Source organism: Bubalus bubalis, chromosome 14, assembly GCF_019923935.1.
Source record: "Bubalus bubalis isolate 160015118507 breed Murrah chromosome 14, NDDB_SH_1, whole genome shotgun sequence".
Classification (NCBI taxonomy): domain Eukaryota; kingdom Metazoa; phylum Chordata; class Mammalia; order Artiodactyla; family Bovidae; genus Bubalus; species Bubalus bubalis.
In genome coordinates this window covers 31,062,405-31,205,844 of record NC_059170.1, presented here as the reverse complement: position 1 = coordinate 31,205,844, position 143,440 = coordinate 31,062,405, and the positions used below count along the sequence as shown (strand labels likewise).

General features: G+C 43.1%; 3 protein-coding genes and 6 non-coding genes across 11 annotated transcripts in view; 1 reads left to right on the top strand and 8 right to left on the bottom strand.

Moving 5' to 3' along the window:
* The window catches only part of IDH3B (isocitrate dehydrogenase (NAD(+)) 3 non-catalytic subunit beta), a 5,012-nt gene extending 576 nt beyond the window's left edge, over positions 1-4,436 (top strand). The window contains exons 4-13 of one of the 3 annotated variants that reach the window (XR_003103117.3): positions 54-174; positions 1,976-2,036; positions 2,114-2,246; positions 2,351-2,484; positions 2,577-2,679; positions 2,760-2,906; positions 3,147-3,241; positions 3,348-3,408; positions 4,007-4,204; positions 4,300-4,436. Coding sequence is in view for 2 of the 3 variants with exons in the window: in XM_006044874.4 (XP_006044936.1) it covers positions 54-174; positions 1,976-2,036; positions 2,114-2,246; positions 2,351-2,484; positions 2,577-2,679; positions 2,760-2,906; positions 3,147-3,241; positions 3,348-3,408; positions 4,007-4,093 (942 nt within the window). In the remaining variant the exon portion in view is untranslated. Of the gene's footprint in view, positions 1-53; positions 175-1,975; positions 2,037-2,113; positions 2,247-2,350; positions 2,485-2,576; positions 2,680-2,759; positions 2,907-3,146; positions 3,242-3,347; positions 3,409-4,006 lie in introns of all 3 variants that reach the window. The other 2 variants (XM_006044875.4, XM_006044874.4) reach the window with 2 other exon arrangements.
* Positions 4,428-9,790, bottom strand: NOP56 (NOP56 ribonucleoprotein). Its single transcript, XM_025263939.3, has 12 exons — positions 9,666-9,790; positions 9,422-9,511; positions 8,943-9,057; positions 8,174-8,335; positions 7,830-8,028; positions 7,303-7,490; positions 7,070-7,221; positions 6,783-6,883; positions 6,267-6,415; positions 5,925-6,046; positions 5,604-5,738; positions 4,428-4,889 (listed from the first exon to the last, which is right to left on the bottom strand). Exons 1-12 carry the CDS (start codon positions 9,666-9,668, stop codon positions 4,515-4,517), a joined length of 1,791 nt encoding a protein of 596 aa, XP_025119724.3. The 5' UTR covers positions 9,669-9,790; the 3' UTR covers positions 4,428-4,514.
* Positions 5,808-5,879, bottom strand: LOC112578937. Its single transcript, XR_003103378.2, has one exon. It is a non-coding gene; the product is annotated as a small nucleolar RNA SNORD57 (small nucleolar RNA).
* Positions 6,138-6,208, bottom strand: LOC112578938. Its single transcript, XR_003103379.1, has one exon. It is a non-coding gene; the product is annotated as a small nucleolar RNA SNORD56 (small nucleolar RNA).
* Positions 6,634-6,719, bottom strand: LOC112578961. The gene has a single exon (XR_003103400.1). It is a non-coding gene; the product is annotated as a small nucleolar RNA SNORD86 (small nucleolar RNA).
* On the bottom strand, positions 7,607-7,742 carry LOC112578948. The gene has a single exon (XR_003103389.1). It is a non-coding gene; the product is annotated as a small nucleolar RNA SNORA51 (small nucleolar RNA).
* On the bottom strand, positions 8,487-8,558 carry LOC112578964. Its single transcript, XR_003103403.1, has one exon. It is a non-coding gene; the product is annotated as a small nucleolar RNA SNORD110 (small nucleolar RNA).
* Positions 9,791-24,314: 14,524 nt separating the features above from the next.
* TMC2 (transmembrane channel like 2) lies at positions 24,315-124,562 on the bottom strand. Its single transcript, XM_006044877.4, has 20 exons — positions 124,529-124,562; positions 123,924-123,971; positions 99,581-99,899; positions 95,935-96,087; positions 81,897-81,987; positions 75,180-75,261; positions 74,731-74,837; positions 65,181-65,279; positions 61,199-61,341; positions 58,540-58,687; positions 53,487-53,675; positions 48,196-48,375; positions 46,629-46,778; positions 44,269-44,397; positions 42,693-42,760; positions 41,456-41,695; positions 32,348-32,473; positions 28,968-29,046; positions 27,250-27,361; positions 24,315-24,532 (listed from the first exon to the last, which is right to left on the bottom strand). Exons 1-20 carry the CDS (start codon positions 124,560-124,562, stop codon positions 24,315-24,317), a joined length of 2,715 nt encoding a protein of 904 aa, XP_006044939.2.
* Positions 117,255-117,327, bottom strand: TRNAE-UUC. Its single transcript has one exon. It is a non-coding gene; the product is annotated as a tRNA-Glu (tRNA).
* Positions 124,563-143,440: the final 18,878 nt, after the last annotated feature.

Genomic DNA, 143,440 nt, shown 5'->3' with positions numbered 1-143,440 from the left:
GCAAAGGACTTACTCGATTCTGATGCTGCGATGTTTGGCACCTGTTCTTGAAGGCTGCCTCTGTCCCAGTGGAGTTCCAGGAGCATCACCTGAGCGAGGTGCAGAATATGGCATCTGAGGAGAAGCTGGAGCAGGTGCTGAGTTCCATGAAGGAGAACAAAGTGGCCATCATTGGTATGTGTGTCGAATAAATGCACATTAAGCTTCCCTCAGCACACACTAATACATTAACTCTTCTGAGTTCTCACCACTGATTGGTGACCATCAGTGGGAACCCAGTTGGAAACCCAGGAGCTGAGGGATCATGTGCCTCATGCTCTATGCAGGAAGGCTTTATGAATTTGTAGTCTGTCATGGGGCTACGTCGTGGGTCATCGTGCTCAGTCCTGTCAGACTCTTTGCTTGGACTGTAGCTCGCCAGGCTCTTCTGTCCATGGAATTTTCCAGGCAAGAATATTGTAGTGGGTTGCCATTTCCCTCTCTAGGGAAGTGGTCATCAAGTCTTGTTAATTGTGTCTCAGAAATGCCATTTCTAGCTGCCTCTTTTCTGTCTTTCCTTCTGCTTTCCTACAGTAACTGCCTCATTAGACTTTTTAGCTTTCAGTTCTGCCCCTACAGTCCATCCTCTACAGCTCTTCTCTTGGAAGGATCACCATGACTTTGCCAGTCCCAGCTGTAGGGTAGGAAAGTAAGTTCGTTATGAGTTTTTCTGCCTCAGCTTTTCTGCCTTTGTTTATGCAACATGTGTTCTGTTCTTTGGTCACTCCAGACTGTGTTAGTTTCCAAATAATGTGTATTGTCTTGACTTTTGCTGTTCCATCTGCCCACAGTATTCTTCTCCTTTTGGCTCCTTTTGGTTCCTCCTGTCAGAATCTTCCTTACTCATTGTATTAGTTTCTGAATGCTGCCACACATTACTATAAACTTGGTGGCTTAAAATAATAGAAATTTTATTCTTTCCCAGTTCTGGAGGCCAGAATCCCAAAATTAAGGTGTTGGCAGAGCTTTGCCTAAAGACTTGAGAAGAATCTTCCCTAGCCTCTTCCAGCTTCTCTGGTGGCTCCTGGTAGCTACTGACATTCCTCAGTGTTTCTTGACTTGCAGACGTGTCACTTCAGTCTCTGCCTCTGTCTTGATATGGTTTTCTCCACTCTGTGTCTGTGTATCTGTTTCTCCTTCTTTTCTTGTAAAGGACTTGTTACTGGGTTTAGAACCTACAAGGATCCAGTGTGAATCCATCTCAAGATCCTTTACTTATTATCTCTGCAGACACTGTCTTAACAAATAAAGTCACATTTACAGGTTCTGGGAGTTAAAACATGGACATATCATTTTGGGGATCACTATTTTACCTGGTACACTCACTCAGACTAAGGTCTGGCTGAAGTGCCAGATGTTCTATGATACTTCCTGGTACCGCCAGATCCCTCTGGGCATCCCTTTCTTCTCTGTGCTCCTGTGCACGTTGGTAATACCTCTCCCACAGTATTTATCATGTCCTTCCTATGACTTTCTTCCCCCAGTGCATTGTTTGCCCCTTGAAGACAGGAGTTTCTGTTGTTTTTTGGTTGGTATTCCTAGTGCCTGACACATGATATATGTTGGTTGAAAAGATGTCACATATGTAGACACAGAAGCATCAAGAAAGGTCACAGATCTAAGTTGTTTCTCAACCTATTTAATCCAGGCCCTTTGAGAACATGAGAAAATTTTTTTCTGTTCTCCTCTTAGGTCATTTTGAAGTTTGAACATACATCTGGTGACTAGAAATGAAACAGTGGACACAATGTTTCTGGTTTTAACTACATGATTCTCCTTTGCCCCTTGCCTCCAAAGGCATTTAAGGGTCACTTATTTGGGAGTGTGAAGTGGGAGTGTGGGTTGCATTATGTCACTGAGGGGACACCACTCCGGGTTTCCTTGAACTTGGCCTGTGCTTGATTCTCCCCCCACAACCTCTACTTTGTTTATGCAGGAAAGATCCACACCCCAATGGAGTATAAAGGCGAGCTAGCCTCCTATGATATGCGGCTGAGGTAGGTGATAGGAGGCTATTGGTGAGGGGGGTACTGGGGCACCAGGCACAGTGTTTATGGCTCTGCCCTATCCCTAGGCGGAAGTTGGACTTGTTTGCCAATGTAGTCCATGTGAAGTCACTTCCTGGGTACAAGACTCGACACAACAATCTAGATTTGGTGATTATTCGAGAGCAGACAGAAGGGGAGTACAGTTCTCTGGAACACGAGGTGAGATCCTAGAAACTGTGGGCAGCAGGGGTGAAGAGGGGAGAGAGGCATAGCTCCTTCTTCCCTTCTTTCCAGTGTCACCCAGCTGCTTCTCTCTTATGCAGAGTGCGAGGGGTGTGATTGAGTGCTTGAAGATTGTCACTCGAACCAAATCACAGCGGATTGCAAAGTTCGCCTTTGACTATGCCACTAAGAAGGGGCGGGGCAAGGTCACGGCTGTCCACAAGGCCAATATCATGTGAGGGACATAACTTTGCATGGGGTAGGGTCCTGGGAAGGTAGCCCCCAGCACTGTCCCAGCTGAATCTGTTCCCTTTGGCCCATGAACAGGAAACTGGGGGATGGGTTGTTCCTGCAGTGCTGTGAGGAAGTTGCTGAACTGTATCCCAAGATCAAGTTTGAGAAAATGATCATAGACAACTGCTGCATGCAGGTAAGGCCCTCCCAGTGTCTCTGTTCTCAGTGAGAAGCAAGGCAAGGAGTTGGATTTATGTCTCTTCTTCATGCCCTCAGCTGGTGCAGAATCCTTACCAGTTTGACGTGCTGGTGATGCCCAATCTCTATGGGAACATTATTGACAATCTGGCTGCCGGCCTGGTTGGGGGAGCTGGTGTGGTCCCTGGTGAGAGCTACAGTGCAGAGTACGCAGTGTTTGAGACGGTGAGTGAGGTCTTCTCCCTCAGCCCTCTTGTGTGTGCCCTTCATCTGACCTCATATCCCTGATAGCTCTCCTCCAGTGCATCCCCCTGGCCTGCTTATGACCCTGGCCTGCTCTTGTCCCCCCAGCCCTTGCATCTTCTCAGTGTTCCTGGCCTGACCTCTCATGTAATACCCTTCCCTGACCTCAGATTCTGCAGAATGTCTGCTGCTAGTGACTCTGGCCTGCTCATCTGTCCACAGGGTGCCCGGCATCCATTTGCCCAGGCAGTGGGCAGGAATATAGCCAACCCCACAGCCATGCTGCTGTCAGCTTCCAACATGCTGCGGCATCTCAAGTAGGTCACTGCCAGGCTAGGATGGTGGCTGGGTGGTTTGGGAAGCATGGGTGGGGAAATCAGGAAGATGACGTGGGGGTAATTTAGTTTCTGTCCACATTGGCAGTCTCGAGCATCACTCCAACATGATTGCAGAGGCAGTGAAGAAGGTGATTAAAGTTGGCAAGGTAAGTTTAGAAAGGCTGTGAGGTTTAGGGTCTTGGGCACTAATTTCTGGGAACCTGAGTTGGGGCCTCCTTTCCCTCCAGGTCCCCAGAGCTTCTGCTCTTCCCCCAATCCTGTCAGGGCTGTCTCATTCTCTTGATCATCTTTGTCTCCTAGTTTCCCATCTGCTATTTCCTCTTTCATCCACTGGCAGAACTTGTAGCTTCCTATCTAGCGTGGGGGAGATGGAGGAGCAGAGGGAGATAGCTGATAGGATGAGGCACCACTTTCTCCACACCTGGAAGCCTATCCTTATCTGCCACCCCTGCAGTTAGGTATCTTCCTTCTGTCTGACTTGCATTTCCCATCTTACTCATGCTGAGCTTAACCTGCTGAGGCTGCAGCAGAGCATGAATCGTGGCTCTGGCCCTCAGCAGACAGGAGCGCACAGGTTTGTGCTTTTCCAAACCTGGCTGCCTCCTTGCATCTCTGCTGCATTGCATCTTCTTTTCCTGGCCTTGTCACCCTCTTTGGATTCCATTTCCATCACATTGCCCTGCCCCTCACCTTCATGGGCTCTCTTCTCTTCTTCACCACGGTTATTGCCGGTGGTGGCTGTAGGTACGGACTCGAGACATGGGCGGCTACAGCACCACAACCGACTTCATCAAGTCTGTCATCGGCCACCTGCACCCCTATGGGGGCTAGAGCCCTTTATTCCCTCCAACCTCACAAGGACCACACACCTCCCTTCAGTACTGTGGACCAGAGAAGAGCCCTATACCTCTAGACCATAATTACCTTCTGGGCAGAGCCTAGGTTGTCGGGAGCTGGCTTCCTTAGGGAACAGTTAGGTGGTGGGGGGTTAGGGATGGGGCCCAGGCCACAGAGATGATAACAATTCTCCCCTACAGGTTCGAACTTCTGACATGGGTGGTTATGCCACCTGCCAAGACTTCACTGAGGCTGTCATTGGTGCCCTGTCCAACCCATAGGTCCCACCCACACCCATGTTAAGATGTCCAATAAAACATGGTATGACTCTTGTGAATTTGTTTTTATTTTTATTGGGCTCTAGGGTATGGGATGGGGAATACCTGTGTTAAGTTATGCCCCACTAGGGTCCATTCTAACTTTCCTGGGATAGCTTTCGGAGCTTTTTCTTTTTCTTGGAGCCGCTGCTCTTGCTGGCAGCAGCCTCTTCAGGTCCACTGCTGAGTGGCTCCTCCTTGGAAGACAATTTCCGCTTTTTCTTGGGGACCCTCTTATTTTCTGACTCATCAGGGTCAGTAACTGGTTCTTCTTTGGGAAAAGATTTCTTCCTCTTGGGAAGACTTCCAGTACCAGCTGTTTCTTCAAGATCACTACTAACTAGCTCTTCCTTGGAAAAAGATTTCTTTTTCTTGGGTTTGGAAAAAGAGACAGAAGGGTCTTCCATTCCATTCTCCTGAAGAACCTCCTGGGGCTTTTGCTTTTTCTTCTTTTTGGGTCTTTCACTTGTCTCCTGATGGCAGAAAGGGAAAAATGGGCATGAAGGGTCATCTGTTTTATTAGAATTCTAGCTGTTAAGTACTCAGGGAAGAAAGACTAGTGAAAATGGCATTAAAACTGCTCACTGTTTCTGGGATGATTTTTAATGGAATGGTTCTAGCTTTGGAAATCATGTCAAATCAAAAGTAACCCACCCACCCCCCCGCCCCCTCCATCACTTAAAAAGTAGAACACACAAATATCCTTAGGTAATTTACAGAAGAACCTCACCATGCTGGTCACAAATAAGAATCATGATGCCAAGTTCCAGAGGGGACCCTGAAACACGGGCACTGCTGACAATCTAGCAGCACATTGGAGCCCTCCCTGTTCCCCATTCCCAGTATGAGCTGCTAGCATCTCTAGATACATCTGAGAATAAGCAGAGCAGTTTGCACTACCCCTGGTTAAGAACTTCTGGAAGGCAGCAGAAGCAGAACACACTTGCCCAGGGAATGAACAGGTGTTGCTACAAACCAGCTCTCTGGGCTCTTGAATGAGTTGTCTTAGCACCTATCTCCTTCCTATAGAATCAAGAGGTAGATTTCAAGACTTCAAGGCTTTATTTCAATCCATAAGCATGTACTCTAGACCCTGACTTGAGATGCTGTATTTTCTGTTCTGCTGTTTTCTGTCCTACAACCTGAGATCTTTACCTAGGGCCGAGGGCTGACAGTTTACTACTGACCTCACACTCCTCCGGGGCACTGCTATTTTCTGAAGAAGCCAGGGCAATCGCAGCCAGCCTTTTCTTTTCCTTCTTCAAGCGTTTCTTCTCCTGTTTCTCGAGCTTCCTAGTAATCTCAGCAGCCGCTTCCTCTGCCTGGCCAAAGAAAGATGCTGAAAAGGCTTGAAGACTTCTGGTTCCCTAGGTCCCTCTCATGGTTTTATTGGATCAGGCTCATTAAATCAGTTTTTTTGCCTCCACACTACATGGTCAGGGTAAGACAGTTCATCACCTCCAACAGCCAGCTCTTATTCTACCCCACCTGACCTGACCCAGACTGACCTGAACCATTGCCTCCTTCATGACATCCAGATTTTTTCGGGGAATCTCTCCAGTCTCATAGAAGGACAGCCGCTCCTCAACTTGTTCTCGAAGCTTCTCCCCAAAAACACTGGTGGGCACCTCTGGATGTGTTTATATAAGTAAATAAAGCACATCAGCCCCCAGAAGGACAAACTACTAGTTCAACCTCCAGTATTCCATCTACCCTCAGCTTTACTCAGACCCAAAGTATCAACACTCACTAGGTGAACTGCTGTTGACGAAAAATACTGCCATCATTGTAGAAGCTGCTAGGGTAGTCAGCCTCCCCACCCTCCCAACTGCCCACTCCCCCACCCATACCAGAGAAGCAATCGATTCGTGAGGCAATACTGCATTTGTTTGCCAGGTATCGGGAGATGCGACCTTTGTTCTTGGCAGCTGCTCGGCCAATGAAGGTAGAGTGGAAAATGAGTCCGTATTTTGGGGTGTTACCCCTTGTCTTCAAGGCTCTGGGAGAAGAATATTCAGCGGAGACTTTTAAGATCAGAAACTTCAACGGTGTTAGCTAAAGCAGTGCCTCCCTTCCCTTTCCCCGCAGTTTCCAGAGTGAGCCTCAGGCCAGGTTGTGTTTCTACCCCATCTCATGCCAACCCACCGCTCCCAGAGGCAGAGGGAAGGCATCCAATGTCGCTGACCTGGAAACTTGGTCCCTTTGCTGGGCCCAGGGAATCACTCAGACACCAGGACTGGCCATCACCCCCATAGCAGAGGCCTGTATAGGTCAGGGAGCCCTGGTCAACCATCACTGTGATCCCCAAACAAGCAAGTGGGCACCAGAAGTGGCACCTGAGTGTGAGCAGGTGCCCTCACTGGTACCTGAACAGGGCCTTTTCAGCCCCAAGGATCTGCACTGTGGATGCTGGATACTTGGCCAGATTGGTGAGACTGCCAGCGTGAGCAATGAGACGTGCACCTACCTAGAGAAAGAGTCAAGGAGTCAATGAAGCTGGAATTGCCAACGTAACAATTGTATAACTTGCTTCAACCTCCTCCCCATCAAGTTCAACTGGGGAAGATATGATAGGTCACGAAATACAGCAACAATATGACGAATATACATGGTAATCCCATAATCCCCCATCTTTTGGTTTCCCATGACGTACCGCTTCCCCAATCAGGGCAGACAGGCTGGGGGCTACTTGGCTCATCTTGGATCGCAAGTAAGTGTGTAGACTTTGGCGGTACTCTGACAAAGACACCACACGACTGGAGAAGCTCTCGATGTTTATCAAGTCAATGGCTGATATGTCCATGCCTAAAGAATGTCAAGTGTGAATGCAGAAGCCCAATATTTAGAGCCCCATACCTTATTTTCACTGCTAGGCTCTGTACTGACCCATGGAAGACCGTGAGGCATCCAGAATAGCCTTAGCCTTGGCTGCATCCATTGTCAGCTCCTCCAGCTTCTCCAACTTTTCTTCATTAAGCTCCTTCCGGTTTCCAATGAACTGAGCAAGGCGGCAGTACGTAGCATTGTCATTGATGATCTTTACCAGCTCAGGAAAGTGATACCCATACCACTCCCTGCAAAGAACCACAATCACTCCCTGGCCCAGCTGCCATGCCTCAAAGCTACACTCAGCCTTCTCCATATCTACTTATGCCTGGAGGAAATGGGAACAAATCAGATCCAAAAACCTCCATGTCTCCCCATTCACAATGCAGACCAGGTAAAGGGCCTGCCTGGGCTGAGGTGTATATGGGGTGGGTTTACTCTGCCTCCTCTTTCTATACAGTCAGTGTAAGAACACAGCCTGTGGTAAGCATCAGGAGGCCCAGCTCTACCAGTCCTGATTTCAGGATTCAAAATTAGCTAACCCACAGACCCAAGACCTTGTTTCTCAGGTCACCCCTGCACTTTACCTGACACGCATGGAGAAGGTATTGATATCCTTATCCAGCTGGTCCAGGAGGCTAATAGACTGGATAATCATATTGTCCACTCGGTTCACATTAAACTTAACTTTCGCACGAGAATAGCTGTGTCCCAGCCCCAGTTGGGCTTTACAAGCAGACAAATCGGTCAGACCTTTCACCAGGTTGTGGAAGTGCAGACGAACTCCTAGAAGAGGGTGAGACTGTGAGTAAGGAAAGGCTCTGAGCTAGTTCCTGCACACACAGGCACCAGACAAGCAGGAGGGCTTCTAAAAAGCAACCTGCTGTGTTTCCAGAACCACCCCTACCCCCGGATTTCAAAACTGTCTCACCTCGAAGGATCTCGGCTATGACACCTCCAGTCTGGCAGTTGTACCCTAACTCCTCTTGTATAGCCGCACCTATCTTGGGGTCCCCAACTCCCAGAAGTACTTTCTTCTTTTTGGGTGGCAGGTGAGTCTCCAAGAGCAGGCGGAGGTCCTCATGAACAACACCTCAAGGCAAAGAACAGAGCTCCCACTAACATGCTGAAGGATGTTTAAATTGTAAAAAAGCAACTACTGATCAGTAAGACTGATCTTACATTGGTCTTGCAGAGCATGCTAAGATGGCCTGTGCCTACAGACCTCCTCTTACTCAGAGGCTTTGCTCAGAGACATGGAGACATCAGTGATTAAACTCACTCAGGGGATTGACAGACTCAAGTCATCACTGCAAAGCCAGCATCAACCATAGGTGAACAGAACTCAGGCCCGATAGCGTAAATGTAAAATATATTATTGAAAGCTTGAAACACACCCTGGAGCACAATGGATGTATTTAGTACCAGATCTGCCTTCTGGGACTAAAACTCTTTCTCCAGGCTTTTGGCATCAAAATTGCCCTTTGCAATCAACTGAACAAACTAGCAGAGAACCACATTTGATTGGATCTACCATTATACCAGCCCCTCAACCCCAGCCTGATTTCACTTAAAAATCATTTATTACTACAGTGCCCACAAGAAATAAAGCCTACATCCTAGGTTGTTAAAGGGTTAACAGTAGCAAGAACTACATCTCGGCTCATCTCCCTACAATATTTAGTGGCCAACTCACTCACCTTCAGACACAGCGTTGGCATTTTCCAAGGCAACTTGGGACGAGGAAAAGGGACAAAAGGCCACAAGACGAACGATGTTGTGGAATTTGCCCAGGTTCAGCACGCACTCCTCCACCTGGGGGGAGAAAGATGAGTGATTTTCTTCCCTCCCTCTTGCCTCTAGGGCGCAGTAAAGCAGCAGCAGCTCTTGGACCTGAACGCACTTTTAGGACCAACCGAACACTAAAAATGGACAGATCATGGGTCCTAAATCCAGGTTGCGCTTCAACGGTACGGGGTGGAGTCTGGGAAGCTTACTTTTTAATGCTTCTAACGCAATTCTAATCACGAATGCAGGTAAGGACCCCCTGCTTTGGAACTGTCGGGCCCAGCGCACCTCCCAACGCGCGGCCGGCCACGTGGGAGCGCGCGGTGCATGCTGGGGCACGCGCGGCCCGAGGGGCTGCGGAGCCGCCGGCTAGCCCACCATGTCCACCCACCTGCGGCAGCAGAAGGCTGATCTCCTCCACCTCCTTCAGCGCCAGAAGCGCGTAGCCGACCGCGTGCTCGAAAAGCACGTGCAGCAGCACCTGAAAAGGGAGCCGGAACGCCAGAGTAAGCGCCTATTTCACGTTTGCCCAGCCCTGTCCCCGGGGAAGGCCCTGGTCCCGGCCCACGCTCCAGTCCAAACCCAGGCCTAAACCACGGCCTCCACCTGGCTCGCAACCTACAACCACTCCTCACCATGGCGCTCGCTCCTGGTCCGGCTCGCACTGCGGCGAGCGCGCTCTGGCGCGCGGAACCAGGCTCCGGAGGCCACGCCCCCGCCTCGTCGGCCAATCAGGGGCCGGGGACGGTACCTTCTGTCGGGAGGGGTCGCCCCGGGTGGTACGGCCCGCAGGCGGGAATGGGGCGCGAGCGCCGGCAAGTCTTCCTTTTCCGATCTCTGCTGCGGCATGGTTGCTTGGTACGCGCCGGCCGGAACGGGCCCTGCAGGCTGCAAAACGGTTTGGAAAGGCGCTTTTCTGGCTAACTGTCCATTCACTCTTGTTTTCATCCTGTAAATTACAGGCAGCAGAGCTTGGTGGGATCCGGGCTGGAGGCCCCAGCACTTTTCGCGGCGACACTTAAGAGCAAAAACTGTTGCGGAGCCCAGTCTCCGCAGCGTTAGGCATCTCGGGACCTAGGCCCGCCCCCTCCCCAGGATACCAGGACCCTCTGCTTCCCCACCCAGCAATAGGGGTCTACCCTTTCCTGAGCCAGGGTTCTGCGCGGGCTTCCCTCATCACTGGGGCGGAAGCTGGGCCTGGGGCGCGCTGGCGCGGACTTTGAAGTCGTGATTCCCATTGCCGGACTTCGTGCTTTTCAGTTATATTTTATTTTTAAAAATAAGGGCTTCAGGCGCTGAAGTAGGAAAGAAAGATGATCCCATCTTTTTTCGGTTCGGTTTATTGTTCCCTGCTTCGGCAGAACCTTTCTGTAGCGGGGCCACGTGTCACTCGCCCTGGTGCACTTCCCAACTTCTTAGTACCCCGTTAGTTTCAAGTGAACAGGAGCTGCTGTCGTGTCCTCTGGGCAGCTTTAAGGCACTCAGGAGACTGTTTTGAAATTATTGATAGTTTTGCTTTAATAATGTCTGAGTTACAAGTCCAAAACCTGGTTAACCCAAAATGGTATATATATGTTGGTAAATTTAAAAATAAATCATCCTAAGGGGATTTTTACAACTTAAATTCCCACAACTAGCGTGCATTTATAAATTCAAGGTATTTTCTTAAGCAGTTAAGTTATTTGACAAGATTCGAGTACTGAGCTCTTAAAATCTGGATTAAATTTAGTAGATTAAATTTTAATCATAAATCTTAAAATCTCATAGTCTTAATATTGCTTACAAATGTGCTTACATTTTGTTGCCTGTATCCATTTAGAATCATGAGTTCAGACTCCATCTCATGTTTTTAAAATGGAATTGGATTAGTTACTCCATCTCATGTTTTAAAATGGAATTGCAAAATTAATCTGTTACATGAAAATGTTAACGCATTATAAATGCCAAATTAAATAGAAGTTTCCAAAATGTACTGGAAAATATTACTGCTATGACTGATTTACTTGATTACTTCTATACTTAATCCTAAATATTCCTGGGGTTACAGGTGCTTGTCTGCTAAAGTAGGGAATTTCAGAGGAAATGTTGGAATCCATTAATCGGTTTACAGAATTAATTTAGACATTCTTGGCCAGCATTAAAAAAGTAGGATGAAAAAATAAGGAAATAATAGTCCATCACATAGAGTAAGGAGTATTGATTTGTAAAATTTTTGTTTTAAACATGTATATATACATATATGTAAATATACATATATACATGTATATACAAATATATACACCATATATATGTTATGTATATGCACATTTCTGTGGATTATGTACTAAAAGCCTGAGAGTCACTGAGTTGAAAGTGTACCTCATGGCTTTAGATAGATTTGAGTCCTCTGGTTATAAAGGAACTGTGTTAAAGCAGTTTGCTAACTTAGAGGGGTAGCTGAAGAAAAGTGCACTTCAACTGCTACTGCTAAGTCACTTCAGTCGTGTCCGACTCTGTGCGACCCCATAGACGGCAGCCCAACAGGCTCCTCTGTCCCTGGGATTCTCCAGGCAAGAATACTGGATTGGGTTGCCATTTCCTTCTCCAGTGCATGAAAGTGAAAAGTGAAAGTGAAGTCGCTCAGTTGTGTCTAACTCTTAGCGACCCCATGGACTGTAGCCAACCAGGCTCCTCCGTCCATGGGATTTTCCAGGCAAGAGTATTGGAGTAGGGTGCCATTGCCTTCTCCGAACACTCCTTTATCTCCCTCTCTTTGCTAAATTATCTCCCCTTGTGCTTCATAATCCTGACCTCCATGGGCATCTCTGCAGCATGTGATGTCAAAGATGATATCTCCTTTGCCTTTGAACTGTTTGTTAAATTCACTGAATTTGGGGATAATTTTTTAAGTAGCAGTAAATATGAATCAGAGTCAGCAAACCTGGGTTCAGATCTGAGCTCTGCTGCTTACAACATGACCTTAAGTTAATCACCCAACTTTCCTAAGCTTGCTTTCTTTTTTTTTTTTCAGAATGAAGATGGAGGATTCATTCATCCCTCAACAAACATTTTACTGAACATAGGCCAGGTGTGACACAGGTGTGGTACCTGGCATGTAGTAGGAACTCAGTGAATATTGGTGGGCTTTTTTTTTTAATCCCCTTTATCAGTGAATAGTGATAATTTTTTATCACATTTTTTCATTTTACCTATTCTCAGTTGAGTCCCAGTTCTCCCATCACTTCTCATAGAATCTATTAAAACAATTTTTATAAACCCAGCTACTCTGATTCATTTCTAACATTAACTTACACACATAGACAGAGCGCTTCTAAAATTAAGTTTAGTTTCACATGGTGAAACAGTTACGCATTCTGTTTTTCAACTTCCAGTGGCAGTAGATAGACGGTTTACTGGTTAAATTTTGAAACCTGGAAAATATGTTCAGTATATAAACCTGCCATTTTATATACTGAACATATATACTGCTCCTCCATCCATGGGATTTTCCAGGCAAAAGTACTGGAGTGGGTTGCCATTTCCTTCTCCAGAGGATCTTCCCAACCCAGGGATCAAACCTGGGTCTCCTGCATTGTAAGCAGATGCTTCACCGTCTGAGCCACCACGGAAGACAGCTAACCTGCCGGTTATTGGTATCTCGGTTGTTTTTTTATTTAAATAGGGTTGCTAAGAATCTTTCAGGTTTCCTCTGTCTTCTTCAGGTCTTTTCAAAATGGCAGTGGGATTTGTGGGAGCACTCTTATACCCTAGTTGCAGGGGAAGAGGGGGGATTTCTCAGTTCTCTGTGCTTAGAATCTGGTGCTGTGTCTTGGGACACCATCAATCCCTGCTATAAAATGGCTGCTTTGGACTGGTCCCTGGACCTGTATACTTTTATCCTCTGAGCCACACTGATCTTAGCCAGATACTTGAAATCTCTGAGCTGTATCTTCTTATGTCAGGCCTCTATTGGTGGAAATACTCCTCACTAAGGCGTGTGTGGTCTTTGGGGTCACCTGTCTGCCGTGTATAGGCTGGGAGGACCACGCTTATTACCAGAGGAACTTTTATCCTAACCCTTTGCTCATGAAGGACATCCCTGGTGTCTCAGACAGTAAAGAATCTACCTGCAATGCAAGAGATCTGGGTTTGATCCCTGGGTTGGGAAGATCCCCTGGAGAAGGGAATGGCCACCCACTCCTCATGAATGCTCTGTAAGCTTTCGTCTGCTGCACTGACCATTGCATCAGGTTGAGTGTGGGACCGATAGAGCAGGGGTCAGCAAACCATGACCCTGGGGACCAAATCTGGCCTGTGGCTTATTTTTGTAGGACCTCAGAGCTAAGAATGATTTTCGCATTTTTAAAGGGTTTTAATTTTTTGGGGAGTATGTGCAAAGACTATATATGTGGCCCACAAAGTCTCAAATATTTATTATCTGACAATTTATGCAAAAGGATTGCTAGTCCCTATTCTGAGATTAGACGAGATTAGGTGTTTTCAGGGTCGTATGGCTGTCCCTGTTCTTGGAGGTAGGCAGTTTCATCTGTGCCATGTTTGGGGAGCATGGCAGAAGTGAACAGATAATGATATTTGTAGAAATGAAAAACTCGTTGAAATTTAAAAGAAATGCATTGACTCGTTAGCAAATAGGCATGGCTTACGAGAGTATTAGTGAACTGGAAGATCTAACCAAATAATTTATTGAGAATGCAACAAAGATAAAGAGGTGAAACAGTGGTTAGGAGATGTGGAATAAGTCTAGCCCAGAAAGCAGGAAGGATATTAGTGAGGGTTCTGTTCAGAGAAACAGAAGCAATAGGATATAGCTATGGTTTTTCCTGTGGTCATGTATGGATGTGAGTTGGACTGTGAAGAAAGCTGAGCGCCGAGGAATTAATGCTTTTGAACTGTGGTGTTGGAGAAGACTCTTGAGAGTCCCTTGGACTGCAAGGAGATCTAACCAGTCCATTCTGAAGAAGATCAGCCCTGGGATTTCTTTGGAGGGAATGATGCTGAAGCTGAAACTCCAGTACTTTGGCCACCTCATGGGAAGAATTGACTCATTGGAAAAGACTCTGATGCTGGGAGGGATTGGGGACAGGAGGAGAAGGGGACGACAGAGGATGAGATGGCTGGATGGCACCACTGACTCGATGGACGTGAGTCTGAGTGAACTCCGGAAGTTGGTGATGGACAGGGAGGCCTGGCGTGCTGCGATTCATGGGGTCGCAAAGAGTCGGACACGACTGAGCAACTGAACTGAACTGATAGATACAATGAATGGGGCTTCCCTGGTGGCTCAGAATGGAGTAAAGAATTTGCCTGCAGTGCAGGAAACAGCCGGTTTGATCCCTGGAGAATCAAAGGATCGGGAAGATCCCCTGGAGGAGGGCATGGCAACCCATTCCAGTATTCTTGCCTGGATAATCCCCTGGGCATAGGAGCCTGGCTGGCTACTGTCTATAGGATCACAAAGAGTCAGATGTGACTGAAGCGACTTGGCATGCACGCACATAGATAGATATAGATAAGATGAAATTTATTATAGGAAATGGCTCACATGTTTGTGGAAGCCAGGAAGTTCCTCAGTCTGCCATCTATGGGCAGGGGAACCAGGGAAACTGATGATGTTAATTCAGTTTGAACCCAAAGGCCTGAGAATGGGGTTGAGGGCAGCTGATGTAGGCCCAAGTCTGATACTGAAAGCCTGAGAACCCAGAGTGTCCGAGGGACAGGAGGAAATGGATGTCTCAGCTCAAGCAGAGATAGAACTAATTTGCCCTTCCTTCACCTTTTTGTTCTATTCTTGTTCTCAGTGAATTGGTTGATGACCATCCATGTTTGGGAGGGCCATCTGCTCTACTCAGTTTACCAGCTCAGTTGCTAATCTCTTCCAGGAACACCCTCACAAACACAACTAGACACAGTGTTTTATCAGCTTTCTGGGGGTCCATTAGTCTAGCTGAGTTAACGTAAAATTAACCATCATCAGGAGGAACAATATTTGAAGAGCTGGTGGATGCCGTTTCCCCAGAACTGATGAAAAACATTGAGCCAAAGGTACGGGAATGCATCTCAAACAGGATAAAAAGAAATCCAGGCTTGTACCCTTGTAATAAACCAGCAAAACACCAAGAACAAAGAGATGATCTTGAAAGCATATTTTAAATAATACAAATTTATAATGGTCACAAATTATTCAGGATTTCTATTTTCTTGTATCATTTTTGTTAGCTTTCTGGGAATTTGTTCATTTCACATATTTTGCTGTTACTCAGTTGTGTCTGACTCTTCATGACCCCATTGACTGCAGCACACCAGGCTTCCCTGTCTTTTACTATCTCCCGAATTTGCTCAAACTCTTGTCCATGGAATTGGTGATGCCATCCATTTCATCCTCTGTTGTCCCCTTCTGCCTTGAGTCTTTCCCAGCATCAGGGTCTTTTCCAGTGAGTCGGCTCTTCACATTAGGTGGGTAAAGTATTGGAGCTTAAGTTTCAGCATCAGTCCTTCCAATGAATATTCAGGATTGACTGGTTTGATCTCCTTGCTGTCCAAGGGACTTTCAAAAGTCTTCTCTGACACCACAGTTCAAAATCAATTTTTCAGCACTCAGCCTTTTTTATGGTCCAACTCACATCCATACATGACTACTGGAAAAACCACAGCTTTGAAAATACGGACCTTTGTAGGAAAGTAATGCCTCTGCTTTTTAGTATGCTGTCTAGGTTTGTCATAGCTTTTCTTTCAATGAGCAAGCCTCTTAATTTCATAGCTACAGTCACCATCTGCAGTGATTTTGGAGCCCAAGAAAAATAAAGCATTTCATCTGTGCTTTCACATTTTTTAGTATAGATAGATTTTTTTTTATGTTTTGTGTAGCATATATAGCTGTGATCTTTTTTATCCTTAATATTTATTGTTACCTTATTTTCATCATTCTCAGAAAAATGTTAATTTTATTTTCCTTTTCAAACATTGAACTTTAGATTTTGTTGATTCTATTGTATTTTTTTTTTACTTTTATTCTTGTGTTTATTATTTCCTTTCTTCTACTTGATGGCTTTATTTTGCTGTGTTTTGTTTCTTAATATGGAAGTTGGTTCTTTGGTCTAAAATTTTCTCCTTCAATATGCATTTCTCTGTAGATACTTCGTTAGCTGTATTCACTAATTTGGCATGCAATACTTTCATTATAATTCAAATCAAATTTATTCTAGTTTCCATTATGATTGCTTCAAGGACCCACAAGTTGTTTAGATGGGTATTAAAGGGTGAAGTCCTCCTTGCTTTCCATTGCTGTTTTCTAAACATTTCCTCTTTCTCTGAGAAAACCCCCAGCCATCCATTACTGCCTGGTAGCATTTGATTTTGTACTGGGAAGGACTGTACTTTTTGGATGAGGAGGCAAGATGCTATTGATCAAAACAGTTTTGGGGTGCTACAAGCTGTTGTACTTCCTCATCTCAGATTTGCTATCCTGATTGTATTGTTCCAGCTTCTGTCAGTATCCACCTAGTTCTTTCTTTAAGTGCTGGTGTGGCCCTGACAGCTGGCATCGTTTTATGTGTGTGAGGCCCAGGGATTCATTTGTAGTCTGCAGACACCTCACAGACAGGAAGCTTGAACTGGTGGGGGTGGTGGGAGGGTGCATGGAGAAATGAGCCTAAAGCTGCATCTGTTCATCTTCTCAGAACCCTAACTAAGTCATGTAATTCAACTGGTCTTTTTTGGGCCCCTCAGAACATAGCTAAGTTTTGAGCTAGTGGGCATCTTGAAGACTATGTGATCTAACATCTTTTGTGGATGAGGCATCAGCTGTAATGAATTTCAAGAAGCTACAGAATCAGTTTTTCCATTCCTTAGAAGAAAAAAAAATGGTTTTTATGTGCCTATTGTATGCCAAATATCTTTGTAGATGCTGGGGGTGCAGTGGTATACAAAGTCAAGTCCCTGCCACCGTGGAGTTTACATCCTAGGAGACAGGAAATCAAGAAAATATGTAGCACATACTTGGTACCATAGATGTTGGTACATGTTAAGGAGGGTTGCATCGAGTCCCTCAGTGGAGGGGCAGCATTTCGAGCAGAGGTGTGGAAGGATGATGAAAGCAGTGATAGTGCTAACCCATGGCCTCTGCATTCAGAGACTTCACTAGCCATGTGCTAAGATGTGGCAGTGTGGGAGGCTGACCGGGGTTCCTGAGGAAGATTTCAGGGGCAGGAAGTTAGGTATTCACAGAGGGATGTGTAGGTCATTTAGAGATGGAGGGTGGAAAGAGAGTTGAAAGCCAATCCAGAGAGAAGAAACTCCTGGAGGTGTAAGAGATTCATCCTGCTCGGTAGTTGGACGAAAGACTGAAGGATCTAACATGAAAGATCTAGAATGCATGAAGCCTTGAATGAAGGCCAGAGTGAGGGGCTTGGGCCTGATGACTCTTAACTCTCCACAAGGCAGTGTTTGATAGCAGATTAGTTTGGAGGTGATGGGCAAAACATTTCCCATCAAGTTCCAGCTGAGAAAATGGCAGCAGGTCTGAAGGAGGCTACTGGCTTGCCAGGTGTGCTCCAGGCTCAGCTTTGAAAAGCCATGTGGGCCTTTCTTGTCTCTGTGTTCACCCATTGGGAAGGATAATACACTGCAGCATCTCTTCCTCTTTTATTTAGCCTGGTGTATGGCTTACTGTGTCATTTTGGTGTAATTAAGCCGGAGGTTTTACTGTGAGCAGTGTTAATGGGGACTTATGGAAATAAATGTTCTATTTAAGTTCAAAGGACTAGGCAGAGCTTCAGGAAAGGAAATTACATGAAACAACCACAGGATGGCAGCACTTAACACATTTCCTGAATTTTTCACATCAAATTTCAAAGGCGTCTGGCAATTCCCAGGCCAAATAAACCCTGCAACATTCTTTGTTAAGGATTTATACATATTTGCAGCATTTCTTTATAGAGACACATAAGAATGGGAAGCCTTCTAGAAAGATCATTTAGGAATACTGGGTAGTTTTAATCAGTCAATGCTGTTTGTGTTCATGACCTGAGCCTGAGGATGTTTGATCTTACTCAGGCCTATGATGATATCTGTTACTTATTGAGCACACTCGGAGAAGGCAATGGCACCCCACTCCAGTACTCTTGCCTGGAAAATCCCATGGATGGAGGAGCCTGGTAGGTTGCAGTCCATGGGATCGCTGAAAGTCGGACAAGACTGAGTGACTTCACTTTCACTTTTCACTTTCATGCACTGGAGAAGGAAATGGCAACCCACTCCAGTGTTCTTGCCTAGAGAATCCCAGGGACAGGGAAGCCTGGTGGGCTGCCGTCTGTGGGGTCGCACAGAGTTGGACACGACTGAAGTGACTTAGCAGTAGCAGCAGTCTAATGCTTGGCACTTAGTCTTATATGTGTCAGCTTGTTGAATCTTCACAACAGAATCTGGAGGTCCCCGTGCACCTGTCCTTAGGTTGCTGCTGCTGCATCGCTTCAATTGTGTCCGACTCTGCGACCCCATAGACGGCAGCCCACCGGGCTCCTCCATCCATGGGATTTTCCAGGCAAGAGTACTGGAGTGGGTTGCCATTGCCTTCTCCGGTCCTTAGGTTAATTCCTGATATATTTTGATTTATTTCTAGTATCATATGTGCTTTGTATTTGTGCTGTTTTTTGTTTCTTTGTCCCCCTTTTTCTTAGAGGCACTAGTAACCTAAGATCACTTTATTTTTAATTTTTTAGTAACGTATTTTTTCTTTTTATTGAGGTATAGTTGATTTACAGTGTTGTGTTAGTTTCAGGTATATAGTAAAGTGATTCAGTTATGTGTGTATATATATATTTCAGATTCTTTTCCATTAGAGTTTATTAGAAGATGTTGAATGCAGTCTCCTGTGCTATACAGTAGATTTTTGTTTATAGCACTGTGTATCTGAGGCTCCAATACTTTGGCCACCTGATGTGAAGAGCCGACTCATTGGAAAAGACCCTGATGCTGGGAAAGATTGAGGGCAGGAGGAGAAGGGGATGACAGAAAATGAGATGGTTGGATGGCATCACTGACTCAATGGGCATGAATCTGCACAAACTCCTGGAGATAGTGAAGGACAAGAGAAGCCTGGCGTGTTGCAGTCCATGGGGTTGCAAAGAATCAGACACGACTTAGCAACTGAACAACAACAACTTATCTGTTAATTGCAAACTTCTAATTTATCCCCCCTTCTCCTTTGGTAATTATAAATTTGTTTTCTATGTCTGTGAGTCTTGTTTCATAGAGAGGTTTATTTGCATAATAATTTTTTAGATTTCACATATAAATGATATAATAATATGATACTTGTCTTTCTCTGTCTTAGTGTGATAATCTCTAGGTCCATCCATGTTACTGCAAATGGCATTATTTCATTTTTTTATGGCTGAGTAATATTCCATTATATATATAGATATATAGATGTGTGTGTGTACTGGCTTCTTGTATTGGGAGCATGGAGTCTTAGCTATTGGACTACCAGGTAAGTCCCTACCATATCTTTATCCATTTATCTGTTGATAGACCTTTAGGTTGCTTCTGTGTCTTGACTATTGAAAACAGTGCTGCTATGAACAGTGAGCTTCATGTACCTTTTGGAATTAGAGTTTTTGTCTTTTCTGAATATATGCCCAGGAGTGGGATTGCTTGATCATATGGTAACTCTCTAGTTTTTAAAGGAACCTCTCCATAGCGGCTGCACCAGTTTGTATTCCCAAAAATATTTCAGGAGGGTTCCTTTTTCTCTATACTCTCTCCATCATTTATTATTTGTAGACTTTGATAATGGTCATTCTGACAAGTGTGAGGTGATACCTCATTGTAATTTTGATTTGCATTTTTGTAATAATTAGTGATGTTGAACATCTTTTCATGTGCCTGTTGGTCATCTGTATGTCATTTTTGGAGAAATGTCTATTTAGGTCTTCTGCCCATTTTTTGGTTAAATAGTTTTTTTCTTTTTTTCTTGATACTGAGCTGTATGAACTGTTTTGGTATTTTGGAAATTAATCTGTTCCTTTCTGCATTCTTTGCAAACGTTTTCTCCCATTCTGTAGGTTATCTTTTCATTTTGTTTATGATTTCCCCTGTTACGCAAAAGCTTTTAAGCTTACTTAGGTCCTATTTGTGTATTTCTGCTTTTGTTTGCATTACTCTAGGAGATGAACCCAAAAAACTATTGCTGTGATTTATGTTAAAGAGTGTTTTGCCTGTGTTTTCCTTTAGGGGTTTTATAGTATCTGGTCTTACATTTAGGTCTTTAAGTTTTGAGTTTTTTTTTGAGTTTAAGTTTGAGTTTAATTTTGAGTTTATTTTTGTATGTGGTGTTAGAGAATGTTCTAGTTTCATTCTTTTACATACAGTGGTCCAGTTTTCCCAGCACTGTTTATTGAAGAGGCGGTCTTTTCTCCGCTGTGTATTCTTGCCGTCTTTGTCGCGATTAATTGGCCGTAAGAGCAGGGGTTGCTTCTGGACTGTCTGTCCTGTTCCACTGATGTGAGTGTCCGTTTTTGTGCCAGTACTGTACTGTTTTGATTGTTGTAGCTTTGGAGTATATTCTGAATTCGGGGAGCATGATTCTTTTACCCCTGTTCTTCTTCAAGATTGTTTTGGCTAGTAAGGGTCTTTTTGTTTTTTTCCATACAAGTTAAAATTTGTTTTTGTTCCAGTTCTGTGAAAAATGCCTCTGGTAATTTGATAGAAACTGCACTGAATCTGTAGATTGTCTTGGGTAATATGGTCATTTTAACAATATTGATCCTTCCAATCCAAGAACACTGTAGATCTTTCCATCTGTTTGTGTCATCTTTAATTTCTTTCATCAGCATCTTATAGTTTTTTGGAGTACAGGTTTTTGCCTCTTTAGGTAGGTTTATGCCTTGATAGGGATCAAACCCAGGCCCCCTGCATTGGGAGCATGGAATCTTAGCCACTGGACCACCAGGGAAGTCCCCTTGAGTTTTTCTGACACACAGCTAGTATGGGGATTTTTGATTCTCTGTGTGAGGGGTGTCTTGAGATATAATTTCTCAAAGGAGACTTTTTGTCTTCCACTTTCTGCTAAGGTCACAATAGACCAATGTCCCTTTCTGCATGGCAGGTTTATTCCTTATTGTCCCTTTTACAGCATGTGGAACTTTGGTGCCCCAGCTTTGGGTGGGCTCTACAAAGTGTATCTGAATTGAGGGTCACCAGTGTAGTGGGTGCTGTTGGTACCCTGCCTAGGTTCCTGCTGGCTGGTGCATCACTTCTAGTTTCTGTGAGTATCTGAGTCAAGGGGCAATCAGGTGTCCCCCTTGATCTTCAGCAGGAGTGTGTTTTTACTTACATGCTTCTTTGTATAATGGACCTGTTTATGGACATTAACCATGTAGATTCTTAGAAATGAAAGAATCAGCCTTCAAAAATAGTGTCTGACAGAAAATTTCAGTGTCTGTTTCATTTCCCTCCAATAAGGAATGTGCAGACAAACTAAGGTAATATCAGTGAGATAACAGTTATAGTTCTCTGGATAAACTATTAAATAGACTTGCTAGTTCAATCAGGCTTTCCTGGTGGCTCAGACGGTAAAGAATTTGCCTGCAATTCAGGAAACCTGCGTTTGATTCCTGTGTCAGGAAGATCCCCTGGAGAAGGAAATGGCTATCCACTCTAGTGAAAAGCAGAGATAGCGCTTTGCCAACAAAGGTCTGTATTGTCAAAGCTATGGTTTTTCCAGTAGTCGTGTACAGATGTGAGAGTTGGACCATAAAGAAAGCTGTGCGCCTAAGAATTGATGCTTTCAAACTGTGGTGCTCGAGAAGACTTGAGAGCCCCTTGGACAGCAAAGAATCAAACCAGTCAGTGCTAAAGGGAAACAGCCGTGAATAATCATTGGAAGGACTGATGCTGAAGCTGAAGCTTCAATACTTTGGCCACCTGATGCAAAGAGCCAGCTCATTGGAAAAGAGCCTGACCCTGGGAAATATTGTGGGCAGGAGGAGAAGAGGGTGACAGAGGATGAGATGGTTGGATGGCATCACCGACTTAATGAACATGAGTTTGAACAAACTCTGGGAGATAGTGAAGGACAGGGAAGCCTGGTGTGCTGAAGTCCATGGGGTTGCAGAGAATGGGGCACCACTTAATGATTGAACAGCAACAAAATTCAAATCATTCTTAGGTGAATTGAGGAAAGAAAGAGGAAGGAAAGAGGGAAGGAAGGAAGGGTGCTCTTCATGCTTGATGATCTCTAGGCTGAGTAGTGAAGCTTTAAGATGGAATGAGCTGGAAGATCAGCCCTGAGAAGGCAGAGATGAAACTCCCCTCACACCATTTTCTAATGAAATGTCCCAGCTTTAAAGTCACACCAGATGAACATCCCTTCTCTCTTACCCATGCTTTCTTCCTCTACCCATCTCCCTAGCTCATTAGAAGTTTCCTTTTGCTTGATGGTCCCAGGATCCACCATTAACGAATCCACTGATGGATATCTTTCAGAAAAGCTTCAGTGTTTTCATGACAGATCTGGTAACTATTTAAATTAAGAAACCTGTTAAAATGTGTCCAGAAATTCTTTGACCACTCTTCATTCAAGAGCTGGAGCCTAATTTCTATCTCTGAATGTAAGCTAGACTTAGTGACTCTTCTAATGAACAGAAACTGGTGGAATTGATAGTATAACTTTTGAGAACAGGTTATAAGAGGTGTGGCTTCCTCCTTGCTGTCAGATCACTGGGGGGAAGTGAGCTGCTGTGTGTGAGGATACCTAAGCAGCCCTATGGAGAGGTCAGTGTAGGGAGGAAGCAAGTCTGTGGATGTCCAGCTAGGATGCCTCCTGCTAGCAGCCACGAGTGAGCCACTTGTGAATGTATCTTCCAGCTCCTGACAAATGTTCTGATGACTGAAGCCCTGCCTCAGATTGTGACTGCAATGTGCAGAACCAGAATTTCCTGGTGAAGTCAATCCCAAATTTTTGATCCACAGAAACTGAGATAACAAACGTTTATTGTTTTAAGCTGTGAAGTTTGGGTGACAATTTATTATGTAACAATAGATAACATACATTCCTTCACATAAAGTTATGTGTCATCCGAGCAGGATAATTTGTATTTGTGGTGGGTGACTAGGGATATTGGTCAGCCTTGGAAGCCTGAGGGTAACCCTCTGGGAGTCCTGGACTGAGACTGGCACCCTGCTGATATTTGTCCCATGCTGGCAAGGCCTCCTCAGTGGTCTGGCCTCCAGGGCTGATGCCCCCACAAGACTTCTGCATGGAACCAGGATGTGACATGCAGGATGTGATCACCAGAGACAAGGCTCTGCACTGTACTCTTTGCAGAACTCCGCCCCCTCCCCCCCAAACCCTTTATAGTAAACAATCATTCATTTTAGAATTTTGTGCATGAGAAAGATTTTTCTGCCCTGAGTAGTATTTTGTTTCCTTCACCAGGTCTTCCCTGATGGCTCAGAATGTAAATAATTCATCTACAATGCAGGAGGCCCAGGTTTGATCTCTGGGTCAGGAAGATCCTCTGGAGAAGGAAATGGCAACCCACTCCAGTATTCTTGCCTGGAGAATTCCATGGACAGAGAAGCCTGGTGGGCCGCAGTCCATGGGGTCTTGAGTCAGACACGACTGAGTGACTAACACTCTCAGTTAGGTCAGAGGAACCATGCTGCTCTCTCTTTGCCTTGCTGCCAGGGAGGCTCCAGTACCCTTTTGATACTTGATGGCATCAGCTCTCCTCCAGCTGGTTTCTGGAGAATCACCATCTTCCCACTCATCAAGGCTGGACTTCATTTTACTTTTATTTTCATTGGCTTCTTGAACCTTTTGTTTACACTGCATCACCCCCTTTGGAAGGAAGTGGTTGGTGGTCAGGAACGTGTGTCCCTTTGCAACCTGTTACCAGTTGGTGGAGCTGGTAGAAACCTGTCCCCAAGTGGGCTCCATGCAAAAAGTCTATGATGGTGATCATGGCCCTGCACCTGCTCCCGAGTCTGGAGCTGAGGGAATCTGCTGTGAGTGCAGGGTCCAGAGCTGCCTGAGCCAAGACTCTGGGATGGATAGTTAGTGGGGGGAAGGCTCAGCTCTCCTAAGAGGTGGGTGAAGCCATCGTCCTCTTTTAGTAGCTAACAAGAGCCTGAGACTGAGTAATCAAAATTCCCACATTCAGTGAGAGTAGAGAGAACATGCATGTGTATGAGAGAAGAAAGGAAGAGAGACTGATTTGGGGGGTGGGGTGAGTTGGTGGGGTCTGAGGATCAGCCCCAGGACCATGCTCCATTAGTCCCAGCTGTCAGTGGGGTGGTCTCCAGGCCCGCTTTCCAGAGGTTGACCTCCAAGGATGAGCCTGAGGCTGGGCTTGGCCAGAGTCTGGTCTGACACCAGGGGCCCGAGATACAGGGAGGTGCTGGGAGGCAGGCAGCACAGTCTTGCCGGCAGAACTGGAGGCCCCAGGGCCCTGTGCCTTCTGGTCCAGGGTCAGGCTTTGGCTAGCAGAGTGATGGGCAGTCCCTGGAAATGAACAAGACAAGAATGAGGATATAGGAGATTTCCCTACAGTGTCCTGGTGTGGAATTGGAGTTCTTGGAAGCTGCCCTGTGCTTTAGGTGGATTCCAGTCCTATTTGGTGATGTGAGAATGGTTGAATCACCCTTGGGCACCTGGGGGCACCTTGGACCATTCTTGGTATAAACAGCTGTGTTGGAGGAGTATGATCTGCTGGATAGAGAGCTAGATTTTGAATGCTGGCATTAAGCTAGACTGTCTGAGCCTGGTTTTGTTGAGAATAAAATCGGAGCTATAATAACAGCTCACAGATGGCTACCAGGGTCAAATATGATGATAGAAAGGGTTGTGGAAACTGGATCAACCCCAGGACAGTGCCCTGCTAGTCAGATCCATTTCCAGCTCTTTGACCTACTTGTTTCCTTCCTTTAACTCCGAGTTGGGGGAAATTACTGGCTTGTTCTTCACCAAACCCAGTTCTAGGACAGAAATAGACTAAATTTCCATTGTGGATAGTATGGCCTGTGGCTGAAGTCCAGGCTTTGATGGGCACTGTATCCATGTGTGACCTCTAGGCTCCTCCCACTCCCAGCCTGATGCAGGTATAGTCACAGGATGAACAGAGCCAGGCTTCCCCACGTCACTACTTGGGAGGAGAGTGGCCTTCAAGTGGAAATACCCAATTTGGGCTTTATAGAGTGAGAAATTTTTATTGTGTTTGAGTCATTAGCTGTTTTAGGCCTGCTTGTTAGAGCAGTGTCATATTAGTGAATACTTCAAGAAAGAGAGGGCTTCCCTGGTGGCTCAGATGGTAAAGAATCTGCAGTGCGGGAGATTGAATCCAGGTTCAATCCCTGGATTGGGAAGATTCTCTGGAGAAGGAAATGACAAGAGAAGTTAAATGAAGGCAGCAATAGATGCTGTTGGGAGTTTTCCAGGTGAAAGTTTAACACTCTTCAGTTTCCCCCAACATCCTAGTCCCACTGATGTGTTCTGATAGCCCGTTCATTAAAAAAAAAATCAAACACTGTGATATTGATTTAATCAGCATAAAATCGAAAGAGCTTCAGATCTGTAATAAAAAATTCAAATTTGGAGAGGAGCAAACTTTAGATCAGCAGCCAGTAAAGAAAGTAGGGGAAGGGAGTGGATAAGGGGTACAGGAACCTTGGGACTCTGGGGCCATGAATGGACCACTGTCAAACCAACGTTAGTTTCTTGCTTTCTCATGGAAAATATTTTATAAACCTATTTTTTCTCTTCCATTGATGTTCAAATACATCCATTCCATTTTTTGTCTTTTTTTTTTTTGGTGATATGGCAACATAATATTGCATTTATTCCATTTCCTACCCCTTGTGAAAAAAATCAGGTGAACTCAAACACTTTCTTCAGCTCCATGATAAATACCAACCACTCGCTCTGCTGCATTTCATCTCTGAACCAGCCTTCCGAGCTGTGGACAGACTGCAGCTGATCTTGCTAAGAGGGCTGTAGCTTTGAAATGCCTTCCATACATTTTTGAGACTCACCAGGATAGGTTCTGTGTTCACACAGACTTCTTGTCCTCTTTTTGCAACCCCCACTTGTTCATGGCTTATTTAATACCTGTTGCTATTCCGATATCAATGAGCGTTTGCTAGGAATATCCACACAGGTGCCCTTTTCCCTCCTGACTTGCTTCCACAGTCACTCTGCACTATTGCATTTGGGGAACTGAGGGTTTTCACCTTCGGGGAAATACCACTATGGGATTAGATTCTTGGTTCTGTTTCCTGAAGTCTTGCCTATATGTTATAAAGGCATCAAATAAATGGCAAGTAATTTCCGTACTATAAATTCTAACTAACTCCTAAACTCTCAGCCATTTCTTGTGCATCTCATTCAGTTTCCACATGAAAGGTCAAAATTGCTGCATGCTGATACTGAAATTTTGATACAGGGACAATCCTTGGAAAACAAGAACAGCTCAGAGACAGTCTCCTTCAGTTTGCTTTCCTCACTGCCAAAGCAGAGGTGGTCTGTGATGACTCCCCTCTGAAGCTCTGTCACACTTTTGGAATGTGTGTGGCCCTTCCTCACCATGTTATTCTAGCTGTTCTAGTGCTTCTTGTCTTTTAAGAGAAAATGAATTGGTTCTGGTGGGAGTAGCAGCAGCTAGATACAAATGTCCCTATTTCTTCTCTTAAAAAAAACGCCCAAAACAGCACAGAAAACAAGTAGCTCCTCCATCCCTGGCAGCTGTGTTCCATATAAGCCAACCACAGGGCATCTTAAAGGGATCTGGGTGGGACACCAGGCATGCTCTTACAGTGGTTTAAGTAGCCAGATACTAAGAGGATATGACATGGGAAATGATGGATCTGGAGTGAGATGAAGGCAAAGTCACTTCAGAAATGAAGAACCATCAGCATAGAAAATGTGGCACGAGACTCAGGATAGAAATGAGGGAAACAACCCTGGTATGTCCCCATTTTACAGCCATTCCTCCTCCCGCTGGTTCCAGGAAGTCTGTAGGCACTTCACATGTATAATCCCACCTCACTTGCACCGCCCTGTGAGGTTACCTGCGATTTACTCTTGCTTCTATTTGCCCAACTTCATGCAGCTGGTTAGTAGCTGTCAGAATTCTGACTTCAGTCCCACATGCATCTGATTTCATAGCATTTGCTCTTTTCACTTTCCATGTCGCCTTGTAAAAATCATCGTGAAATAGAATATACCTTCTTTGGTGAGCTGGGTGTCATTTTTGGAGTTGTTTTTATCCGTGTCTTCTGAATCTCTGGCTGTGGCTCTGCCTTTGACAGATTTATGGCTCTTCTCAACTTCACGGAGCTGCAGAGAAAAAATGAATGGTTGGTCCTGGCCAGGGAAATGGGTGTTTTGAGTTTCGGACCCCAGGATGGTGAGATCCAGAGGGCAGCCACCTTAAATCACTGGTTCTTGTTCTCACCGCTGGTCGGAGAGGGCACCCCCGGACTCAGGTTTGCATAGCATTTGAAGGAACATCTGGCCAGGGGAAGACACCCTCAGCCAATCCTGTATTTCAGTGGTTTTCTACACCTGGGCAGGAGGACAGGGAGAGTGGCAGAAGGAAGTGTGGGTGGGGAACTGGCAGCGAGGCTGACGAGATTAGTTCCAGAAGAGAGGGTGAGAAAGCAAGGACAGGGCTTAGGGAGGGTTGGGGTCCAGCTTTTTCCAAATTAAAGAGGTGGGGGTGGGTGTTGTGAGAGCAGGAGAGGAGTCAGGGTGTCATCGGATGTTGAGAGAGGCTGTGCTAGTGTGGAGGGGACTTACAGAGGCTCCTTAGGCCATGGGGCACGAGCACTATGTCATTCTGACAATGCTGTTTTCTTTAGTATTTCTAGTACTAGTTCTGAAGAAGGAATTCATAGGGCCCGGACTCCATCTTAGGCCTGTTCATGCTGATCATGCTCGGCCACCTTTCCAATGGACTCTGAACTCTGTGTTTAGTGCCTATGAAAACAACAACTGAAGGATAAGACCCCCTCCAGACCGGGGAACCTTGAAGATCGTATCTAGGTTGCTCATCGCCTAAGAGTAAACATACACTAATCACCCCTTCCTCCAGACAGGCCATAAATTTTTCCATATCAATCGGAGTGTAACCTCGGGTTTATTGATTATTGCCTAATTGTTTGACTGTTTGAGCACATGAGCACATAGCATGTGAATGATGGGGTTATTGGGATTGTATTTTCCTTGGTTTATGTAAGTCTTAAGGAATTTGGAGTGGTGTGTTCAGACACATACACATGGGGTATAAAAGATTTTCACAAATGCTGGTCGGGGTGCTTGGCTAAGAGGAGACTCTGCCTTGGGCCCGCCGGTGTAATAAACTGCACTCCACTATCTGCGTTGTCCTGAGTGAGTATGTTTCCCGGAACACGTGGCTACAACAGTTTTAATCAGTAGGAGTTATTGTGGGTACTAGTTTTATTATGTTTGAACAGCGTTTAACCCATTGACTTTTTCCTGTTCTTTAGCAACTGCTCAAAATGTAAGTCGTTACTGTTGAAAGAAAGTGAAGTGGTTCAGTCATGTCCGACTCTTTGCAACCCTATGGACTAGTGCGTGCCAGGCTCTTCCATCCATGGGATTTTTCAGGCAAGAATACTGGCGTGGGTGGCTATTTCCTTCTCCAGGGTATCGTCCCAACCCAGGGATCGAACCCCGGTCTCCCGCATTGCACCCAGACTTTACCGTCTGACCCACCAGGGGATTACTATTATGTATTCCCAAATACCCTCAGAATATAAATGGGTGTCACTGAATCTCTCAAGGCTGCTTCCTACCATACAGATAACTTGGGGTTTGGTTTAGGAGAAGGCCTTTAAAGAATACAACATGGCTCAAAAGGTGAATTAGCAAAAGCCAAAAACATAACATTTTGTTTAATGAAAACTCCTGACAGACTTACCGCTTGGATTTTCTTTCTCAGCTGGGCATTTGCTCGAGAAAGGCTTTTGGAAACTGAGTTCAAGTAGTAGATGGCCAGGCTGCAAGAGAAAAGAATGCTCCAGGGGTACTGTGATCTTGGAAGATGATGAGAGCTGGACACCTTACCTAGGAATCATAGCTGGCTTCCGGGAATAGGTGACCTACTTTGCCTCTGGGCAGGTTGGTGGGAAGTCTAACCATCCTAAGTTCCCCACCTAATATCAAGAAGGTCTTAGATATCCCTGTTCTATTTTATTGAACACATTTTTAGTTCTTTGAGTGTTTAATAAAGGTTAGCTAGAGGAATCAGTCCCCTTCTTGGAAATCTGAAGAGGCAGGGCAGAGGCAGTGTTTCTTGTCTGCAGGAGCAGCCTGGGTTCCAGGCTCTGTGCCACGTGGATCCCACTCCACATCTCCATGGTTTTGCTGAAACCCCGTAAAGAAGAAATGATGACTTCCATTTTTAAGGATCAGCATCCCGGAATGCAGAGAGTTAAGTCATTTGCCCAAGGCCACCTTATCTGTTAGCACTTGTCAGAGGCCAAATTTGATGCCAAAGCCCTTTCCACAATCTTCAAATGCAGAGGGAGGAGAGAGGGGTGCTAGGTGACCTGCTCCAAGTTTGCCTAGAAACACAACTGCATAGACCCTGAAGGCCCTCCCCCAGGGTACAGGGACAGGAATGTCTGTCCTGGACTTGTGGTTTTCAGAGGCCGGCCCCCGCTGGCTGACTGGGTGTCCTTAAAGCTGTAGCCTGGTTTCCCTTTCATGGGACCTGGGATTTGAGGTTATGACCTGGATGTACCACTTGAGAGTGAGGGGCCACAAAAGCCTGGGATGCCTCCTGGACTAGGTGCTCTGACAGCTTGTCCTTATCTGTCTCTTTTCTTCCTGCATTTCAAGCCTCAGCTGCCCAGCTTGGGTCATCTGATCCTTGCCCTGGGGCCATGCTGAGTCACTTCAGCAGGGTCCAAGAGCTCTCTTGCAGGCAGAAGGGAGGAACTACATTGCCTTTGGCAGAGTATAGGTCAGAGGTGTCCAGTGAGCCTCCTAAAGCAAATACTCAGAGGACTATGGGTGATGAGAGGCCAAAGGGAAGACAAGTGAAGGGACCACCATCTGTCGGGAGGGCGCCCAGCCTGCTCTCCTAATTCACAGCCCATTCTTTAGGGAGGAGCTGGAGATGAGAGATGATAAAATGCTCCTCGGGGGCTGTTTCTTTTGAAGCTGTTTCCAAGCTTAGCGTTTCCCTGTGCAGCCTGCAAGGTCAGGTTTGGCATTTGGGTTGCAGCATTTCCTCAGGTGGTGGTCACTACCATGTCAACCTTCCCTCACATTCAGACTAGACGCAGAGGATATTTGAAATCAAGGGTGTAAGGAAATACCTATTTTGGAGAGCAATTCAGCACTGTCTACAAAGATTGAAGAAACATACCTATGACCCAGCCATTCCACTTCTGGAAGTCTGTTTTAGAGAAAACTCTGTGTACAAGGAGACATATATAAGGAGAGCATTTGCAATAGCAGAAGAGTGGAAACAACCTATCTCTATGCAGAGAAATGGGTAAATTATGGTTTATTCATACAACTGATAAAAGCAGTTTTCACATATTAAGGTTTGGGGAAGTCACTCTGGCTTAAAGAGGAGTTAACTTGAATTTTATGCTAACTGAAATAGCCCGTTTGTGGCCTATGAAGCATACACTGTACATCTGCTTTCTTTGTTTGTTTTCTCCTCTTGGCTTATAGGATCTCAGTTCCTGACCAGAGATTGAGCCAGGGCAGTGAAAGTCCAGAGTGTTAACTACTAGGCTACCAGGGGATTCCTAGATCAGCTTTAATTATGAAAGAAAAAGATGCATTGACTAGAAGTAAAGAATGTCCATGTGAAAAATAAAGATTAAATGTCTCCTTTCCTAGGATTCCAATTCCAGTCCTTCTTCAATGATAAGACTCTCTTCCCAGGTGCCAAGGCCATACCGACTCATTGTGTATGTGCTGATCTATTTCTTTTTTTTTTTTGAAACCTTGAAGGAATGTATCCCTGATTTGTTTAATGTTCTTTGTTCTGACAAGATATAAAACTGTGCTGAAAACCAGGATTCTCTGGAGCAGCTTCTCAGAGTTATCTAAGAAGCTGTCTTCCGGGATATAGTCTTCAGTTTGGCTCAAATAAAATCCTTTTTTCTTCCTATTATAGATTGTTTATTGATTATTTTTGAGACACAATGGAACAAAGAAGAGTCATTAAAATGTGTGTTCATGTATCCACATGAGAAAGTCCCCCAAACATAATGTGAGTGAGGGAAGCTGTGTAGTCTGAACCAGTCATGAAAAATTTTATAACTCAGAAGCAATAGTACATACATGTGATTAAATGGTTCAGATTGAAAATGATTAAAATTAATCCAAATAGCGGTTACCTTTGGAGAGGGAGGGAGAGAGAAAATTAGGTGGGCTTGACGTGTACTGTTTATTTCTTTTAAAAAGAGACCAATCGGAAGCAAATATTGCTAAATGTTAACATCCGCTTAATCTTATGGTCTTGCACATGATTGTCTGTATATGTCTGTATGTTGGGAATATTTCATACTGCCCTCTTCCTTCCTTGAACATTCATTGCCTTCTATGCCCCCGCCATGGAGCTGGTACTGGGGACACAGAGATCACCAAGCCCGCTCACATGTTCAGTCTGTGAGGATGACGGTGACAGATGTACCGAATGCTCTCGTGTACAGGGTGCTCTGCAGAGAAATCCCGTGAGCCCAGCCAGGCACAGGCTGCATCAGCCTCAGCTTTCTTGAGGGGTGGGTCTTTGATATTTCTGGTGGACGTTTTGGAGAGAGCTGTAGCTGCTGCCAGACTCCCCTTATCCCTGGGCCCTGTCTTCAGTGTGTTCCCTGAAAGACATACATTGCCAGTGCCTGATGCCTCCTCTCCAGCCTGCACAGAAATCATTCTGCCCATGGATGCCGCTGGCCCAAACTGCCGGGGAGTTAACCAACACCTCTCCCCTGCCACATCTCCCAGTGGCACTCAACCCATGATGGATGGGAACTGATCTAAAATGTCCCAATCTTTCACCTTGAGCAGGATAACGCAGAGGCACACTGTTTCCCAGAGCTTCCATCAGGATTAAAGTCACTGCAGGAGTTAGAATGCACCTTCCTGTCCCTTCTCTGTCTTATGTCCCTACACACACTGCCCCCTCCAAGAAACTACTTGCACTTAAATCCTTGTCTGAGGATCTACTTCTGGGAAATCTAGATTGAGAGGGCAAGAAAGAAGGACCTGCCAAGGAAGTCTCAACTGCAAGGGGAGGTCTCCATGAGGCAGGGCCATGGCTCCTGGCTAACTTACAACATTAGCAGGATGGCTGGAATGATCAGGCCTGGATTGGCGAGGAAGGCAAAGATCTTGCCCAGGAACGTTGGGAAATCATTTTCAACTGTCTCTTGGATGACGTCATACATTCTGTTTTTCCCACTGGAAAAAGGAGAGGATACATTATAGCATATTTCTTAGCTCATATGGCATGAATGACTGTGTCCATACCTGGAGGGTCCAGGCCGCCACTCACAACTGCTCTCCTGGAAGAGCAGAGCTCTTCTGCACAGGGACTGCAGTGAATTGACACATAGACACCACTATGTATGAAACAGATAACTAATGAGCACCTACTGTGTGACACAGGGAACTCTGCTCAATGCTCTGTGGTGACCTAAATGGGAAGGAAATCCAAAAAAGAGGAAATACATGTATACAAATGGCTGATTCACTTTGCTATACAGCAGAAAATAACACAACATTGTAGTCCAATAAAAGTTGAAAAAAGGAAAAAAGCCCCACGAGGGGATGTCCTGTAGATGAGAGAGGGCTGCCCCAGCATCCTGACTCCCCACCCCACCATGCCTCATGATCTCTCAGACTACCTTGGTTTCCTGTGCCTGGCCCCTCCCTTGGCAAGATGAAAATGTTTGTTTTTTTCCTTATGTACTCTCATGGGAGAAAATGGTCTGTGATGTGGCTTAGAGACCAACATGGAGCTTCCTCTGGGCCCCTGGACTTGGGGGCAGCTCTCCAGAGACTGATGTGATGGACACCCTCATGGTGACTCAAAGATATCTACACTTAGTCTTCAGGTTGTAATTCCAGGAGACTGATTGCCTAGGGTAGGCTCCTGGACACTTTACAACAGTAACTTTAATATTCTTTGAATACCTAACAACCATTTTGTAGGCTGCCTTCCATAAATACCCGCCCAGAGATTACTGACTGCTGTTAGCTTTTGATTGGTAGTTTGGTGCCAAGAAATGAAATTTGTGTTTTGAAATTCCTGATTTAAATCCTCATTTCTCCATTTATTAGCTGTGGGACACCACAGAAAATTTTTTTACCTTCTGCCTGTATTTATACCCTCACTCTCCCTGGTAGAGCTGTACTGTCCAATGTGACTATTAAAATTAAATTAAAAATTCAATATATTAGTCACACATTTTAATTGCTCAGTAGTCATGTGACTAATAGCTCCTATATTTGAGGAGCTGATGTGGATTTTTTTCCCCCTCATCTAGTTCTATTGGGTAGTGCTGCAGAGATTTGATATCTTTGGGTAAGATACTGAAAATTTCTCTGCCTTGGTTTCCTCATCTGTATAATATAGTGCAGTAATGATATAGTAGAATATGGTATTATAAATATAATAACAGCATTTGCCTCAGGAAGTTGTTTAGAGAATATAGACATGAATTCATATGAAATATTGAGGATGGGGCTGTCAAATTATAAGTGCCCTGCAAAATGTTGCATCTAGAAGCTTTGCTTTGCTCTTATGTGTCAATTAGGACTGGCCAACAAAGGCCCATGGACCAAATTCTGCTTGCTACCTGATATTATAAGGCCTGGGGGCTAAGAATGATTTTTACATTTTTAAATAAGGAGAAAAGATCAAAAGAAGAATAATATTTTGAGACTTATAAAAATTCAGTGTCTGTAAATAAGTTTTACTGGCACACAACCATGCTCATTTATTTGTGTATTGTCTGTGGTTTCAAGTGCCATACATATCACCATATTATGACATTTAATTTATTATTTTTAAAATTACCAGTGCATACCCATTTTCTTGTTTGTAAAAACAAGAAAAGTGGACTTCAAATGGTATGCTTAAGTCACAATAGAGTGTAGATTATTTTGTCATTGAATTATAATGTATTAGATGATGTATCAGTTTTCAGTGATTACTCTATAACAAATTACTACATAGGTGGCTTAAAACAAGACAAACTATTTTCTTACAGTTCTGGAGCCCAAAAAGTCTGAAATGGTTTCACTGGACTGAAACCAAGGTGTTGGCAGGGCTGCTCCCCTTTCAGAGGGAGGCTCTAAGGAAGGCTGTTTCCTTTCCTTTTTCAGCTTTTAGAGATTCATTCCTTGCATTCCTAGGCTCATGGCCCCTTTCTGTTTTCAAAGCTAGCAGGATAAAAGCTTCAAATCTCTTCGTGCTTTCAAAGTCACACCACTTACTGATCTTTTATAGTCAAATCTCCCTCTGCCTCCCTCTAATAAGGACACTTGCTATTTAGGGCCCATCAGGGTAATTCAGACAATCTCCCCATCTCAACATCCTTAATCAGATAATCAAAGGCCATTATGATATATAAGGTAACATTCCGGGAATTAGGACCTAGATATTTTGGGGAACCATTGTATAACCCACCAGTCTGCTTTCTGGGTTCAAAGATTCATACTCATTCTACCTGCAAAATACATTCACCACCATCTCTACATGGTTGAAGTCTCAGCTCACCTAAATATCATGGACTCAAAGTCCCAAATCTCATCATCTAAATCAGATGTAGATAAGACTCAAGAATATGATACATTTTAGGGGCAAAATTCCTTTCTATCTCTAATGAGAGCTGTGAAACTAGAAAGCAAGTTGTACACGCATGCTCAGTCACTTCAGTCATGTTATTTACTCCCAAAACACAACGGTGGGCCAGCCAGGATAGCAGTTATAGACATTCCAATTCAAAAAGGAGAAAAAGGAAGGAAGAAAGGAATCACAAGTTCCTAGCAATTTTGAAATCCAATCAGCCAAATTCCATTAGATTTCAAAGCCCTGAAAATAATCTTTCCTTGGCTTGACATACCTGCCTGCAGCTCTGCCTTCCAGGTCCAAAACGTTGGCCTTGGAATTATCCTTCCTTTTTCTTGAAGAGTAGCACATGTTTCAGCTAAGGAGATTTAATTAGCCTGTTTACTGTCTGTAGAATATTTGGAGTCCAACAGCTTCCTTCATTTTGTCTTTTTTCTTCCCCTTTCAGTCCAAGCTGTGTTACTGCTCATAACACATTCTCAAATACCTGGTGGATCTTCTACCCATGTTGTGGGAATTCAGTTCACAAGACAGTCCTACACAGATCATTCCTGGATATTCAATTTCTGGCTTCTGCTGAGATGGTTGAGAAGATCTGAGTTGAACAACCTTCTTTAAAGATTCTTAAAAGAATCCTCTGTGTGAATGAATATTCAGATCTTATGATCCTTTAGAAGTGCTAGCAAAAGGCTGTCCAGCTTCCCCCTTGACTTTCTCCTTAGAGCATGCATTCCTGACGGAGAATCGGCTCTTAGTGTCTTTTGCAATCTGACTAGGCTGAGAATTTCTAAAATCATCAAGTCTTGGTTCCTTTTTGCTCATCAGTTCTTTCCTCAATTTATCTCTTTCTTACATTTTAGTATAAATGGCAAGAAGTAACCAGACTGCACCTTCAACACTGCTCAGAAATAGCCTCATCTATAATCTCCAAAATATACAAACAGCTTATAAACTCAACAGAAAAACAAACCACTCAGTTGAAAAATGGACAGAAGATCTTAATAGACATTTCTCTAAAGAAGACATACAGATGACCAGTAGGCACATGAAAAGATGCTCACCATCACTAATTATTAGAGAAATGCAAATAAAAACTACAGTAAGGGATTTCCTTGGTGGCTTAGTGGATGGGAATCTGCCTGTCCATACAGAGGGCACAGGTTCAATCCCTGGTCCAGGAAGATTCCACTTGCCTGCGAGCAGCTAAGCCGATGCACCACAGCTTCTGAAGCTCGTGTTCCTGGAGCCTGTGCTCTACAACAAGAGAAGCCACCGCAGTGAGAAGCCTGAGTGCCACAACTAGAGAGTAGCTCCCACTCTCAGCAACTAGAGAAAGCCTGCACGCAGCAGTGAAGACCCAGCACAAACAAAAATCAAATAAAAAGTTAATTAATTAAAGAAAACTACAATGCGTTACCATTTCACCCTGATCAGAATGGCCATCATGAAAAAGTCTACAAATAAATGCTGGAGAGGGTGTGGAGAAAAGGAAACTCTCCTACACTGTTGGTGGGAATGTAAATTGGTGCAGCTACTATGGAGAACATTATAGAGGTTCCTTAAAATAACTGAAAAATAGAACTACCATATAACCCAGCAATTCCACTCCTGGGCATATACCTGGACAAAACTGTAATTCAAAAAGATACATGCAGCCCTATGTTCATAGCAGTGCTATTCACAATAGCCAACACATGGGAACAACCTAAGTATCCTCTGACAGATAAATGGATACGAAAATGTAGTACATACATACAACGGAAAACCACTCAGCCATTAAAGAGAATGAAATAATGCCATTTGCAGCAACATGGACACAATTAGAGATTATCATATTAAGTGAAGTGAGTCAGAAAGAGAAATATCCTATGATATCACTTATATGTGGAATCTAAAATATAACAGAAATGGATTTATCCACAAATCAGAAACAGACTCACAGACACGGAAAACAGACTTGCGGTTGACAAGGAGTGGGGATTGGGGGACGGATGGATTGGGAGTTTGCGGTTAGGAGATGCAAGCTATTACATTTAGAATGGATAAACAAGGTCCTACTTGTAGAACAGGAAGTTATATCCAATCTCCTGGGATAAACTATAATGGAAAAGAATATTTAAAAAAAGAATGTATGCATGTATGTAACTACTTTGCTGTACAACAGAAATTGGCACAACATTGTAAATCAACTATACTTCAATTAAAAACAGAGAAAAATAGTTTTTACTAAGATTGATCTTGAAAAAACATCCTCAGCTAAACATTCAAGTTTATCGTTTACAAATTTATCTTTCCATGTAATGGAAGGAGATAGTTTAGGTAAAGCTTTCTGTCTCTATACAACAAGGATCCCCTTTCCTCTAGTTTCCAAATGTTTCTCATTTACCAGTGATGAAGTAATTATATTGTAGGAGCTAAAGAAATGTATTCAGAGAAAATAAACTTAAAACTTCTAGATTTTCCACCGAGAGCAGCTGCTTGAGGAGTTGAAAACATTGAGAATGATGTCGTATTCAGACACAAGGCAAGTGATCTCAAGTGGTTTTCCTTGGCTTTTGATGAGTCAATAGATGTAACTGATACTGATCAGTTATTTATTTGAGGAGTTAATGCCAAGTCTAAGGTGACTGGAGAATTAAATCCCATGAATATTCTGTGCAGGACCTATATGGGTGAAAGTTTCTCAAAGAAATTGAGAAAACACTAATTTAGTACAACTGAATTGACTGGGATTCAGCACAACTGAAATAAAGGAGAATCTGCTATGATGTGCTACAACTGACAATGGTCAAACTATATACAGTGAAGAAGAAGGCACAGCTGAACAAATTAACATAGCTTGTGAAATTTTCAGTTTGTGCAGACTATGGTTATTCTTATTCATCACTAAGTAATTTGCAGAAAACATTTGAATCTATCGTGTACAACTGAATCAACAATGTCAATTGTAAACATTTTCTTTCATGACTTTTAATCATTTTAATATTTGTAAATTTTTATCAGAAATAGAAACAGAATATCCTGACTTGTCCTGCTGCTGCTGCTGCTAAGTCACTTCAGTCATGTCCGACTCTGTGCGACCCCATAGACGGCAGCCCACCAGGCTTCCCTATCCCTGGAAAGAACACTGGAGTGGGTTGCCATTTCCTTCTCCAGTGCATGAAAGTGATAAGTGAAAGTGAAGTTGCTCAGTCGTGTCCGACTCTTCGCGACCCCATGGACTGCAGCCTACCAGGCTCCTCCGTCCATGGGATTTTCCAGGCAAGAGTACTGGAGTACTGCACAGCAGTTCAATGGCTTGGCAGTAATGAAGCTTGTGTCAATTTTTTTCCTATGGTGGTAGATGTGTTGCCATGTTACTAAAGTGGATCCAGGCAGCAAAGGCAGCAGTCTGGGCAGGACACTTGACTTTTTTTTTTTTTTGGCCACATGGCCTGTGGGATCTTAGTTCCTCAACCAGGGATTGAATCCACACCCCCTGCAGTGGAAGTGCAGTCTTAACCACTGGACCACCAAGGAATCCCCTAATTTTTGACGATAGAGAATAGCAACTTTGAACTTCTATTGTGTGAAATATCACCTCCTTTCCCTCAGAAGAATTCCATTCTTCTCATTCATAGCCCTGTATTACAAAAATTTATACTCTATTATTATCATATTTTTAATTTTGTCAATAAAAACTTTGTGGATGTTTGTTCCTCTCCTGTTATATAAGTACCTACATAATAGTCTTGATTTTTGCCTCTTGATCCCCAAAGCCTAAAATATGTACTTTCAGGCTCTAAAAGAAAAAGTTAGCTGATCCCTGGTATAGATAATGCTCACCACCTCGTAGTATTGTTATGACTACCAGCTACCCCGGATTTGGGCAGGACTGAAACTAACAAACTTGTATATATGTCCTACAATGGATTAGCATACCTCTCCTAGTACTTAATAGATAAGCCCACTAAATCCTTACAGCCACCCTATGAAGGAGGCACTACCATTATTTCCGTCTCAGAGATGATGAACTTGCAGTGTAACTTGTTCAAGATGACCCAGCTGGCAAACAACAGACCAGGCTCTAGACTCTATGCTCTAAATCATGGGGGTGGCAATTTTTCTCTGAAAAGATTTTAGACTTTGTGAACCAGGTGGTCTCTGTTGGAGCTATTTAAATTCTGCTGTTGTAATTAGAAAGCAGCCATAGATTATATGCAAGCAAATGCATGAGGCTGTGTCCCAGTAAAACTTTATTTACAAAAACAAGGGGTGGTCTGGATTTGGTCCATGGCTGTAGTTTGCCAACCCTTACTTTTAACTTCATGCTATACAATGCTGTCCACCTCACTCATTTATGTTGCCTGCCTGGATTTGGTCCAAACCCTAAGTCCCTCCCTGGAAAAGTGAATTTCTGCAAGGTGAAGGGGCTGGTTCAAGCATTGACCATAAACCAGGTGTTTTCTCCTAGATACTGGGTGTAAACCAGGGAGAAAGGAAGAAAAAGAAAATCACACCTTCATGGAGCTTATGGTCTGGTGGGGGCAACAAATAAGATTAAAAAAGGAAAAAGAGTGGCGTGCTAGATGTTGATGAAGAGATGTGATAATCAGAAGTAATGATAAGGGGTGTGTGTGTGTGTGTGTGTGTGATTTTAGTTACCATCTCTAGGGAAGGCCTCACTGAAAATGAGACCACTGAGTAAAGCTCTGAAACAAGTGGCTTCCCTGACGGCTCAGTTGGTAAAGAATCCCCCTGCAATGCAGGAGACCCTGGTTCGATTTTTGGGTCAGGAAGATCCCCTGGAGCAGGGATAGGCTACCCACTCCAGTATTCTTGGGCTTCCCTTGTGGCTTAGCTGGTAAAGAATCCACCCACAATGCGGGAGACCTGGGTTCAATCCCTGGGTTGGGAAGATCCCCTGGAGAAAGGAAAGACTATCCACTCCAGTATTCTGGCCTGGAGAATTCCATGGACTGCATAGTCCACGGGATCACAAAGAGTTGGACAGGACTGAGCGACTTTCACTTTCACTGAAGCAAGTGAGAGAACAGCTGTGATGAATGTTCTAGCTGTTGCTGGGTTTCGCTCAGAAGGCGTTTAGGAAGGAGGTGACAGCCATATGCTCTTCTGGGCTCCATTTTCAGGTCCCTTCCTCTGCCATCTGGGGTCGGCTGTCAAGGGCCTCAGGAAGCAGAGGAAGCAAGAGTGGGGCAGGTGCTGAGGGCCAGACGTGGTGCAGGCCCGCTCACTGACCTCCTGCCTGGGACAGGTGGGCGGTCTGGAAAAAGGGGCACCAGAGTTCACTTCCAGAGCCCAGCCTTCCAAACCTTGCTCAGGAAGAAGCCAAAAGAGGCTTCTGCCACTTCTGCTGCTGAGGTTGTCTCTCAGCCTGGCACATAGGCCTCCTATGGCTCAGTGTGGTGCTCCACTCTGGATTTAGCCCCCCTTTTTATTCTGTCTGGACCCCCTTTCAGCCCCCTCACACTCTGCCGTGAGCCTTCCTGCCAAGAACTCCTCAGAACTCCAGGCCCTTGCTGTGGGGCACAACCACAGGCTTTCTCAACGTCAGTCTGTTATAAACTAAGTTCCAGCTCAGCATTTCCCAAAGCATGTGGACCTACGTTAGCAGGCAGGGCCAGGACTGGAGTGAGGTGGGTGAGGCCTTGGGCTGCACAGTTTAAGGAGGTACTGCCCTTGGGGTTGAAAAAGTGCAGGGTGGGCACCTTACTTGCCTCACCCTCCTCCTGGCCCTGGATGGTGTTCTGTGAAGCAAGGGTCTGTGGTTAGCGGGGATAGAGGCACCAGCTTGCACACCACATCTCCCTGCACGTTACTGCAGAGCCTTGAATAAAGGAGTGTGCACTGCATATTTCTAAGTAAGGAGGTGGCTGATAGAGGGGCAGCATCCCAAACTCTTGAACCACAGAGTCTTTTTTTACACAGGAAAGAAAGGGCTTTGTTTTCAGAGGGTGTTGCATTTGGAAGCAGAGCAGTGGATACACATTACCTCTCTGTCTACCTCTTTACATAATTATCTCTTTATATACTGTCTCTGAACCTAGTCTGGCCCATAGTGCTCTGTAGAGCACGGGGACCCAGTCAAGAGTCTCGGCAGCTGCTTCACATTTGAATGGCACTTGTAAACGGATAGTCATTTCATTTTCAGAATACTCCCTGTTAACTCATCCTAAGGTAATCCAGGGCAGTAGATTACCCATATGTTAAAAAGTTAGAACTGCACTTTCCAATATGAGTTGGAGAACTATAACCATACCATAACAAATATGGTAGCCATTAGCCACTGCTGGTTATTTACATTAAAATTAATTAAAATGAAATAAAATTAGAACTTGAACTTCTTGGTCCTCATTTCAAGTGCTCCACAGCCAGATGTGGCTGGTGGCTACCATGTTGGATAGCACAGACATAAAACATCTCCATCCTGCAGAAAGCTCTGTTGACAGTGTTAATAACTTGCCCAAAGCTCCACTCCATGGCCTTTTGCAGGCTGATGTGATATCAGAACTGGAATTCTGGGCCTGAGACCTCTGAGCAGACTGCCCCAGGAAAGGAGCTGCTCCCCTCCAACCAAGACTGTGCACCTGAATGGCCCGCAGTCGAAGGAGGGCGGAAGGGACATGATGCTGTAGGCCACGGGCAGGAGGCTGAGGAAGAGCACCAGCAGCAGGAGGCCCATGTAGAAGTTGTTGGAGCGGGAGGCCTTGAACACGCGTTCATGGGGGACGTTGCTGCTCATCACTGCCCAGCACTGGAAGTACATGGAGGTCAGCAGGCGCAGCACATTAATGCCCACCAGTCCCGGGGCGTAGAAGGAACCCATCCTGGAAGGGCAGAGATGGCACACCTGGTTGACTAGACAGCAGGAGAGGCCAGGGAAAGATGGCAGAAGGAAATGGGGCTGATGGGCTAGGGGCAGGAGGCCTTGCTGCTTTCCCTGTAGGTCCCAAGGGAAGGGATCTCCCACTTAGCCAGGACATTTATCACCAAGCCATAGCCATCCATTCCTCAGGACAGGGATGTTCTAAGCATTACTGGCTTGGGTTCTGGCCAGGATTTTACCACTGCCCCACCTCCAGCCATGAAGCAAATTACATGGCCTCCTGTTACTCTGTGGTCTCCATTAAACTGCACTGCTGCTCAGAAAAGTATCGGAAGTCCTTAAAAGAATTGGATATTGGCTTGCAATGAGCCCTTGAAAGCCTTTGCCCGGTTCCCTGGTGGCTCAGATGGTAAAGAAACTGCCTGCAATGCAGGAGACCCAGGTTCAATCCTTGGGTCTGGAAGATCCCCCGGAGAAGGAAATGGCAACTGACTCCAATATTCTTGCCTGGGGAATCCCATGGACAGAGGAGTCTGGTGGGCTACAGTTCATGGGGTCACAGAGTCAGACATGATTGAGCAACTAACACACTTGAAAGCCTTTGGCTGAAGTCAGGCAGCTTCCTTAGTTCATGTGTCTCCCTCTTTCCTATCTTTCCTCCCCACCACTTCCTCCTGCCTCCCTTTCTTTCTCTTCCTTCCTTCCCATCCTACTTTTTCCTTTTTTCTTTTTTGCTTCCCTCCTCTCTCTTTCCTCCCTCTTCCTTTTTTCTTTCTCTCTCCTTCATGCTTCTCTCCCCTTGCTATGTACATGGTAGCAACAGAGTGGGCCAGACACCATCCTGGTTCAAATCTAGTCCTGCTCAAGTGAAGGAAAGGAGCTCAGAGAGGCCAGATGACTTGCCCAGGCTCTCTCTTGCTGACTGAGAGGCTAAGCCTGGGATTCCAGCTTTTTGACTTCCCAGATGAGGTGATGCCCAGAGGAAATGGATAACTCACCAGATCATTCCTTGGTTGAAGATCAAACCAAGCACATTTCCACTAATATCAAACTCAGCATATGAGGGCTGGAGGGAAAGAGAGAAAGAGGAGAGATAGAGAAAGTCTGTTAGGTGCTGTCAGCCAGATCCCACTACCAGCCAACCGACCAAGCCACTCCACCCCAAAGAGCCTGCTCTGGTGAGCAGAGAGGAACCTCAGATTCAGGGTTCTATTTCTTTAACATGTTTTCAACTTTTTAAAAAGAGCTTTTTTTTTTCCTTAAGATTTATTTATTATTTATTTATTTTTGGCTGTGCTGGGTCTTCATTGCTGCTCGCGGAGAGCTTGTTGATGCTCTTCGGTTGTGGCAAGCCGGGGCTACTTTCCAGCTGCAGTGCGTGGGCTTCTCATTGCAGTGGTTTCTCTTGTTGTAGAGCACATGGCTTTGCAATGTGCCTGGGCTTTGGTAGTTGCGGCTCACAGGCTCAGTAGAGCACAGGTTCGATACTTGTGGTTGAACCACAGGCTTAGTTGTCCTCTGGCATGTGGGATCTGCCCAGACTAGGGATTGAAACTGTGGTCCTGAACTGGCAGGCAGATTTCTTACCATTGAGCCAACAGGGAAGCCCCTAAAAAGAGTTTTAAATTTCTCAAACTTGAAGCATTCTTCAATGTCTTCTTCAATTTAAAAAATGAGATTTTTTTTTTGGAAAATCCATGGTGGTCCAGGGATTAGGGCTCCTTCCTTCTGCTGCTGGGGGTCCAGGTTCAATCCCTGGTAAGAGAACTAAGATTCCACAAGCCACAGGGTGTAGTCAGATTTTTTAAAAATGAGAGAGAATTTTACCTTTTAGGGCCTGCAGGTTGACAGTGTGTTCTTGGGACACCCCCTAAGAGAATGTTTTATCAATGCTTTAATCAGAAATGTATCTTGAAATTATGATCAAGTAAAGTGTAAATAAAATAAATAACAAAATGCAAATAATTAAACGAGGAGTCAAATGTAAAGAAAGCTTTAAAAGCAAACAAAATAAATCAATCACTCCTCCAATTCTCTTTTCTCCTTCTCATCTTCCTCTTGGAAAGGAGTGAGTTCAGACAGATTCACATTTTCAACCTGACTCTGATTTTCAGAGTTTTGGAGATTAGTCAATTGTTTGAAAGGATACAAAGTGTGTGAGCACAGGGGAGCTGTAGTGGGGAGCTGGGGTCTTTGTGAGGCCAGCTTAAACCTGCTTCCTGATTTGTCTTCCAGCTATGGAGATAAAAAGTGACAGGAATGAGAGAAGAGGAAAACAAAGTGAGGAGAGAGAAAAGGAAGGTCACATGGGTGTGGATCAAAGGAGGAAACATGCCAAATCCAAATACAGGAAGGTTAAATCTTGGGGATTTAAAATTTGAAAATATTAAAAAAAAACTTCTTTATCTATTGAATTTTGTGACTTGACTAGAAAAAAATGAAATACTTTACTACTTCACAGAGTGGAGATTGACATTAAACATCTAAATGTCAGAATAATAGAATGCATCTAACTATATCAGAGAGGATGGTTGGAATGCCTTTCTGCAGAATGTTCAGGAAATGGTGACCTACAAATCCAGCCTCCAGGTCCCAGCACCAGCAGTAGTTCATGAACCGAACAAAACAAGCCCGCAGGAAGTCGCCCAGCAGGATGGTGATATACGTTACCAGCATGTCGGACACTGTCAGCCTCATGAATTCCTGCAAAAAGGAACAAAGCGAAAGGGGGTGGTCAGGGTTTGACCATGCCCACTTCTCCCAACTGACTGTAGCCATGCCATGCCCCCCAACTCCATACTCTTTTTTGTGACTCTCTGATTGATAGTAGCAGAATGGTGGTGCAGATAAGACTCCATGCTTTGAAAAATGCTTACTACAGGTTCCAGTTAAGTTAGTTACAAGTTACTAATTTATTGCTTTGAATAGTCTCTGAACATTTTGATGTTGACATTAACCTTGCAAGTTTATTGGGAAGCTTAATGATTATGCATACAAATTTTCTGGCAGTTGGTAACACCCAGTATTTGGTAGTTATCAGCACTATTGCATAAATGAAAGATCTGAAGGCTTACTCCTTGCTTCCCCCACCTGCTCTGAAGTACCATCTGTACCAACTAAGACTGAATCTGACCACTGTCCTTGGGGACAGCCGCTGACATTCCTCACCCCCTGCTGATTGATTTTTTTTTTTTTTGGAGTATGTAGAGAAAATAATCTAGGTTTTTTACAGAGGCACATGGAATAAGAGCTCAACGCAAAGAAACAAAGTTTTCTCTGCAGAGTACATATAATTTATTAATTTTTTTAAAAAGTTGAAAAGATCTACCAGACATCATTAAGCCTTCAAGACATCCAATAGACTCGGAGTTCCCAGGGGCATAGGGCCTGCTTTATTCATTTTTGTGTCTTCCAAGATGATTAATAAATGTTTGCTGGATGAACAGCTGATGAGTTTTTATGGTTTTTCCTCAATCCTAATGCTGTTAAGTAAAAGGCAAACCAACTTGTATTTGGTCTCCACATCTGTGCAAGGTGATGCTCTGGGGCCTGGGGTGGAGATGAACATGAGTAAGCAGGACATAACATTTCAAACCTATCATCACCAGCAAGCTCAGAAAGAAGCAAGCTTTAATCAGTGATGGGCATTCAGGGAGGAAGTCAAGAGAGATGCCCTCCAAGGAGGTGAGGTGGGAAAAGAGAAATTCTACAGCAGAATATTCCAAAGGAATCATGTAGGTAATGAACTCTTCTGTCTTCCAAAGAGGGTGGGTTTTACTCATGTGAAGACTTTCTCTGTTACACAGCTGTGATGGGTTTAGAAATGTGAGTTGCTCTTCACATTAAAGATGAAGAGGACTTGATGAGAATGGGGTACTCTGAACCAGAGGACATGAGAAGTGGTGAGTCTTAGCCCTCCATGAAGCAAGTAGAGAGAAAATCCCCCAGGACCCCGTGGGAAACAGACTCTGCAGCAGGAAAATATCTGCTATTGGACCTGCAGGCAGTGTTTGTCAGGGTGTGTGATTAATCCCCTCTTCCACTGGACTTCATTACCCTCAGTTAAAAACATTATTTTCTAAAGCTCTGCTGCTGCTAAGTCGCTTCAGTCGTGGCCGACTCTGTGCGACCCCATAGACGGCAGCCCACCAGGCTCCCCCGTCCCTGGGATTCTCCAGGCAAGAACATTGGAGTGGGTTGCCATTTCCTTCTCCAATGCATGAAAGTGAAAAGTGAAAGTGAAGTCGCTCAGTTGTGTCCGGCTCTCAGTGACCCCATGGACTGCAGCCTACCAGGCTCCGCCATCCATGGGATTTTCCAGGCAAGAGTACTGGAGTAGGGTGCCATTGCCTTCTCTGTCTAATGCTCTAGGGGTGCATTAGATTATTCAGCAGTGACAGGTGAATAGAAACCCCATGCAAAGAGATGCAGCTGAGGAGGAGATGGCAGCTGATCCCTATGTTACCCGTGAATACTTCAGATTTCTGCCTGTGAAAACAAAGAACACTAGCCCTAGAAATCTGCACCGTGAAAGTACAAGGACAGTAGTGAAAGTGGGTAAGTGGAAATGGTTGTTGTTAATTTTTGACTTTCTAATGAAAACTTTAATTCTCTTTACAGAAAAATGCAGAGATGCATATACACACAAAATCCTGTACCCAGTTTTTAGGATTATCTATTTATGATTTCCAGGTGGAGAACCTCAGGCTTTTAGTGAAATCTGCAGTAAAACTCTAAATAAATTCAAGTGGTATAGATTGGCAGATGGAAGACATAGAGAAATGTGTGAGACGCTGAGAAAAAGGGCAATGTGAAAAGGTGGAACTTTCCTAAGACATGCTGGCTTGACATTTTGGAGACATGGAAATATCAAGGAAGGGATAACAAAGAACTGAGAATAGGGACCACCTTTTCAGGAGAGCGTAATTACTCACAATGCCCACAGCCGTCTCCCAGCAAGAACCCCGGGGCACATCTGCAGGGTGCAGGGGGGGCCGGGGGACACTCTCATTCCAACCTGAGGAGTTGTAGTAGTGAAACAGAGTCCAGTGAGTGATGTTCTTTATCGTCTCTTCATTAGAAAGCTAGAAGGGAAGATGGAGATGTGGGGTTGGAAAGAGCCAGGGAAGGTTCAACAGTTTCTACAGAAAGAACAATTCAAGCCAGCATATGCCACAACCCTACCATCTAGCCTCTGCCCTATCCCTTAACAGGGTCTCTCCAGAACTGCCTTCCCCAGCCTTTCAATCTATAGAGAAGAGGCGGGGGCAACTGGCTGAAGTCCCTGGGTCTTTTCCAGGAATTTTTCTTCTTTAAGTTATTACTCATCCATCCAAGTATTCATTCTTATTTTGAGATTAATTTATTCTGGGCATATAAGGCAATGGAGACACAAGAGTGACATAGAAGTGAACAGAGTTTACCTCAGAAAATTGCCAGTCTAGAAAATGATACTTACACTTCCTCAGTCTAGTAGTAAGTGAGAGAGATGAACAGACACTTGCAGAACAGAGTGATAAAAGCTGTGGGAAATTTTCTCTGGGGACTGAGGAAATCCACTTCAGACCATGGAGCTCTTTCCTGGACCATGGGGACATCTGAGCCAAACTGCAGAAGGATAACTCAACTAGTCAAACACGGGGAAGAGAGGGGAGAGTGAGGCAAGAGAGGAGGAAATGTGAGCTCAGAAGGGTGAAGCAGTTTATTAGGGTAGGAGGGAAGTGAGAGATGCAGATGGAGGGCAGGCAAGGGCCAGATCCAGTCACTACTATGCTTAGAATCTTCCAGCAGCTTCTTGTTAATCTCAGGAAAATTCATGAGGAGGGAGGCATGGGAAAGAGGAGCATCTCCATCTGACCCTTGTCCAGTTTCATCTTTCACTTCCTGCCCTTCATGCACTTGTTCAGCTAATTCACAGTTCTCTATTTGCATAAGCTCTTTCCTCTGATTTTTTCCAGTGTCCGCTAAGATCCCTCATGGTGGGGTCTGCAGCCCCTCCTGTGCACTGTCCTGCTGCCCTGGGCTCAACCCCACTGAAGCACCTGGCCCAGAGTGCTGTGATGAATGAGTCTGTCTCCCCTGGAACAGGACTGTGTCTTGCTGTCTGCTGTACCCCCAGGGCCTGACTTGGTGGGTGCGCCATAACTGGTGAGCAGGGATGAAAGGGTAACTCAACCATCACTTATCATTTCAATGGACACTTGTCAGCTAGTAAACATATGGCAGCTAAGAAACAGTACTGGAAAGGCTGCAGACAAAATATCAAGGTTATCAAAGGACTAGAGGAAGATGTGAAAAAAGATAGCCTACGAAAAAGACAGTAAAGAACTGAAGCAAAACGTTAACAGTTGGGTCATAGGAATCTGGTGACATTTTTTCTTCATTTTATTTTTCTGACCTTTCTAAAATTTACTTAATATAAATCATACACAAGGAAATGATTATATTTAAAAAAGCAACATGGTGGATACTAGGAATTGGGAAAAAGTTTGTGGTCTCTACCTTCAGCTGGATGTCATCCATCAGGGCCAAGAGAAAGGTGTAGAGGTTTCCCAGGAAGAGTGCAAAGATGCGCCCCAGCTGCCACTTCAATCCAATGCGTGGGTGGTAATTCTCCAGGGCGGCAATAGTTTCAAACAGAGGGGGACAAAACATCCCAAGCAGAGACATCACAATTTCTACCTGGAAGTCAGGAGAGCTGGGCTAGTTTGTCATCAATGTCACTTGGTTGTCCACCGCCTCTGTACCCTCAGGGTCAAGCATCTCCATCTCCCGGTTGCCTGCCCCCTCCTCTGCCTCTAGAAATGCCCCATCTGGGGTCTCCACAACTTGCTGTGTGACCCTGACATAGGAACCAATATGCTCTGGGACTGCTTGTCACAATGATTGTTACCAGCAGCATTGATAAAAATAGCAATCTTTGAGAAGGAAATGAATTAACACATGGGACTGTGCTTTGTGTTTGGTAAAAGTTGTGAATCATTAAGAGTCATCTCATCTCAGGAGAATGGAAGACCAGAAGCTGAAATCATAGAACAAAACCAACAGTAGAGGTATGTGGTGTGGGGTGTGACCTTTGGGGTCAGCTCTCTGGGTTTTGGCCCCTGCTCTATTGCTTGCTGGCTTTGTAATTTAGAGAAAGTTACATAATTTCTCTGAGCTTCTTGTTTCTTTGTGTGTAAAATGGTGATGGTGGACTTCGTTGTGAGAATCAGGGGATAAGTCATAAGCTGACAGCACAGAACCGGTAAGAACGAAATTTTGGCTTCAACTTTGGGAAAATCCTAACTCGAATAATGAAACTGCCAGCCACAGTAGAACATTCTCTCTGCCACTGATTCTGCCCACCTAGCGGAGAGTATCCTGAACTGCTGATCAAAGTGCAGGTTGATCAGCTCTTCTGGACTGCGGCTCACTCCCCTCCACCCTCTCACACTGACCTTCGGGTTGGCTTCTCATGACCTTCATTCCTCCAGCCCTGCTCACACAGTTCTTCCCACCTAGAAAGCCATCCTGGCATCACATCCACCACGGCCCTTCTCTAACATTTGTCTGATGCTCAGCTTGATTCCTGCCTTTGCCATAATATCCCCCAGTCTCTCTGGCTCACATGGGCTTTCCCACCTGTCACACATCTGAAATGCAAAACATCTTATTTGATCACATTCTTCCTGCCTATTACTGGTTGTGCCAAAGTTTATTCTTGCCAAACCTGCTTCCTGAGGAGACTGGCAATTCCATTAAAGGCAAAATTCATCTTGAGCATCTTTGTATTCCTCTCATAGCTTTATGTTTTAGAAATTAAGTGTAAATATCATTTTAAAAAAACTCAATCTGATTATCACTGACTTTGAGCTATAGCTTTCATTCATTCACATTCATTGAAATCACTGATACATTTATATTTAAGTCTATCTGATTTTGTGCTTTATATTTGTCCTGCCAGTTCCACATTTCCTTTTTTATCCTTTCTTGCCTTATGATGGGAGGAAGATTCTTTCTTTTTTGGGTCAGTAATATTTTCTGGGCTTAGCAAGGTGGTTCTTCTGCTGGTCTCACCTGGGTTCATTCATGTATTAATATCTATAGTCAGCTGATGGCTGATGTTTTCATTTATACATCTGGTGGTGGATCTGCTATCACCTAGGGTGATGAGAAAAGTGGGCCATGTGTCTCTCATCATTTAGGAGGCCAGCCTGGCATCATCCACATGATGGATATTTCAGGTTCCCAAGAAAGCAAGTTCCAAAACACAAGCACTTTTCAAGTCTGCTTGTATCATGGTGATGGAAGCAAGGTCTGATGCTGTAAAGAACAATATTGCATAGGAACATGGAATGTTAGGTCCATGAATCAAGGCAAATTGGAAGTGGTCAAACAGGAGATGGCAAGAGTGAATGTCGACATTTTAGGAATCAGTGAACTAAAATGGACTGGATGGGTGAATTTAACTGAGATGACCCTTATATCTACTACTGTGGGCAAGAATCCCTTACAAGAAATGGAGTAGCCATCAAAGTCAACAAAAGAGTCTGAAATGCAGTACTTGGATGCAATCTAAAAAATGACAGAATGATCGCTGTTCATTTCCAAGGCAAACCATTCAGTATCATGGTAATCCAAGTCTATGCCCTGACCATTAATGCTGAAGAAGCTGAAGAAGCTGAAGTTGAACGGTTCTATGAAGACATACAAGACCTTCTAGAACTAACACCCAAAAAAGATGTCCTTTCATTATAGAGGACTGGAATGCAAAAGTAGGAAGTCCAGAAACACCTGGAGTAACAGGCAAATTTGGCCTTGGAGTACAGAATTAAGCAGGGCAAAGGCTAATAGAATTTTGCCAAGAGAACACACTGGTCATAGCAAACACCCTCTTCCAACAACACAAGAGAAGACTCTACACATGGACATCACCAGATGGTCAACACCGAAACCAGACTGATTGTATTCTTTGCAGCCAAAGATGGAGAAGCTCTATACAGTCAGCAAAAAACAAGACCGGGAGCTGACTGTGGCTCAGATCATGAACTCTTTATTGCCAAATTCAGACTTAAATTGAAGAAAGTAGGGAAAACCACTAGACCATTCAGGTATGACCTAAATCAAACCCCTTATGATTATACAGTGGAAATGAGAAATAGATTTAAGGGACTAGATCTGATAGACAGAGTTCTTAATGAACTATGGATGGAGATTTGTGACATTGTACAGGAGACAGGGATCAAGACCATCCCCAAGAAAAAAAAAGCAAAAGGGCTGTCTGAGGAGGCCTTACAAACAGCTGTGAAAAGAAGAGAAGCAAAAAGCAAAAGAGAAAAGGAAAGATATATCCATTTGAATGCAGAGTTCCAAACAATAGTAAGGAGAGATAAGAAAGCCTTCCTCAGTGATCAATGCAAAGAAATAGAGGAAAACAATAGAATGGGAAAGACTAGAGATCTCTTCAAGAAAATTAGAGGTACCAAGGGAACATTTCATGCAAAGATGGGCTCGATAAAGGACAGAAATGGTATGGACCTAACAGAAGCAGAAGATATTAAGAAGAGGTGGCAAGAATACACACAAGAACTTTACAAAAAAGATCTTCATGACCCAGATAATAATGATGGTGTGATCACTCACCTAGAGCCAGACATCCTGGAATGTGAAGTCAAGTGGGCCTTAGGAAGCATCACTACGAACAAAGCTAGTGGAGGTGATGGAATTCCAGTTGAGCTATTCCAAATCCTGAAAGATGATGCTGTGAAAGTGCTGCACTCACTATGCTAGCAAATTTGGAAAACTCAGCAGTGGCCACAGGACTGGAAAAGTCAGTTTTCATTCCAATCCCAAAGAAAAGCAATGCCAAAGAATGCTCAAACTACCATACAATTGCACTCATCTCACACGCTAGTAAAGTAATACTCAAAATTCTCCAGGCCAGGCTTCAACAATACATGAACCGTGAAGTTCCAGATGTTCAAGCTGGTTTTCAAAAGGCAGAGGAACCAATCAAATTGCCCACATTTGCTGGATCATCAAAAAAGCAAGAGAGTTCCAGAAGAACATCTATTTCTGCTTTATTGACTATGCCAAAGCCTTTGACTGTGTGGATCACAATAAACTGTGGAAAATTCTGAAAGAGATGGGAATCCCAGATCACCTGACCTACCTCTTGAGAAACCTGTATGCAGGTCAGGAAGCAACAGTTAGAACTGGACATGGAACAACAGACTGGTTTCAAATAGGAAAAGGAGTACGTCAAAGGTGTATATTGTCACCCTGCTTATTTAACTTATATGTATAGTACATCATGAGAAACGCTGGGCTGGAAGAAGCACAAGCTGGAATCAGGATTGTCGGGAGAAATATCAAAAACCTCAGATATGCAAATGACACCACCCTTATAGCAGAAAGTAAGAAGAACTAAAGAGCCTCTTGATGAAAGTGAAAGAGGAGAGTGAAAAAGTTGGCCTACAGCTCAGCATTCAGAAAACTAAGATCATGGCATCTAGTCCCATCACTTCATGGCAAATAGATGGGGAAACAGTGGAAACAGTGTCAGACTTTATTTTTCTGGGCTCCAAAATCACTGCAGATGGTGACTGCAGCCATGAAATCAAAAGACGCTTACTCCTTGAAAGGAAAGTTATGACCAACCTAGACAGCATATTAAGAAGCAGAGACATTACTTTGCCAACAAAAGTCTGTCTAGTCAAGGCTATGGTTTTTCCAGTAGTCATGTATGGATGTGAGAGTTGGACTATAAAGAAAGCTGAGCGCCAAAGAATTGATGTTTTTAATTGTGGTGTTGGAGAAGACTCTTGAGAGTCCCTTGGACTGCAAGGAGATCAAACCAGTCCATCCTAAAGGAAATCAGTCCTGAATATTCATTGGAAGGAGTGATGCTGAAGCTGAAACGCCAATACTTTGGCCACTTGATGAGAAGAACTGACTCATTGGAAAAGACCCTAATGCTGGGAAATATTGAAGGCAAGAGGAGAAGGGGATGACAGAGGATGAGATGGTTGGATGGCATCACCAACTTGATGGACATGAGTTTGAGTAAACTGTGGGAGGTGGTGATGGACAGGGAGGCCTGGCATGCTGCAGTCCATGGGGTTGCAGAGTCGGTCATGACTGAGCAACTGAACTCAACTGAACTGTATCATGGTTGTTATTGTTTCACTGACTAAGGCAAGGTGTTGGGAAATGGATTTCACGTCTTCATGGGAGGGGCTATAAAATCACATTTCAAAAAAAAAAAAGTGCATATAAGGATGGGAAGAACTTGTAGCCATTTTTTCCAACTACCACAGATGTCAAATTCCTTGGATTTATAGGTTCAACATAATCACAATAAAACCTTAATATGTTATATTGTCAATCTTGATGAGAGAACTCACTCTATCAGGTATCAAGGCATACTATAGAGTCACAGTTTATCAATATGTTATTAGTGCAGGAATAAACAAATAGACCAGTGAAACAGAAAGGCAGCCCAGAATCACACCCATGCAGTACTAGACAACTGACTTATGATCTACGGCTCTGTAGAGACCCGAGGAAAGGACCATCTTTTTTAAAAATTCATGTCATGACAACTGGCTACTTAGCTGACTGACATGTTAATTGAATCCAGCTTTATCCAGCTATGAAAGCCTAATAACAGGTGACTGTTCAAGATGTTCATGTTACTTGACTTGAAAGCAATGTAATTTCACTTTTTAAAATAAGTCCCACAGTCCAGATGAATGGCATAGGAACAGGGTAATTTCAGGATATTCACTTCAGCAGGTATATCATCTTACCTCATTTCTTTCATACCAGCTGACATTCTGCATTTTGGAAAATTCCTGGGATCGCTTCACCACAAAGTAAATGAGGTACCCACTTCCACACAAGCAGCAGATGATGAGAAAGTTGGCCAGGACACGGAGAAATCTTGTCAGATGGACGTTTTCTTCTTTGTTACTCTCTTGTTCATCCACTATTGACTCCTGGATGGTGAAAATGAAATGTGAATTATAACAAGGAATTGTCGTTCGGTTCCTGAGATGACTACTTTTTATATTTTCAGAAATTAAATAATTGGGGTGGTAGAGAGCATTGCTGTCTTGTGGGAGTTAGTTCTTTAAGAAAATATACTTTGAATAGGTGAGGGAGATTAAGAGGCACAAACTTCCACGTGCAAAATAAGTGAGTCATGAGTATGAAATGTACAAATGTACAAAATGTACAAATATCTTTGGTGACATATTATGACTAGACTTACCACTGTGACCGTTTTGAATTGTATAGAAATATTGAATCACTATGCTGTACAACAAGAAGTAACACTGAATTGTAGGTCAGTTATATTTTAAACAAACAAACAAACTTATAGAAAAAGAGATCAGATTTGTGGTTACCAGAGGTAGGGGTTGGAGGCAGAGGGAGAACTGGATGAAGGTAGTCAAAAGATACAAACTTCTAGTTATAAGATAAAGAAGTCCCAAAGTACAACATGGTGAACCTAATTAACACTACTGTGTATTATATATGAAAGTTGTTAAGAGAGTAAATCCTAAGTTCTCATTACAAGGAAAATCTTTTTCTTTAACTTTGTATCTATATGAGATGATGGATGTTCACTAAACTTATTGTGTTAATCATTTCATGATGTAAGTCAAAGCATTATGCTGTACAACTTAAACTTATATGGTGCTCTCTTTCAATTGTATTTCAATAGAACTGGAAGGAAAAAAAGGAATCTTAAAAAATTACATTTTTTGTTGTTACTGCTATTTCGGTACATGTAATGACAAAAGCTTAGATTTATTGGAAACTTACTGTATGTCAGCTGCAGTGCTAAATGCTTTCCATGCATTATTCTTCTTAGTCCCAACAGCAAACCAATAGTAGTTACCGTTATTACCCACATTATAGATACTAATGCCCAGAGAGATTTTTCTAAGCCATTGGGATTGTTTTAAATCTACATCATCAAATAGATTAAAATTGAATCTTAAAATGTCGAGTCTTCTAAGCCAGGGGCTGGCTTTTTCTATAAAAAAGTTCTGGCCAAACTTTTTTCTATAAAAAAATCAGAAAGTGAATAGTTTTGGTTTTGCAGGCCACATGGTGTCTTTCGTAACTACTTAACTGTGTCGCTGTAGCATGAAAGCAACTATAGACAATATATAATAAATGGACATGACTTTATTTCAATAAAATGTTATTTATAAAAATAGACAGCAGGCTGGATTTGCACCCAGGGCTATAGTTTGTTGATCCCTGTTCTAATCCATGGGCATGGTATAGTTCTCCATTTATTTAGAGTCTATTAATTCCTTTCAGCAATGTTTTATACTTTTTTGGTGTAGGCAGCTTTGCACACTTCTTTTGGTGTGTGAAATCCATTCCTTGGAATTTTTTATACTTTATGTCATTTTATTGTACTTGGTGTCATTTTATTATAAATGGAATGAAATTGCTTTCTAATTGTTTGCTGCTAGTGTATACAAATACAATAGATTTTTTATTATTAAACTCATACCCTGCATTAGTACGTTTTTTATAGTATGTGAAATTAGAATGTGGCACAATTATTATGTGGCAGAATAAGGGTGGAAAACGAGGTCCCCTGGACACAAAAGTCCTGGAAGGAGATCTTTCTTTACTTTTTCAAAGTTATATATGATCTACAATGTTGTATTAATTACAACTGCACACCAAAGTGATTCAGTTAAATATGTATACATTCCTTTTTAGAAAAACATTCTTTCCAATATTGTTTATCACAGGAAATTGAATATAGTTCTCTAGGCTATACAGTAGGACCTTGTTGTTTATCTATTCCATATATAAAAGCTTACATCTGCTAAACCTGAACTCCTACTCTACCCCCTCCCTTAGCCCCCTCCCCCTTGGAACCACAAGTCTGTTCTCCACGTCTGTGAGTCTGTTTCTGTTTCATAGGTAGGTTCATTTGTGTCATATGTTAGACTCCACATATAAGAGATCTCATATGGTATTTTTCTCTTTCTGACTTGACTTAGCATGATAATCTCTGGTTGCATCCATGTTGCTGCAAATGGCATTATTTCATTCTTTTTTATGACCAAGTAGTATGTGTATATATTACATCTTCTTTATCCATTCACCTATAGTTGGACAGTCAGATGTTTCCATATATTGGCTAATGTGAATAGTGCTTCTATGAACACAGTAGTGCATGTATCTTTTTGAATTACAGTTTTGTCTGGCTATATGGCCAGGAGTGGGATGCTGGATCATATCGTAATTCTACTTTTAGTTTTCTGAGGAACATCTATACTGTTTTCAATAGTGGCTATACCAACTTACATCCCCACCAACAGTGAAGGAGGGTTCCCTTTTCTCCATACCCTCTCCAGCATTTGTTATTTGTAGATTTTTTCATGATGGCCACTCTAACTGGTGTGAGGTGACACCTCATTGTAGTTTTGATTTGCATTTCCCTATTAATTAGCAATGTTGAACATCTTTTCATGTGCCTGCTGGCCATCTGTATGTCTTCTTTGAAACCATTCAGAGTTCTTGATAGTCCAATGCTTCCCCTGTCTGATCAGTCAGACTTTGTTACTCCAGGACCTTACAGGGGTCAGATCTACACCACAGCAGTGCTTGATGGTCTTGTCTTCTTCCCTCTCCTCTCTCTTGGCCCTTCTGGGAGGAGAATGGGCTGCTGCCCACTGATACCAGTTGTTGCTTGCAGAAGGCAGGTAAACCCACCAGGGACAGGGCTTGAGTCATGAACCCCAGAGTCCTCTAGGTTTGGTGGTTGTTGGAGCAGGGAGCTGGCTCAGTTCTCCCGTCCACAGCAATGGGGAGCCTGTGATGGAGCATCTAAGGGCAGGGTAGGGGTCAACAGGGTTTTTGACCCTTCCTCCAGGACTACTAGAGAGAGGCCAAGCAGGTCAATGCCTATGAAGCACTTTGAACATCTAGGAAGGAGAAGGCTTCTCCTCTGAATAATATATAACAGGGCACATGTTGTGAGCACTGTGTACATTAATGTATTTTAACTGCCTGATGAGTTAGTTGAAGCTGAACCTGAACACAATAACTGTTAGTTGATTGAAAAATCTCCTTCCTTCTCTTAAGGCAATAAAAATAACAAAACAAATAAATGGGGCCTAATCAAACTTATAAGCTTTTGCACAGCAAAGGAAACCATAAAAAAAAAAAGACAACCTACAGAATGGGAGAAAATAACAAATTTTGGAGAGGGTGTGGAGAAAAGGGAAGCCTCCTACACTGTTGGTGGGAATGTAAGTGGTTGCAGCCACTATATGCATGCACGCTAAGTTACTTCAGTCGTGCCTGACTCTTTGTGACTCTATGGACTGTAGCCCTCCAGGCTCCTCTGTGCAAGGGATTCTGCAGGCAAGAATACTGGAGTGGGTTGCCATGTCCTCCTCCAGGGGCTCTTCCTGACCCTGGGATCAAACCCACATCTCTTATGTCTCCTGCATTGGCTACCTGGGAGCTGTCACTATGGAGAACAGTAAAACTAAAAGTAGAACTACCACATGATCCAGCAATCCCACTCTTGGGCATATATTTGGAAAACATGAAAACTCTAATTAAAAAAGATATAAGCATCCCAATGTTCAAAGCAGCACTATTTACAATAGCGAAGACAAGGAAGCAACCTAAGAGTCCATTCACAGATGAATGAATAAAGAAGATGTGGTACATATGAAAAATTATATATTAAAAAGGATGAAAATTTAAAAAGCCATAAAAAAGAATGAAATAGTGCCATTTGCAGCAACATGGATGGATCCAGAGATTATCATAGAAAGTGAAGTAAATCAGAGACAGACAAATGTCATGATACTGTTTATATGTGGAGTCTAAAAAATGATAAAAATGAACTTTTTTTTCCTCAAAACAGAAACAGACGCACAGACTTAGAAAACAAACTTATGTTTACTAAAGGAGATAGCAGGGGGATAAATTAGGAGTTTGGGACTAGTAGATGCAAACTACTGTTATATATAAAATAGATAAACAGCAAGGTCCTACTGTATAGCATAGGGAATCGTATTCAATTTCTTATAATAACCTATAATGGAAAAGAATATGAAAATGAATATATATGTATAATTGAATCACTTTTCTGTACAACAGAAACTAACGCAACGTTGTAAATCAAATATACTTCAATTAAAAGTAAAGGACCCTGAGTGGTATACACGGTCATGGAGGGAAAAACTGAGATGTGCAGTGCTTCCCCCTTCATTCCAACTGCTTACCCTCAGGCTTGTTTTTGTTCTTTATTCTGTAGGCCACCTCACATCTCTCTTGTGAGCAAATTAATAAGATAATTAAGTGTGGAATTATACATTTAACTGATTCCTTTATTCCCACACCCCCAAACCAGGGTTCTCAACTCTCTGTGGGTGTTCTAATTGCCTGGGGAAGTTTTTAAAAAAACCAGTGCCAGGACCCCACCTTAGACCCATTATATGAGAATCTCTGGGGGTGGGGCCCAGAAGATTTTTTAAAGCACCTCAGATCATGCAAATCTGTGTAAAAGTTGAGAACAGCTGCCCCAAGTGAGTCCTTTCACTTCCTCCTGCAGAAAGCAGTTCTGAGAGGAAAGAAGCAGGGCCCAGTATCCATGATTCTCAACCGTATTAAGAAACAGATGGTGAGTATCACCCATGAGCATTCTTTCTTGAAGGCTTGAGAGCTAGGCTCCCACTTCAGGGAAAGCTCTTACCACAAACTAAATGGGGATCTTGTTTCCCATGCCCCGGCTGGGAGAACTCTCCCAGTGACCGGAGGGACTCCGAGTTCCCCAGGAAGTGGGAACGGCCCTGAGGTGACTACCTTGAAGCTGGTGGTGATGGAGGCATATTTGTTGTCAGCAGTCTCTGAATTCCCAATCAGGTAGTCCCAGCTGGTGAACATCTTGAAGCTGAATGTGAAGTTATCACTCTCCCCCTCGCTCGTGCTGCCCTGGTTGTTGCTGGCCATCCTGCAGGGCACAGACCGCTGTCGTTAGGTCTGCTCCGTGTCTGCTGTGTCAGCCCAGTCTTGGGCACAGGTGGCAGATATCCAGTGAAGGAAAAGAGCTAAGACAGATTTGAGTCAGGCTACTGACAGCCAGAGCACCTTCCCCTCAAAGTCAGAGTGCCCTGTGAGCATACACGGAGTCAGTTGGATAACAAGAATCCAGCATGGGTATAGGACACATAACCATGTTTTCTACCCTGACGTCTAAATTTTTGTGACTTCACTCACTTGCCAATGTTTTAGAACTCTTCTCACAGAGAACATCCCTTCCTTTTTTAAAATTTATTTCCATTACTTCTTTGCACATGTATTTTTTTATTTTTAAACTTTTCTGTTGGGGTATTTTATTGGGTTAGGAAGATCCCCTGGAGAAGGGAAAGGGTACCCACTCCAGTAGTCTGGCCTGGAGAATTCCATGGACTGTATAGAGCCTTTGTGACATGGAATCACAAACAGTTGGACACAACTGGGCAAATTTCACTTTCGCTTTCATTGGGGTATAGCCAATTAAAAATATTGTGATAGTTTCAGGTGAACAGCAAAGGGACTCAGCTATATATAAACATATACATGTATCCCTTCTCCCTTGAACTCTCCTCCCATCCAGGCTGCCATATAACAGTGAGCAGAGTTCTCAGTTGTTCCTTGTTGGTTATTCATTTTAAATATAGCAGTGTGTAGATGTCTATCTCCCTAACTATCCCTTCCCCTCATCCTTCCCCCTAGCAACCATAAATTCAAGAACATCCCCTTCTAATTCATCTATTTTCTTGGATAAAAATTATATTTTTCTGATATAAAATTCAATAAGCCCTGAGGCAGTTGGTATTACAGCCAGATCATGCACACATCCTTTTTTTAAGCAAGCTTGGAGGAAAGTACCTTGGAGCTGCTTTAATAGCCCCCTATTTCAACCTCCCTGTCCTCATTCTCTTTTTGTGCTTCCTGGAAATCCACCCTGGGAGAACCACGGAATCCCAGGCAGGGGTTCCATCATATGCAATGGGGGGTTTGCTTCTCTCTGACTCTGTCTGACATGTTGGCTTTTGGGATTTGCTGTTTCAGGGGCCTGGTTGCCTTAGTTAGCTTTTTGGTTCAACAGGGAAACATTCCATATCCTTACACTTTGCTGGGAAAAATGTAACAATGTCAGCGCTAAGAATAAAACCAACCCTGTCTCGCCTGCCCCCTTGTTTTTTTTCCTTTTGCTTGATACAGCTGGGTAGCCACATGTCATGTAGTGGTCACTGTCTCATGGCAGACAGGCTCTCATGAACAGCAGCATTTTCCTCCGAGTGGACGAGATAGAAAACCCAGCTGTGCCCATCCATCGCCTTGCGGGGGTCCTGGCCGGGCTTCAAGGGCTCTCCGCTTCTACTGCATACACAGCTGCTCTGCTCTTCCAGGATAAGTGACCTCCGGTGGCCCTGCTGAAGGGGGGGCCTGGTGGTCAGGTCTGTGCACAGACTGTGCCCCCATCTTGCACAGCCTGTGTGGACTGGGATCCCCTGACTTAGAAGAAGGCAATCCGGAGGGGTAAGCCAAGTTTTTTTCTTCAGAGAATATGAATTAGGACGCACAAATGTATTAAAGCGCCATTTCTGACCACAGAGAAAAGCAGAGTTGGGGTCGGAGAGGACACCAAGGTTAGCCACTGCCACATACGCTGGTTTAGCCTCATTGTTGTATCTTCGTAAGTGCCGCCTCAGCTCTCACGTGAGCTTACAGCAGAGGGTTTTTCTGAGGAAGCCAGGCTCTGAGGAAAACAGAAACAGGCCTCGAAAACTTCTCCAGCATTTCCTTACCAGGTACCATGTTCCTCTTCAAGCCATACTGTTTTATTTTTTTTAAGATTTTAATCATTTGTATGTGTTTATTTATGGCTGTCCCGAGTCTTCCTCACTCTGTGGGCCTTCTCTGGTTGTAGACAGCAGGGCCTACTCTTTGCTGCGATTGCAGTGGTTTCTCTTGTTGCAGAGCATGGGGTCTGGGCATGCGGGCTTCAGTAGTTGTGGCTTCCAGGGCCTAGAGTGCAGGTTCAATAGTTGTGGCGCACGGCTTAGCTGCTCCATGTCTGGTAGGATCTTCCTGGATCAGAGATTGAATCTGTGCTTCCTGCACTGGCAGGCAGATTTTTTACCATGTAGGCACTAGGGAAGCCCTACATTGGCTTTTTGACCGTTTTGGGGGCCCAGTAGGATATTCACTGCCTCAGGGCCTTTGCACATGCTCTTGCTTTGTCTAAAGTGCTGTGCCAGCTTCTTCTAAAGGAGTGTCTATCCCATTTTCCAGAACGTCCCACATTAAGCTGTATACATCTTTCATGCCTCATATGACAATCTGCATTTGCTTTATTTATTTCCTTGTTTTCTCTCTAAATCCTTGAGAAGACGGTAAGTAGGCACAGTGTGACCATAGGAGTGGGCTGTTTGTGGGAAGATTAAATGCCTGTAAATGAGATAATCATACTTACGATCTAATGACGATCATCAGACTGTAGCTGAACACGCTGACCCCCACCATGAAGTAAGCCATGGGCAACCTGTACCTCAGCCACCCGATGGTCCTCTGGTTGTTGTAGTAGCCATAGAAGAGAGCAGAATACTTCATGTAGCCCTGGGCGTCAGCAAAGCAAATGATCTGGGTTAGTGAGCTTAGAGTGACAGTCATCAGACCCTCCTGTCCGACCTGGGGTTTCTTTTTCAGAGGTATGATGGGAGCTGGAAGGGAGGAAGGAAGGGCTCTGGACATTCTTCTTCTTCCCTTCACTCCCCTGGTTTGCTCCAGAGTCTGTGCAGGTCTCCATTCTCCCCTCTTTCCTTTCCCCTTCTATTTCTCCATTACACTGAGTACAGAGGACACGGAGATACAGAAGGGGGAGGAGATTATGGTTAACATTTGGGATGAATGAGGGATGAGGGATGTTTGTGTGTGTGTGTCTGTGTGTTCCTGCACACACCACTCCAAGCTCCCCTCCGCTCTGCCTCCTGTACCCAGGGTCTTAATTTAACACTCTGGAACTAGATGGAAATCCATGAACTTTCTCAGTGTCTCAAAACTTCTAAAGAAAACTGTGTGATAAAGCTCACAATCTAACCTGAGTTTTAATTTCAGTTTGGTTCTGGGTATAATTTACTTTCCTGGAGGAGGGCATGGCAACCCACTCCAGTATTCTTGCCTGGAGAATCCCCATGGACAAAGGAGCCTGGTGGGCTACAGTCCATGGGGTCGCCAAGAGTCAGGCATGACTGAGAGACTAAGCACAAAAGCACAAGCACATAATTGACTTTAAGTGTAATTTTTAGGTGTATTTAGGTATAATATTAACCTAGAATTTTAGCACTTCTTTTGTATCTTTGCTGAACATAAGACATGGGATTATTCTGGCTCCACACAGATGTGTAGTTGGAGAGAGGAGCCAAATTTTAATAGTATTTTTCATATACTTGTGACTATTTCTTCTTTGATATTTTACCACAACCCCATAACTAGTTCTTAAAAGTTAGCTATCATGTGGAATATGAATCATATAATGAACTTTTTATACCTTAAGATCCATTGCTCTCCCTCAAGTACTAAGTAATTGAAAAGGGAAAAATACTCACTTTACAGTAGAGAACTCTGGCAGATACCACTTTAACCAAGAGCTCAACATAATGTAACTGTGATTTGACACCCTGAGAAAGTCACATTACCTTTGTGGTATCCTTCCCAATGATGCATAACCTTAATACAATCATGAGAAAACATCAGACAAACCCAAATTCAGGGGCATTTTCCAAAAACAACTGATCAGCTATTCAAATGTGTCAAGGTCACTGAAAGATGGAGAATAGTCACAGGTTGGAGGAGAGTAAAGAGACTTGACAAATCAATGTGAGATTTTGAATTGGGTCCTGGGACAGAAAAAGAACATTAGTGGAAAAATGGGTGAAATCCAAATAAATACAGTATTTCAGTTAATAATACTGGATGAAGATTAATTTCTTAGTTTTGATGATTGTTCTATGGATATCATAGTGAATGGGTGAGCGGTATATGGGAACTCTCTGTAATATTTATGCAACTCTTCTATAAGTTTAAAGTTATCTCAAAATATAAAGTTTAAAAAATCAATTGCTCTATCTTTTACTATCAAGATGTGGGATCTTTCACTCACACATCATTTTGTATTGGTCATCTGGAAAGTTCACTGAGTTATGAACATACACCAAATGTCAACACATTTCTTATACAAGCAATGTATAAGAAAATTTCTCTTGTGTTTTAGCTTTGGCTGTGCCTCATGGCATGTGGGATCTTTAGTTTCCTGACCAGGGATTGAACCTGTGCCCCTGAAGTGGAAGCAGAGTCTTAACCATTGGACTCCACAAAATCACATTGTTAACATCTCCATTGATCTCATCAGAAAAGTATTTAACTACTGAGAAACTGCCATTGTCATGGTGATGGATGTATGTTTTCCAAAATTTCTATTTTTACTTGAAATATAAAAATTTATCCTTGGCAACAACAACAATACAATGTAGGATTATTGCTGAAAAAATTGTTGGTTTGGGGCGGATAGGACATTTCAACAAGGGTTCTTGGGTGAAATAAAGAATAAAGAAGGATTTTCCTGATGGTCTAGTTGTTAAGAATCCTCCTGCCAATGCAGGGGATGTGGATTAGATCTCTGGTCTGGGAAGATTCCACGTGCCATGGGGCAACTAAGTCTGAACCTATGTGCCTGGAGCTTGTGCTCTGCAACAAGAGAGTGAAAGCTGCTCAGTCATGTCCAACTCTTTGCAACTCCATGGACTAATACAGTCCCTGGAATTCTCCAGGCCAGAACACTTTCTCTTCTCCAGGGGATCTTCCCAACCCAGGGATTGAACCCAAATCTCCCTCGTTGCAGGTGGATTCTTTACCAGCTGAGCCACCAGGAAAGCCCAAGAATACTGGAGTGGGTAGCCTATCCCTTCTCCAGCAGATCTTTATGACACAGGAATCAGACCGGGGTCTCCTGCATTGCAGGCGGATTCTTTACCAACTGAGCTAACAAGGGAAGCCACCGCAAATAAGAAGCTTGTGCATCAGAATTAGAAAGTAGTCCCCATTTGCTGCAACTAGAGAAAGCCTGCACACAACAAGGAAGACCCAGAGTAGCTAAAAATAAATAAATGAATAAATAAATATCTTTAAAGAAAGAATAAAGGAAATTCTCGGTAGCAGCATATAGTAGCGGCGGTGGCATGTGCACGCTCAGTTGCTAAAGTCGTGTCTGACTCTTGTGACCCCATGGAGTGTAGCCCGCCAGGCTCCTCTGTTCATGGGATTTCCCAGGCAAGAATACTGGAGTGGGTTGCTATTTCCTTCTCCAGAGGATCTTCCTGACCCAGGGATCAAACCCGGGTCTCCTGCATTGCAGGTGGATTCTTTACTGCTGAGCCACCAGGGAAACCCACATATAGTAGCAATAGTATGCAATTCTTAGTGGTATAGTAATTATTTGAAACACTCCTTTCCAAATAACTTGAAAAAAATACTCCAACTCACTTTCACACTTTTCTGAGGGAGGGATGGGCACAGGACCCTGAGCAAAGGCACGGGGCACTGGACTTCCCCCCAAGTTGATAATATTGCGACACAAAATATGAGGTTGTAGACAGACTGGGACTGGCAAGATAGAGGGCAACTGGGTCATGAACAATTCTTTTGTAAACCCAATTCAGAACACTCGGTTTTATTCCAACTGGGAATGGGAATGAATGAATATCGACCATGGGGAGTCACAGGGTCACGTTTGTATTTTAGAAAGGTCCCTGGCAGCAGAGGGAATGGAGATGTGAGGAGCCAAGAAAAGGCTGGGAGCACAGGCAGAAGATTCTGACAGTGATCTTGGTACAGTGTTATTCAGAGCAGAGGTCCAAGGGAAAGAGAAAAGGAGACTAAGAAATATTTAGTAGACAGGCTCAGATTTAGTGATTTGTTGGATGTGAGGGGTGGTAGTGATGACAGAAAAATGTGGGATGACTTTCAGGTTTCAGACTTGAATGACTGGATGACTGGTGGTTCCCATAAAAGAGATGAGAAAAGATGATGTGAGTTTGGTTGGATAGCTGTTGAATTTGAGAAGCAAATTTGATACTTAGTTGAAGATGTCAAGTGAAGCTTGGGGAAAGGTTGGACTGGCAATAGCCCTGGGGTCTTACTGGGTTATAATGAGATAAAACCATCCTGCAAGATTGCCTTACATAGATCTGGCAGAATGGGGGGAGCAGTGACCTCATGGGGAACTTGTGTGCATCAGGATGTGTGATGGAAAGACCCATGAAAGGGACCTAGGTGGACATGGTTGGCTAGCTTATTCTGCACAGTGCTGAGATCCCACTGGTTGAAGCACTGGCTTTCCAATAATTAAACATTTCAACACTTATCCACATTCACAACATTGTGCACATTGGCAATGGTACCTCAAAATCCCAAAGAACAGAAAAATCCATGGCTTTTTCTTCCTCAGCCCGAGGCACCGTCTTTCTGGGAATACTTCCATAGGGCATGCCCATTAGCACCTTGTGTTGGGACAGAATGACACAATTACATGTGGAGGAGATACAAACACACAGAAATGTGCATGTAGTGGGTTAAATTCCTTCTCAGAGCAGGAACACTCATTAAAAAAAAATAACATTAATCACTTTCCTGATTTAAAACAGTATATACTCATTGTAGAAAATGTGAAAAAGTAAAGAAGAGTGTTTAAAAAATTACCTATCACTTTCATGTCTTAAAGATGATTGATAGATATTCATATATTTTCTTTCAAAGTTTCTGAGTTTTATGTATGTTTTAGCTTGGCTATTTAGCTTACTATTATTTTATGACCAGTTCCTTATGGCATATAGTATTTTTCAAAATAAAATGACTTCAAAATACCTAATCACATGTATGTACCCCAAACCTATTTTAAAAATCCCGTATTGTTGGATTAATTAGAGTATTTCAAGTTCTTTGTTGTTGTTGTTCAGTCACTAAGTCGTGTCCCACTCTTTGAGATCCTATGGACTGGAGTGTGCCAGGAAACTGTCCTTCACTATCTCCTGGACTTTGCTCAAACTCATGTCCACTGAGTCAGTGATGCCATCCAACCATCTCATCCTCTGTCACCACCTTCTCCTCCTGCCCTCAATCTTTCCCAGCATCAAGGTCTTTTCCAATGAGTCAGATCTTTGCATCAGGGGGCCAAAGTATTGGAGTTTCAGCTTCAGCAACAGTCCTTTCAATGAGTATTCAGCGCTGATTTCCTTTAGGATTGAATGGTTTGATCTCGTGGCAGTCCAAGGGACTCTCAAGAGTCTTCTCCAGCACCACAATTCAAAAGCATCAATTCTTCAGCACTCAGCTTTCTTTATGGTCCAACTCTCACATCTGTACGTGACTACTGGAAAAATTACAGCTTTCACTATATGGACCTGGTGGTATCATTTTGTTGGCAAAATGATATCTCTGCTTTTTAATTTGCTGTCTGGGTGTACATAATTCTGTTATCTATATAGATATATACATGTATATATGCCTTGATTCACATTGCTATTTATTAAAAAATCAGAATTATATTAAATTTACATACTGATTTAGAAAGGATTGATCTTTTTTAAATGATATTAAATCTTATCTTCCACGAATGTGCCTCCTGTTTATTTGGTGATATTTTTGTCCTGCCTTGCTTTATAATATTCCCATAGAAATCTACTTTGTTAAATTTATTGCTAGTTATTTTATAGATTTATTACTATTTTGGGTATGAACATTTTAAATTTAATTTCAAACTTGATACTGAGAATGTAGAAAATATCACTGATGTTTGTTTATTTAAAATGACTCTCAGTTCAATTCAGTTGCTCAGTTGTGTCCAACTCTTTGCAACCCCATGGACTGCAGCACGCCAGGCTTCCCCGTCCATCACCAACTCCTGAAGCTTGCTCAAACCCATGTCCATCGATTTGGTGATGCCATCCAGCCATCTCATCGTCTGTCGTCCCCTCTCCTCCTGCCCTCAATCTTTCTCAGCATCAGGGTCTTTTCCAGTAAGTCAGTTCTTCACATCAGGTGGCCAAAGTATTGGAGGTTCAGCTTCAGCATCAGTTCTTACAATGAATATTCAAGAGTGATTTCCTTTGAGATTGCCTGGTTTGATCTCCTTGCAGTCCAAGGGACTCTCAAGAATCTTCTCCAACCCCACAGTTCAAAAGCATTGATTCTTCTGCGCTCAGCCTTCTTTATAGTCCAGATCTTCTCCTGAGAGAACTCCAAAATTACAACTTGCTGCTGAATAACTGTTGACAGGAGAATGTTCAGTTCAGTTCAGTCACTCGGTCGTGTCTGACTTTTTGTGACCCCATGAACCGCAGTACACCAGGCCTCCCTGTCCATCACCAACTCCCAAAGTCTACCCAAACCCATGTCCATTGTGTTGGTGGTGCCATCCAGCCATCTCATCCTCTGTTATCCTCTCTCCTCCTGCCCTCAATCTTTCCCAGCATCAAGGTCTTTCCAAATGAGTCAGCTCTCCACATCAGGTGGCCAAAGTATTGGAGTTTCAGCTTCAACATCAGGCCCTCCAATGAACACCCAGGACTGATCTCCTTTAGAATGGACTGGTTGGATCTCCTTGGAGTCCAAGGAACTCTCAAGAGTCTTCTCCAACACCACAGTTCAAAAGCATCAATTCTTCTGTGCTCAGCCTTCTTTATAGTCCAACTCTCACATCCATACATGACTACTGGAAAAACCATAGCATTGACTAGACGGACCTTTGTTGGCAAAGTAATGTCTCTGCTTTTTAATATGCTGTCTAGTTTGGTCATAACTTTCCTTTCAAGGAGCAAGCATCTTTTAATTCCATGGCTGCAATCACCATCTGCAGTGATTTCAGAGCCCAGAAAAATAAAGTCTGACACTGTTTCCACTGTTTCCCTATCTATTTGCCATGAAGTGATAGGCCCGGATGTCATGATCTTAGTTTTCTGAACGTTGAGCTTTAAGCCAACTTTTTCATTCTCCTCTTTCACTTTCATCAAGAGGCTCTTTAGTTCTTCTTCACTTTCTGCCATAAGGGTGGTGTCATTTTCATATCTGAGGTTATTGATATTTCTCCCGGCAATCTTGATTCCAGCTTGTGTTTCTTTCAGTCCAGCGTTTCTCATGATGTACTCTGCATAGAAGTTAAATAAGCAGGATGACAATATACAGCCTTGACGTACTCCTTCTCCTATTTGGACCCAGTCTGTTGTTCCATGTCCAGTTCTAATTGTTGCTTCCTTATCTGTATACAGGTTTCTCAAGAGGCAGGTCAGGTGGTCTGGTATTCCCATCTCTTTCAGAATTTTCCACAGTTTATTGTGATCTACACAGTCAAAGGCTTTGGCATAGTCAATAAAGCAGAAATAGATGTTTTTCTGGAACTCTCTTGCTTTTTTGATGATCTAGAAGATGTTAGCAATTTGATCTCTGGTTCCTCTGCCTTTTCTAAAACCAGCTTGAACATCTGGAAGTTCACGGTTCACATATTGCTGAAGCCTGGCTTGGACAATGTTGGATCCCACCAAAAAAAAATACCCCACGTCCAAGGGTAAAGGAGAAGCCCCAGCAAGATGGTAGGAGGGGCAAAATCGCATTTAGAATCAAACCCCATAGCCATCAGAGATGCTCGGAGGGCTCAAACAAAACCGTGTGCACACCAGGAGACCCTATAGAGACTGAGCCAGACCTGCCTTTGAGTGTTTTAATGTCTCCTGTGGAGGTATGGGTCAGCAGTGGCCTGCCTCAGAGGCAGGGGCTCTGGGTACAGCAGACCTGGGTATGGCATAAGCCCTCTTGGAGGAGGTTGCCATTAACCCCACCATAGAGGTGCCAGAACATACAAAAGACTGGGGAAACAGACTCTTGGAGGGCACAAACAAAACCTTGTATGCACCAGGACCCAGGAGAAAGGAGCAGTGACCGCACAAGAGACTGAACCAGACTTGCCAGTGAGTGTCCAGGAGTTTCCAGCAGAGGTGTGGGTCGGCAGTGGCCTGCTACAGCGTCAGGGGCGCTGAGTGTAGCAGTGCCTGCACAGGACCTTTTGAAGGAGGTCGCCATTATCTTCATTACCTCCATACCTTCATTACCTTCATCACCATAGTTTGGCCTCAGGTCAAACAACAGGGAGGGAACACAGCTCCGCCCATCAACAAAAAGTTGGATTAAAGTTTTACTGAGCATAGCCCCGCCCATCAGAACAAGACCCAGTTTCCCCCACAGTTAGTCTCTCCCATCAGGAAGCTTCCATAAGCCTCTTATCCCTATCCATCAGAGGGCAGACAGAATGAAAACCACAATCACAGAAAACTAACCAAACTGTTCACATGAACCACAGCCTTGTCTGACTCAATTAAACTATGAGCCATGCCAAGTAGGGCTACTCAAGATGGACGGGTCATGGGGGAGAGTTCTGACGTGGTCCACTGGAGAAAGAAATGACAAGCCACTTCAGTATTCTTGCCTTGAGAACCCCATGAACAGTATGAAAAAGCAAAACTGATTCTAGTCATCTCCATATATTTTTTTATTAATTCAAGAAACTTTTGATGCACTTATTGGTACTTTGGGGGTATATGATAATATCATCTGCAAATTAAAAGAATTTTGTACTTTTTACATAAAATGTATAAGTTTATTTTTCTTTACTTATTGCATTAGGTAGAAATTTGAAAATAAAGTTGAAAAGTGCTGGGATGGGCATTCCATATTGTGCTTGATCTTTACTAACAAAGGCTTTATTGTTTAGTATCTAATATAACATTTTTTAATTTATAGGTTCATAATTTTTAGGTAATTCACTCCTATTTCTTTTTGCTTGCTTTAAAATTTATATTCTTATTGGGAAATATATTTTATATAAAATAGTATATATATATATGTATATATGTCTGATCATAATGAAAAGAAAATTAACTAGTGTATATTCACTACCTAGTTTAAGAAACAGAATATCACCTGGTTTTCATAACACCTTGGATAAGCCCCTCCTAATCCACAGAAATTGTGAAATAACAAATGTTTGTTTTTTTAGTAAAAATTTCGGGATACCTTTCTTACTCATCAATAGATAACTAATACAAACTCAAAGACATGAGCAGGAAAGAAACTATTAATTTATGAGTAGAAATTAAGGATGTAGAAAATAGAGATACATAAGACAAAGGCCTGAAAGGTGAATGTTTACAGTAGCTTTATTCATCATAGTCCTCAGCTGGAAACAACCCAAATATTCATGGACTGGTGAATAGATAACAAACTATGGTACATCCATACAACAGGGTATTACTCAGCAATAAAGGGACTATTTGATACATACAACAACATGGATGAATCTCATTGACACTGTGCTTTAGAAAGAGGCCAGGCACAAAAAGCTACAGAGTGCATGATTCTATTCATATGATATTCTGGAAAAGGCAAAAATTTAGGATCAGAAATCAGATCACTGCTGGTCAAGGGCTGGAGGTAAGGAGAGATTTCTTGCAAAGGGGGCAATGGGGAACTTTCTGGGTGATAGAAGTTGTGGTGATAGTTACTTGACTCTAGATATTTGTCAAAAGTTATCAAACTGTATACTTTAAAAGAGTGAAGTTTACAATATGTAAATTATGTCCTCCTCAACATGAGTTAAAAAAAAGACATGCCAGGGAATCAACAAACCCAGTTGTTTCTTTAATAAAATAACTAAAAGAGACAAAGCTTCAATGTAAATGAAAGAGGAAAAAAATTACACTATCATGCAAAAGGAAATATAACTTCAGATACATGAGTGATTAAAAAAAAAAGAAACCATGTTATTTAACTTTAAGCCAATATATTTTAAAATGTAAGTTGAAATGGAAAGTTCAGGAGACTGATTACATGTGAGAATTAAGTGGGTAATACAATTACTTTGCCAACAAAGGTCCGTCTAGTCAAGGCTATGGTTTTTCCAGTGGTCATGTATGGATGTGAGAGTTGGACTGTGAAGAAAGCTGAGTGCCGAAGAATTGATGCTTTTGAACTGTGGTGTTGGAGAAGACTCTTGAGAGTCCCTTGGACTCCAAGGAGATCCAACCAGTCCATTCTAAAGGAGATCAGCCCTGGGATTTCTTTGGAAGGAATGATGCTAAAGCTGAAACTCCAGTACTTTAGCCACCTCATGCGAAAAGTTGACTCATTGGAAAAGACTCTGATGCTGGGAGGGATTGGGGGCAGGAGGAGAAAGGGACAACAGAGGATGAGATGGCTGGATGGCATCACCGACTCTATGGACATGAGTTTGAGTGAACTCCGGGAGTTGGTGATGGACAGGGAGGCCTGGCATGCTGCAATTCATGGGGTCACAAAGAGTCAGACACAACTGAGTGACTGAACTGAACTGAATACAATTGGGGAGAAGCAGATGGAGGACTTTAGTGTGCATGTAACTTTTTATTCTTAAACTTAGTAGGTGAGTGGGCTCATTCTTTATACCTTTCTAAATATCTGAAATTTTTAATAGTTATGTTTAGAAGAAGTATCAATACAAGGCTTCTCTGTACTGGAGAGTGACAATGGCTTGAGAATATAGGACAAAGTGGACTAACTCATAATCCTTGAGTGCTGCCTATGTGAATCCTAGAGCAGAACTTACAAGGTATTTTAAAGAATTATTTAGGCTAATTAATTAATGTACACCAGCAATGTACACCCTGGCTACACATTAAGATCCCCTGGGGAACAGGATCCAATGTCTGCTGCTGTGCATCAAATTACCATACAACTATCTCTTGGTTTCTGCAGGTCAGGAACCTGGGTTTGGTTTATTTGGGTCCTTTAGTCTCATCTGTAGGTCTGGTGGGGAGGATCTGATTCCAGATTCACTAACATAGTTACTGGCAAGATTTAGTTCCTTGGACTGAGGGTCTCAGTTCCTTGCTGGCTCCTGTCCAAAGGTCACATCAGTTACTTGCCGGTGGGCTTCTCCAGTCTGGCAGATTGCTTCGTCATATCATGTGAGCCAAGAAGGGAATCAAGAGAGAATGCCAGATGGAAGTCATGGTTTTTTATAAGCTAGTCCTGTAAGTGACAGTTTGTTATTTTGGTTATATTCTATTTGTTAAAAGCAAGCCACAAAGTCTAGCCTTTACTCAAGTGAGGGGATTATACAAAGGCATGATATCAGGAAAGGGGGATCACTGGGGGCAATCTGAGATACCTGCCTACCATAAGAGCATGTAACATAGGAGTAAAATTTCATCACCATAAAATTTCAGCAAATTCACAGGTCCAGTCCACATTCAAGAGAAGGAAATTCTACACAAGTGTGGGTTATTGGGGGTCATTTTAGGGTTCTGTCAACCAAAGATAGATGAAGACTTCTTAGATTGGACACAAAAAGCATGAATCATTAAAAAAAAGTAATTAATCTGTGGCTTCCCTGGTGGTTCAGTGGTTAAGAATTCACCTTGCAATACAAGGACACTGGTTCGATCCCCGGCCTGGGAAGATCCTACATGCTTCGCGGCAATTGAGCCCACGTGCCACAACTAATGAGCTTGTACTCTGGAGACCACAAGCGGCAACTACTGGAGCCATGCACCACAACTACTAAAGCCCGCATGCCTAGAGCCTAAGCCCTGCAACAATAGAAGTCATCACAATGAGAAGCCCTTGCACGGCAACTAGAGTCGCCCCGGCTCGCAGCAACTAGAGAAAGCCCACGTGTAGCAACGAAGACCCAGCACAGTCAAAATAAATAAATAGGTATTTTTTCAAGTGATAATTTGAACTTCATAAAAATTACAACTTTCTGCTCTTTGAGAAACACCATTCAGTTCAGTTCAGTTCAGTAGCTGAGTCGTGTTGGACTCTTTGCGACCCCATGAACCACAGCACACCAGGCCTCCCTGTCCATCACCAACTCCCAAAGTCTACCCAAACCCATGTCCATTGAGTCAGTGATACCATCCAACCATCTCATACTCTGTTGTCCCCTTCTCCTCCTGCCCTCAATCTTTCCCAGCATCAGGGTTTTTCAAATGAGTCAGCTCTTCACATCAGGTGGCCAAAGTATTGGAGTTTCAGCTTCAACATCAGACCTTCCAGTGAACACCCAACACTGATCTCCTTTAGGATGGACTGGTTGGATCTCCTTTCAGTCCAAGGGACTCTCAAGAGTCTTCTCCAACACCACAGTTCAAAAGCATCAATTCTTCAGCGCTCAGCTTTTTTTATAGTCCAGCTCTCACCTCCATACATGACTACTAGAAAAACCATAGCTTTGACTAGATGGACCCACTACCCTAATTGAGGGCATTTTGAGATACCCCACATTCTCAACTATGGTTGTCCAACCCATCATCAAGTCCTCTCTGTTCTATTCTTTCCCTGTCTCTCTCTCTCTCTTCTTTCCTCCATCCTATTCCAATACAGCTTCCTAAACACCTGCCAATCAAATCAAGGTACTCTTGCCTGGACAGTTAAGGTCTTGCCTTCTTCACTGAAAGCACCAATCACTAAATTTTCATTTTTTTCAAACAAACGTCCACTGGATATGAAATACTTATAAATGATATTAATTTATATAAATTATACAAGATGTAAGGTTTCTTTGAGGAGAAAAAATCCTCAGTATTTTTAAAATTATTCAACTTCCGTAACACACAGCCTTCTTGGACCGTTGTACAGCAAAACTCTAGGGATGTCTCATAGGTTTACAGCATTTAAATGTACTCTCTTCTTATGGAAGTAAATCCGTTTGGAATCAAAAACTCCCAAGAAAAAAGCAAAGAGTCTGCGAAGATAAAATTCCTCACTGACTACTGCAGAAAACTCTTACTTCCTAGGTTATGGCAAGGAGAAGTGAAACTTAACTTCTGACCATATTTTCCACTTGAAGAGACCCAGATTTGTTTCAAGAACATCTGCATACATTTACCAGAAGGTTAAAATCCTTTTCTTTGTATGCGAGAGTGACAATGGCTTAAGGCTATAGGACAAAGTGGACTGACTCATAATCCTTGATTTTCAGGTGTGCACTCCTTAGGTAATGTAGAAAAGAATTCAATGGTTTTGTAAGTAATATAACACTCCTTTGCTACCAAGTATTAATACTATTATAATAGGTCCTCAACCTTTTCTAACTAATTTAATTCACATTCTGTGGAAGTCTTTTAATTTCATGAAAAATAGATATTCAGGAACGTTTCCCAAGGATGTGACTACAGATAGAATTGACTCTAATATTCTCATGGAATTATTTGTAATAAAGTAGGAATCAGTAACCTATCATAGAGCCAATTAATAAATCTGGAAGGAAAAACTACTAAATTCATAAATATCATTACCCTCTAAGCTGTAGAGGTAGATCCGCCGGTGTGCCCAGCGCTAGTGTCAGGGGGCTCAGACAGGACTGTAGCAATTACTGTGCTGAGTGCTAGTGGACCGCAGTCACCCCTGGAAAGGCACCCAGGACAGCACTCTGGAAACCTGGCATCTCATTCACCACAAGTTTATCATGTAGATTTGCACAGGTCATTTGTTCATTTTTTGTCTCTCTATTACTCATTTATAGGTAAGGATCTACCTACATCCATAATAAGATTGTATCTGGGAGAATAGTGAGGAGTGCTATTCAAATGCAGGGTTTCTTTGGGGTAATAAATTATAATGTAATGCATTCTATCTCTCTTTTTTTTTCAGGGTAAAAGAAAACACCTCATTGAAGTATTAATTCTTGACTAATCTCAAAGTAAAATAAAAGGTAGAAAAATGTAGGGTCCACATATTCATTCAGACATGCAAACATTCTGGTTCCATTCTTCATACTGGGTTCTCTGGGTAATTGATGTGAGCATTGAATTAAAAACAAATGATGGATTCTTTGTAAAACAGTATTTGTTTCATATAAATGAAGATGGAAGTCATGATAAGCCTCATAACACTATCCAAAGTTATAGGCAGTTCTTTTCTTACCTCTGGGATTATGACTAGACCAAATATTAAGCCAAAAAGGACAAGGTTAACTCCATACATCCATCGGAGGAAGATGAAATATGATGCCACTGAAGAACCAAAGTGACCTGAAGAGAAGACGACGGTGGGTGTAAGTGTTGCAGAAGGAGGATGGTAACATTGCCAAGCACTGTATGTGGATGATGGGTACAATTTGCATGTCAGTCTGTGGAACACGTATCTCTTCTTTTTTTTTTCAAATAAAAAGGGCTTAACCGATCTGCCTAAGTTCCTACAATCAGAAAGTGAAGAAGCACAATTTAAATTCTGGTCTAACTAGTCCAAAGCCCATTCCTTTTTCTAATACAACAGAACCTATGATAAGCTAACCCGTTGGTCCAGGACACAGTCCAAACCCTTGGAAAACTCTTTAGCAAACCAACTAAAAACAGTGACACCAAAATACTCACTTTCAATGTCCTTGATCTTCATTTCCCAGGGGATACATTGAGTCTTGAAATTATGAAAGTCTCTTTTAAATTTGACCCATTTCTGAAATTAAACAGACAACACCCTCAGTTCATTAACATGCTGCTTTGGGGCTTGGAGGTGCATGCGGATGTTGACATGTCAACACGAGGTCAACAGGTAAGTGAGGCTGTCACGCTGGAGCTGTTGAGACCAGGCTGTCTGAGGTGGAGGCTCACATCATCACTTTCAAAGTTAGGTGTGAATGAGAGAGAAGCCAGGGCAACACAATATCTTGCAATTTTCTATAATGCTGATAAAATTTCAGGTTTGGACAGTTTACATATGAACTTAGAAAGTCTATGTATAATTTCTGATTTGGGGAATCAAATTGGTTTAGCAAACTCTTATGTAACTTCCTTCATCTAAAACCAAAAATTCAAGGGAAAAAAAAAATCTCACACCTACAATTGGCAGACAGTCGAGTGCCTTAATCTCATAGGAACTGTTGCTAAGCTATAAGACTGAAGGCAGTGCTAAAAGAGATCTCAGCCCCAGGTTTCCCATTCTTCTTCCAGTGAAACGGCAGCCTGTGTTTTTTTTTAACCCGCTAACATTAGTTAGGAAGGCATTATGCCCCTTTCCAGGGTCTACTCCAGCTCCAACACTCACTTTTTACCAGTCAGAAACCTGAGCAGCTGACTGCTGGCTGCATGAAAATCTGTCAACTCTTTCAGGGGATGCTCTTCAACAGTCCTACCCCCTGAAAATAAATCCATTTGGAATTTTTAAAAAAACTTATAGAAAATAGCAGGCAAAGATAAAGTAAAGAGAAAATTCTAAGATCAGTTTCTATTGTTACAAAGGTCTCAAAAGAACTTGCTCATGAAGGAAATGAGATTTTCATTTGTAAATTCACTAAAGCATAAAAGGGAAAATTTATCTGAAGGAACCAGATGGACTTCCAGATGTAAAGGCTTTGACTATATAGTTATTGGATAATTACTGTATAAGGAAGGAAACCACCTGTCAGAAGGGAGATGGTCACAGATGCCAAGGAGAAGAGGGACCCATTAGCAAAGGACAGGTTCATAATAATGGCAAAGATCTTCCTAAGATGAGCAGGGATGTGGGGACACTGGCTACCCCAATCCCATTGCTTCTACCTTTCCTAGTTCTGATTCTGTGCTTGAAAACCATCTTTGGTTTATTTGGCTTCTTATGTAGGTCTGTCTGTAAGGAAAGCATTTGCCCATCACCTGGGCTGTGAATATTTTGATTTCTATGGCAGTAATTTTTTTCACTGCAAATTAGTAGATTGGAATTGGAATAATAATTCATGTGTACATGTTAAGTCATGTCTGACAACCCCATGGACCGTAGCCCACCAGGCTCTGTCCATGGAATTTCCCAGGCAAGAATACTGGAGTGGGTTGCCATTTCCTACTTCAGGGGATCTTCCTGACCCAGGGATTGAACCTGCATCTCCTCCAGTGGATTCTTTACCACCGAGCCACTTGGGAAGCCTGGGATTATTGTTTAGCTTTCCATAACACTGTATTGGGATTCCCTGGTGGCTCAGATGGTAAAGAATTTGCCTGCAGTGTGGGAGACCTGGGTTGGGAAGATCCTGGAGGAGGGCATGGTAACCCACTCCAGTATTCTTGCCTGGAGAATCTCATGGACAGAGGAGCCTGGCAGGCTACAGTCCATGGGGTCGCAAAGAGTCAGACACGACTGAGCGACTAAGCATAGCACATAACTGTACTATCAAAAATAAAAGATACTGTTATGGACTTCAAATTTTTCAGTTCTTGCATTGGTTATTCCTCCTTGTAAATTAGTAATCTGGTATCTGATTTTATATATTTGTCTCATAAGCTTTGTTAATGTAAGTCCTTCCCTGAGAGACAGATCCTCTGTCAGGGTGCTGATAAAATCAGTATAAAATATAGCTTTGCGAGGCTGAGGATCAATGGAATAATGAATGTTGCCAAGTGAGGCCCTTGGAGACACAGCCTGCCAGTCTGGTCACTTGGCAACCACTTGCAGCCCCTCAAGGCTGAGGGCATCTCAGCCTAAAAGTGATGCCTGGAGGTGGGGGGCATAGGCAGAGAGAGGCCTGGGAGAAGCTCAGCATTGAAACTCTTATCCTTCATTGATTTAGAGCATCAGAAAACTGAGCCTGGGCGTGGGTGGGAGAAGACCTCAACTCCCCCAGAACTGTGTGACATGGTAGCTGCCCCCTCGGACGGGGTTCCTGGCTTTGTGTGTCATCTTGCTCTTCAGCTGTATATAGGAGAAAAGATTTCAAACAGCAGTCAAACGAGACACAGACATGCCTGCGGATGATATCTGAATCTGAATAACCAAAAACAACCAGTGAAGCCTGAGAAATAGTGTGCAAAACAAGGAAAAAGAGATCCCTTTCTTTGAGGTTTTTTAGAAAGTATTTCCTCTAGGATACATAATTAAATTTTGAGAGACGGTTCAATATTCTTGCTTGCATATGTGCTTAGTCACTCAGTCATGTCCAACTCTTTGTGACCCCATAGACTGTGGCCCTCCAGGCTCCTCTGTCCATGAGATTTCCCAGGCGAGAATACTAGAGTGGGCTACCATTTTCTACGCCATCAATATTAGCAGGATACAAAAAACATGGCTTCTAAAGCACAGGATGGCAATTAGAGTTTTAAAAAAGAATATGGGGTGCGTGTGTGGGGGGCAGAATTCCCTGGCAGCCCAGTGGTTTAGGACTCTGCATTTTCACTGCTGAGGGAATGGGTTCAATCCTTGGTCCAGGGAACTAAGATCCCACAAGCCTTTTGGCTGGAAAATAAAAGAATACAGGTGAAGTATGGAAGAATTGATTACAAGATTGCTAAAAGTTCAGTAATAGAATGAAAATAAACATTATACTTTAACTGAGACAAAAGAAAATTGATTCAATGATATTGAAAATAAACCTGAGAAATTTCTGAGATGCAAAGAGAGAATAAGCAAAGAATTAAAAATCATGAGGGAAAGTAAATACAAAGAGTGAGGAATTGGCAGCCATCCTTCTCCTAGTGCAGAAGCTGGAACTGTTTGAACAGAAACAAATTAGATCATTTATCAGACATATTTGAAGAACACGTTCCTCAGTTGAGAAGAAAATTCTGAGTGTGCAGTTAAGCGATAAATGGTTTTTAGATAAAAATTAATGTGACCCATAGATAGTTGTCAGGCAACTATAATGAAAAAGGAAGAAAAAATAATATTAGGGATAAAAAAGATTTAAACTCAACATATATAAAATGTAGTTACAAAAATTATGAGACTATCTATATGCAATTTTCTGTTAATACATATGAAACTCTTAATGAAAGGATCAAGTCTGGGAAGATAAAAAAATATCAAAATGACCCTAAGAAGAAGTTAAACCTTGACTATCCCAATTGGAAAAACATTAAAAAATTATCAAGATATTCTATAAAATGCTTCCTGACCTGTATAGTTTTGAGGATGTCATCTTTCAATTTTCAAAAAAAAAAAAAAAAAATCATGCTCTTCAAGCTGATTTACAGCATAAAAGGGAGGTAATGCTATTCGTTTAATGTTACAAAGCAAGTACAACCCTAATATTAAAATATGCCAAGACAGCATGCATGTGTGTGTGTGTGCACACATAAATTCAATCAATCTTGCGAAATTTTATGTAAAAATTATAAATAAAATACTTGAAAATCAGATGTGCCTGATAAAACTAAGTTTATGAACATATGGGAAAGGTATTTAACAAAATCTAACATCTATTTATCTTAGGAAGTATCACTATGAACAAAGCTAGTGGAGGTGTTGGAATTCCAGCTGAGCTATTTCAAATCCTAAAAGATGATGCTATTAAAGTGCCTCATTCAATATGCCAGCAAATTTGCAAAACTCAGCAGTGGCCACAGGACTGGAAAAGGTCAGTTTTCATTCCAATACCAAAGAAAGGCAATGCTGAAGAATGTTCAAACTACTGCACAATTGCACTCATCTCAAGCACTAGCAAAGCGATGCTCAAAATTCTCCAAGCCAGGTTTCAACAGTATGTGAACCGAGAGCTTCCAGATGTTCAAGCTGGATTTAGAAAAGGCAGAGGAACCAGAGGTCAAATTGCCAACATTTGTTGGATCATTGAAAAAGCAAGAGAGTTCCAGGAAAACATCTACTGCTTTATTGACTAGGCCAAAGCCTTTGACTGTGTGGATCACAACGAACTGTGGAACATTCTTCAAGAGATGGGAATACCAGACGACCTGACCAGCCTCTTGAGAAATCTGTATGCAGGTCAAGAAGCAACAGTTAGAACCAGACATGGAACAATGGACTGGTTCCACATTGGGAAAGGAATATATCAAGGCTGTTATATTGTCACCCTGCTTATTTAACTTATATGCAGAGTACATCATGAGAAATGCTGGGCTGGAAGAAGCACAAGCTGGAATCAAGATTACCAGGAGAAATATCAATAACCTCAGATATGCAGATGACACCACACTTATGGCAGAAAGTGAAGAAACACTAAAGAGCCTCTTGATGAAAGTGAAAGAGTAGAGTGAAAAAGCTAGTTTAAAACTCAACGTTCAAAAAACTAAGACCATCACTTCATGGCAAATAGATGGGGAAACAGTGGAAACAGTGACAGACTTTATTTTCTTGGGATCCAAAATCACTGCAGATGGTGACAGCAGCCATGAAATTAAAAGATGTCTGCTCCTTGGAAGAAAAGCCATGACAAACCTAGACAGCATATTAAAAAGCAGAGACATTACTTTGCTGACAAAGGAGGTATGTTTAGTCAAAGCTATGGTTTTGACTATACTGGAAAAACCATAGCTATGGTTTTATATGGATGTATGGATGGATGTAAGAGTTAGACCATAAAGAAAGCTGAGTGTGGGAGAATTGATGCTTTTGAACTGTGGTGTTTGAGAAGACTCTTGAGAGTCCCTTGGACTGCAAGGAAATCAAACCAGTGAGTCCTAAAGGAAATCAGTCCTAAATATTCATTGGAAGGACTGTTGCTGAAGCTGAAGCTCCAATACTCTGGCCACCTGATGCAAAGAACTGACACTAGGAAAGACCCTGATGCTGGAAAAGATTGAAGGCAGGAGGAGAATGGGATGACAGAGAATGAGATGGTTGGATGGCATCGCTGACTCAATGGACATGAGTTTGAGCAAGCTCCGGGAGTTAGTGATGGACAGGGAAGCCTGGCGTTTTGCAGTCCATGGGGTCTCAAAGAGCTGGACACAACTGAGCAACTGAACTAAACTGAATTGAACATCTATTTGGAAATTCCAATAAAATGGAAGTCTTATTAAACTAGAAATAAAAGGATAATTTCTTATTGTGAGAAAGAAAATCTATTTCAAAGTTGTCAAGGTAACAACTCTCGTTAATCTAATGTGAAACATTGGAGTCATTTTCATTAAAGTAATGGAAAAGCAAAGAGACTTACGATCACCATTATCAACTGAAACTGTTCTAGTATTGCTAATCTGCAGTTCAGGACAGGAATGACTTAGAACTCAAGAAAAATATCTTTACATACACAGTTAGATGAAAATGATTAAAACTAATAAGGAAGTACAATAGAGGAAGCAGATTAAAAATGAATATTCAAATACACAGTTTTCCTGCATACCAGCAATATCTAGTTATTAAATAAAAGGAAAAATGATCTCATTCACAAAAGCAACCAAAATGTAAATTTTGTAGAAATAACATATAACATAGAAAATATCTATATGAAGAAAATGACAAACTTTGCTGAAGGATATAAAACGAAAGCTTGAGAAATTATGATATTCTTAGATGTGAAGACTGGATATTCTACAGATAAGTTTTCCCAAATTAAATCAAAGATTTAAAAAATTTCCACTCTATTTTGTGGTTTAAGGAGAATAAAATTGAATACATTTAAAAAACAATTTCCAATCAAAATCTCAAGGGACTATACTGGAAATTGGCAAAGTGATTTTAAAATTGCATATGGAAAAAAAATAATGCTAATAAAACATAAGAAAATGCAAATGGAAACATAGGAAAGACTGGCCAAGACATTTTTGAGAAAGAAAGGTAAAAAGAGAAGCCTTATGAGCCATTAGACTGAATCAATAGTTGAAATGATGAATTCAAATAAAAGTTCCAAAAAAGGCCCTATACAAGAATTAAGTGAATGAAAATGATAGTTTTTCAGATCAGTAGGTAAAGGAAAGATACTTCCATAGTTTCATAGTTAAATATCCAATTAGAGGTCATTACTTTAGCTTGAATCAGAAGCCCAGGTTATGACATAACACACCAGAGCTGTCCTTGACGCCCTGTTGACATCACTGTTTGTCTTCTGTATGACTCTGATTAAACCATGGCCCTTCTGGGTCTCCACCAAACCAAAGTCTTGATTTGAGGGCTTGGAAAATAATATCCCAGTAGATTCAACACCATTAATTCTGTGAGTTTAGTTCTTCACTGGAAGGAAACAAGTCTCCAGTATATTGAAGCCCTCACAGTTAATCAGAGAGAAATGGACAGTTGGTTTCATTCCTGGATAAATTAGAATGACTGACTGGACCTCAGAGTCAGGATTCTGGGGGAGGTGGACACAAGCTGTGAAGCCGGGCAGGTGCCTGCGATGGTCAGGAACTGAGCCAGTCCTCCCATAGGTTTGCAGCCTCCGAACCACACACCTTAGCCATCAGCATCCTATAGGCGTAGAGTCGCTTGCCTTTGCCCTTTCCCAAGGCTCCTTCATACTTCTCCACAAATTCTTGGGCCTCCCTGGTTAGAGGAGGGAATAAGGCAGAAATTTAATTAACACCCAAGCAAAAGAAATCTGAACTATGAAGGCATATATATGGCTGAGGGCCTTGAGTGTTTTATACCCCTAGTTTAGAATGTAAGTTCCACGAAGGCAGGACATTTTGTCTGTTTTGTCCACTGAAGTTTCCCAAATGCCAAGGACAGTGATTGGTACACAGCTGGCACCTGTAGGCAGAATTTCGGCTTCCATGACCGTCACCCCCTTGTGAATAGCAAAAGGAATTTTGCAGATGTAATTAAGATTACTGACTTTAACCTAGCGAGATTACACTGGATATCTGGAAGGGCCCATACATCACATGAGCCCTTAGAAAAAGAAAAGGAAGGCAGAAGAGTCAGAGAGAGATGTGGCAAAAAAGGAAATCAGAGAAATTAGAATAAGGAGAATCCTCTATCCTCTGTTGCTGGGGCCCTTCTGGAGGATGCCACATTGGAGAGCAAGAGAAGAAAATGAATTTCTATCAAAAGTCAGTGAACCTGGAAGAGGACCTCGAGTCCCAGGTGGGAGGGAACCACAGGCCTGCTGATACCTTGATTTTAGCCTGGTGAGACCCTGAGCAAAGAATCCAGCCACACTATGCTGAACTTGTGACCAACAGGATTGTGAGCGAATAAACTGTCTTAAGCTATTAAATTTGTAGTATTTTGTTAGAGCAGCAATAAAAAAAAAAATACAGCATTCACTATATATTTTTAGAGTGCATGAACATTGAATGAGTGAGTAAACATCCAAGGAAGACCGCATGAGAAGCACATGGATAGGCCTCTCTGTTAAATACTTTGGGTCAAACACTGGAGCTGGTGCTGGCTTCTGAGAACTGATTGTTAAATACTCAGAAACTTGGTCCACCAATTATTAAACTATTGATAACTTGAAACTGGCCATGGTGGGAGTATTTAGACTATGGGAATCAGCAAGCGTTCCACATCAGGGCTCTCCCATGCCAACACCCAAAGAATCAGTTTATCAGCAACCACTGGATAAGACCATACAAGTAGATGAAGAATTAAATCCATCTCAGTGGGGGTGGAAGAATGGCTGCTGTTGCTCGGGCTCTCCTGCTGGCAACATAACCTACACCACCTCCAAAGTGCAAATGGAGGTAGTTGCTACCTGTCAAAGTTACATTCTAACCTGGGGTTAATCCCAAGACTGGTTTTATTAGGATGTCTCAATGATGTCCCAATGTTAATGAGGCCATCTGTGTAGCTTCTTGGTCCGGGATCAAAAGCGGGGCTGTATGGGATTAAGGCTCCTTTGTGGGGTCAGCCCCTGCTCCCCTCAGTCTGCAGTCATTCTGGCAGTTATCTGTGACTACCAATGACTCCAGGACAACAAAGAATGTTTTCATGAAACTCATACTTTTGTCCTCTTCCTATATTTCATGAGTGGGTAGGGACTCCTAAGCATTCAGGGTTTGTGAGTTTGAATGTGACAACGTTTAAGATTTGGTAACTTTGGATAAAAAAATCTTTGGATAAAAAAAATTTAAAAAATTTATTATCCAAAAAAACTTTGGATAATAAAAAAGTAAGCCAGATCTTATGCCTGAGCCATTGAACCTGGCACCAAATGCTTCTTTTCTTGACATTCAGACTGTGTCCAGAAACCCAGAGAGCCCTCAGAAGAACAGAGGTCCCTGCTCAGAACTGGATACAAACTCTAAGGATTGTTCACTGCAAACAGACCAAGCAGTCTAACAATTTTGATGGATGCAACAAGCTTTTTTGGATCAGTAAAAGTGTATAAATAATCACAACTAACATTTTTATAGCAAATCCTTTTACATCTGTTATCTGTGATCCATGTGCTTCATTACTAGAAACAGTAGTTAGTTTATGGAAACACTGGCTCTTGCCCTGCACTTCCCAACTGTTGCAAATCCTCTTTTTTTTTTTTTTTTTGGTCACACTGTGTGGCTTGCAGGATCTTAGTTCCCAAACCAGGGATTGAACCCATGACTTTGGCAATGAAATTGTGGAGGTCTAACCACTGGACCTCCGGGGGAAGTCCCTACAAATCTTCCTTCTGTAGGGTGCTCCTGCCTCCTCCTTTTCTCCTCCTTTCAAATGGGGAACTTTATGCAAGCTCATCTCTCCTCTTCCTCAAACCAGATGGTGTGTGAAAAATGAAGCGAAAAGGCAAAAGAGGTGGGATCCTTTGCTTTGTGGAAAGTTCTAGGGGCTTGAATCTCAAGGTCACTTTTGACAGGTGGTTATCAACCCCTCAGGCCCCTCCAACACTCAGGAGAGGAGGAAGCCATTGAGGCATGGCTTTCCTCGGTAGCCACCCACAGAGAGCACTTCAGGAGCCCCTCACATTGCCCTAGAAAGACCCTCCTTGTTGATAAAGTGGCCCAAAAAACAGTTTGAAAGACACATCAGGGTGGCCAGTGATTACTGCTGGGAGAAAAGGGGTTTATTGTGTGGCTTTAGTGTCAGAGAGAACCAGGCAAGATTCTGTGCCTCCTGGGGTGGCAGTTTTCATCTAGAAATGGGCATGATGTTATGAGATTTAAATATGTGGATGCAGACCATGTGAGCACAGTGGTTTCATTTATCAAGCACTCTTCTCCTTCTGGGGAAATAGCAGCTCCTAAAGTGGACAGCTGATAAAGAGTCTTTGCTAGCACAGGGGGCTGCTGTGAAGGGCCTTCTTCTCCCCAGGGGTCTGGACAAGGGACTCAGCAATGCAGCCTTTCACAACAGGGATACTCTGAAGTTGACCCAAAGTATCTCTCAGAGAGACCACATACATCCAAAAACCCACTGCTGGTGAAGCAGATCAGACTCAAAATCACACTTAATTTTGCAATGCAGAGGTTCAAATAGACACAGGGCAGCCTGAGTTTGACAGCATCCTTGCAGAGCTTTGCTGTCCCATGCAGAACACTGGGAAAGTGTATGAGTCAGCCAGAAATCCAGAAGACATCTAGATTAAGGTAGGGGACACAGATGGCCAAAGAGAGGTGGCCAGAGGTTGGAGATGGCCAGATGTTGAAGGTAATTTGGGCTATGCTGGTTTGGTGTCTCCCTTTGGCTCCAAGCGGTTTTTACTTTTCAGTTGTGGAGGCAAAGATCAAACAGATGCTGAACTCACTCTGAGTGGAAACTCAAAGCCAGGCCTAGAGATGTCACTGAATCAATCTAAAGGTACCTGAGGCTAACCAAGCATACCTGACTTCCCATATGTGTTGGTTTTCAACTATGTCAACAGATTTCTTGACATTCCTCCCTTTAAAATGGAGAAATGAATTTTTCTCCCCTTGAATGTGGGCCAAACTTAGCAATGTGCCTCCAAGGAATAGAAAGTGGTAAAAGTGACAACTTATGACTTCTGAGACTAGGACTTCTGAAACTAGGTGTCGTGATTTTCCCCTTGAAATCTCCCTCTTTTGGAGGAAGCTAGCTGTCATGTTATGAGGATACTTAAGCAGCCTATGGAGAGGCCCATATGGAGAGAAACTGGGGTCCCTACTAATAATCAGAACCACCTTGTCATCCATGTATATGAGCAACCTTGGAAGTGGCTTCACCACCCCCAGTCATCTGAAGGCTGAAGCCCTGACCAACAACTTGACTCAACCTTATGAGAGACTGTCAGGAAGCATTTAACAGGAGGCTTCCTGTGTGCTTTTTTTATCTGTCAGGAATTCTCTGCTCCGTATTAATTCCTGAATATTTAGGAATTAAGAGGAGAGGCAAGCCTCCTGAGGAATCCAGGCATTTCCTTCATTAGCGTTTCTATATGGTGATAAGTACCGTCTTCCTTCTTGTGAGTTCAGTTCAGTTCAGTTCAGTCACTCAGTCGTGTCTGACTCTTTGCGACCCCATGAATTGCAGCACACCAGGCCTCCCTGCCCATCACCAACTCCCGGAGTTCACTCAGACTCACATCCATCGAGTCAGTGATGCCATCCAGCCATCTCATCCTCTGTCATCCCCTTCTCCTCTTGCCCCCAATCCCTCCCAGCATCAGAGTCTTTTCCAATGAGTCAACTCTTCGCATGAGGTGGCCAAAGTACTGGAGTTTCAGCTTTAGCATCATTCCTTCCAAAGAAATCCCAGGGCTGATCTCCTTCAGAATGGACTGGTTGGATCTCCTTGCAGTCCAAGGGACTCTCAAGAGTCTTCTCCAACACCACAGTTCAAAAGCATCAATTCTTCGGCCATATGGTAAAAGTGATTGTTTACAAATCTCTCTCTTTAATATGGATTGCCTATGTTTTATAAGCCTGGAGTTTTAATCTTTATCTTTGCTGAGAATAACTACTTTGTAAGACAGTATATATGCCCCCACCATGTTGATTAAAACACCTTTGCTCCATCAGAGCTCTGGTCCCCGTGTCTTTCTTTCTTTCTCTCTCTCTCTTTTTCAGGCTGATTCCCTGGAGAGCAGAGGCTCTCTGAGTTCATTTTCCTGCCCGGCTTCTAAGACCCTCTAGAGAAGGTGCTCTGCACCTTCACCCCATCGAGAGGGTGCTTGAGGCCTCCATGAACAAAGCAAGCCCCGTACAGGGGCTTTATTGGCTTTCTGTGTAAACCAAGGAATATCAGCCTCTTTCTCTCCTTTACTTTCTTATCGTCGACTCCGGACCACCAAATTCCGGTCCATTAAAGGACCTCAACAAGAGACTCCAAGTTAGAGCTGCCAGCTAAGCTGATCCTGAATTTCTGACTAACAGAAGATAACACATGTTTTTTTTTTTTACTGTTTTCAATTATTAAGTTTTAGGGTAATTTATTACATAGCACTGAAAAATTAATAACCGATAGAATCCAAACCACTGATCTCTTTGGTGCATATACATTTAGGATTGTTCTGTTTGCATGGTATATTGACCCTTTTATCATTATGTTTTTTTCCTTGCTCAGCTGTGACCAACTCTTTGTGACCCCATGGACTGCAGCATGCTGGGTTTCCCTGTCCTTCACTATCTCCTGGAGTTTGCTCAAACTCATATCCACTGAATCAGTGATGCCATCTAACTATCTAATTCCCTGCTGCCTGCTTCTCTTGTCCTTGATCTTTCCCAGCATCAGGGTCTTTTCCAATGAGTTGGCTCTTTACATCAGGTGGCCAAAGTATTGGAGCTTCAGCTTAGCAAGAGTCCTTCCAATGAATATTCAGGGTTGATTTCCTTTAGGATAGACTGGCTTGATCTCTGTCAGGGACTCTCAAGAGTCTTCTCCAGCACCACAGTTCTAAAGCATCAGTTCTTTGGTGCTCAGCCTTCTTTATGGTCCAACTCTAACATCCTTACACGATGACTGGAAAAAACCATAGCTTAGATATATGGACCTTTGTTGACAAAATAATATCTCTGCTTTTTAATATGTTGTCTAGGTTGGTCATAACTTTTCTTCTAAGGAGCAAGTGTCTTTTAATTTCATGGCAGCAGTCACCATCTGCAGTGATTTTGGATCCCAAGAAAATAAAGTCTGTGACTGTTTCCATTGTTTCCCCATCTATTTGCCATGAAGTGATGGGACTGAAAGCCATGATTTTAGTTTTTTGAATGTTGAGTTTTAAGCCAGCTTTTTACTCTCCTCTTTCACTTTCATCAATAGGCTCTTCAGTTCCTCTTCACTTTCATAAGGGTGGTGTCATCTGCATATCTAAGTTTATTGATATTTCTCCCAGCAGTCTTGATTCCAGCTTGTGCTTCATCCAGCCTGGCATTGCCCATGATGTACTCTGCATATAATTAAATAAGCAGTGTGACAATATACAGTCTAGATGTTCTTTCCCAATTTGGAATGTTGTTCCATGTCTGATTCTAACTGTTACTTTTTGAGCTGCCTACAGGTTTCTCAGGAGGCGGTAAGTGTTAGTCACTCAGTCGTGTCCAACTCTTTGCGATCCTATGGACTATAGCCAACCAGGCTCCTCTGTCCATGGGATTCTCCAGGCAAGAATACTGGAGTGGGTTGCCGTTCCCTTCTCCTTGGGAGCTTCCTGACCCAGGGATCGAACCAAGGTCTCCTGCATTGCAGGCAGATACTTTACCATCTGAGCCACCTGGGAAGCCCAGGTAAGGTGGTATTCCCATCTCTTTAAGAATTTTTTATAGTTTCTTGTGATCCACAAAGTCAAAGCCTTTAGTGTAGTAAATAAAGCAGAAGCAGATGTTTTTCTGGAATTCCCCTGCTTTTTCTATGATCCAACAAATGTTGGCAATGTGATATCTTGTTCTTCTGCCTTTTCTAAACTCAGATTGTATATCTGGAAGTTCTCAGTTCACATACTATTGAAGCCTAGCTTGAAGGATTTTAAGCATTACCTTGCTAGCCTGTGAAATGAGTGCAATTGTGCAGTACTTTGAACATTCTGTGGCATTGCCCTCCTTTGGGATTGGAATGAAAATTGACTTTTTCCAGTCCTGTGGCCAGTGCTAAGGCATATTGAATGCAGCACTTTTACAGCATCACCTTTTAGGATTTTAAATAGCTCAGCTGGAATTCCATCACCTCCACTAGCTTTGTTTATAGTGATGCTTCCTAAGGCCCACTTGACCTCACACTCCAGGATGTCTGGCTCTAGATGAGTGATCACACCATCGCAGTTATCTGGGTCATCAAGGTCTTCTTTGTACAGTTCTTCTGTGTATTCTTGCCACTTCTTCTTAATATCTTCTGCTTCTGTTAGGTCCATTCCATTTCTGTCCTTTATTGTGCCCATCTTTGCATGAAATGTTCCCTTGGTATCTCTAATTTTCTTGAAGAGATCTCTAGTCTTTCCCATTCTATTGTTTCCTCTATTTCTTTACATTGTTCACTTAAGGCTTTCTTATCTCTCCTTGTTATTCTTTAGGACTCTGCATTTAGATGGGTATCTCTCTCCTTCTCCCCCTTTGCCTTTCACTTCTTTTCTCAGTTGTTTGTAAGGCCTCCTCAGACAACCATTTTGCCTTGTTGCATTTCTTTTTCTTGGGGATGGTTTTGATCACTGACTCCAGCACTCTGTCCATAATTCTTCTGGCACTCTATCTATCAGATCTAATTTCTTGAGTCTATTTGTCACTTCTACTGTATAATCATAAGGGATTTTATTTAGGTCATGTGGTTTTCCTGGCCTAGTGGTTTTCCCTACTTTCTTCAATTTAAGTCTGAATTTTGCAATAAGGAGTTCAGTCAGCTCCTGGTTTTGCTTTTGTTGACTGTATAGAGCTTATCCATTTTCAGCTGCAAAGAATATAATCAATCTGATTTTGGTATTGACCATCTGGTGACATCCCTGTGTAGAGTTGTCTCTTGTGTTTTGGGAAGAGGGTGTTTGCTATGACCAGCACATTCTCTTGGTAAAAGTCTGTTAGTTTTTGTCCTGCTTTATTTTGTACTCCAATGCCAAACTTGCCTGTTGCTCTAGGTATCTCTTGACTTCTTACTTTTGCATTCCAGTCCCCTATGATGAAAAGGACATCTTTTTTTTTTTTTTTTGGTGTTAGTTCTACAAGGTCTTGTAGGTCTTCATAGAATCATTCAACTTCAGCCTCTTCGGCATTAGTGGTTGGGGCATAGACTTGGATTACTGTTATTGAATGGTTTGCTTTGAAATGAATTGAGATCATTCTATCATTTTTGAGATTGCACCTGAGTGCTGCATTTTGAACTCCTTTGTTGATTAGGAGGACTAGTCCGTTTCTTCTAAGGGATTCTTGCCCACAGTTGTACATATGGTCATCTGAATTAAATTTGCCCATTCCCGTCCATTTTAGTTCACTGATTTCTAAAATGTTGACGTTCACTCTTGCCATCTCATTATATAGTGTCCCTCTATAACCTTGGTGATTTTCTTTGCTCTGAAATTGACTTTGACATTTACATAGCTTCTCCTACTTTCTTTTGGTTAATTTTTCATGGTGTATTTTCTGCCATTCTTTACTTGCAGCTTATGTATATCATATTTCAAGTGAGTTTCTTATAGACTGCATGTACTTGGATCATCTTTTAAATCCAGTCTGCCAATCTCTGTCTTTTAATTGATATATTTAGACCACTAACATAATTATTTAAATGTTACAGTTTAAATACAACATTTTATTTCTTGTTTTCTGTTTTTCATTTCTACTTGCCTTCTTCCCTGTCTTCCTGAACATTTTTTTAGAATTCAATTTTGTTTAACCTGCAGTGTTTTTTAGTATATCAATTTGTATAGCCTTTTCAATAGTTGCTCTAGGCATTACTATGTGTCGACCTATATCTGTCATCCATCTATCTGTTATCTACCTATCTATATGTATTACCAAAACCTATGGATTCATTTTACTAGCTAGAGTGAAGTGTAGAGCCTTATTTCTCTTTATGTCACTTTATCCTCCTCATTTTTAATGGTCTTAACTATTTTCTCTGCATTTTTGAGAATCACATTAGGTGGTGTTTTCATTTTTGCTTCAACTTTCAAACATAATTTTAAAAATCAAGAGGAGAAGGAAAACACATGGTATTTCCCAAGATTTTTTCTCTTACCATGTTCTTCCTTCATGATGTTCCAAGATGCCTTCTTTTATCATATCCTTTATTTTTAGAGAACTTTCTTTAGTTATACTTTAGGGTAGACCTGGTAACAGATTCTTCTAGTTTTCCTTCATCTGAGAATGTCTTGATTTTTCCTTTATTCTTGAAGGATGTTTCTGCTGGATATAGAATTCTGGACTGACAATTCTTTTCACTTAGTACTTCTGTTTTCCATGGTTTCTGATGAGAAATATGCTGTCTTTCTATTTTTTTTTTCTTTAGTAATGCATTGCTTCTGTCAGACTCTTAAAAGTATTCAGAAGTTTGACCATGATGTGTATTAGCATGGATTACTTTGGATTTATCTTACTGGGGTTTTGTTTAACTTCTTGAATACTTAAGTTTTGTCAAATTTGAAAAATTTTCAGTCCTTATATATTTGAAGACTTTTTTTCCAGCCCCACTCTATGTTCTGACACCTCCTTTTTTTCTTTCATATCTAGGGATTTGGAGGAGACACCAAGGTTAGATTTTTTAAAAATAATCCTACATGTCCCTGAGGCTCTATTCGCTTTCCCTCCAGACTGTTTTCTTGCTATTGTTCAGACTGAGTGATCTGTCTTGTTCTACCCTCACTGATAATCTACTCAGTTTTCTCCATTCTGCTGTTGAGCCCATTCAAAAATTTTTAGTTACTATATTTTTTACTTCTAAAATTTCCAGTTGCTCTCTTTCATATCTTCTATTCATTTTCTGAGACTATTTCTTTATTTGTTTTGTGTGTTCATAACTGCTCAGTGAAACATTTTTATGATGATTTCTTTAAAATCTTTGTCAGATAACCCTAACATCTATATAATCTTGATGTTAGCATCTGTTGATTATCTTTTATCATTCAGTTTGAGATCTTTCTGGTTTTTGGTATGATGAGTGAGTTTTCAATTGAAGCCTAGACATTTGGGATTTTATGTTATGCGAGTCTGGATCTTACTTAAATCTTGTGTTTTAGCAGACCTCTTCTGACACTGCTTCAGTAGTGGGGGATGCTTCAGAAGGGGGATGCTGCCCAGTTACTTCTAGGTAGAAGTCCAGATTACTCGCTTGGCCCCTTTTGACACCTGGGACTGGGCTGGAGCTCCTTGTTACTGGTAAGTCAGGATGGGAGTTCAGGCTTCCACAAGCCTTCTACTCATATCATCCTGGCCTGAAGGTATAATTTGTTACTGCCTGGTTGCGGTGAAAGTTCATGCTCCCTGTGTGGTCTCCACTGACACCACAGGGAGAGGGAGGGCTTGCTACTACAGCGGGTATGAATGTCCCTGCTCCTCACTTGGCTTTCTCTGATAATTTATTGATAAGGGTGTTGGGATACCATGTTAAATCCTGGCAACAGAGGAAATACAGGCTTCCCAACTTGACTTTTGCTGCCAGGAGTGGGGCTAGAGATGTTTTTTGTTTATGGTGTTTGGTTGGAGAAGGATTGTTTTCATTGCCAAGTATTCTGTCTTTTCTGGTCCTTTGGCTAGAAACAGCAGACTTTTCTTGAGGAGTTTTTGTGAGTATCTGTCCATGTTTTGGGGCTGCCAGCTTCTCCAATATTCCCAGTACCCAGTTTGGATACATAGACAAAAAGGAAACCTAGAACTTGATGCCCTGTCATCCATTTGACCCTGAGGTCCTTAGCCAGTCTGCTTTCTTCTCACCACCTTTCTGAGTCTCTTATGTTTGCTTTACACATACTATCTGGGGTTTCAGTGGTGCTTCATGGGAAGACTATGGAGAAGTATGTCTATTGCATCTTTTTGGAAGTGGAATTCTTCAGATCTCTCTGAAGAGAGCAAGCACTTTGGCTAATTTTCTAGCACACTGGGTTTCTGACAAAGCTGAGTGACACACCTAATTAATTCTATGATTAAAGCAAACATCCCTGACTCAAGGGCACTAGAAACTCTTTTACCAACATCAACAGCCTGCCTTGTGCCATTATTAATGTGCATCACTAGTGAAGTCTCCTCTGATTCACCTTTGTTCCCCATCCTCATTTCTCAGGGTTTAGCACAATGTCTGGCACAAGATGTTCAACCATTAATAACAGCAATAACTACTATCTATTAATTGTACATTACATGCTGGGCCCTTAAATAAATATTTTGAATTTGTCAAAATAACTCTGAAGGTAGATAATATTATTCCTAATTTACAAAAAAGGGCTGTGAGGCTCAGAGAGGTTAAGGGAAGGAAGCCAGCCTGAGGGGGATTGAATAGCTAGTCAAATCACCCAGATATGGTAGAAGTGTGAATGCAGGCTTGCCCCAGTTCACTGCTGCTGCTCTTTATCCCTTACCACCCTTCTTCAATTGTCTACAACAAGTATGCCAAAGTCAGCCAGCTGCCTGAGTCGGCCAGAGACTGGGGTCCCCACACCATTGTTTCTAAAAAAAGATGTAGTCTGGGGATGCTATCTGCAGATCTGCAGTTGAAGACTTTATGCCAGAAGAGGAAATCATACAGGAGGCAAAGGGTGTATTCTAGAATGTCTAGGAATTCTAGAGAGGCAATTATAATTTAAGAGTGTAAGTTCTGGAGCCAGAATTCCTTAGTTCAAATTCTGGCCAGGCCTCTAAACTCACTGTGTGGCCTGGAAAAATTATTAGATTGCTCTGTGTCTCAGTTTGCCATCAGTAAAATGGGGACAATAACAATAGTATCTACATCAGAGGGTGATTAGGAAGATTAAATGAATTTTTACACATCCAGGCTCAGAACAATATCTGGCACATAGGGAGCATGCAGCAAATGTTGGCAAAATATAACAAAGAAAGAAATTAAAAGATGAATAAGACACAGCTTTGCAAACTAGAGCAGCCAGTCAAGTGAGGGATAGGGCCTTAGGGCTCAGAGAGGTGGTGACTAACTCAGCCTGAATGCAGGTAGGATCAGTAGGGACTTCCCTGCAGAAGCAACACTTGGCCTGAGTCTCAAAAGGTAGGACCTAGCCAGGTGGGCAAGGCAGAGGCATCACTGGAGCTGAGACCCAGAGGCTGGAGAGCCTGAGACTTGAGTCTGTGATAGGGAGCCTTGCAAGAGGGAAGAGGAAGGCAGGCAGGCTGGAGGAAAGAGATCACTATTGTCGGGAGGACTTGCTCCAGTGGGAGAGATGAGAGTCCTTTCAGCTTCTCAGGCCTTAGCCACTTCCCACACTGACCATGAGCAGGAACTCTGCCCCCAGGCCTGGAGGAGATGCAGACTTCTCCTCTGGGCAGCTCAGGGATTTTCATGGTCCCTGAGAGTTCCAGTCAGCTGGATATCTCATTTCCATAAACAGCAAGGTTGCTCTTTTTCCACTGTTAATAAAAGATGTGTCCCAGTGACACTTGAGTGGGGATGAGGTTCTGTTAGAGTGACAGATGGAAGGAGGAAGAACTTGGCCCTGGGGGAGCAGGAAGAAGAGACTCAGAAAAAGGGAGCTGGAAAGGCAGACAACCCACTGCCTGAAGCTGTACCTACCGCTCAAACTGTTGCTACCTGTGACTACCTGCTGCAGCTGCTAAGTCACTTCAGTCGTGTCTGACTCTGTGCGACCCCATAGATGGCAGCCCACCAAGCTCCCCCGTTCCTGGGATTCTCCAGGCAGAACACTGGTGTGGGTTGCCATTTCCTTCTCCAATGTATGAAAGTGAAAAGTGAAAGAGAAGTCACTCAGTTGTGTCCGACTCTTAGAGACCCCATGGACTGCTGCCTACCAGGCTCCTCCGTCCATGGGATTTCTCAGGCAAGAGTACTGGAGTGGGTTGCCATTGCCTTCTCTGTGTGACTACCTAAGTTTAAATAAGTTAAAATAAAACATAAATTCAGTTTCTCAGTTGTGCTATTTTCTAAGTGCTTACTAGCTACGTGTGACTGGTGGCTACTCTATAGTCATAGAGTTAGAACATTTCCATTATCTCAGAAAGTTCTGTTGGTCAGCACTGGCCTGGAGGCACTGTGGGGAGGCATTTCTTCCAGCAGCTGACTTTGAGAGAAGGTAATATTCTCAGGGCAGTGGTGGGTGTGCTCGGTCGCTCAGTCATGTTCGACTCTTTGTAACCCCATGGACTGCCAGGCTCCTCTGTCCATGTCATTTTCCAGGCAAGAATACTGGAGTGGGTTGCCATATCCCCTTCCAGGGGATCTCCTGACCCAGGGATAGAACCCACATCTCCTGCACTGGCAGGCAGATTCTTTATCATGGCACCACCTGGGAAGCCCTCAACCCAGTGGAGTAAGATCTATTTACGAGATTACTTGTCAGGGCCAGACCCCATTTGCATAGCCAACATCTTTGCTGTGCCTTGGAGACACAAACAGGCTGAAGGTCAAAATATGGCCACCAAATTGTTCTGTGATAAAGGGTGAGCCATTTGAGCAATGAGGAAACTCAGGTGTGAGAAGAGCTGAGAAAAATAATAGCTTTATATAGAGGGAACGAGGAAGGGAGTCACCCAATCTTATGGCAGAAAGATTGAGGCAGGACTTGGGGGAAGACAGTAAAATCAGATTATAGTTTTCTAGTAAAAACATCCTGCTCTTCTTTCAAAACTGCAGCAGAGACTGAAGAGCCATAAAATGAGTGATGAGCTGGCCAGTCATATGGAAACCAGGGAAGCCGCTGAGCTGAAAATAGAATTCAGACCAGGCAATATTTATGGAGCGTCACTGCAAGCTTGGCCCTGTGTTAGGCCTCCGGGACACAAGTGCAGCTAAGACAGCCCATCCCCCTGCTCTCCACACTGCAAGGGTGAATGTGTGACAAAGGGAGAGATTCTGGTGCTTAGAGAACTCAAGAGAGGTAGGAACTTGTTGAGGCGGGGGATCATAACCGCCTCCCACCCTACCACCACCACCAAGGAAGGCATGGGCTTCCCTGGTGGCTCAGATGGTAAGGAATCTGCCTGCAATGAGGGAGACCCAGGTTCGATCCCTGGGTCAGGAATATCCCCTGGAGGAGGGAAAGGCAACCCACTCCAGTATTCTTGCCTGGAGAATTCCATGGACAGAGGAGCCTGGCAGGCTACAGTCCATTGGGTCTCAAAGAGTTGGACATGACTGAGCAATTAACACACACACACATACAAAGAAGCCATGTCTGTTTGGTTGTAAGGGAAGCGCAGAAGCCACCAGATGGGGTGGGGTGTGAGACAAAGGGGTGACGAGGCAGTGGAGGTAGGGTGTAGCCCAAGGGCCATGATCCTCCTTGTCTCCTACTAGGCCTGGCTTGGTGCTAACCAATAGCAGGGCTGGTGGCCAGTCATGTGCTGGGGACAGGGGGACCGAAGCAGGGTGGAAGGGTGAATCCCCATTCTTGTTGAGCTCTTTTGGGTGGAGAGGAGAGGAGAAGGGATTCCCAAGCCCATTAGAGGAGTTGAGCCTTCTCAACTGGGAGAGCCCTGGCCAACTGCCACCCCTCACCTGAGCTCTGCCAGCTTCCTCGCCATGGGCCAGGGCTTGTTCCGCATGTTGGCGATCAGCTTCTTCTTATCTTCCACCTGCTCCAAGATACGGGCCAGCTCCTCCTCAGACAGAGACTCCCCACTGGAGGTGCTGGAGGCCACGGAGGATGACCTGGAGCAGAGGCGGGGTGGAGTGGTGGAGTGGAGGAGAGTGGGGAGGAGGGCAGGGTCCTCGGGGATTCTGTGGGATGCAAGGAGCCCCACTGGAGATGCTCCCAGCTGCCACCTTGCACAGGCCTGCCCTGCTCAGAACCCTCTGTGACTTCACCCACCTGGCAGAGGAGGCCACTACTCTTCCTGCAGCCTGGAGTGCCTTGAAGGCTGCCTCTCCAAACTCCATGCCTCTGAATCCTACCCACACAGACATCCTCACTTGCGTAGGGTTGCCCAATGGAAACGTATCATAATTTTAAAGTTTCTAGTAGCTATATTATAAAATAACATGAATATATTATTAATAATTTTAATAATACACTTCATTTAACCCAATATATTAAAATTTTATAATTTAAACATATAATCAGTGAAAAAATTATTAATGAGACAATTTACATCCTTTTTGTTCTGTCTTCAAAATCCAGTGTTCACCTTGTACTCACTGACAATTCAGACATGAAATTTTCATTGAACATATTTAATCTGTATTTGGATTTCATAAAATTTAGTTGAAAGAGTAGATTCACATATCTAAATTGTTTTAGACATACTTAAAACTTTTCTCATAAATGAATCAAGTGATAGAATATCATTTTCCTTTGATGTTCACATCTGCACTGACGAAACTGTCTTTTTTTGGGGGGAAGGAATGCTTTGGTTTAAAAATTAAATCAATCTCAAAACTACATCTGTCTGTCCAAGTAAATTTACTAATTCTTGGTGTGTGTGTGTGTGTGTGTGTGCATTCAGTGTATCCAACTCTTTGCAACCCTTTGGACTGTAGCCCACCAGGCTCCCCTGTCCATGGGATTTTTCAGGCAAGAATACAGGAGTGGGTTGCCATTTCCTCCTCCAGGGGATCTTCCTGACCCAGAATTGAACCTGTATCACCTGCATTTCAGGAGGTTTCTTTACCTGCTGAGCCATTGGGCAAGGCTAATTCTTATTTTAACTCAGTAGCATTAACATCAGATTAAAGTTAAATTGAATTAAAAGTTCAGTTCCTCAGTCATAGCAGCCACATTTCAAATGCCCAACATGTGGCTAGTGACTGCTGTATGGGACAGCACAGCTGCAGAACCCTTCTAGCTGGAGGGTGTGAGGACCCTCACCATCTGACAAAGACTGTGCGCTCAGTTGCCACAAAATCCAAGTTCTTGTCTGCGTGGTTCACAGCCTCCTTCACTCATAAAAACAGTGACTTTCAGCTGAGTTGGCAGCAACTGACAGAGGGTAAGGGAGGGGCTGGAGAAGGGTTCTCCTGGGTAGCCTGCTTAGCAAGTCATAATTGGAAATATCAGGATGTGGACTTGGGTTACCATGGGCTTTAGAGACCAGTTTGCAGCAGACTCTTTGAGTTTAGCTTCTGATCAACTCCTGAGGAGCAAGGAGAGGTCATAGGAATGAGGTGGAGAGGAGGGACCCTAGCTCTTGAATGCTAGGAAGCCTAGAGCACAGGGGCTTTCTGCCGTGCCTCACGCACACCCCAGGACATCTGCCCTTGAGTTTCTGTATAAGGTGTTCCCTCAGTTTGGGTGGTGGTGGAGGTGTGACATTCAGTCACTGTTCAAATTCCACCTGGTCTTCAAAGTCTTACTGAAATGTTTACCTTCTCCATAGAGGAACCCCAGCCTCCCAGCAGTACACTCTTCATCAAATCCTTTCTGGTATACATATTGCTTTCTCTTTTGTGCTGTGATGATGGCTCAGACTGTAAAGAATCTGCCTGAAATATGCAGGAGACCCAGGTTTGAACGCTGGATCTGGAAGATCCCCTGGAGAAGGGAATGACTGCCCACTCCAGTATTCTTGCCTGGAGAAGTCCATGGACAGAGGAGCCTGGTGGGTTACAGTCCATGGGGTGTCAAAGAGTCGGACACAACTGAGCAATTAACACTTGTGCTATGATAGCTGATAACCCTGTCTTATTTCCCATGTCAGACTGTCAGCATCTGGGGAAGAAGGCTGGATATTTTTCATCTCTATGCCCTGCTATGGCATGAAGCTGAAAATTGCACAATTGAGTCCTTATCTCTTACTTTGCATCTCCCTTCCAGACAGGAGACTTCCCTGGTGGCTCAGATGGTAAAAGCGTCTGCCTACAATGCAGGAGATCTGGGTTCGATTCCTGAGTTGGGAAGATCCCCTGAAGAAGGAAATGGCAACCCACTCCAGTATTCTTGCCTGGAAAATTCCATGGACAGAGGAGGCTGGTAGGCTACAGTCCATGGGGTCGCAAAGAGTCCGACACGACTGGGCGACTTCACTTTGACTTTTCACTTTCATGCATTGGAGAAGGAAATGGCAACCCACTCCAGTGTTCTTGCCTGGAGAATCCCAGGGATGGGGGAGCCTGGTGGGCTGCCATCTATGGGGTCACACAGAGTTGGACATGACTGAAGCGACATAGCAGCAGCAGCAGCAGCAGCAGGGGCAACCAGACAATAGACAAAAGCCCTAAGGGAGCCAGGGATGGCTGGCAGGGGTGATGGAAGAAATCAGTGGCCCCTTTTGAGGGCCTTAATTTCCCCTCTGTAAAGTTGGAGATGTACAGTGGAACACCTGAGTGAGAGTGTGGGCAAATAAGGTTTATTAGGAATGGGTGGAAGGAGTATCAACTCTTTGCCATAATCCTAGTATCTGTTTTCAAAGCCTCTTCACCCATTATCAATGAGGATTCTTAAAACATCCTGAGAAGTGATGCAAAGTAAAGTGGAAGAGGGAGGCAAAGAGAGGGAGATGGTTCATCAAAATTGGTAGTAAAAAAATGAAACTAAAATCCCAACTTGTTGATTCCATACACCGACTCTATCAGTTAACCCCCCGTGTGCCAATGCTAATAGAACAAAGGAAATATAGCAAATAAACCCCCTAATCCTGGAATTTCAGAGCTGATGGGACTCTTGAAGTTCTTCTAGATCAAAACCATATTTCACAGAAAAGGATGCAGGTCAGGTTGGGAAATGGCATGCTTAAGCCCTCTTATAACTCCTAAATTCAATTTTAATTTTTAATTTCCAATTTGAACTAGAAATTTAGAATTTTTAATTTTTAATAGTTAATTTTAGATTTCTCTCAGCTCCTCTTCAAGATCTGTAGTGAGTCACCACTACAGCTGAAATTCAGGAGATTTGGGATCTTGTCCCACCATGCCGCCATGTCACCTCCCCGTTCACAGCCTCCGCTTGCACCTGCCCTACTGGAGGGGTTGGGACAGCAGTGCGCAGGGCCACTCCACCTGGGATGAGTGTGATGCTCATCCCGGTTGGCCCCAGTGGTGAGCTGGGCAGGGACGAACGTAGAGGCAGAGGGAGGCTGGAGAGAGCGAGGGCCGTCCATTCGTGGGAGGGGGTAGGGAGGATGGCACCTGACCCTTACAAGGGAGGGAGCAGGGCTAGCAGGAGGGAGAGGGCGCATTGAAACGCGCCTGAAGTCGGGTCACAACACACCTGTGTTTCTTCAGCTGCTTCCACATCTCTTCCTTCCTCCGGACCTCCTTTTCCTTCTTTGAAGGAGCTCTTTGCTCCCTGAAGGAAGCCCTCCCATCCTTCTTCCTCCTCCCTCGGCAGGTCTTCTCTGCTGATCCCCGCTCCCGGTCCCCCAGCAGCTCCCGGCGTCCCCTGCGCTCTGCCTGCTTCCTCCGAGGAGACCCGGACCCCGGGCTGTCCCTGGCCCGCTCCTTCTGGCCTGGCTGGGCTCTGCGCAGAACTGGCGCCTTCTCGGCTCTATGAGGCCGCTTCATCGAGGGGCTCTTCCTGGACCTGTCACCTGTAAGGGCAGAGAATAAGTAGTTCTGGCCTCAGGGGCCTCCTCCCCAGGAAACTGCCCCCAGCAGTGAGAAGTCAGATATTCAAGAGGCTGCCTTTGAACTTCTCTGGTGGTCCAGTGGCTAAGACTCCTCGCTCCCAAGCAGGGAGCCTGGTTGGATCCTTGGTCAGGGAACTAGATCTCACCTGTCACAACGAAGAGTTAGCATGGCAACTAAAAGATCTTTCACGCCCACAACTAAGACCTGGTGCAGCCAAAATAAATAAATAAATACTTTTTTTTTTTTTTTTAAAGATGCTTCCTGGAGCTTACTGGTTCCAAAGGCTCTTTCAGATAGAGCCTCTGGTCTGGGGTGAGAGCTAAGGTCTCTCTCCCTGAGCAGCCGGCACTCCCACACTTTCATCTAAGCCTCAGCTAGAGACCCAGGCCTTCCTCTGCTTGGGGTGCAGTCCACTGGGGTCACAGCTGAGTCCTCTCCTTCTGCCCAGGGCCAAGGCCAAGCGTGGGCCTCTGTTTGGTCAGGCTGGACCACTGGCCCACTGGCTCCACTCTCCAGGAGCTGTCCCCTTATGTATCCTGCCTGACATGAGAGACAGGGCAGGTGTCAGAGCCTATCTTGCTCCTCAGCACTGCCCCAACCTTGATGCTGTTATTTTATTTTTTGATGCTGTTATTCTAAACCACTACTTTATAACACTGGCAAAACTCCTGGCTAAACAGAATTTGCTCTACAGTGTGATCTTTCTGCAACAGCTTGCCCAACCTCTTGTTTAAGCACAACTATCCTATCTGGGCATTTACAACATTAAACACCGGAAAACTTGTAATGAGGTTCTAGTATTAATAAGCAACCTCTCCATCACTTACTAGCAGGATGTCTTTGAGCCAGTCACTTAACCTCTCTGGGCCTCAGCTCATCTCTAATATGGGGATGTTACCACTCCAACAACTTGTTAATGAACATGACACAGTGACTGACATCTGAGAACAGACATCATTACTCTCATACTCTTATCCAGAAATAAGATCTTCTTACTTGTAAAAAGAACACAGGTTTGGAGCTAGGCCAGTCTGCATGAAAATATCAGTTCTATCTTTTACTTATCTCTGTGACCACAGATAAACTACTTAGCTTTACCGCACCTCAGTTTTCTCATCTGTAAAACGGCTCTAGTAGCTGCTATTTCCCTACATGGTTGGGTTAAATAGGAATAAAGGATCTGATTCATGGGAAGTACACAACAAAGGCCTCTCCCTTACTGCCCCTCCAGCCTGCCTTGCCACTTTTGTGCTCTAGGTGGGCACCTGGAACCCAACTGGCTGCAGAGCACAGTTTCTCACAGTTCACAGTGGCTCCCTACCCAGGCTTTTCTGCCTGATTATGACCAGGCTGATTTTCCCAACAGAGTTGTGAGAGCCCCAACTTTGGGCAAAACAGAACAGAGTGGAGTTTTGTCACCCAACATCCCCAGTGGCAGTCACATCAGTGATGGAGTCCAGGACAAGGAGTCCCAAGTTCTCAAATTCTTGCCTCTGTCCCACTCCCTTTCCAGCCTCTCAAGGTTGTGCATATAATGTAGCAGCCACAGAGAGTTTTCCTCACTGCTTCCCTGATCCCTGCGCTTTACATTCTGAAAAGCAAGCCACCCTCTGAAACAGCAACAAAAACTGGTCACTGGTGGATTTGGGCAGACTGAGCTGGGGATTTAGAGTCTGGGTATCTGAGCCTGAAGTCTTGTTCTGCTGGTTACTACCTGGGTAACTCTGGGCAGGTTGCCTAGTCTCCGGAGTCAGTTTCCTCGTGGGTATGCTGTTGGTGGTCTAACCAGATCTCCATTATCTGGCCACTGCATTGTTCCTTAGCTGCTCTGCATCTTGGCCCTGACAGTTCACAGCCTCTCCCTTTCCAAGGGAGCCCAAGGTTGATGGAAACCGTCTTGCTGGTAAATGCCTGGGAGTTTACATCTGACCCTCTCTTCAAGTCAGTTGACAGACAATTGCTAACTGATATGGAATACAAATGTCCAGTCCTCTGGCCTCCAGGCAGAGTAAAGCTGGTGGTTCATTCGTGTTCCAGGGCTCCCCATGGGATCAGGCAGAGGCTAGACTGAACACACATCTTTGCTCAGCTTCTTCCCTTGATCTGTCCTGCTTCCCTTACTGCTTATCTCCTGAGAACCGCCCTCAATAAATCACAGGCACAAGAATCCCCATCTCTTCCAGGGGACCTGATCTATCTATAGACACCTATCTCAAAGTATGGTAGGTAAATTCAACTGAAAAAATATGTCTACAAGTACGATATAAGCTGGAACATGCTGGATTTAGCAAGCAGAATTTACATACAGTTTCAACAAAAAACTACCCAGAATTCTCTTCTTGGATCTCAAGCTAGGATATTGTAGGATTCAAGAAGTACTGTGGTGAGTTTTACCCAGACCTGACAAAGATATTCTGGAGGAACAAACTTCTAAACTAGGACCTGAAAACAGAGTTTGTGTGTGTTGGGGTGTGTGTGTGTGTGCAGTGGGTGGGTATAGGGTAGGGTTAGGTAGTGAGTGGGTGGGAAAGACCCAGAAATATTTTAAGCAGAGAAGATATGGTCAGTTCATGCTTTTATAAAGGTCCCATTCGGTATTCAAACCCCAATGGAGAGAGTTTATTGATAAAGATACTTGGAGAAACTATAACCACAAAGGATACTGGAAAAATAATTGTTCTGCCTTGGCTAAGAAGACAGAGAAAATACGTAAGAAAATTAAATGATTGGGCTTCTGGGTTTCACACCAATGTGTAAAGAGCTCCATCCTAACAATAAGAAAAAAAATCTGAACGAACTAAAAAACAATTATAAATAGATCCATCAGAGAATTGGGTTTGTAGGGCAAGCTACTGTCCAGAAACTGGAGAGAGAGGCAGAGAATCATAGCTTATCTTGAGCAGAAGCCCTCCATGGAAGCCAGTACCCGTAGTGCTTAAAGGAAGAGTTGTTGTTCCACTGCTAAGTCGTATTCGACTCTTTTGTGACCCCATGGACTGTAGCCTGCTAGGCTCCTCTGTCCATTCGATTTCTCAGGCAAGAATACTGGAGTGGGTTGCCATTTCCTTCACCAGGGGATCTTTCCATCCCAGGGACCGAACCCTTGTCTCCTGCACTGCAGGCAGATTTTTTACTGCTGAGCCACCAGGGAAGCCCAAAGGAAGAGCATTCAGGGCTTATTTTAATTAGATATGGTAAGATACTCAGACACGGAAATGATCATCATGTACTTACAGATCCCAAGAGACACCATGCCACATAGGGCTACATGAGGCAGCAGCAGGTTCAGTCAATGGCAAGGTAGAGAGGAAGGATGTGGGGAAGAAATTTTATTATGGTTTCTAGGGAAAGGAAGGGGTGAGCCAGCATATGCAGAGCTAGGATTGGCTATTGTGAATAATTTCAGTGGGCCCTGAAGCATAGGGACTTTCCCTAGTTTTCTGGTAATAGGTCCTGGGTTGAATAAGGTAGGTGGATAGAAGTCCAGAGTATGAACTTGATAAGGAGGTGGTTGAGCTTATAGGCTCTGGGTTGGTGGGTCTGCATATGAAAGGAAAGCTTGCAGATGACTTGTCTGCTATCTCTAAGAATTAGCTAAAACTGGGAGGGGCTGTCTCTCCAGGGCCAGCAAAGCCTCAAGGTGTTATAGGGTCAGACTTTAGAAGATAAAAAGCATGGCTATTACTGGTAGGAATACAAACTGTAATTGATGAAATGCTGGAGGTTCAGTGTGGACTAACTTGAGAGTTAAAAACTGCAGGGTCCAGTCTTCGGAGGAGGTTCAGTTCAGTTCAGTTCAGTCGCTCAGTTGTGTCTGACTCTTTGTGATCCCATGGACTGCAGCACACCAGGCTTCCCTGTCCATCACCAACTCCCAGAGCTTAGTCAAACTCACATCCATTGAGTTGGTGATGACATCCAACCATCTCATCCTCTGTCATCCCCTTCTCCTGCCTTCAGTCTTTCCCAGCATCAGGGTCTTTTCAAATAGGTCATTTCTTCACACCAGGTGGCCAAAGTATTGGAGTTTCAGCTTCAACATCAGTCCTTCCAATGAACACTCAGGACTGATTTTCTTTAGGATTGACTGGCTGGATCTCCTTGCAGTCCAAGGGACTCTCAAGAATCTTATCCAACAGCATAGTTCAAAAGCATCAGTTTTTCAGCGCTCAGCTTTCTTCACAGTCCAACTCTCACATCCACACATGACTACTGGGAAAATCATAACTTTGACTAGATGCACCTTTGTTGGCAAAGTAATGTCTCTGCTTTTTCATATGCTGTCTAGATTGGTCATAACTTGCCTTCCAAGGAGCAAGCGTCTTTTAATTTCATGCCTGCAGTCACCATCTGCAGTGATTTGGGAGCCCCCCCCCCCCCAAAATAAAGCCTGTCACTGTTTCCACTGTTTCCCCATCTATTTGCCATGAAGTGATGGGACCGGATACTATGATCTTAGTTTTCTGAATGTTGAGTTTTAAGCCAACTTTTTCACTCTCCTCTTTCACTTTCATCAAGAGGCTCTTTAGTTCTTTTTCACTTTCTGCCATAAGGATGGTGTCATCTGCATATCTGAGGTTATTGATATTTCTCCTGGGAATCTTGATTCCAGCTTGCGCTTCATCCAGTCCAGCGTTTCTCATGATGTACTCTGCATATAAGTTAAATAAGCAGGGCGACAATATACAGCTTGACGTACATACTCCTTTTCCTATTTGGAACCAGTCTGTTGTTCATGTCCAATTCTAACTTTTGCTTCTTGACCTGCATACAGATTTCTCAGGAGGCAGGTCAGGTGGTCTGGTATTCCCATCTCTTTAAGAATTTTCCACAGTTTGTTGTGATCCACACAGTCAAAGGCTTTGGCGTAGTCAATAAAGCAGAAGTAGGTGTTTTTCTGGAATTCTCTTGCTTTTTCTATGATCCAGTGGATGTTGGCAATTTGATCTCTGGTTCCTCTGCCTTTTCTAAATCTAGCTTGAGCATCTGGAAATTCATGGTTCATGTACTATTGAAGCCTGGCTTGGAGAATTTTGAGCATTTACTTTGTTAGCGTGTGAGGTGAGTGTAATTGTGTGGTAGTTTGAGTATTCTTTGGCATTGCCTTTCTTTGGGATTGGAATGAAAACTGACCTTTTCCAGTCCTGTGGCCACTGCTGAGTTTTCCAAATTTGCTGGTATATTGAGTGCAGCACTCTAACACCATCATCTTTTAGGATTTGAAATAGCTCAGCTGGAATCCCATCACCTCCACTAGCTTTGTTTATAGTGATGCTTCCTAAGGCCTGCTTGACCTCACACTCCAGGATGTCTGGCTCTAGGTGAGTGATCACACCATCGTGATTATCTGGGTCATGAAGATCTTTTTTTTTTTTTTTTAATTTATTTTAATTGGAGGCTAATTACTTTACAGTATTGCATTGGTTTTGCCATATATCAACATGAATTCGCCACGGGTGTACATGTGTTCCCCATCCTGAACCCCCCTCCCACCTCCCTCTCCATACCATCCCTCTGGGTCATCCCAGTGCACCAGCCCCAAGCACCCTGTATCCTGCCATCGAACCTGGACTGGCGATTCATTTCTTATATGATATTATACATGTTTCAATGCCATTATCCCAAATCATCCCACCCTCTCCCTCTCCCACAGAGTCCAAAAGACTGTTCTATACATCTGTGTCTCTTTTGCTTTCTCGCATACTGGGTTATCGTTACCGTCTTTCTAAATTCCATATATATGCATTAGTATACTGTATTGGTGTTTTTCTTTCTGGCTTACTTCACTCTGTATAATAGGCTCCAGTTTCATCCACCTCATTAGAACTGATTCAAATGTATTCTTTTTAATGGCTGAGTAATACTCCATTGTGTATATGCACCACAGCTTTCTTATCCATTCATCTGCTGATGGATATCTAGGTTGCTTCCATGTCCTGGCTATTATAAACGCGCTGTGATGAACATTGGGGTACACATGTCTCTTTCAATTCTGGTTTCCTCAGTGTGTATGAAGATCTTTTTTGTACATTTCTTCTGTGTATTCTTGCCACCTTTTCTTAATATCTTCTGCTTCTGTTAGGTCCATACCATTTCTGTCCTTTATTGTGCCCATCTTTGTATGAAATGTTCCTTCGGTATCTCTAATTTTCTTGAAGAGATCTGTAGTCTTTCCCATTCTGATGTTTTCCTCTATTTCTTTGCATTGATCACTAAGGAAGGCTTTCTTATCTCTCCTTCTTATTCTTTGGAACTCTGGATTCAAATGGGTATATCTTTCCCTTTCTCCTTTGCCTAGGGGGCACACTTAAATGAGTTTTATCCCCTGAGCGCCCTAACAGGTTCTCACTGTGGAGACTGGAGAAAAATCCCTGGTGCTTCTAGCAGAGGGAGGAGAAAGTTGTTACTTTAAAACATGAAAAGTAACTCAGAGTGTCCTGTTCTCTTTAACAAAGGCCTATTGTGAGATAATGGAAAATGTGTATTGGTCTCTATCCCCACTTTCTGGCACAGAGGTCCCAAAATCTCTGTAAAACCCTAATAGCATGAGAAGCATCTATTGTTTTACAGAGGTGACTCTGGTGGGCTCCTGAATGGCTGGATGGGGGCTGGTCACCAGAAAAACCACTCCATGATTAGAAGCTTGGTATTGTCATCCCCACCCCACTCCCATTCTCAAGAGATGGGAGAGGGGCTAGAAAGGAAGGTAAAAAATGCTAATGTCTATGTGAGGAAGTCTCCATAAAATTCCAGTAACAGTGGATTTGGAGAGCAAGTCTCCGCAAAATTCCAGTAACAGTGGATTCGGAGAGCTTCCAGATGGGCAAACACATCCACAGACCAGGAGGGTGACATACCCCAACTCCCAGACCTGCTGTCTGTATCTCTTCATCTGTATTCTTTATCATGTGCATGCATGCTAAGTCGCTTCCATTATGTCCGACTTTTTGTGACCCTATAGACCGTAGCCCACCAGGCTCCTCTGTCCATGGGATTCTCCAGGCAAGAATACTGGAGTGGGTTGCCATGCCTCCTCCAGGGGATCTTCTTGACATAGGGATCGAAACTGTGTCTCCTGAATTAGCAGGAAGATTCTTTAGCAGGCTTTCCTGGTGGCTCAGATGGTAAAAAAATCTGCCTGTAGTGTTGGAGAAGGAAATGGCAACCCACTCCAGTACTCTTGCCTGGAAAATCCCATGGATGGAGGATCCTAGTAGGCTACAGTCCATGGGGTTGCAAAGAGTTGCACACGACTGAGTGACTTCACTTTCAGTGTGGGAGACCTGGGTTCGATCACAGGGTTGGGAATATCTCTAGAGAAGGGAGTGGCAACCCATTCCAGTATTCTTGCCTGGAGAACTCCATGGGTAGAGGAGCCTGGCGGGCTACAGTCCATGGGGTCACAAAGAGTCAGACACGACTGAACGACTAACTTTTCTTTACCACTGGTGCCCTGGAAAGCCCATTCTCTACCATGTTGTTGTTGTGTTAGTCGCTCAGTCGTGTCTGACTCTTTGCAACCTCATAGACTGTAGCTCACTAGGCTCTTCTGTCCATGGAATTCTTCAAGCAAGAATAATGGAGTGGGTAGCTAATCCCTTCTCCAGGGGATCTTCCTGACTCAGGGATCAAACCCACATCTCCTGCATTGGCAGTCAGATACCATCTGAGCCACCAGGGAAGCCCATTCTTTATTATGTCCCTTAGTAAATTAGTAAATGTAAATAAATATTTCTCTGAGTTCTGTGAGCTACACTAGCAAATATAACTGAACACAAGGAGGGGGTCTTTGGAACCTTTGATCTATAGCTGGTTGGTCAGAAGCACCTGGGCTTGTGATTGGTGTCTGAAGTGGGTTGTAGTCTTGAGGAAATGAGTGTGGGGTCTGATGCTATCTTTGGGTAGGTAGTGTCACAGTTGACTTATATTGTGGGACACCCAGCAATGTCATAGAGAATTGTTTGTTATAAGGAAAAATATCCACACATCTGGTGAAATGTCAGAAGTGAAGTATTCTGTGTAAGTGATAAAGGAGACACACAGGGAAGAAACTCACCGTAGGGAAGAATTGGGTATTTCCCTATGTGGGAAAGAAAAAACTGAGTTTTTCTTTTACACCTAGGCTCCAGGGAAACGATTTTCCCAGAGTGAGCCTAACTGACCAGAGTTTACCAGTTTAACTGACCTGGAGGAAGGGAAGTACCCCACTCCAGACCTCTAGATAATTTGTCTCACTGAAGGCTAGCAGGAGAAGGCTGAGAAACATTTGTGAAGGTCACAGCCCAAAGGCACAGGCTCACGAAAGACTGAAATCTAGTCACAAGATTATAGAACTTCCCCTGCCCCGTATCTCATCACTACATCCGCAGGACTCTGATACAATGACAGGAGATGACAATGGAAAGAATCGCAAGGCTCAGACTAAAAAAAAAAAAAAAGCAGTTCCCAAGTAAACTCAAAACATCTGGAGAGATAAGAACAAGAACTTTAAAGGAAATTGGGTCCTCTTACACCTACAACTACAATGAATAGTGAACACGGTCTAACATCTGCTGCTGCTGCGTCGCTTCAGTTGTGTCCGACTCTGTACGACCCCACAGATGGCAGCCCACCAGGCTCCCCCGTCCCTGGGATTCTCCAGGCTAGCCAGACAAAAATAAAACCTCATGCTAAAGGCCTATTTACCTCAATTCCTTTTACCCAGTACATCATGCTGACTCTCAACAAACATTACAAGGGACAAACAAACAAAAAAAATTTGTAGAGACAGAGAAAACATCAGAATCAGACTCAGATATGGCAGAGGTTTTAGAATTATCAGACCAAGAATTTAAAAATAACTATGATTAATAAGCTAACAAATCTAATGGAAAATGTGGACAGCATACAAAAACGTATGGGTAATGTAAGCAGAGAGAGTAAAACTTTTGAAAAGAATCAAAAGGAAATGATCGGAACAAAAAACACCATAAGAGAGATGAAGGATACCTTTGATGGGTTCACTAGTAGACTGATCATAGTCAAGGGAAAAAAATCAGTTGAGTAAAAGATACGTCAATAGAAACTTCCCAAACTGAAAAGCAAAGAGGAAAAAAGGATAAAAAAGATAACAGAATATCACAAGAATTGTGAGACAATCACAAAATGTGTAACATAGAGTAATGGGGATACCAGAAAGAGAAGAAAGAGAGAAAAAAATAGAACTATTTGAAGCAATAATGGCTGAATAATGTCCAAAATCAATGACAACCACCAAACCACAGATGCAGGAAGCTCAGAAAATAACAGGAAGAACAAATGCCAATATGCTTTAATATAAAAGCATATTGTATTAAAACTACAGAGAATCAAAGACAAAGAGAAAATCTTGAAAGAAGCCAGAGGGAGGAAGAAAAAAACTGATTTTACCTATAGAGGAGGAAAGATAAGAATTACATTATATTTCTCTTCAGAAACCACACAAGCAAGAAGAGAGTGAGGTGAGCTATTTTAAAGCAATAAAAGAAAAAAAAAAAGCCCCACAGCCTAATCTTGTATTAAACAAAATTATTCTTCAAACATAAAGGAGAAATGGACTTCCTCAGACAAACAAAAGTTGAGTCAATTTACCTTGCAAAAAATGTTAAGTTGTTCAGAGAGAAAGAAAATGACGTAGGTCATAAAGAAAGAGCACTTAAGAAGGAACAAAGGACATGTAAAATATTTTATTTTTCTTATTCTTAATCTAACAGATGAGTTTGTTTAAAATAATAATAGCAACAATATATTAGATGATTGTAGCTAATAGGTAAGCGAAATGAATGACAACAATGTTAAAGAGACGAGAAGGAGGAATTGGGAACACTGTCATAAGGTGCCTGCACTACCCACGAAGAGGTATAGTTTTGTTTGAAAGTGGACTTGACTTTGTTCTAACTGTATATTGCAAACTCTACGACCACTAAAAAAAAGTGAAAAAGGAGTGTAATTGATATGCTACAAAGAAAAGAAAGTGGAGTCATATAAAACGCTCAATCAAAAACCACAAAATGCAGAAAAGAGAGTGGAAGACAAGAATAGGAAAAAAAACAAGGGCAGTGAATAGAAAACAGCAACAAATATGGTAAATGTTGTCAATGGTCTAAATATAACAATTAAAGACACAGATTGTCAGAGTGAATTAAAAAAGACAACTATATGTTGTCTTTAAGAAATCCACTTAATATAAAGACACATATAGACTAAAAGTAAAGGAATGGAGAAAAAATATCATGCTAACAGTAACCAAAAGAAAGCTAGAATAACTGTACTAATTTCAGACAAAACAGATTTCAGAGCAGGGAAAGTTACTAGGGATAAAGTAGGGCATTAGGGGGATTTGGGGGAGAATGGATTTATGTATATGTATGGCTGAGTCCCTTTGCTGTTGATCTGAAACTGTGACAACACTGTTTGTTAACTGACTATACCCCAATACAAAATAAAAAGTTAAAAAAACTAATAAACAGGCTGGTTCTCCAAGACGACAACAATCTCTCATATCTATGCACCTAACAACAGAGCACCAAAATATGTGAGGCAAAATCTGATAAAACTGCAAGGAGAAATGGACACATCCACTATTACAGCTGGAGACTTCAACACACATCTATCAGTAACTGAAAGATATAGCAGGCAGAAGAGCAGTAAGGACATAACTGAACTGAACACCACCACCAATCAAGTGAATCTAATTGACATTTACAAAACATTTCATCCAACAACAGCAGAACATACACTCTTCTTGAAGAATTTACCAAGATAGACAACATTCTGGCCCATAAAACATAAGTTAACAAATTTAAAAGAATAGAAATTATTCAAAATATGCTGTCAGAACACAATGGAATTAAATTAGAAATCCCTAAGAGAAAGATAACTTAAAAAATACCAAAATGATTGAAGATAGAACAACACACTTTTAAATAACATATGGGATAAAGAAGTCTCAAGAGAAATTTTAAAATACTTTGAACTAAATTTAAATGAAAATAAAACTTATCAAAACTTGTAGGAGAGACTTTCCTGGTGGTCCAGTGGTTAAGAATCCACCTGCCAATGTAGGTGATATGAGTTTGATCCCTGGTCTGGGAAGATTCCTCTTGCCACTGGGTAACTAAGCCTGTGCATCACTACTCAGCCTGCTCTCTAGAGCCTGTAAGCCACAACTATTGAAGCCTGCAAGCCTTAGAGTTCAGGCACCACAACCAGAGAAAGTGCACACGCAGCACTGAAGATGCAGTGCAGTCATACATAAATAAATGAGCAATAATAAAATAAAGGAGCTCATTTGATTGGTTCATAAGATATCAATGTGATGCTATGCTATGTTATGCTAAGTCACTTCAGTTATGTCCAACTCTGTGTGACCCCATAGACGGCAGCCCACCAGGCTCCCCCATCCCTGGGATTCTCCAGGCAAGAACACTGGAGTGGAGTGCCATTTCCTTCTCCAATGCATGAAAGTGAAAAGTGAAAGTGAAGTCGCTCAGTCATGTCCGACTCTTAGCGACCCCATGGACTGCAGCCTACCAGGCTCCTCCATCCATGGGATTTTCCAGGCAAGAGTACTGGAGTGGGGTGCCATTGCCTTCTCCATCAGTGTGATAGCATATTCAAAAGCAAAGACATTACTTTGCCAACAAAGGTTCGTCTAGTCAAGGCTATGGTTTTTCCTGTGGTCATGTATGGATGTGAGAGTTGGACTGTGAAGGCTGAGCACTGAAGAATTGATGCTTTTGAGCTGTGGTGTTGGAGAAGACTCTTGAGAGTCCCTTGGACTGCAAGGAGATTCAACCAGTCCATTCTGAAGGAGATCAGCCCTGGGATTTCTTTGGAAGGAATGATGCTAAAGCTGAAACTCCGGTACTTTGGCCAACTCATGCGAAGAGTTGACTCATTGGAAAAGACTGATGCTGGGAGGGATTGGGGGCAGGAGGAGAAGGGGACGACAGAGGATGAGATGGCTGGATGGCATCACTGACTCCATGGACATGAGTCTGGTTGAACTCCGGGAGTTGGTGATGGACAGGGAGGCCTGGCGTGCTGCAATTCATGGGGTCGAAAAGAGTCGGACATGACTGAGCGACTGAATTGAACTGAACTGAACTGAATATTCCAAAAAATCCTAGGAATTTAATAAGCATTTGGCAAATGAATTAATTTAATGCATGTGTGTGTGCGTGCTCAGCCGCTGAGTTGTGTCCAACTTGTTGTGATTCCATGGACTGTGGCCTGCCAGATTCTTCTGTCCACAGAATTTTCCAGGCAAGATTACTGGAGTGGGTTTCCATTTCCTACTCCAGGGGAATTAGTTTCATATTTCCGGTTTAATAAGAACAAATATGTCTTTTGTTTGTTTGTTTTTATTTATTTTTTTTACTTTACAATATTGTATTGGTTCTGCCACACATCAACATGAATCCGCCACGTGCATACGTGTGTTCTCCATCCTGAATCCCCCTCCCACCTGCCTCCCCGTACCATCCCTCCGGGTCATCCCAGTGCACCAGCCCCAATCATCCTGTATCTTCTTTGATTTTTCAGCATTAAATATAATACAATATTGTAGTTTTATTCTACTCAGGTTCTTCCTAAACTTACATTGGTTCATTGATTAAATATGCTAGCATTATTTCTGCTGTTCAATCAGTAAGTTGTGTCCAACTCTTTGTGACCCCATGGACTGCAGCATGCTAAGGTTTCCTGTCCCTCACTATCTCCTGGAGTTTGCCCAAGTTTATGCCCATGGACTTGGTGATGCTATCCAACCATCTCATCCTCGATGCCCTCTTTTCCTTTTGCCGTCAGTCTTTCCCAGCATCAGGGTCTCTTCCAGTGAGTCAGCTCTTCACATCAGGTGGCCAAAGAACTGGAGCTTCAGCTTCAGCATCAGTCCTTCCAATGAGTATTCGGGGTTGATTTCCTCTAAGACTGACTAGTTTGATCTCCTTGATATCCACGGGACTCCAAAAAGTCTTCTCCAGCACCACAATTTGAAAGCATCAATTCTTTGGTACTCAGCCTTCTTTATGGTCCTACTCTCACTCCTACATGACTACTGGAAAAAACGTAGCTTTGATTATATGGCCCTTTGTTGGCAAAGTGCTATCTTTGCTTTGTAATACACTGTCCAGCTTTGTCATAGCTTTCCTTCTAAGAAGCAAGTGTCTTTTAATTTCATAGTTGCAGTCACCATCTGCAGTGATTTTGGAGCCCAAGAATAGAAAATCTGTCACAGCTTCTACTTTTTTCCCTTCTATCTGCCATGAAGTCATAGGACTGGATGCCATGATCTTTGTTTTTTGAATGGTGAATTTCAAGCCAGCTTTTTCACTCTCCTCTTTCACCCTCATCAAGAGGCTCTTTAGTGCCTCTTCACTTTCTGCCATTAGAGTGGTATCATCTGCATATCTGAGGTTGTTCATATTTCTTCCAGCAGTCTTGATTCCAGCTTGTGATTCATCCAGCCCAGCATTTCACATGATATACTCAGCATAGAAGTTAAACAGAGTGACAATATACAGACTTGTTGTACTCTTTTCCTGATTTTGAACCAGTCCATTCCATGCAAGTTTCTTACTGTTGCTTCTTGATCCTCATACAGGTTTCTCAGGAGATAGGTAAGATGGTCTGGTATTCCCATCTCTTTAAGAATTTTCCACAGTTGGTTGTGATCTACGCAGTCAAAGGTTTTAGTATAATCAATGAGACACAAGTAGCTGTTTCTCTGAAATTCCCTTGCTTTCTCTATGATCCAACAAATCTTGGCAATTTGATCTCTTATTCCTCTGCCTTTTCTAAACTCAGCTTGTACATCTGGAAGTTCTTGATTCAAGTACTGCTAAAGCCTAGCTTGAAGGATTTTGAGCATAACCTTACTAGCATGGGAAATGAGCAAAACTGTCTGGTAGTTAGAACATTCTTTAGCACTGCCCTTATTTGGGGTTGGGATGAAAACTAACTTTTTCCTGTTCAGTGGCCACTGCTGGGTTTTCTGAATTTGCTGACATATTGAGTGCAACACTTTAACAACATCATCTTTTAGGATTTGAAATAGCTCAACTCAAATTCCATCACCTTCACTAGCTTTGTTCACAGCAATGCTTCCTAAGGCCCACTTGACTTCAAACTCCAGGATGTTTGACTCTAGGTGAATAACCACACCATCATGGTTATTCAGGTCATTAAGACCTTTTTGTATAATTCTTCTGTGTATTCTTGCCATCTCTTCTCAACCTCTTCTGCCTCTGTTAGATCCTTACCGTTTCTGTCCTTTATCATGCCCATCCTTGCATGAAATATTTGTTTGATATCTCCAGTTTTCTTGAAGAGCTCTCTAGTCTTCTCCATCCTATTGTTTTCCTCTATTTCTTTGCATTGTTCATTGAAGAAGGCCTTCTTATCTATTCTTGCTTTTATCTTAAACTCTGCATTCAGTTGGGTATATCCTTCCCTTTCTCCCTTGCTTTTCACTTCTCTTCTTTCCTTGGCTACTTGTAAAGCCTCCTCAGATCACCACTTTGCCTTCTTGCATTTCTTTTTCTTTGAGATGGTTTTGATCACTGTCTCCTGTACAATGTTACAAACCTCCATCCATAGTTCTTCAGGCACTCTGTCTATCAGATCTAATCCCTTGAATCTATCTGTCACCTTCACTGAATCATATAAGATTTGATTTGGGTCATATGTAAATGAGCTGGTGGTTTTCCCTACTTTCTTCAATTTAAGCCGGAATTTTGCTATATGGAGCTGATGATCTGAACCATAGTCAGCTCCAAGTCTTGTTTTTGCTGATTGTTTAGAACTTCTCCATCTTCAGCTGCAAAGAATATAATTAATCTGATTTTGGTTATTGACCATCTGGTGATGTCCACATGTAGAGTCATCTCTTGTGTTGATGGAAAAGAGTGTTTGCTATAACCAGCATGCTCTCTTGACAAAACTCTGTTAGCCTTTGTCCTGCTTCATTTTGTAATCCAAGGCCTAAGTTGCCTGTTACTCTAGGTATCTCTTGACTTCCTACTTTTGCATTCCAATTTCCTATGATGAAAAGGACATCTTTTTTGGTGTTAGTTCTAGAAGGTCTTGATAGGTCTTCATAGAACCAGTCAGCTTCAGCTTCTTAGGTATTAGAGTTGTTGGAGCATAGACTTGGATTACCATGATGTTGAATGGTTTGCTTGGAAATGAACTGAGATCATTCTGTCATTGTTGAGATTGCACCCAAGTACTGTATTTTGGACTCTTTTGTTGACTGTAAGGGTTACTTCACTTCCTCTATGGGATTCTTGCCCACAGTAGTAGACATAATGATCATCTGAATTAAATTTGTCCATTCCTGTCCATTTTAGTTCACTGATTTGCACTCCACTCTTCCCCAGTAGCATATTGAACACCTTCCAACCTGGGAAGCTCATCTTTTGGTGTCATATCTTTTTGCCTTTTTATACTGTTCGTGGGGTTCTTGAGACAACCACTGGAGTGGTTTGTCATTCATTCCTCCAATGGACCTTGTTTTTTCACCATTATTTCTGCATCATGTTTAAAATTATGAAGTACCTAAATTTGTGCTTAATTAAAATGATTCATTATTATGAACATTTGATTTCAATAGTATTTATATTTTATAGTATCCCAGCTGTAAGATTAATTTCCAAGATCTAGGACTTACCTGGTGGTATAGGGGTTGAGAATCTGTCTGCCAATGCAGGGACATGGGTTTGGCTCCTGGTCTGGAAAGATTCCCCATACTGCAGGGCAACTAAGCCCATGATCCATAACTACTGAAGCCTGTGTGTTGTACAGCCAGTGCTCCACAACAAGAAGAAGAAGCCACCACAGTGAGAAGCCTGCGCACTGCAAGTAGAGAGTAGCCCCTGCTCCCTGCAACTAGAGAGAGCCTGAAGGCAGCAACAAAGACTCAGCACCAAAAATAAAATAAATTAATTAATTAATTTTAAAAATTCCAAGATCTTGAAACTTTGGACTGATATTAAAGAGAATTAATGAATATTCATTGGATGCTTAGCTCATTCTAAATAAGATGGAATTCTAAAACATTGATTGTGCTACATGCTAATTCGCTTCAGTTGTGTTCAACTCTTCACAACCCTATGGACCATAGCCCGCCAGGCTCCTTTGTCCATGATTGCTAAGCATTATTTTAAGTATGGGCTTCCTTAATAGCTCAGTCAGTAAAGAATCTGCCTGCAGTGCAGAAGACCCAGGTTCAATCCCTGGGTCGGAAAGATCCCCTGGAGAAGGAAATGGCAACCCACTCCAGTATTCTTGCCTGGAGAATCCCAGGACAGAAGAGCCTGGCAGGCTACAGTCCATGGGGGTGCAAGAGTCAGACACAACTTAGTGACTAAACATCACCATCATATTAAGTATATATATTTCTGCTTCTTTTTAAAAAATATGCTACATAGAAGTAATAGCTTCATGTCTATAAATGAACATGTACATTCCTTTCCCTTTGAAAAATTATGTGTGGATTGAATTTGTTTGTAGAAAGTTGTGTTATGAGTACTCATGAATTCTGCTAGTCTAAAGTGCTGATGTGTGACACCTGACAAGTCTCCATCTTCCCAGCTTGTTTTGCAAAACAAAGGCTTCTTCAGTTAAGGGTTATAACTCAATGAGACTCTCCTATGATTCGTTCTGACAGAAAGGTACAACTCTGTATGCAAAGTAAAGAAATGTGCTTTTGTTAAGGGAAAAGGAATAGGTTTGTCCTAAAATGAAATGACAGGTTGTTGCAGAGCGAAAGGAGCATGGTGAAGGGCAAAACCTGAATGGATACAGAAAATAACAGAAGGTTCATGGAAAGTGAATTTTATTGGCCTCAGATTAAAGATGAGTAAATAATGAGTCTGAGAAGCTATTAAGCGTGTTAAAATTCTAAAAAAATCGGCTCAATTTTGATGGGCTTGTTTCTGTTTATTTTTATTGTTTACTGTTTGTTGCCTTCATCTACAATATAAAGGATCCTCCCATCACTTATCTGCCTATATAGCAAAGATTCTGAGTCTTCCCACAATAATTTTCTGTGTTTTGTCTTGATTTCATTATGGCTTTGGTTATTTAGGGGAAATTCGTCATTTTTGAAAGTGCTAAGGTTCTCGTAGGTGATCATGTTACCTTCTAAATATATATATATATATATTTTAAAGTCTTTTTGTCACTTTCAACTAAATAGCCAAATACTGTTTCCAAGGCACCCATGATCCTATCTTGCGTTCAAATCCTATTTTTTTTTATGTGGTTGCACTGCATGGCTTGCTGGATCTCAGTTCCCTGACCAAGGATTGAACCTGGGCCCACAGCAGTGAAAGTGCTGAGTTCTAACCACTGGATCACCAGGGAATTCCCATCAAATCAGAAAAATTTTGATTTCATTTTTCTTCCTAAGACTGATTTGGAAGTGTAAAATGAAGTGTAATTACTTTCAGAATATCTTTTGTATCTAAAACTATCTTTGTGACTTCCCAGATGGCCCTGGGAAGTCACAAAGATTTGCTCTTCCATTTCCTAAAAAAGAGACGTTGCCAGAAACTATTAGGGTTATTCGATATGTTACTGGAGTTACGCGGGCCTCCTTCCTCATGACCTTTGCCACGGGTGGAGCTCCTCACGCCGGCTCCTGGCAGAGTTATTTGGAGTTTCATGGGAAGAGGTGTCAATCAGAACAGATGCTGAGACTTTTCTAGGTTAAACTGGTAAAGGTCAAATGTTAATAAATATTTCAGCAATTGTATGCTCTATGGGCTGCTCCTAGAGATTTGTCAGTGATTTTTCTGCCATGATTTGTTCCTATTTATCAGAGTCCTGATGGTGATTTTCTCCTGTTAGGCAGTACTATAATTATCAGCCACAATTCAGTTATCATTTAAGATGTTTATTTGATAACAATTTAAAATTTTGAAGCTAACTTTTTAAGATCAGTGCTTCATCTGATCTCCAGTGTTCAACTGGAGATGAACATCAGTTTTACCTATGGAGTTTTCTTAAAATACAGATGCTTTTAGGACCTACTCCAAATTTATGAAATCTCTTTATTTGATATAGTCTTATATATAATTCTTATATGCTTGGTATGTCTTGGTATGTGTGTATATGTTTTAAATTGTGTATTATACTTCAAGATATTTTTATCTGTAAAGACATATCTTTATCTGTTCAACCATCTATAAATCTGACATAATGTTCATTGTCTATAAAAACATACTTAATCATTATAGTATTTTGTTCAAAGATTGCCTTAACTGTGTTTGTTTTGTGTGCTATGGAAGCAACCAAACCCTTGTCAATTTCATTATTGCTATGAAATATTTCACTTTTGATGGTTAAAAGCTAACCTAGCCATTTTATGTCTCTGTTACCTCCAGATACTATTTGTATCCCCAAAGCTTCCTTGAAACCTCAGCTGTGGGCCAAAAATTCTATTTTCTACAAAGAAAACTTTGTAGAGGTTTCTACTTTCTCAGAACCCTGTCTGGAAGGACTCTGTCAGGTACTGTTAACAACTAGCACAGTAATGAAATGCTTAAGCAGTTTGATTCTTAGATTCATGTCCTTCAACTAAAGAGACATAAACCATCCTCAAATTATTGGAAGACTGTCCTTACTGGTGACCTCAGACTGAGAGTTCTCAGGAACCATCCTGAAGCAGAAAGCCTTTGGATGTAGACAGCTGTGCCCAAGATCCATGGCACAAGATCACAGATTGTTACTTTATAATCTGTACTCCTCAGCTTTCTGTTCTTTTACCTATATTCTATCCTCTTATTCACTTAAGTCTACATTTCACTGTGTTATTTATAATCTCTATTTCTAATATTGCTGTTTGCATCCTTATCCTTTCTTGGTATGACTTGGTATGACTCTCATGTTGTTGCTGTTGTTTAGTCGCTCGGTCATGTCCAACTCTTTTGTGACCCCATGAACTGTATTCCTCCAGGCTCCTCTGTCCCCATGAGATTTCCCAGGCAAGAACACTGGAGTGGGTTGCTGTTTCCTCCTCCAGGGGATATTCCCGACCCAGAGATCAAACCTGCATCTCCTGTACTTTTCAGGAGGCTTCTTTACCACTGAGCTACATGACTCTCATATCAGCTACAGTTTACCCATGAACTGGCGAAAATGCCAGCTTCTCTTGGGAACCAACCAGCTTTGCTTGGTCCCAGTTCCTTGTAAAAAATCAGTTGGTTTCCTAGGTAGCTGGACCCACTTTTTAGTTGGCAAACTCCGCAGCAGGCAAAGTGGCCAGAAATCCTGCCTCTACAGAAATAATACTTGGGGTCCTTTTGTGATAACTAGTCTTTGCAACTGAACTTTCACTGAAATAGAACTTGGAAGGGGATCAGGGGACAGGTAGTGGCAGGAGAGTATCTCACATTCATAGGTGTTACAAGTTAAGATATATCATTTCTCTTTTGACACCTGCCCCTCCTTCCAATGATCTTTGATACTACAAAATTCACTGCCTGACACCAGACTATTCTTCATGAATGGTGTCAAAATTTTACAGCTTTATTTGATAATCCCTTAGGAGTATTTGGCCAAAACCAGATTACTGGGCAATTCCCAATGACTGGTATTGAATCTGGCACAGAAGTCTACTAGCTGCTACCCACAAATTGGACAGGAACTTGTTACATTGGTACACTAATACCTACTCTCAGGATCACCTCTGACATTACCCAAGGTCCATTTTGGACCATTGGTTTGTCTGCTAGGAAAAAGAGATCAGTTGGTAGTTTCACTGAAAAAGCAGGAACAGTGGCCCTGATTCCAGAACTGAAACCCTAACCACTCTACAGGAATTCTGGATTCCTCTCTTCTCTCTTCAGAACTCTTCATTTCATACTTTGCAAGAAGCCCAGATAGTACGATGAACCTTACATGCTAACACAGAGAGGAGAAGCTATAGGACTCAGGCAGTGCCACCAAGACTGGAACCTCCGGAGAGGTTCAGAATGAGAGGTTATGTGAAAGAGTGTTGTACTCACATTCCTACAGCCCACTCAGAGATCTCGAACATTACTGAAAAGATCCAGGAAGTAAATGAAGATATCATAAAGCTGGGTAACATGCCTAATGGCCTGACAAGTGAGCTATACAAACTCTGGCCATAATCCTCTTAATCCAGAGCTTTGAAGCTGTTGCACAGTTGCTGTGTGTCAAATGATCCAGCAAAGGGTCTTCCATCAGAAAGAACTGGAAAACCCGACAGACACACAGGTTGAAAGGACCATCAGCAGATACTTGTCACACAATTATGACACCTTAAACAACAGTGAAGATCTGGGTTGGTACTCTCAGCTATTAGTGGCTAGTCCTTCAGTTCAGGCCGAAGAATGAGAAACTGAGAACTGAAACCATTTCCCCACACGCAGCCTGGACACAGAGAAATCAAACTACACCTTAGTGCCTATATGAAGATGACGTTGTGCTATGCTTCTGTCTGCGTTAGCATGACTATTTTTCCAGGAATATCCTGCCTGGAAAATGGCTTGATTGCTCATTATAGAATTTTCTCAGAGACCCGTCAGTTCTTCAGCAGAAAGCATCACAGACTCTAATTTGCCCCCTAAGGTCCTTTTGATGCTTTGATTCAAAATCCTGGCCTTGCTGTTTGTTGTGGACTGTTATATTGTGATTCTTACCCAATCCTAATTAAGCCCTCACTTTGAAAGTCCTATCCTAAACCAAACTTTTATTTCTTAATAAATTCTGACCTTATTTTCCTCCTGTGAGATATTGTCAAGACTTTGCTTGCTGTAAGCATTAAATCAGTTTTGTCTTATCAACAGACGGTATTGGTGATATTTAGGGAGCCAGCTCTTGACAATAATTTAGGTAAACATCTTTTAGAAAGAAGGAATAAAAAATGAACTAAAAGAAAAAAGATCTTGGAAATATAGAGGAAGAGTGATGAATTATGGCTAGAATGGTTGAAAATGCTTCACAAAGAACTGATGTTTTCCCTGAATCTTGAAGAATAAACAAGGATTTGTCGAGAAAGGAAAGGGCTGAGAATAGAGAGAGTTGATGGTGAGATGGGCAGATTCCAGGCAGAGGAAATGGGGGTTTAAAGGGCCCCAGTGAAAATGCCAAGCAGTCTGGGGGTGTAGGTGACCAGGGCAAAGCTGAGTCTTGGGTATGACTGATGCTGCGGCAGGGAGCATGGGGATAGGAGGTTGCCCAGAGACCAATGCATACCTTTGGGGAGTAGGAGGAAATCTACAGGGAGAAAATATAATACTGGAGCATCTACCAGATGTGATCACATCAAAGGATCATGACAGCAGCACTGAAGAAGTTGTTGAGGGTGGAGACACCTGATGCAAACACACTGAAAAGTACCGAGTGCTAGTTACAGACTCAAAGACAGACAATCACATGTGTGGCAGGAAGGTTTTCTTCACCCACTCCTGCCCTAACCTCCTTCTCACCTCTTAGGGGAAGAGGGTTTTGGGTAAGACAATGTAACAACAAGTTCTTTAGGTGTAATAATAACTCATCAAGTTAGGAAGCTGGTCAGCATTGGCCAGTGAAAGATGGGTTTGTCCTACAGATGCTCTTTGCTGTGCTTGGAAACGCTTTGGACAGAAACAAATCTACTCTTTCCAAAGATGTGGGAGGGAGTGTGAAAGAGTGTGGGTCACCACAGCTGTGATCTCAGGGAAGAGTTCTAGAACTGAGCTCTGCTCTCAGAGAGGGCAGAGGAACAGAGACAGGGGGCAAGGGATTAATGATTCATCTAAGACTGCTTCCAGTCTTGGTTGAAAAGACTGGATAAGAAAGTCAATATATGTTTGTGTTCTCTTCTGAACTGTGTATCCTCAATTAGCTAAGAAGTGGTTTTCTCTTTGGTAATGAACTGTGCCAGGCATTCTTCCAAGCACTGTAGACATTACTAGAGGGTTCATAAATTTTTTCCAAACTGTAATTCCTAATGTAATCTCATTTCCCAACTGAATGAAATTCATGTGGAATGTGGAAAGCAAGCCAGAATTTGCCTTTCAATCTTCCCTAACCTTTTTTTCACAGAAAGCAAACTGCTTTAGTTTTTCTTTCATAGTCAGTTTTCAATAGACTTCACATAATGCATAATTTAGGAGCTGGGAGAGCACCTGTCACATTAGGAAGAACTCCAAGCCCTGAATGTGCTCACTTACACTTAACAGGCCTCCTCACGTGTGTGCATCTGACTCAGGTGAAAAATTCAGAACAAAAAATAGGCTGAAAGGAAAAGAGAGAAGCTGGGAGACCGAGTGTGTCTGGCTCACCCTCCAGTTCCTCACAGTTAAGTATGTTCACCAAATGATACAAGAGAAGGGAGAATTCTGACCCTCCTTTTTGATGGATGGACTAAAAAATTGTAAATATTTTGAGAAACACACGTTGTATTCTTAGACATATTTTTTCCTTCTTGTAGAACAGAAGCTGAAGGAATAGGATTTGGGTCCCTCAGAGGTGACTCCAGAGGAGATTTAAAATGGAAATCTTGCTGTAATTGGGTTCCAGTTCATTGAATGAATTCCCATTATTTAACTTCACTGCATCCCTTGACCACTGGGGTCCCTGAAGTGAAAATTTTTACTCAATTCCTTTTTTCTCTTCACAAGGGAAAATGGCAAGGCGGAGGGAGAGATGTGTATGCGGCATATTTCAGTAGAAAAAGGTTTGTGTTTTAGGCAAAATGACTTTGCATTTCAGGACCATTTTCCCATAGGTGGCCCCCGCAAGGCCCACCTCTTCAGTGGGGCAGAGAGCAAGTTGGGATGGGAGGAGAATGGACAGAAATTGGAAGAGAGCAGGGAAATGGAATGTGGACTAGACCAGGATCAACACAGTGTTACCCAGGGCTTGGACCCTCCATGAGGACAGGGCCTCATCCGGCCCCACTGGGATACTGTGCTCTTTCTCACAGTCGATCCTGGCACTCTGGAGGGATGGGAAGATTAGACAGGGAGGAGGTAGGGTGGGGAGAAGGGACAGTGGCCATGTGGCAGCTCCGGGGGCAGGAAGGAGTGTTGAGATGCTAGTGGTGCCTCCATAGCCTCTCTCTCTGCCCAGAGTCATAGCTCTGCTACACACCTTGCTCTTGGGTGTTCCCCCAGCCCCATTACGGACTGCCTCACCAAGGGCTCAGGCCCCAAGTAGTGGGTGAGTAGTAGGCACAAGAAGGAAGGGGTTTGCAGATGCAATGGGGTAGATCCTGGGGCCAGCTCCCCTATGCTCTGTGTGCCAGCATGAGGTCAGGACAAGTCCTTCTCCTGGAAATGAGGAGGGGGATCTCTCCCAACATCCTCCCCAAAGAAATCCATTACCTCCTGAGTCTTTGCTTCCTCACTTACAAGCAAGGCCCTGCCTGGGACGCAAGGAGGAGAAAAGTACCATAACCACATGTCTCCTGACCTGAAGTGCAGGAAGCCTGACCCCTGGGTGTGGCTCAAGCTCCCCTGATGGCATTGGAGGGTTTTCCACCTGTGACTTCAGCTCCTCCTGGAGCAGGTTGTCCCCTCTGGGTAAAACCCTCACTGGCCCACAGAGGAGCTGTGTCCACATTTCAGATGGGAAGGTGACCCACTTCTTCTGGCAGTTTGTGAGAGTAAGAGCTTGTCCTCTGGAGTCAGGTTGCCTGGGTGTGAGCTCTGGCTTCACTCCCTACCAGCTGCCTGGAATGGCATCCCGACCCCACAAGCCAGTGAATGTTCACTGATCTTTGAGACTCAACTCAGTGTCACTCACTCTGGGCCTCTCCCTTGACTCTCGGGGCTGAGGGCAGGCCCTCTCTAGCAGCTCTTGGCCTCCTCCCCAATTGAACTATTATACCTGCCTTGGGAGGGCTCCTTACAGTGAGTCAGGGGGAAGGCAGGAAGCAGGAGGATGGAAGAGAAGGTTGAGTGGATGGCTGGACTTTTAGCTCCCCAGGATACCTCACCCCTTCTCACCTGTGCCCAGAGAGCTGCTCCTTGCCCGCCCCCTCGTGCCACCTCCTCCTGTAAGAGATGGAACAGGTGTGAATGGCTGACCTCTGGAGAGCGCCCTTCCTCACTCTGCCCATCTCACCATGGGGACCCTTAGCAGGTTGATAGGGCCTCAGAGGGAACTGGGCTCCAACTGTTTAGCTCCACAAGCTCTAGGGCCCATCGTTCTGACATTTCTCTGGCACCCTGGAAACTTGTGAGGTCAGAACATCTCCACAACCACAGAGAGAAAGAGAAATCTGTGGAGAGGATTGCTAAGGAAAGGTGACTGTTACCAAGGCAGGGGAGGCTGAATGAGCCCGGCGGGCACAGATGGCCTCTGTCACTCAACCTTAATGCAGGCACAGGCTGTTTTTAATCCCTCCAACAGCCCTTCAAGGAGGCTATGGCTGCCTTTGCTCATGGATGAGGCAGGGAGAGTTTGGATAACCAGACTGAGGTTGCTCAGCAAGCAAGTGGCAGGTCCTGCAACTCAAACCTGGGTCCTGCAAAACATCCCGTCTGCTTCCCTGTCCCCTGCTGCCCAGGAAACCTGGGAAGGGGCTCTGCAGAGATGAGGATAAACTCACCTTCCTCCCCTCGGCCCTTTAGCTGATGGCTCATGGTCCGCAGGGCTCTGTCGGCCCCCAGGCCGGCTCACAAGTCTCGCTCATCCACGGACACCTTCGGCCTGGGATGTTTTGGGGCTCTCATGGTGGTTGGCTTCCTTTCCTGGTAGCCAAAGCTCCTTGGCTTGTTTGAGATTGAACGTGGAGGTAGGTGAAGTTTGGGAGACAGGTGGGGCAGGAGGCGGTGAGTTCCCAGCCCTTCAATCCGGCTGCACAGTCCTCTGCTCAGGTTTCTCTGCAGAGGCGCTGTGGTCTCGTGTTTCAGGCATCACTTACACACGAAGGGGCCCTGAAGGGGCCAGAAGCTGCTGGCTCATTTCCCGACAGTGATGCCACTTTCACTCCAGCCAGGGGAGGTGCGAGGAGCTTCCCAGGGCTCTTTCCCTCCATCTTGGGTCCCGGGTTGGGGCAGGCACTGGGGAAATGATAGGATATTTGTGAAAGTTATCACCAGGACTTATCCTTAAAACACAAACTCCCAGGGTACCAATGGGCATTCAGATTAGTCTGCATCTGAATCCTGATAAGGAAGTCCTGAGCCCATTCTGAGGAACTGTTCCTGTTCGCACCATCTGCTCACTTGCTCGCCAGCTCTTCCCACTGCTGCCTGGCTTCAAAAAGGGCAGATTTGGCTGGGTTGGAAACCACCTTTCGGGGTGCCTCTGAAAGGTGATCACAGTCCTCAGCATGCTCTGTTCTTAACCTGGGGTCCCTGGCACTCCAAGAGTCATGAATGGAATTTTGTGGGTCTGAGAACAGGAATGGGGGAAAACATTGTATCTTATTTTTCCTTGCCTTAAACCAAAATTTAGCATTTCCCTAAAAAAAAAGTGTGATTTTGTCCCCAATAGGAGTCACAAATATTTTCTTTTCTTTATAAATTGAAGTATAGTTGATGTACACTATTATATGAGTTATAGGTGTGCAGTAGAGTGATGCACAATTTTAAAGGTTATTGTAAAATATTGGCTATATTTCCTATATTGTAGAATATATCCTTGTAGCTCATTTCATACATAATAGTTTGTACAGCTTAATCCTCTTCCCCTATGTTGTCCCTCCCCGCATTCGTCTCTTCACAGGTAACCACTAATTTGGTCTCTACATCTGTGAGTCTGTTTCTTTTGTTATATTCACATTTATTGTGTTTTGCAGATTCCACATATAAGTGATATCATATATCTGACTTATATATGATATCTCTGTTTGTCTTAATTCACTTAGCATGAAAGAAAGGTGAAAGTCATGTCTGACTCTTTGCGATCCCACGGACTGTAGTCCACCAGTCACTTCTGTCTATGGAATTCTCCAGGCAAGAATACTGGAATGGGTAGCCATTCCCTTCTCCAGGGGATCTTTCTGACCCAAAGATCAAACCCAGTTCTTCCACATTGCAGGCAGATTCTTTACTGTCTGAGCTACCAGGGATGCCCTTCACTTAGCATAATACCCTCCAAGTCCATCTATGTTGCTACAAATGGCAAGATTTTATTCTTTTTTATGATTGAGAAGGATTCCATTGTGTATATAGACCACATCTTCTTTATCCATTCATCTGTTGATGGACACTTAGGTTGCTTCTACATCTTGGCAATTGTAAATAATGCTGTGATGGACATTGGGGTGCATGTATCTTTTTGAATTAGTGTTTTTGGATTTTTTAAGATAAAACCCAGGAATGGAATTTCTGGGTTATATGGTAGTTTTCCACAAAGGCTGCACAAATTTATATTCTTACTACAGTGTATGAAGGTTCCCTTTCCTCCACATCCTTGCCAACATTTGTGTTCTTTTTGATGATACCCATGTGACAGGTGTGGTGATATTTCCTGATAGCTTTGATTTGCATTTCCCTGAGGATGAGCATCTTTTCCTGTGCCTGTTAACCATCTCCATGTCCTCTTTGGAAAAATGTCTATTCAAGTCTTCTGCCCATTTTTTAATTGAGTTATTTGTCTTTTTATTGTTGTTGAGCTGTATGAGCTATTCGTATATTTTGGATATTAACCTCTTGTCAGTCATATCATTTGGAAATACTTTTTCCATTTCTATAGATTGTCTTTTCATTTGTTGATGATTTCCATCATCGTGCAAAAGTTTTATAAACTTAAAACTTTTAAACTAATTAAACTATTAGGTCCCATTTGTTTAGTTTTTCTTTTATTTCCTCTACTTTAAGAGATAGATCTAAAAAAAATATTGCTATGATTTATGTCGGAGTGTTCTGCCTATGTTTTCCACTAGGAGTTTTATGGTTTCTGATCTTACATTTAGATCTCTAATCCATTTTGAGTTTATTTTTGTGTGTGGTGTGAGAGTATATTCTAATTGCATTCTTTTACATGTAGCTGTTCAGTTTTCCCAGCACCACTTTGAGAAATAAAATGTTTCCTGTCATGTTAATAAACAAACTATGTCACAGTCAGAGGTGATTTCAGCCCTCCAACGTGAGCCATTGAGTACTGTGGGAACTCAGGAAAGAAACAAAGAATTCCTGCCATCTAGCTGCTGTCAGACTGCAGCCATTCCCAATGGTGAGCCCTGGGGAAACTCAAAATAAGAAAACACAGGATACTGGCCCCAGATAGCTTAGGTGCATAGCAAAGGAATGATTTCCTGAGCCCAGACTCTTGTATCTTCTCATATACAGAAAAGCACTAAATTCCTTAACTTGAGATATCTGGTTTTCTTTAATTAACGATAATAATTTGATGTTCAGACTACTTGCCATTGGTTGCAAAACTTCTATATATTTTGGCTCCCCTCCTTTGCTCCTTGGAGCAGTTCTCTCAGGGTTACTTGAAATGCTGCTCCTGGAATTGAACTCCTCAGTATGTCTGCTGAATAAAACAGAACTCTCAACTTTTAGGTTGTGCATATTTTTTCAGTCAACAACTTATTGATGAGACTGTCTTTTCTTTATTGTACATTCTTGCCTCCTTTGTTGTATATTTTTGCCTTCTTTGTTGACCATAAGTGTGTGGATTTATTTCTGGATGGAGTCACAGATATTTTCACATTATAGCTTCCAGGACCCATAAGTAGGCTTTTGTCTAACACTCAGAAATGAATTGTCTGAGGAGACACATGTACTGACAAAACAAGACAGATGAGGCATCCCTTATTGGGAAGGGGTGCCTTGGCAGAGAGCAGGGGTGTTAGGGAACCCAGGAAGACTGCTCTGCCATGTGGCTCACAGTCTCAGTTTTTATGGTGACAGGATTAGTTTCTGGGTTGTCTTCAGCCAATCATTCTGACTTAGGGTCCTTCCTGGTGGTGCATGCATTTCAGCGAGGATGATTCTGGGAGGTGGTAGGACACATGGCGTCTCCTTTTGACCTTTCTTGAATTCTTCCAGTTGGTGGTGGCTTATTAGTTCTGTGTTCCTTACCAGGCCTCCTGTTGTAAAATAACTCAGACAGATGGTTACTATGGTGCCCAGCCAGCGTGGACAGTTTCAGTCACTGTTTCCTCTAACAACTCTAAAGCTGTTGGAGATCTCTCAAAATATCATTTATGTTTATCACCACTTCGAAATTATGATAGTTTTATATTTGCCACTAGATCTTGCTGCTTAATTTTGAGGAAGCACATATGTCACTGTTGACAGATTTTTAAAATTATTTCAACACCAATTTCAGGATCATTAGTCTCCTTTGTAATCCTAGTACTTTAGCACATGGAATTAAAATCAATGTTCTAAGAAGGGTAGTCTATATATCTCACCAGGATTCTCACAATAGGATTATGAACCTACTCCAGGGCAAGTCTTACAGGGGTGTTGGAACAGACCCAATCTGGGACTTTTACGCCCCTAACAGGGTCAGGAGTAGGACTGTCTGCCACATGGGGACCTTGGCAAATGGCAAGGGCAAAAGAACCACCAAGTGTGGTAAAACATCTGAAATGGACACAAAAGTTCAACTCAAGCTTTAAACTTTTTCTCTTTGTCACTGACGCTCTTCTCAGATCATGTTGCTGGTTTCTGCAGCATGTCCTTGCCCCCCAGGGGAAGTAAGGGGACTCTCAGTTGCATTCTCTGGCCTCTGCTCCCTCTCCCCATCTCCTGATGAGGAAGACCCTCCCAGAAGACCTACCCTGCCCTTCCCTATTCTCTACCATTGGAGGAGGGATGCTTTCTGCCTCTCCTTCCTCTCTGGAGGGGAAATCCCTTGTGTCTCAGCATTTGCCCTGTTTACACCATGAAATACTCCCCTTCTCTGCTTCCCTCAGAAAATTTCAAGCACTCACTAGGGCCAGACCCAATTCTAGGCATTTGGGGATTTATCAGTGAATAAGACAGAGACCTTTGGCCTTGGGAACTGATGTGTTTCTGATGTGTAAGGTGATTAGTTTTAGCCTGTGGTGTCTCAACATGTGATCTGAGATTTAGAGATTTCTTCCCTCTCACAATAGTGCCTATTTTCCACAATTATTTCTATGGAATTCCAAAGTCAAGTTTGGGAGTCAAATAAATAATACGAGTATTTTGCTAAATTTGTTGCATGGCACTTACATCAATTTCAATATTTCTAGAGGGAAACACACCCAGGGGAGAATGAGAAGGTTCCTGAGGAAGGGAGGAAGGCTGTGCCATCTTTGTCTCCATGGGGCCCACCCACAGGGTTCCTAGGCTGCAACAGGGATGCAGAAGGCTGATGACATCTTGTGAGGCCAAGGGACCCAGGTTAGAGCCACTTGCTCAAGGAGTGAGAAAAAGAGAACAACATAGGTACTTTAACCCAGGTAGCATGTGTGCTGTCTGCTGCTCTTTGCTGGGTCCTGCCCAGGAACCTTCTGCAAGACTCCCATGTTCTTTCTGCCAGGCTGTTGGCAAGGCCTTATAAGGATTTATTTAGAGCAGAAGCAAGAAGAACTACAACTGCAGCCTCCAGAACAAAAACCACAATCACAGGAAGTTAAAATGAAAAGGCAGAGGATTATGTCATAGATGAAGGAGCAAGATAAAACCCCAGAAAAACAACCAAATGAAGAAGAAATAGGCAACCTTCCAGAAAAAGAATTCAAAGTAATTATAGTGAAGATGATCCAGGATCTTGGAAAAAGAATGGAGGCAAAGACTGAGAAGATGCAAGATATGTTTAAAAAAGACCTAGAAGAATTAAAGAACAAACAGAGAAGAATACAATAACTGAAATGAAAAATATACTAGAAGACTCAATAACAGAATGATTGAGGCAGTAGAATGAATAAGTGACCCGAAAGACAGAATGGTGATAATCACTGCTGCAGAACAGAATAAAAAAAAAAGAATGAAAAGGAATGAAGACAGTCTAAGAGACCTGTTGGACAACATTAAATGCACCAACAGTCACATTATAGGGGTGTCAGGAGAAGAGAGAGAGAAAGGATATGAGAAAATAAGTGAAGAGATAATAACTGAAAACTTTCCTAACATGGGAAAGGAAACAGTCAACCAAGTCCAGGAAGTGCAGAGAGTCCCAGGCAGGATAAACCCAAGGAGGAACATGCCAAGACACATTGTAATTAAGCTGACAAAAATTAAAGACAAAGATAAAATATTAAAGGCAACAAGGGGAAAAAATGACAAATAACATGCAAGGGAATGCCCATAAGGTTATCAGCTGATTTCTCAGCAGAAACTCTGCAAGCCAGAAGGGAGTGGCATGATGTATTTAAAGTGATGAAAGGGAAGACTCTGCAACAAAGAATACTCTACCTGGTGAGGCTCCAGTTCAGATTTGACAGAGAAATCAAAAGTTTTAGATAAGCAAAAGCTAAGAGAATGCAATACTACCAGACTAGCTTTGCAACAAATGCTAAAGGAACTCCTCTAGGTGGGAAAGAGACTAGCAACTTAAAAACCAAAAAACAAACAAAAAAATCTTGTACATATATGTACTGTTGTATCAAAACCTCATGAGAGCAGCAAACCCCAAAACAATAGACAGACACACACACAAAAGGAAAAGCAACCCAAACACAACACTATAGATGGTAATCAAACCACAATAGAAGGGAACAAAAGAGGAGGGGAAGAAAAAGACAAACCCAAAACAATTAAGAAAATGGCAATAGAAATACACATATCGATAATTACCTTAAATGTAAATGGATTAAATGTGCCAACCAAAAGACATAGACTGGCTGGGGGGATTTGAAAACAAGACCTGTATATATGCTGTTTACAAGAGACCCACCTCAGACCCAGGGAAACATACAGACTGAAAGTATAAATGGAAATCAAAAGAAAACTGGAGTAGCAATACTCATATCAGACAAAATCGACTTTAAAACAAAGACTGTTAAAAGAGAAAAAGAAAGACACTACATAATGATCAAGGGGTCAATCCAAGAAGAAGATATAACAATTATAAATATATACACACCCAACATTTGTTGTTGTTCAGTCGGTAGGTTATGTCCAACTCTTTGTGACCCCAAGGACTGTAGCATGCCAGGCACCCAACATAGGAGCACCTCAATACATAAGGTAAATACTAACAGACATAAATGGAGAAGTCTACAGTAACACAATAATAGCGGGGGGATTTAACACCCCACTTTCAATGGACAGATCCTCTAGACAGAAAATTAATAAGGAAACACAGGCCTTGAATGACACATTAGACTGGATGGACTTGATATTTGTAGAGCATTCTGTCCAAAAGCAGCAGAATACACGATCTTCTCAAGTGCACATGGAACATTCTCCAGGATTGACCACATCCTGGGCCACAGGGTGAGCCTTGGTAAATTTCAGAGAACTGAAATCTTATCAAGCAGCTTTTCTGATCACAAAGCTATGAGATTAGAAGTAAACTACAAGAAAAAACTATAAAAAACACAAACATGGGGAGGCTAAACAATCTGCTACTAAACAACCAATGAATCAATGAAGAAATTAAAGAGGAAATTAAGAAAAACTACCTAGAGACAAACGAAAATAAAAGCACAATGATCCAAAACCTGTGAGACGCAACAAAAGTAGTTCTAAGAGGGAAGTTTATAGCAATACAATCTCAAGGACTTGTGACCCCATGCACTGTAGCCTACCAGTCTCTTCTGTCCACAGGATTTTCCAGGCAAGAGTACTGGAGTGGGTTGCCATTTCCTTCTCCAGGAGATCTTCCCGACCCAGGGATTGAACCTGGGTCTCCCGCATTGTAGGCAGATGCTTTACCAGGGAAGTCCTTATTCAATTACTACAACAACCATTTGAGGTGGGCAGTCTCATTATCTTTTTTTTTTTTTTTGGTAAACAGATAGGAAATTGAGGCTGAGATAGTAAGTGTCCTTCAGTCCCTGGAGGCTGCTCTTACTCCAGGGCACAAGCTTTTATTCCCTACGCTCTCTGACTTCTCAGGAAAAATCTGGGTCACACCACATCCTTCCTTTCCAAGGACCCTTCATTTGCCTCCCACTTGGGAGGCCTCTAGAGCAGAAATCTGACTGCATCTCTCCTCTGCTTAAAGCTCTGCCCTAAAACCTCACGGCCTGGGGATGAAACTCAAACTCCTTACTGTGCCAAGCAAGGCCCCTGAGAGCTCCGGGTATCTCCAGCCTCCTCTGCCTCTCCATTTCAGGCCAGCTTTCCACCTTAAAACTGAAATTGGGTCTTTACTCCCAGTGCTATCATCTTCCTTTGCTTTGCTTCCTCTCAGCTGAGGAAACAACTCTGAAGGATGCTGCCATCAGGACTCGTGGCAGAGCCCTGGGCACACCAGCCATTCAACATTTAAAAGTAAGTCTTGGAATGATGTTTCCCCACAGAATTTTTGAGTGCTGAACAAGGGCAGCGTATGAAGGTGATTTAGAGCACGAGATGGGGTATCAGGCAGAGTTCAGTCCTGTATGACCTTATGCATGTTATTTATCCTTCCTGAGCCTCTGTTTCTTTATCTGAAAAATGGGGTTAAGAGGGCTCCTTTTGGGACTTGTGAGGGACAGATGGATGAAGGTAGGTAAAGGAACCTGCACAAGCCAGAGAATTCCAGTAAATGAAGAGCACGCCCCACTACCCACTTATGGGAGGTGCTTGCTTCATGCTCTGAGTACTGTGGGGCCTCATTTATCTCCCCTCACTCCATGTTCTCTATTCATGCCCCTCTGTGCCCTTCACAGCAGGGCAAAGAGGGCTGTCTCTTACTTGTCACAGGAAGATCCCAAGGCTGGTGCTGGATCAGCCAAGAAACTGCTTGCCGTCAATAGGGAAGCACCTGAATTCAACCTGAGCCAGAGTCCAAGAAGAGCTCCTCCTAAAAGCTGCAGCCAAGCCCAGCTAGAGTGGATTCTCCACTTTGAAGTGATGTTTCTTAGACTTTGAGTAACATTCTTTCCAACCAGAGAAGAACCTTGTTAGAACAGGAGAAGCCATATCAGGGAGTCTCAGGATCACCTGCAGTCTATCTCCTGCTGTTCCTGCTGGAAGGGGTTCATGTCCTTCCGTATTGGTTTCCTCATGCTGGAGGACAGTGGGGTTCTTGTGGGCAGGAGTCCAATACCTCAGGATGAGGAGCTTACTCCCTCTTTAAGCTGCTCTTTTCACCAACGCCCATACTGGTTTGGGGAAGAATTCATTCTGGGGCCTATTTATGAAAGCTTCACAAACACAGAGGGCTAACCATCAGAAGCACCCGGTGTACTCCTTCCCAAGGGATCAGCCACACACACGTTTTGGTTGCTTGCATCCATAATGCCTAAGCCAGCTCCTAACCCACTTCCCACAACTCTTTGATTGCACTGACCACATTTGACAACTTCAATCTTCCTCCCCTGTGTTCCCTCAAGTGTGAGGCAGTTCTTGACCCTCCACAATGCCGGGAAAAGGAGGCAGCTTGTTTTGTTTGTGGGGAGGGATCGGGGACCCCCAGGAAGCAGTGTGCTGAGTTGAGTTTTAATGTGAGGCAAAGGGAGAGTATCTTGGGCAGAGGTAATGGGTAGGGCAGGGCAAGAAGTCCAGTGTGTGTCTTTTGGTGGTGCTGCTGGGTCAATGGGAGGTGAGGCCAGGAGGAGGGTGAGGCTGACAGGCAGACTGGGGAGACTGTGAAGGAGACCTATAATCATCTTTCAAGGATACAGAACACCGAAGGGTTTTGATCAAGGGCACAAGAATCTCGAACAAACAGAACGGTTAGAAGCAGGTGAGCCACAACGTCTGTGATACTGACTCATACTGAGTTCCAAAGGTTTTGCTGTCCTTGAGGCAATCCAACCACTGGATATGGAATATCAGAAAACAATATCCAACCCCAGCTACCAGCAGGAGAGAACAGGCATCCTGCTTGGTGGTCGCAGAGCAGGTGGGGCAGCCAGGGCTTTGGAAGAGCTCTCTGGGTGGCAGCGTGGGTATTATAGTTACACTGTGTTCACATTCTTTATATTTCTTTCCTGTGGAGCTTCCAAGTCTACTTGGGATGATCAGCACTTTGCCAAATGTCTGATTCTGACTTATATCCTTCTTGTATCATTACCACTGTTCCAGGCTGGTGGGTACATGAGGACTCACACACACAGCTCTGCTGGGATAGGTGGCAGGTTTCCTTCAGCGGATGAGAAGGTAGTATACCTGATACCATCTTGAGAAGTTCTGTAAGAACTTCTGCTCTTTACCTGGGGAGATGCTGCAAGGCAGAAGTCAAAACTCCATCCATGGGAAGGAACTGCATCCCGACTCGTCACATGGCGGCTGGTGTCTGAGATCCTTTGAGCCTCTGGGAAGATTCCTTCTGCCCTTTGCCCTTGAGTTTTGTCTCGATATTTGCCTTTTCTTTGTGGTGATTTCACCATAACTATAAGGTGAAATCTCTTGATTTCACATATTTGCAAGTTTTCAGCAAAACAATCTACTTTGTAGACAGTAAGACCAAAACAGGTGGTGCAAAAACATATCTTTTAACTTTTCATAAATATTCTTATTTTTCATTCTGCTCAACACAGGCTTTAGCTAATTAAAACTTGAGTTGCATTTATTGGACATTCAACTCAACATAAATAAACATTGCTCTGAAGAGTAATAATGTTGTGAAACTGCTAGATGGTATTTTGGGGGCAGCTCCAAAGAGCTCCAGTTCTTCATGTCTCAGCACAGAAAGAATTCAGTGGGAGGCAAAGTGATAGATAAGAAGTGATTTAATAAGAATAGGATGCTTGTGAAGCTTACCAGTGGGTGGGCAGGAGGGTGCCTCAAGCAAGAACTTATTGGTTACAGTGTTATAATCAAAGGAAAAGAGGGGAGAGGGAAAACACCATCTCCTTCCTCATTCCTGAATAGATGTCACACTTCAACCTTCTGTTCCACCTCCATGTCGGGTGGGGAAGTTTTCTTGTCCCTCTATGGTCAAGTCAGGACTGTCATGGCACTATGGAAAAATCATTTCAAGTCTCAGTACAATGAGGGTCTTTCACTTTGAACTGTTACCTTCCCATAAACTATTGTTTTTCATGTATGCAGAGAGCATGTTCTAGGGATCATTAACTTACTTAGCTCACTGGGCAGCAGGTGGGTCTCATGCCCACATTGTCTTGGGGCCTCTCTTGCGTGGTTTTGTTGCTAAATAAGCCTATTCGATTTTGTGGTTAAGCAAACCTGGTTTCTAGAGTGAGAGTCTCCTATACTTTTTTCTTTTCCTACAATTCCCTAGAGGAATTAACTATTTAATAACCTACTTTGTCCTTTTACTCTGTCCTTATCAATTGGAATAGTATTTTACCATGATGGTGAATATTTCTATTGCTAAGGTTACAGGTGGTAAGCTCTGTAGTAATTCTCTTTCATGAGTGTGGCTTGATCTGAGAAAACCCTAAAACCCAACATAACAACAACAAAATGACATGTGCAATTTCAACCAGAAGTCCCTGGGCATCCAAATCTGGTGGTGATTTTGTCTCAAAACCCCTCATTAATTGGGAACTTCTTAGATCATCTTGTTAATTTAACTCCCCAATTAAAAAAACATCTCTCTATATATAATTAGCTATGGGTATCTTCTTACAAACATCCAGTATCGCTCACAGAATGTTGTAAACCAGCACAATGGAGAGGCTCCAGTGACAGGAGGGAATGCCTTCTCTGGATAACGTGAGCTGGTGTGATGGCCGGGCTCTTACCCTCCACCTACAAGCTGCACCAAAGAGCTTCCTACAGGGAAGTTTGCGGGGGCAGGGCAGCCACAGGGCCATGGAGATCTGGATGGCAGCCACGTGTCCTTGCAAATTTTGCGGTCTGTATTATGAATGGCTGATTCTGAGGTTCCTTTGTACAGGCTCTTAGTTGGTCAACTTTCCTGGATCAGTAGGAAAAGGGTGGGGCAGAGCACTGAAGGTATTTACAAGGATCTGCCTGCCATCCCGGGGACGGGGGAGCCTGGTGGGCTGCAGTCTATGGGGTCCCATAGAGTCGGACACGACTGAAGTGACTTAGCAGTAGCAGCAGCAGCCTGCCATTCTGGCCTCTTTATTAGGAAGGGAGAGCCACATCTGGTATTTGGAACCTGAGGGTGCACTACTCCCAGGGAGGGGATGATTCTGGCCAGATATTAGCTGGGCAGATGAAGTGATCTGGCTAGGCATGGCTCACGATCCATGAAGAAAACTGCAGCCAGGTGGTATGTGGGGCCATGGGTTTTATGCACCTGCTTCTTTCCCCTCCTCCTCAGGAGGCAGAGTCAGGCAAAGAGAGCTGGGAACCAGGACTCCAAGGCCTTGTTACTTCTGCCCATAGGGGATAAGGACAATTAATAACTGGAATGTTCCCCACAAGCTAGCTGATTACAGATGTCACCTGGATCAAACAGGTGACAAATCCCTCTTCAGCCCCCATTTTATACAGGACATAAGCAAGATACTTGATTTCTTCATCTGTTTGGTGGAGGTAATTTTGCTACGAATCCTACAAGGGTGCTTTGGGGGTAGAGGGTGTAATGTGGCTATTAACAGGAACACCCTAAAGCCCTGAGGCATTCAGAGGGGTTCTCTTGCTCACAGCCCCACTTTTAGGAGAGCACAGACCAGGCCCTTTCCTCTGTTCCTCCATGCATCTGCCTCGATGCCCTTCACCAAGGCAGAGAGGGGTTAAATTCACTCTGCTGCTGCTCACCTCTGGACTCTGCTGTGCTTGCCTGTGCCCATGTGGCTCTGGCGGGGGCAGGGGTGGGGGGCGGGTGAGCAGCTTCTCCTCCAACCCACAGAGCAGCACTAAGCCCAGGATGTATTGCCTGTCATCAGCAGCTTGCAGATAACCAGGTGTGGCTGTAGCAGAGCCCAGGGCAGGAAGTCTCAAACAGGGACAACTCAACAGCTCGAATTTTCTTGGCTGCTTGTGCCCTCTCCCCTCCCCAAGTGTTTCAATGCTACCTGCCACTTGGTTTCCAGAGCTCAATCTTCCTAGCAAGATGCTTCTCATCTGATAAACTTGATGACCAGTTAATCATGCACAGATTGGGGTGGAGAAAAAGCCATTTACTGAGCTGTAGACTCCCCATGGTTTAAGATTACTGGGAAACTACAAGTCGTGTGGCTGGAATGCTGCTTGCTTGGTGAGCAGGGACCATGGAAAGGAACTGTGAAGGGGGTACAAGGAGATTTCACTTGTTGGGGTGCGGGTGTCTGCCTAATGATAATTGAGTGAAGACTTATGGGTAAACTCATGGGTAAGGTCTCATGAGTCCTCACTCTTTTGATGTTTGTTTTTATCATCTAGAGGTTCTTGGCTATCTATTTAACCTTGGGATACTGAAAAGCCTGGGGAAGCTTTCTGCCCATGGGTGGGCCTTGCTGATTGGCGGGGTGGGGGGGGCTCACTTTAGGACAGGGTTACTCAACCTGCACATTATTGACATTTAGGACCAGATAATTCTTTATGTGGGAGCTGTCCTGTGACTTGAAGATGTTAAGCAGAGTCCCATTAGATTCTTATTAACTTCCACCCCCACCTCAGGTAAGACAACCAACAGGGTCTCCAGAGATTGGCAAGTGTCTCCTGGGGGCAAAAGTGCCATGGGGCTGAGAGTCACTGTTCTAGAATGACGAGGCAGGGATAAGAGACACCCATTCAGTGTCCGTGCGCCTCTTCTGTCCCTGAGAGAAATCTTCCCATCTCCTGCCTGAGGAAGATGACCTTGGCACCAGTGTGGGAAGCTGAGGCAGAGGAGGCCGGGAGCCCCACTCTTCAGCACGTGGTTTTTCACTCCAATCTGTTCTGTCTGTGCTGCTTTGTCTTGCTCTCAGTCCAGAGCTCCCCACTGTCAGCCTCTCCAGTCAATGCTGAATCTTTTGCAGGGGTCTAACATTGTTTTAAAATAACAGCTTTACCAAAAAATTCATCCTTTTAAAGCGCACAATTCAGTGCGTCTTAGTACATTCACACAACATTTGTCTCTGGTTTTCAGAAGTGATTACTTCATTATTCTTTTTCAAATTGGTGCTGACTGTGATCATAGTTAACACTTACCCTTTCCTGTGGAAAGGGAAAGGTGGAAACCCTTTCCTGGTGAAAGTTCTGTCAGCCCCCCATGCCCCAAGTCCAGAAGAAGAGAGGGAGCAGAGCTGGCTGGTGTGTGGGAAGGGTGAGCCTTGTCTGGGGCTTCCTCTCCTCTTGGTTCAGGAACATGGCCCACCCTCATCTGCTCTGCACTTTGTGGAGGGTAGGAGTTCACAGCCATTTGGTCCTTTCCAGGCTGTTTGGTGGGGCACTTCCCTACAGGGGCTTGTAAAAGTTGTGACAAGAAGGACACCAAGGTAAAAAAAAGTGGGGCCCTTGCCTCTGGGCAAAAAGTGGGGACTAGGTTGGTGGCCATTGGCACTTAGCCTCTGGTGGTGGGGTATGGGGAGGGTGACATACATCTTAGTCTCTGGAGTGGAAGGTCAGGACTTAGATCTTGGATAAAAAGTTCTGAATTCAGGTTACGGGGTGAACAATTAGAGAGTACAGAGGGAACGGAGGGACCCTAGCCATTGGAGGGACAGTGGGGACTAGGCATTGGGAGTGGTCACTAGGGATTCAGGTGGACTTTGGGAGGGAGACTCAGTGTCTAAGTTGGAACCAGGAAACTTGGCTTCTGGCACCAGCTGGCGAGGGTGTCCCCTAGAAGGCCCTGTGAGTGCTGTGGACTCCCCCGGAGGTCAGACTCAGTGCTCTCCATCCTTAGAAGGGGCCAGGAAGGGACCAGGTGAGGGAGGACCCTGGCCTATGGCCCTTGGGGAAGCAGGTGGCCGGGCTGAAAGGTCCCGCATCCTCTGTGAAAGCCCCTTGGCTTCCCCTGTGGTTCCAGCCGCTCTCCTACCCCAAGTGGACCGGAGAAATTGCGCTTGGGTCCTGGCAGTTGGTCGGACGCCCCCTGTCGGCCAAGCCGGGACTTAGCCTCTGGGGCGACGCAGGGCGACAGACGAGCCAGAACCAGAAACAGCTTCTACAGGTGCAACGCAGCCTATCTGGGCCTTGGCGCTGGAGATTCCACCAGTGTTTGTACACTGGTGAAAACAAATTAACATTTTTTCCTTGCCAAAGTAAGAATCTGTTGTGAATTAGAGAAATTTCACATGAATCTAAGCAGTATAATTAGAAGAGGCTCAGATCTTTGATCTCAAAAGTAACTTCTTGAGAACTAGAGCACATATAAATGTAACCAAGCAATTTATGTTGAAATGAAAAAAAAGCTATATTGATTTCTTTGATTTCTTATAGTGAGTTATAGCACATTAGCTCATAAAGGCAAGTTAGCTCAGAAACACACATCTCAAACTAAAGATCTTTTAACAAGTTAGAGCAAATTAATACACATCTAAGAAGTATTCCTAAACCAAATTTGGCATGGAAAATTTGGAACAAATTTGGCATGGAAAATTTGGAACAAATTTGGCATGGAAAATTTGGAACAAATTTTCTCTTTATCAAACTTAAAACCACTCATTTAAAATAAAATGTCTTATCTTTAAAGTGCTATATCAAATTTTCGGCTTCTGGTTCAAGATGGCAGAGTAGAAGGGCATGTGCTCATCTCCTGTGAGAGAGCCAAAATTGCAACTCACTGTTGAACAACCATAGACAGGAGTATGCTGGAACTCACCAAAAAAAGATACTCAATGTCTAAAGACAAAGAAGAGGTCGCAGTTAGATGGTAGGAGGGGTGTAATCACGATAAAATCAAATTCCATACCCCTGGGTGGGTGACCCACAAACTGGAGAACAATAATACCAAAGAAGTTCTCCCACTGTTGTGAAGGTTTTGAACTCCGTATCAGGCTTCCCAGCCTGGGGATCCAACAAAGGGACTGGGAATCCCCAAGGAATCTGACCTTGAAGGCCAGTGGGATTTGACTACAGGACTTCTACAGGACTGGGGGAAACAGAGACACCAGTCTTGGAGGGCACTTGCACACACCAGGAGCAGTCAAGGAGCCGTCACCTCACAAGAGACTGTCACTCAACAAGTCACCCCATAGGAGACTGAACCAAAACTACCTGCTAGTGTGGGAGGGTCTCATCTGGAGGTGTGGGTTGACAGCGGCTCACCACAGGGACAGGGGCACTGGCAGCAGCAGTCCAGGAAGATCCCCCTTGGCATAAGCCCTCTTGGAAGTCACCGTTAACTGTACCATACAGCCCGTAGACCTGGGGGTGGGTTGCCTCAAGCCAAACAACTACCAGGGAGGAGCACAACCCCATCCACCAGCAGATAACTGGATTAAGGTTCTGGCTTCCCTGGTGGTTCAGACATTAAAGAATCTGCCTGCAATGTGGGAGACCTGGGTTTGATCCCTGGGTTGGGAAGGTCCCCTGGAGAAGGGAAAGGCTACCCACTCCAGTATTCTGGCCTGGAGAATTCTATGGAAGAGGAACCTGGCAGGCTACAGTCCATGGGGTAGCAAAGAGTTGGACATTATTGAGCGAATTTCACTTTTACTGAGCAAAACCCTGCCATCAGAGTAAGACTCAGTTTTTCCTATCACCAGTCCCTCCTATCAGGAAGCTTACACAAATCTCTTAGCCCCCTTCATCAGAGAGCAAACAAAAGAAGCAAGAAGAACCACAGTCCCACAGGCTATAACAAAAAAACCGCATCATAGAAAGTCAATCAGGATGAAAAAGCAGAAAATAACATCTGTCCCAGATGAAGGGACAAGATAAAACTCCAGAAAAACAACTAAATGAGGTGGAGATAGGCAACCTTCAAGAAAAAGAATTCAGAATAATGATAGTGAAGATGATCTAAGATCTCAGGAAAACAATGGAGAAGATGCAAGAATTGTTTACCAGAGACCTAGAAGAACTAAAGAACAAACTGAGATGAACACAACACTAGAAGAAGTCAATAGCAGAACAACTGAGGCAGAAGAATGGACAAATGACCTGGAGAACAGAATGGTGTAAATCACTGCCGCAGAACAGAATATAGAAAAAAAGAATGAAAATGAATGAAGGCAGCCTAAGAAACCTCTGGGACAACATTAAATGCACCAACATTCAAATAATAGGGGTCCCAGAAGAAGAAGAAAGAGAAAGGACCTGACAAAATATTTGAAGAGATAATAGCTGAAAACTTCCCTAACCTGGAAAAGGAAATAGTCAAAAAAGTCCAGGACACACAGAGTCCCAGGCAGAATAAAAACAAGAAGGAACACATAGAGATACATAGTAATCAAACTGACAAAATTAAAGACCAAGATAAAATATTAAAAACAACAAGGAAAAAAAAAAAAAAAAAGAAAACATACAAGGGAACTTCCATAAAGCTATCAGCTGATTTATCAACAGAAACTCTACAAGCCAGAAGGGAATGGCACAATATATTTAAAGTGATGAAAGGGAAGAACCTACAACAAAGAATACTCTACTGAGACTCTTAATTCATATTTGATAGAGAAATCAAAAGTTTTCCTGACAATCAAAAGTTAAGAGAATCTAGTACCACAAAACCAGCTTTACAACAAATGCTAAAGGAAATTTTCTAAGCAGAAAATGCAAGAGAAGGAAAAGACCTACAGAAAATAAACACAAAACAATTAAGAAAATGGTAATAGGATCACACATATCTATAATTACCTTAAATGAAAATGGATTAAATTCACCAACCAAAAGACACAGACTGGCTGGGCGGACGAAAACATGTGAATGTATGCACTTACCACATCACTCTGCTTGACCCACCAAACTGTATGTAATTATTTTATAGTTAGGTTAATCATGTTCCCATTATGGCTTGCAATTGTAATGACCTTTTATTTTTTGTCTGGCTATTGATTGTGAAACCTGATACACATCTTTTACCATGGTGGGTATGTAGCTATTATTCACTTCATACCATTGTGTCATGACTGGTCAACAGAAAAATAATAGAACCCTATATCACAAAAATTACCATTGAATAGAAAAACCTGTAGTCACTTTTGAAAATCCAGATGCATATCACAATTATCTTGGAATTTTTTGAAAACTACAAATGCCCAGGTATTGCTTTTTTTTCCACCAGAGCTTCAAATATGTTTGTAATGAGCAGTCATGTTTAAAAACAATTGGACTATATGCTGATCTTTTACTTTTATCTAGTTTGTTTCACTTTTTCTATTTCATATTCAGTGCTTCCATTTCATTTAGTTTGTTTTTCATTTTCTCCATCTCTTCTTTTTTTTAAAGTGTTCTTTCTTAAGCCTTCATCAAGTGTAGTAGAAAAGCTTTTGTATACATATATATATATAAATAACATGTATAATATATATATTAGAAAATTTATGAATTTTTGCCTAACGAAAAAAATTTATGACATTTTGATTCCACTTGTTTGACTTAGTATGAATAGAATGCTAGATTTCTAACTAAAAATAGATATGCAACAAAAAGAAAGGTTTACTGTATAACAAAGGGAACCATAGCCAATATCTTATAATAACCTGTAATGGAAAATAATTTCAAAATAATATATGTGTATATGTATAATAGAATCATCTTGTTGTGCATCTGAAACACTGTAAGCCAACTATACTTCAATAAAAAATATATATATTTAGAAAAAAATTAAGAAAAAATATTTTTATGTGCAAATAAGTTCAGAAACACATCATCACTCAAAAGTACTATTTTTGTGCAAATTAAAGCAAATTAAGATTAATTTATAGCAAATTAAGTAGATTAAGTAGTGTGTTAATCATACACTTTTACTTATATAAATCAAAAGTTCCTTATTATGTTGAGTTAGTGAAAATAAAGATGAAATTACCCTATGTGTACAAATAAACAGCATGCCTACAAACAGTATGTTTATAAACAATCTAAGAATCAGACATTGCCCTCTAAGGAAATTTCTAATGGTGAGAGAGAGCAAATAAGAATGAGGTAGAACTAATTTAGAGAAATCTAAGCAGTATTAGAGGAGAAGGCAATGGCAACCCACTCCAGTGCTCTTGCCTGGAGAATCCCATGGGCCAAGGAGCCTGGTGGGCTGCAGTCCATGGGGTCGCTAAGAGTCGGACGCGACTGAGCTACTTCACTTTCACTTTTCACTTTCATGCATTGGAGAGGGAAATGGCAACCCACTCCGGTGTTCTTGCCTGGAGAATCCCAGGGACGGGGGAGCCTGGTGGGCTGCTGTCTATGGGGTTGCACAGAGTCGGACACGACTGAAGCGACTTAGCAGCAGCAGCAGCAAGCAGTATTAGGGAATATGTCATTATTCTTTAATTTACCTTGTGAGGAATCAGAGTAAATATAGTCAATTTTAAGCATTGTAGGTGAAATCAAGCTCAAAATCACTCATTTATTTCAAATGAAATTTCTTATTGCTCCTTAGAGATACTCATATTTAACAGTTGATATATTAAAACTAGTACACACTCAAGTGTAATCAAAATGACCTTCTTGGGATAACTTAGAGTGTATCTAAGAGTTTATGTGAAATC

What these genes read in the sequence shown, in the direction of transcription:
- NOP56 (XM_025263939.3), bottom strand. An exon ending in TGCCTCACGGTCTTCCATGG is followed by an intron (nt 7,222 to 7,302) that starts GTCAGTACAGAG and finishes GACATTCTTTAG; the next exon opens with GCATGGACATATCAGCCATT. An exon ending in TGAAGGAGGCAATGGTTCAG is followed by an intron (nt 5,739 to 5,924) that starts GTCAGTCTGGGT and finishes TTCTTTGGCCAG; the next exon opens with GCAGAGGAAGCGGCTGCTGA.
- TMC2 (XM_006044877.4), bottom strand. Translation starts at nt 124,562, where the DNA reads ATGAGCCATCAGCTAAAGGGCCGAGGGGAGGAAG. An exon ending in CCAGCCATCCTGCTAATGTT is followed by an intron (nt 29,047 to 32,347) that starts GTAAGTTAGCCA and finishes TTTCTCTTGCAG; the next exon opens with CCTGGCCATCTACTACTTGA. An exon ending in TGAGAAAGAAAATCCAAGCG is followed by an intron (nt 27,362 to 28,967) that starts GTAAGTCTGTCA and finishes TTTTCTCTGCAG; the next exon opens with CTCCGTGAAGTTGAGAAGAG.